The sequence below is a fragment of the Gavia stellata genome, chromosome 1 (genome assembly GCF_030936135.1).
Source record: "Gavia stellata isolate bGavSte3 chromosome 1, bGavSte3.hap2, whole genome shotgun sequence".
Taxonomy (NCBI): Eukaryota; Metazoa; Chordata; class Aves; order Gaviiformes; family Gaviidae; genus Gavia; species Gavia stellata.
This window is the reverse complement of record NC_082594.1, coordinates 75,152,390-75,296,568: the sequence shown is the minus strand read 5'-3', so window position 1 is coordinate 75,296,568 and position 144,179 is coordinate 75,152,390. Positions and strand designations below refer to the sequence as shown.

Below are 144,179 nucleotides of genomic sequence, written 5' to 3'. Positions count from 1 at the left end.
TCTGCAGCGATGGTGCAGGCAAAGAGGTATGGTTTGGGGAGTCCTAAGAGGTAGGTGTGTGGATAGGCATCAGTCAGGCATGCCGGGAGACAAGAAGTACCAGCACGAGTACCCTCTGGGGAATTGGTGGTGGGCACAGAGAGGGAAAGGTGCAGGTGGCTCTCAGCCATATGAAGATGTAAAAAGTTTGATCGCTCCTGGACTAGTCCATTTCTTCTTGATTTGCTCTATGATCTGACATCAACAGTAATCCAGTTCCTACATGTGTGTGAGAACTGCTGTTTTGGACAGCAGGTATCCAAAAAATGAGTCCATGGCCAGCAGACACAACAGAGAACTTACGGAAGTTGTACGTCCTTCTGGATTGGCACCTGATTGCCAGCTGGGAGGCTTCCAGTATGGCACCTATGTTTCTTTAGCAACTGGTCCCAAATTAATAAAAAAAAAAAAAAAAAAAAGGCTTTCATAGTGACAACAGCTTCTATAGGGTGTGTGATCTGCAAATAGCCAGATCTCCACATTTCCCCACCCCAGACCACTGGGGATACAAGTTCACCACTCTCCTTCCCTGAACAATACCCTGTGAGTGCCTCTTGAGAAATGACTAAAAATTAGTGAATATCAGCTGAGGTTCCTTAAACTGCACTTTATAAATAAGGGGTGGGAAAATAACAGTGTGCAGAGTGCAGTGGCTGGTTTGAGCTGCACCGGTGGCCAAGTGGCAGGCAGGTCGGGGGGCTGGAGCCCCCCACGTATGTGTGTGCCACACAGCATCGGCTGCAGGGGAGAAGCAACTCCTGGAGATACTTTGGGCGGTCATGCTGGGGTGGGGGAAGCCACAGAAGGGGGTCAGTCAGGCAGAGAGTATTATACCCTAGTGTATTGAAGTAATCTTATTTACATATCCAAGTTAAATTTAGCTAGTTTCTAAGAAGTATCACTACAGGCAGTATGCACGTATCACCTGGAGCATCATCTCCTTCCATTATAAACCTCTAATGAAGGTTTATAAACAGAAACATGGTCAAGCTAGAAATAAGCTGTCACACAAAATGCTGACATCTCTAAATACCAAGAGTAACTGAGATTTTTTTTTCTCATTAAAAATATTGCATTTGTTTTTCTCAGAGGAAGTAGAAGTCATAAGAAAAATCAACATTACATTACCTAATCTTTCCCATTTTCATTTTTAATTCTCCCAGCATGGGGCTGGGATAGCTCCACTCCTTTGCACCGAGTGCCATGACAACCAACAGACCCATCAGGTATCTGCATAGCCATTCCGCTTGTTACCTGGGGAAAAATGTACGCACCAAATGCTCAAACTCTTTTTAAACCTATTAAATATAAATAACTAATATGATTTGACCTAGATAGCTGAATGTAATGTATCATAACCTCCCAATATAAAAAAACCCCTAAATGTAAAAGCATTTATATACGTTATGGAGACTAAGTAAAGTTGCTACAATGAGTTCATCAGTTGTATTATGTTTTAAAAGAAGCTCTTATTAAACTAAAGCTTTCAAAGTGAGAAATGTGAGTATGATATTCAAGACTTTAGGTATTAATTTTATGATATAAATACAAATTTCCGTGAACAGTGTGGTTAAAGTACTTCGAACATGTGCACTTTTATAAATTATATGCATCGCAAATCTGGATAATTAGTATCCTCAAAGAAAAATGTATTTTAAGTTGCCCTTGGAGCTCTAGCTTTTGCATCTTATTGAAACCTAAAATGCACAGGTAAAATACCATAGCTTTTAGCAGTATTTGCCTATGAAACAAGCTGTAGTTACAAATAAGTTCAAACACGACTAAGCAAAATAAAGATATATGAATTTCTTGCCACTAGCCATTATGCGAACACCACTTATGAGTACAAGTGTATCCAACTCAACTGCCAGTCTTGCGTTACTCTTTCATCTTGCAGTTAATTGATATATGCTAGAAATTTTATGTGATACCAATGTCCAATTTGCATATGATGTGCAAACACTAACAATATATATCCATCTTTGCTTCTTGTCCTTATAAATTATGTTATCATTTTCACAGATAACCTATTTAAATGTCCTAACGTTTTCCCTAAGAAGCACCATTGTTTTGGCAGCTGGCCTTTGCAAGAGAATGTAAGATTCTCATCTGAAAAAATGACAAAGAGCTGTAAGAACAAGCTTCACACTTGTTCACCTGACTCAAGGCTTTCATTTAACTAGTGCATCTTATCTCAGGCAAATTTAAATGAATGCATTTCTTGGTAATACAGGAAAAAGGCCTAGCACTTGCATCCCATGACCTAGGTAAAGAATTGCTTTAAAGGTGAAGGGTTTGGGGTTCTCTGACTGATTTTATCTTTATTCAGTTTAATTCTTCTGTTCTCTCATCAGTATTATCCCATTCTACTGCAGCTTCCTCCTCAAACATCTCTCCAGTCTTTTTCGCTCGTATCACTAAATTCACATATCACATATCACAAAGCCTTTATTTTGTATTTGATTTTATTTTTTCCCCTTAAATGTCTCTCCAAACACTTAATTGCTTTTTCAGTTTCCCGGATAACATCCAGAGATGTTCAAACACTAATGGCTTTGCTTCCGGTTAGTGACCAGCCATATAAATCTGCTCACACACCACAACTCTCTTCATGAAAATTGGGTTCAACTCTGTCCCAAACTTCAATACAAAATCTGTTTGAAATCCACAGATTTAAACCAGTGTGCCACTAAAAACACAGTTGTCAATGCAAAATGACCACCTTTGTGACCCTAATGTTTTGACACATTTGAATCTGTCAGGAAGTCCAAAACAAATGAATTTTGCTTGTAGCCGGGAGACAAATAAAATTAATTCGGGTGGAGGTTTCCCCATAAACTAATTCCATTAGACTCACCGCTGCCTTTCATCTGGTACCACACTCATTCATCTTTTGCTCAGAAACAGGAAGAGCAGGCTGCTGCTTCTGCCATCCCTGATTCAGACCACATGAGCTCCAGTGAAGATGCACAAGCTCGCTTGAGGCTGGAATTTGGCCCACAGCAGCTGGTGAAATCACTTTTTCTCTGCTTGAGACCAAACTATGCTCATAGAAGTACAGCAGAAAGAATGACTGTAGGAAAACATAACTAAATTGCTTGTACATGTTGTCCTCTGTGGAATGTTTTATAATCTATTAAGTTTTTATTCCTCTGCTTCATGACAGTCTAAGTGGAAAAAAGAAGATAAACATTTAACTAACATGTAAGAACACTTCTCAAGGTTACCCCAATTATTTATTATTGGGACTTCTTTTTGGTTTGCAGCTGTTACAAGAGAATTCCTTTCACTGAAGTATCCCCTGGCTGCAGTTTCCAACAGAAAATCTATTAACTGGAATTGAATATCAAGACTACCAGGTATGTACAGCTGCACAAGTGAAATGTATGTTATCTGGTCATCTCTTGCAAGTTATTCCATTTTTTAAAAGTTTAAATGAGTGTTTGAAAGAGGAACATGGGGGTATAATATTGAGAGAAAAAATATGTAAAAATGAAAGCATCAAATAATCCCTGCTGAAGATATTTCTAAAAAAGGGAACCAGAAAAATGAAGCCCCAGATAAGACCCAAGGTTAACTGTACTCAACTATCTATGAAATATAGGCACATTTCTATGAGCGGAAACAGAAGTGTGAGAGAAGTGTGTTTTCAGGAAATGAGGAAGACTGACTGAATGACGCACAAGCACCATTAGCCACAGCCCTTGGAGACCCAAACCAAACAGATCACTTCTGTTTGAATGTATGTACGAGAAGAAGCAGGTAAATACGATAGAAAATGTAGAAGCTCGACAAACAGGACTATGGTCTGACAGTGCAGAAGATAATAAGCAAAAGCAAACAAGGACAGTAAGTGATGTCAAGGATAGAGAAATCAGCTGCATTTCATGCACAGGTATGTTCCAGTTCTGGGAATTCTGCATTTTGGGACTAACGGGGAACTATGTTTGCTGAACCCGTGCCTACCAGCTCTGGAATGGTGTTCCTTTTACAGGCTGGCAATATTGCTGAAAATCAATGTTGGGTTTCAGTTGGAGGTGTTGGCAACAACCAATGGAAAAACTGACACGTGGGTAACATAGACCCTTCTGGCTGTCAGCTACCTGCAGTCAAACTCCTGCCAGCCCATATAGCTCCAGCTCTGCATGCAGTAGCAACTGCGGTATCTCTACAACAAATTCCTTTCCAGTTCTTCAGCACCCGGCAAAACACTTGCTGCTTCTTCATACGCACAGTGCTGAAGTTACAAACAGAAGTTTCTTTAATTTATTCAGTATGCTGCCCCCTTTCCGACATTGCTGTTGCACTGGATTGCCCTAAGCCCAGGATCACTCTGCATTTCCCAGCTTGTCAGCCATTAGCGTTAGGCCAGCTTCTAAGCCCTGTTTTACACCTGCTCCTTTGGATTGAATAACCATGTGGGGATCACGTGAAAATAATTAAATGAGAAACTCCTCACCCTCCTTTGGCCACACCTCAGGGACAGCTTCAGTGTGCGAGCAGTCCTGAGCCAGGCTCTCAGGAGCACGTGATAAGACAGAAGTGCCAGCCAAGCTTCCCAAAGCTTTCAGTTCCAGGTGGACATCGTAGGAATCCAAGGCGCTGTTGTGTCATGTTTGCATTTCAAACACCGATCACATGTATCTCACTCCCTTCTTCAGTGAATGCAGCCCACAGGAAACCAAGATATCGACAGTGTTTTTCTTGCATCACTGGGGCCAGCGTTACGGCTTCTCTGTCTCTTACCTTCAGCAAAGCATTCAGTCTACCAGTGAGAACCCTCATTTGGGGTTCAAAAGAGGGAAAAAGGAGGTCTGATACAGGATTTGCTATGTACAATTTATGTGTGAGAAAGAAAAGAGAGACAATTTCTGCTGCATTTAAGGATATAGACTTTGGCACCTGAATTTTCCTCCTCCCTCTGTCAGCCCAATGATGCTTTTAAAGGTGTTATTTTCTGGCTGTCTTCATTTTCAGTGCACTGTTCCTCTGTCATTCTCACTGTCACAAGAATCAATACATAGTAATAGCATTACATGGGCGGAGGTGTTACCCTTGCAATAACTTCTGGAGACACGGACATGTGGTTTATCAATTTATCATATATATTTGACTGCCTCTTTTCCCCTTTACCGCCCTACCTACCTTTCGGGGCTTTGTGCTGAGGCTGCACAGCACTGAGAGGCTATGATGCACATCTTTGTTTTACTTTGATCAAGTGGTCAGGAAAAAGTTTTCTTTTCCTACAAATATAAAATCACGTTTGCTAAATATTACATTAACTTGTACAAGGTCTAGGAATGATGAAACTTGCTCCCTGGTTTGTGAGACAGATATATATGTAATCACATGCTTGCTCAAAAATTCAACAACTAAAACCACTGTGACAATGAAGAGTTTTGCCACAATGAAAATGGAGGATTGCTAGTTCCCCAGTGAGTGTCAGTTCCTTCTCCTAGAACTGGAAGAAGCCAACAAAAATGCTGAGAAACTATTTAGAGTCACATTTATAGTATTTTATTCTGTCTTACAGCACAATGCAGTTGGGGGGGTGGGGGGGCATGACTGTATCACCTTCCTACATGATAAAACAGATGGACTAAGAAAGCAAAAACCAAAGAAGATATGTTACCTGAGTTTTGCATAGCAATATTTCACAAGGAACAGTTTTTGAAATTCAGAAGTACGGACATACTTCTATTCCTACCACAAATGTCAGTGTAAATTAAACCAGCTTATACCAGGAACCACTGACCACAAACACCTGCTACTGCTTACAGCAACCGCCTGTTCTATACGCTGTTTATTGACCTATTCCATAAACTGCATTTATTTCTGTATATCAAGGGGCTTTATGTGAAACTAATTAAAAACATCAAGATCAAGATCATTGTTTCATAGACACAGACAACAGAAATGGCATTTTAAAGACATGTTAAATAAAACACTGGTTCACTTTTTCAGCTCTGGCTGCCTAAATCTGCGCTTACTGTACGGGTACACAATCAGGCAGACTTGTCAGTACTGCACACCAGTGAGAATCACACAGAATCACAGAATCACTAAGGTTGGAAAAGACCTGTAAGATCATCAAGTCCAACCACCAACTAACACCACCATGCCCATTAAACCATGTCCCACAATGCCTCAACTTCTGGGCTGCCACCAGCAACAACAAAGGACACAAAATGACAACAATCCTTCCACATAAATACCAATTTTATTTTTGCTGAAATCTAGACTTCTTGTTTCATGGTATTTTTATAGACCACACTTCATACGCATTGCATTACAGGAAGTAGTCATGATGCAAGAATATCGTTACACTCCCTTTTATAGTTATATTATGAAATAATGCAAAAATGAAAGGAAAAAACAGTTTCAGTAGACCACTGAGACAGCATTGCACGTCAAGAGAAAAACGTAGTGCAGACCTCTGTTTGTAGCATTCAAAAATATTTCCTCTGCACAATTGTGGGTTTTAGTTAGATATTCAGAATGAGGACTCTTCTGCTGTGAGAGACATAGCTGCCATTTGTTACTGGGAGAAAAATCTTCTCTGAATGCTAGTATAAGACAGCTTTATGTTCCTCCAACATACCAGTTACCTGATTTGCCATAAATGTATTGCTTATTCAACTACCTTGAAAACAGCAGCAAAAACCAGAGGCACGGTCAGTCAGTCACAAGAGTACACATATGTTACTGCCTCACGAGTAGCTGGAAGTTTCTGTTAGAAGAGAAAATCATTAAAGCAATAGATTGGAATTGCTAATTTTAACTCTGCCTAGCCCATTCCAAATAATACAACAATTTTTTTGTGATTTGGAAATTACTACACATTTTAAACGAACGAAAAAGGTGATGGAACATCACAAGGAGACATGTCTTTTTATATGATAGAAGAGTATTTATATCATGTCATTATCATTTGAGAGAGAGAGAGAGAGATCTGATGCATTTGTTTTGATAGGAAGGAGAGAGGTGATTCTTCCTTCAATGAATAGATAACATGGATATGCACATCTTTTGCTTGATTTACAGGTACAAATACACTTGCATGTCTTCTCCTGAGAGTTTGTGATGCAATCTATAAGCTTGACTTCAGAAACAGCAAGTCTAATATTCCCAGTAAATGTTTAGGAATTTTGTAGTGCTGACGGCACCACATATCGCTACAAACACGACCTAGAGTCACTGCAGTGGCAGTATGGGAGATACAGTATATGCACAGCCTCTGGCATGTGCAGGTGCCAAAGAGGAGGAGAAGCACAAAAATCCTTTCCCTTTTGCAGGTTCACATTGTTCCCATTTCCTACAAGACAGGATTAGACATGTGCCAGTTACACCAGCTCCTCCAATGTAGGGAAACAAAAAGGATCCATTAGTTGGGGCAGTAATGGGAGATTATTTGTATTTTTCTTTACTTAGAGAAACATTTTGAAAAGTTGTCTTGCAACTGAGGTCAAGGTTGTAAGTCAGGTTAATACAAGTTTCAACCTGTCTTAAGAAGTGAAGACTCGGGAAACAGAAAAGAGTTTTCCTATTCCCTTCCAAAATAAAATTTACCTGGGAGGCCTTCTGAGACTCTAGGCAAGGACTAGTGCTTCACTCCTTTAATATGGCTAGAAGTATCCCACCTTGTTTCTACAGCATGAAGGGGAATGGGTACCACGGTAACACACACAGATCCTTTAGTTAAGTTATTTAGAATAGATGAATTTGAAGCTTCCTTATTCATCCTCAGAGGAGTTGTCTAAGGAGTTCAATATTCACAGTTACGTATTTTTAAGCAAAACACTTAAAATGTTATCAGTAGCATACCAGCTGATGGGTGTTTTATGCCCTGTTCATATAAAAGCCCATTCAACTAACTGTGTTTCAGCCTTTGGGGATGGTAGGAAGGGAGGCTTTAGTTGATGAACTGAGCAGAGTTATCACTGAGGAATCCCTGCACACATCTCTAGCAATATAATTTTCATGTTTTCTTCAGCAGACAGCAGCATGGTCATTAGAGAATATAAGAAAGAGTTTCCCAAAGCTTAATAGGCTTCTCCTTTCTACATCTAGAAGCAACTTGTCCACAGTAAGCCTTTGTACTTGACTATGGACCCACCAGTATGAGTTTGGTCTACTTAGTTTAGACTTTCTCATTTTTCTCGCACTGGCTGTACTTTTTCTGTCCTGAGAGGATGCTTTAAAAGTCCCACACTGTACAACATCATATGGTCTTCAAAACTCAAGAGTTTTCACCTGATGCTTAATATTTCCCTTTCACTTTCTCCAACCAGAATCTCCTTTCCCATCAGGCAAGGCTGGCAAGTCCATCATCATACATATGTATTATTGTCAGCTGAATTGTGTCTTTGGCAATCAGATTATGGTAAATAAAAGGTATGGCCTAAAGAGGGTTGTGCTTCAGTTCTTACTTGCTTGTGAAGCAGAGAAGAAGGAAAAGGATGTTTCTTCTCTCTTTGTAAGACCCGGGTACCAAAAGAAATAATGAAGTGTGGAAATTCTATACCTACCAGTCTGGTATCTTTTCTAAGACACTCATGTAACCCAATTATATGATTGGGTTTTTCTTTTTATGTATATTTCTTTCTTCCTGATTGCAAGCTAATCATTGCACTCTGCATTTATGCAAAGCAACCTCTTGGACAAATCTTGCTTGAGAATTTTACCAAATGATAGCTGTATTTTAATAAGCCTATCATCCAACAGACAACAAAGTAAACAGGAAAAGCTCTGCTGGAGCCAGACTCTCTCCGAGTTTTTCAGCTGTTCCTGTATGTAAAGCGATTAGTACACGTGTACATATTCATGCATGGGAGAGAACAAGTTTAGATTTAACTGTCAATATGCATATGCGCATACCACAGTACTGCAATTTGTTGTTAATAAAAAAAGCTAATCAACAAGGCTTTGTGAGTTTACTTTTCATTAGAAAAGTTCAATAAGCACAAGTGTTGGCTTTCTCCTACTCTGCTCTCACCAAATAACCTCAATATAACTTATTCTACCCACTGAAAATTTTTACTATTTATCAGTTTAAAATTGACCACTCTTTTCTTGTTTACTGTGGCAATAACAGCTCTGCAGCTTGAAAGAAGAGAGTTTTATTCTTACAAATAAAAGGAACACAGTCATATTCATGTTAAGATATTTCCCTCATATTGTAGAGTTATAAAAATGGAGAAGGAAACTGTTGGAGGGAGGGGGTCGCCAGTCTGCAAATTTCTATTAAATGGAAGAAACAATTCCACAAAGTATAGCTACCCAGTTCTGGCAGATACTGCCTGCTTTTATTCCACTTACATTTTACTGAATAAAACTGTCTTCTACTACAGCTGCATCTCTATTTGTCCTACTAAAGCAGTATCCTGCTGGTTGCAACATTAAGTTTCACTGAGGTCATTGATAGCTCAAGGTGTTCAACGTCTCACTTAGATTCTGATCCAAAATATACTCATGTATTCCTTCTTACCAGAGTATGTTTCACGTCACAGTTCCCTGGGCAGGCCTTTTTCCACCAGGTGGTCTGTTATACTCTATACCATTTGCACACTTGGCTGTTCAGAAATGATGTTGTTGATATGTGGGTAGGAAATTCCCTTATACCTGAGGCATACACAGCTGCACACTGCTGGCTAAGGCCATGCTCCCTTAAAGTCAGAGATGAATCCTCCAGCAATATCAATGGGAGCTGGAATAGATCCTTCGGTCAGCATACCATGGCCCACAAAAACAACACTGTTTGTAAGTTGCTAAACTTGAAAACTTCAGAGATGAAATTATGTGTTATGTGTACTGGCACAGCCATAAAAAAATTGTCACCTACTCAAGTGAGCTCCCTCCAGGTGTCCATCTCCAAAAATATATCTCCCACTCTTTGTGGACTTTTCTAAGTATTTTGGCAAAACAGCAGCAAATTTAAGAACAGCATTAGAAAGGGCAGTCCCAGACTGTTAAGCATTTGATGCTTATTTTCCATGAGTCCAGCAGGGGTCATCTTAGGGACAGTGACTTTTTTTTTATAACTTTTTCCCTCCATTCCCTCACTTCTGCAGGGGCAGTTACAGCCACAGAGGGACAAGGTGGGAGTTGGAATAGCTCCAAGTAGCCTGGCTTATCCCCTGGGCTGCTGTCCATGATGCAGAGTGGTAAAGAGAGCACTGTCCCTTCACCAGCCTACAAGCCTTGCTGCAATTTGGCTCTAATGATGCCAGCCCAGGACCTTGGGGACATGCAATTCCACATGGCCATGTTGCTCTAGTGAAGTACCTTGTCTCCTGCTCCATCTGTGTAATATTTTCCCCACGGTGAAATACAACAGGGGTGAGCTAACTGCCTTACCCATTGGGAACTCCTGACTATTGAATGCTTAATGTCATAATCCTAACACTGTGCAGAAAAGGGTTTTGATATTTAAAAGGTCTTCCCAAAAGTATTCGATTAAGTAGGTCAGGCTCTTACCTAGATATCGTATTTCCTTCACTTTACTACAGATCAGTCATTAGGCTGCACTTTCAAGCACTCTTTTACCATTTAAGTGATTTGCCTGCACTCAGCTAACAAATATATGTGTGACCTTTAACTGTTTCTGTCCTTCTATGTCAATCGGTTTGGCCTTGCAAGTGCAGGGTGGTACCCAGACTCAACTCCCATGGAGTTCATCCGAGCTGAGGATCTCCAGCATCTTACAAGAGATGCACAGCACAAATCATCCTTAGGCCTTTTGTATAACCCTTTCTCTTCTTTGTTGCCTATGTCTTCTGGCCCCTCTGTTCTTAAAGTGATACCTCTGAAGGGAAGAGGTTTTCTGTTGTATCTTGACACATTCACAATGTATGTGTAGTTCTACTTGATGCTTGTCTCTGCCCAACTGTTGCTTTACTGCATAACTTCTATTTTGCTGCATTCTCCAGCAGTCCACAGTCCATCAAAGTTAGTTAAAAAAATGAAGTTCCTTTCTACAGTCCAGGTGGTTGACATTGGTTTTAATTCCCTCTCCCAGATCTTAGGATTTAATCATCAAATTTCTACAGGTCTGCCCCAGAGAACTTTATTCCCAAACACTGAGGCTTAAGTTTGCTTTGAAACATCAAGTGCATTTACTTTATTTTACATTTAATATGGTATTATTTGGGGGATAATTTGTTTTAATTCTAATAATCACTTGATTTAATTTTCTGCACTGTATATATTTTCCTTTGTTCCCATCACCCAAGTAGTTGTTCAATGGTTAGCTATAAATTTGCATCTGTTTGTTCTCAGGTATCTTTCTCCCTAAAGAATTAATGGTGCTTTTGATAATATATACTCCAAAGGTATATTGTTTTGAACAACTCTTTTGACCTACTTGTTTCCATAATGTTTGAGGTTTCTGTCAATGTGATTTCTCTTTATCATTTTTCTTCTCTTCCCTTCACCAGAGGCTGATTTTCTTCTAACAACCTATTTCATTTCAATTCAGTAAAACTCCCTTTATTTTTAAATTTTCTTAGGTTATTGAAGTCCCCAGATTCCAAAAACATTAATTTTACATTTTGTCAAATAGAAGGAAGTTCAGTAGATTCAAATAGAACCAGACTGAATAATCTTACCTATGTAACATCCTTTTTCCTTCGCTTTGAAAAATTCAGCAACTGTGGATGAAATTCTTGTTCCTGTGACAGGTTGAAAAGAAAATTAAAGTAAGTCTTATTTCATTAGATCTGAAATAGAAAACTCTTCGTCACTTTTCAAAAAAATAAAAAATATTCAAATCTTTATATAAGTAACATGCAGACACTCCTGATCCACCTAGCAGGAGTTTTATTTTACAAAGACCCCAATCTCGCAATCCAATCTGAACAGAAGAGCCCTTTCACTTCCACTGAAAGCCAGTGAATCTATTAGGCACTAGGCTTACAGACGTGTTCTGGCACTTAAAAAATGTACAAAAAGTGAATTCCCACTGAAATAATTTCATTCCAGCTCATTTCAGTGTCTATAACACAACCCATTATACCTTAAACGAAACAAGCCAACAAAATTGAAATGTAATTTTGTTTTACAAAAAAAAATCCAAGAATTGAGATTTCTATCCTGTGGAACAAGAAAAGGCCACTTTGGGGAAGGTTCGGGCCATGCGTTCTAAAGGACCTCTGAATTTGTGGGAAAATGATTCATCTCTGTGAACTCTCTCACACGTTCAGAGATGTGTTAAGTACCGCATCATTGTTTCTGCTTCCTAACAATACTGAGTGCCTATGCCCACGAAGTGGCAAAAGGCGTAATTTCACATCTGCACATACAATCCTTGCATCAACAGAGAATGAAGTTTGTGGTTGCTAATTTCAGTTTTTTTTTAAAGAGACGATTTTGTTGAAAGGCAGAATAGTTTCATAGTCAATATAAGATGCTTTTAATAATTATACAGTATTACAAATACACCAAAAAGGCAATGTTCAGATTCAGGTTATTACACTGAGTTTGAAGATTTGCTTTCCAGGTTATATCTCAGAGATGACTGCATTTGGCTTCAAGAGTAACAATATTTTCAAATTACTTTTCATAGAATATGAGAAAAGTTTCACTAAGTTCTAGCTGATATTGGATCCAACCCAAACTCAGAACTGGTACTTGCAGTATGAATGAAGTGCTCCTTAGAATTAAAATATATTTGAAAGTTCTATTCTAACTAGACAGACTATAAATGGTTATGTAATGATAAACTATTAAAAATGATCACTTAGCAAATATAGAAAGGTTTCTGTAAATACCCCAGTGATTTCATCTTGGAAAGAACAAAGGTTTAGGAAATGACTGCAAACAAAACTGACAAGTACAGACACAGAATAAGAACCCCTGAGCTATCTCAAGCTAATTTTGTAAATCACTGTGTAATTTACACAGCAAATTTAGGAAGTTGCTAAATTAGCATTCTAGGATCTCACTGGAAATCTCCTTTCCTCTAAAATTAGCCTCAGCGTTAGCTAAAATGCCTTTAACAAGGGGAAACCTATCCTGCAGACACAGGTGTACTGGCAGCAGCGACACCAGTCATACAGCTGAGAACTGAGCAAGCATAGCAGCTCTTTGCTAAATCACAGCCTATATCTGTAATTGATAACATTTCAGAGGTGGCCACACTGGACAGGGTCTGGTTTATTTTACAAGTTCTTGGTATCTACACTGAAATAAATAAAGAGAAAAGCAAGCATTTATATGGCATAACACCACCATGCTTCTACAATTATTTTGAACATTTCTCATTTAACATTATGAGTTAAGGAGGGAAAACTGCAGAAATTCTTATCGCAATCTGTCTTAGAGGGGAAACCAATCATAAATATTTCAGAATTGTTCTTTCTTAACACGACAATTTTATCTATATAAATTATTACAATTAGGTATTCATCATCTCTCCTGCACCACTGATTAACAAGCTAAAACTGCAATGCTTAAGGCTATGAAGACCATATGAACATGGAGTATCCTGGAGAAAGAAAATATTCTCTTCAGCAATGATATTTCTGTCTTGCACATATGGTGCAAGTGTCCAAGACATATGGTCTTTTACTATCTCTTTATAACTGATTGAGAATGTTTTCTGATTTATTTAAAAAAAAAAAAAGTTTAAACTGCTTGACAAATATTTCATTGTCCTCGTACAGCTCACTGCTGCCACTTGTTTGGAAAAATGAAAGGTAAGTTGAAAAATGCACCTTTTCCATTTTCATCTCTAATTGAATTCTCTCTTGACCCCCTTATTCCCCATGGCTGTATTTCAGGTTTTGATGATAAGAAAAAGAATTTTGTATTTGGATAATACAATTTTCTCACTTGCCTTCAGCGACCTTCAGCTCAATTTCCTCTCCCCAGAGACACTGTATATTATAGAATTGAATCAAATTCCTTATTCATAGAAAAAAAGTTCCAATTTAATCTGAATATTCAGCATTTTACACTGGTCAGGGTGATGGATGGCAAATTGAAATGCTTTTGGTTCAGGTAATCAAATGGCAGAATTCAGACTTGTATTGAAAAAAATAATGAAGTCTATTCAATATGCTCATAAGGTGCAAAAAATGCACATTCCATGGTAGAACTGGGCCTTTTTCTTATTGCCTAACTAATAACATCTCCATTGCAAAAAGTATAGTAAAACATTAAGAATTTATGTAGGTTAGAACATGTGAAAAGCAGCCACCATTGAGGGAAAACACGGGCATCTTCCTGAGAGCACTCAAATGAACGAGTACAAAACCGGGGGAAATACAGGTCTGTTCCCAGTATGTACCTGCAATATGTACTAGTAACTATGCCTAACATACTTAGTATGTTTTTAAATGCTTTTAGAGAAAGAAACACAGCCTTTTTAATCACTTCAAGTTGTCTGATATACTAAACTGCTAAAATGCTTCATTTCCATCCCCAAAAGTTTTGTCAAGTAACATTATCAGGTATGTCATTATTTCCAAAGGACTACTGTTTTCATTTTGGGAAACTGCCTTGCTGCTTTTGAAGTACAATCCCAAACAACAACTGATTTGAACAACGTCAGCTTGGCATCACCCTGCTGATGTAGCATGCTTGGACACTTGGACAAGATGTTTCCAGGAAAACAAGAGGATAATGATGCTGTATAAATATGGTTTGGTTTAAAAACTCCATCAATGGTTCCTTTCTTCACTTCTAGAGATGCATGGAATTACCCTGTTTGGTTTTTAAATACTGTATTAAAGTTCCTTCTTTTCTATTTATTTGGAGTATTTAAGCTACAAGGAATGCTTAACTGTAGGCACCACTAGCATTTAATTAAAATTGCAATGCAGCAACCTAAATGTTACGACACTGTGTTAAAAATGTAGTCCTAGGCTGCCTTTACTGACTGTACTGTAACTTGTGCAAAAGGAGAAGCCTCCTGCATGTTCACGCTCTCACCTCACACATATGCATCTGGTGCACATCCATTATCCAGGCAAGTTATCCCCTTCAGAGTAACTTCCCCTGTGGGCCTTCACAATGGGGGGAGAATTTTTTCCTCCCTCCACATCACAAGCAGCTCACAGGGACAGTGCTCAGACTCAAGATGCCTACATGGAAACACAGAGCTCTGCATGATGCCGGGCATGCTCACTGGGCATTTTTTTTCTGTAAGTAACACGTCCATGGAGTTCACCTTAACAGCTTGTGTGGTTTCACAGCCACAGGGTAAAGACGGGGTGTGAGGCATCTGAAAAAAGCAGGCACAGAAGCACTCTCAGGAACAGGATAAGTGCTCAGACTACCAGGGATAACAGCTACATTAGAAACATTTACAAGTAGAAGCTCTTAATATTGAACTAACTTCCAAATTAAGAAACATTGGCAGGAAATGGTGAATGCTAGCAAGAATAGTAACTTGTGATCCACCAGCACAGTCATGGGAGGAGAGCAGAACCTAGAGAGACACACAGATATATTCATTTCAGTCAAGCCTCAGGTAAAAAAAGATTGCATTTTTCCAACCTAGCCCTGCAAGAGTGATATAGGAACCAAATGTTACATGGCATCACTGCATTGGTGTAAGGGCAGTTCTACAATGAAAGCAACTAACAGGTTCACTGATGAATGAGAAAATAGAGCCCAATTACAGTTCCCAGATCCCTTACCTATTCAGGACTAGCAGGAATAGACTTCATTAAAATGCATTATTTTATAGGTTGAAGGGAACAGATACGAAATAGATATACAAAGGAAGAAAGTGCGGAGTGTTTTACATAATCAGAAACACAAAAAGGAACTTAAGATGTCATAGAACAGGATTTAAACATGTGATTTTCATAGAATCATAGAATCATTTAGGTTGGAAAAGACCTTTAAGATCATCAAGCCCAACCATTAACCTAACACGGCCGAGTCCACCACTATGCCATGTCCCTAAGCACCACATCTACACATCTTTTAAATACCTCCAGGGATGGGGACTCAACCACCTCCCTGGGCAGCCTGTTCCAATGTCTGACAACCCTTTCAGTGAAGAAGTTTTTCCTAATATCCAATCTAAACCTCCCCTGGTGCAACTTGAGGCCATTTCCTCTTGTCCTATCACTTGCTACTTGGGAGAAGAGACTGACACCCACCTCACTAGAACCTCCCTTCAGGTAGCTATAGGAAGCGATAAGGTCTCCCCTCAGCCTCCTTTTCTACAGACTAAACAACCCTAGTAATTTTGAAGTAATTCAAGTAGAAGCTTGCATTCTGTCCTGAATAGGATGGGAAACAAGTGTATACTTCTGACTAACCTATTAGCTTCATTTTAAGGTCCAGAACACTGATGACATTTGCTGCATGTGCTTACTTCTGCCAACATTTATTTGGAACTTCTTTTGTGAACACCTCTGTGGGAATACACGATGTCTAAGACACACATGTAAAAGAAATGTGTACAACATAGTACAAAAGGCAATTCGAAAATGTTTTAATCTTGTTGAAAAGTTCCATTCGGATATTGATCCTTCCAGAAAAGTTCTTAGTACCCTTCCTTTTAGGAGGGTTAGGTACAGAGTCAGGACAGTAAGTCTACATGAGGAGGTACTTAAAAGTCAGGAAACACCAGCACTAAAATACTAATACAATCTGGTTTCATGTTACCATGGGGACTATTCCCAAAGGCCGTATTAGCCTGAGGACACTAAGCCCCACAGGGGAACCTTCACAACCAAGGGATACGAACAGACTCTTCTGGAGGGCGGTTCAGATCAGGAACCCAGCTCAAGCCCAGCAAAGTCTGCATCAGCCAGATAAATTTAGTCCCTGTGAATGCTCCCCATACATCCAAATTATATTCTTTAGCCTCAATTATTTTTCCCAGGACCACGTGGGACATTATGCAAGCTTTGTCTTCTTTCAGCTTGCACTTTTCTCATTTCCATAATAGTCCAGTGTTCTTCTAATGGCCCAGATTTTTTATAAGTTCAGATATTGGATCTATATCTTGGCAGTTGCTGACTGCTGTCACATTCGCTTCTCTTTTCAGCTGATAATATTGAAAGCTAAACATTAATTACAGGGACTATTTCTCTAACCTTGTCTCTGGGACAGAATATTTAGTTGGGAACAGTATAGTCCATCACAGCTGGGGTCTATTTAATAAGTGCTTCTTAACAGCCAGACTACTTGTCTGCTGGATACGCTGCCTCACTGACGACTGGGGGAGGTGGAGGCTCTTAAAAGGAGTAACTTGGCTCAAGGTAGCCATTTGGTAGTGCGCCTCAAGTGCCTTCTTGAGAGAAGGACAAACAACATTGTGACAGTGCGCAAAATACTCTGGCCCAGCATTCAAAGGGCTTTTGTTCTTCCTCCAGACGCTAACCCCAGTGAACGCGGAGGGGAGCAGAGGCTCCCATGTTAGCTGGCACACCACGCGCTAGTTGCTGATATGCTGTGTCTTGTTCACTGTGAATGTAAGCCAGCTTGGGTAGCAATTTAATAAAGCAGCTGAAGCTAATGCCATTTTTTGGCACCACATAAGAGAGTTTGTTGTAGGGTCACATATATGCATATAAGGGGTCATGTACCAGCAAATTTTCAGGAAACAGTAGACATGCATGTTATTAGACCGAATTGCTGTCTGGCTCCAATATCTGAAATATGTAACCAACTCTTAACCCTAAGTCTGAGTGCTCTGATGCATTTAAATCACAAAAAAGTGTAGGTTTTTTTGTGTCTTAAACTAAGTTTCTGGAGTAGGAAAATATTATCAAGAATGTAGCACCAGATATATACAGAAATAGTTGAAGAGCAATACTACTGGAATTAGTGCCGCTACTGACACAATATTTAGCTTAATAAACACTTCTCAAAATCTGAGCTTGCTTCTAAAATATTGATTTTAAAGAAATTAATCTGGGGGTCTTATACTTTTTTTGATTAGAATTTTTGAGCCATTGATTTTATATTTCCAAGACTTTCTTTGCAACTACAAGGGCTCTTTTTAACATACACATTTAATGGAAGATAATATTATTTCATAATCACGGGACTCTGGAGCTGGAGCTTTATAAGAAAAACACTAAATCTTATTAAACTTGTGATAAAATTATTGGTGTTGGCAACCTTGCAGACATATGCCTAGAGCCGCACCGTGTTTTCCTCCTCTAACTACTGTAACTAAAAGGACTTTAATGAGAGCAAAAGAATGTGGCTCTGTCTGCCCAGAATCTTTTGGAATTTTCACTTTTCCCTAATGAAAATGAAAACAAATACTTTTTTTTTTTTTCTGTAAGCTTTTATGGACATCTGAACTGACTTTTGTAATGAAGAAGGATTAAGCAAACTCAGGGAAATGATAAATGTGGTTTGTATTAGTGTACTAATTAGCTCATAAATTTAGAAATAGTTAATCTTTTCGTTTTGCTGAATGAAAATAGCAGTCAAATCACAGATCGGATCTTGGAACTGGAGTAACGCAGTGGTGAATTAAAACCCCCTAAGCATAGGTGTCTGATCCCAGAGCATTATGCAAACTGGGAATTTTGCTACTGGCTTTGAAGAGCACAAGGTGAATTGAACCAAAGTTGTAAAATATTATTCAAGCAGCCAGACACTTAACAGATAATAATAAAAAAATGTGATTTATTAGGTGTGTGCTTCTCATTGTGTTGTAATCCAATGATTAACTATGTTAATTATTTTTAGTTCAGTGAGCTAATTAGAGCACTGGTAGCTAGCTTAATCCTATATTTTACTGCAGTTTCCATTTAATGTATATATGTATGTACATAGATATTCAAAGACCATGCCCTAGAAATATACATGTTATTTCAGAAACGGTTCTGGGTGCCAAGTGATAAAAATATACTTGCCCATCACATGATTTACATTTCCTTAGAACTGTCAAAGTAGAAAATGAGTAGAGGCACTATCTGTTTTACACTGCCCCCTTGACAATCCGATGAAGACTGCTCTGATGCAACACAGAGAAATATGTATTCTGTCCCAAAACAACAAGTGTAGATCTCAGTGCTTCAGACTGGGTCCTAGCCAGGTGGTGGAGATGCAAGAGCCAAGCACCTGGGCATGGTTTATGGTATGGTAGCAGACAAGTAGCTGGCAGACATTGCAGGCTGCTGAACACAATTGCTCAGAGTCTCCTCTCCCCTCTAATGGTTGCACCAGGACAAGGTTAGAAGAGAACTGGGCTCAGTAACACTCAATGTGGAGAATGAATAGACTCCCATTCTCACACCCCATAAACATCCTCACGCTCACCTTGTTAAACACCACCCTAGAGACGACATTTCAAGCAGTTTTCCATAAACTCCATGTGACCTGGATACAATGCTAGATAAAACCATTGGATAAAATACAGCACTCGAAGTATGTGAACCTGGGATTAGAAGATCAGGGTGACTTAATGAGGAACCAGCCTTCACATCTGGACTGCTGTAAACATTGCCCAATCCAAGGCCCCTGTGGAAAAAAAAAAATCACACAGATAGTAATTCATTAAAATGTACACGAAATGTTCATTGCTAGCCCTGCAGTGATATGCCGTAGGAATTAATCTAAAACCATGATGGCAAACAACTGCTGAACCAATTTTCTTCTTTGGCTTGTAGTGCACCTGCTCTTACAGTATCTACATTTCATACTCTCTTTTTTCCTTGCAGAAATGTAAATATTTCCACATTAAACCATCTCCTTGTGTAAAGAGAGAGCCAGTGACAAGGCCTTAGTCTAATTAAATTCGTGGTGTGATAAGGAGGAAATAAAATGTGTCTGCAAGTACAGAATGTTTAAATGTCTGTACTCATGACACAAACTGGGAAGTTACAAAGCAATTGTAATTATACCTCCGATTTGCTCTTAAGGAGTTGTGCATCAGCGAGCTATTATCCAGATCCTATATTACTGCAGTATTCCACCTCAAAGTGGTAGGAGACAGAGAAAATTCAAGCCTCAAGTCTCAGTATCAGGCTCTTCTGAGAGCATTGCTGGCTGCCAAACGTATGCACCAAGTCAGCATTGCTGACATTTTTTTGTCTGCATATGATGCTACTTCTGGAGGCCATATGATCTGTAGTTCACCATCCTAGCTCTATTTTTGGTAAGCTGCTGCAAGAAAGGATGAAGTGGCATGGTTAGCTGGTATGGGTGCATAGTTTAAGGGATGCCCAGTTATTACCATTTTCTCAGCCTTTCCCTTCATTTTAAGTGAGGCTGCACAAGGCACCCAGAGTCCTCCCCATTCCCCCCCAAAATAGTGCCAGGACTAGCAATTTTTGTTTGAGTGACAGAATGCTAGCCTTTATCTTTCACTACGTGGAAAGCAACATTTATACTCTCCTGAAGTCTCTCTGGCTGCATACCATAAGCAGGTTTACAAGGAAACGTCACCTTGGCAGCGCAACCTCAATGAGCCCTCTGGCCAAAATTTTCAGTTACAGAGACTTAAACAAAAGTGACCAGCTTCTCAGAGATATCCAGCACACTTGCTTCCAACTAAGTTAGCATGTTAGGAAATCAGGACACAGTTATTTCAGTGCTTATTTATAGGTTAGAACCGAACTTCAGATGCCTAAATTTGAAATTGGTGAAACGTGCCAGCAAAAGTATTATAACAAACCTGATCAAAATGCAATATTCTCCTTAAAGCAACATCCTAGGGTGCTACTGTAGTTCTCTTCCCTATATGACAAGCATATGAAAAGCTCTAGAATAAGGACTCATAAAGATCCTGCAGTGAACTGCATTTTGATCTCAAGCATGTGTTCCACCTCAACTTTACACTCTGTGGAACGATGACAACTCTACTTTTGAGACCGGATGAGACTACAGCTAACACAGCTCTGTGCAAGCAGGTAAACGTAACATTGCAGACACATTTATCCTACCTAACTTTAGACTTCTAAAATGTGATTGTGTATACCTCAGATACTAATTGAGATTCTTATTAATTAGTGGAGAGGAACAGGCAGTTTTAAGTCACGCTACATCTGACCTAGGTTAGATGTCTACCTCCAGATAACATTAATCAGGCCTTAGAAATGCTGCTTTGCTCCCACCAAGTATAGAGGGAGTGGAGACACCTCTTTCATACCCCTACGTCTAAGTTGTACATACCCCAGGGAAGAGGCCCAGCCCTCGCTGCGAAATGCTGATTTGGAACAGGAATATTCCCAATGAACACCGCTGCCCTGTGTCTCTGAAACAGCGACAAATAAAGGCAAAGAAGGACTTTGATATTTAGCCATTAGTGTATATTTGTAGTACTGCTAATATCACCCTGTGTGTCAAGACCAGTAAAACAAGGTCAGAAACAAGCTGTATGCAACAAAGCCAACAAGAACTGGAAGCTAGTGTGGCTCTTCAGTTCCTGCACTGGGGTTAGTACCTCCACGCACTACATGAGGGAGGTACTGTGCTACGTGGACATACGAGCATGGGTGTACTAACTCCACTGCACTGTGCAGTTAAGCCCAAGCACTCCTATTATTAATTGGTATGAGTTAAACCAAAACGCTACTCTCTTGTGCTTGTTGAACAGACCCCTGCCTTATCTAAAGTGTAGTCTGCATCTTTTACAACAATGCTGTGTGTGATGCCATCACTTTAACTTCCAGGTATCTGTTGGATATTGCACACTCAGTACTTCTATATTTAATAATTATTCAATGAACTTTTAAAGGACCCCATCCTTAAACCAGATAGATACATTTCACATAAATTGTAACACACTAGAGCAGATTTCTGTTTGCCATACATTGAAAGCAACATAGAAAAGGTACAGCTTCTGTACTTATCATGCCAGCAAGAACATGGAAATAGTGGTCAAAAAGGAGATTCAGTTTAGGTATTTTTCCACTTTTGGCCAAGTTTGGGCTCCTATATCTCTACAAACACACATCCCTAGAAGTAGGTACACCGCTGAGTAGACCCGATCCATCCAGAGACACATTCAAAATATCCCTGTCAATTGCAAGTATTGGTATGGCCTGGTGATAATGCCCAAAGCACTTTCTATTTAACAGAAGACACATAGAATTGATTCCTCTCTCATACCAATGTTAATCATGGCAAACTCTAATGAAGTCAGAATTAGAATGGCTTTGAATATACACTAGCATAAACGAGACAATACTGCGACTGTGTGTATTTCTCAGAGGGGTTTTTTTTCGTTTCTTTTTTCTTATTTCTCCTGCTCCTCTGGGAGATCTCATTGCCAGTTTCAACAAAGGGCATCATCTCTATGCAGATGATATCCAACTCTACAACTCTGTCAGCTCACTCTCTGATCCCCTTCTTGCCACCTGTCTTCAACATGTCAATCAACAGATGGCTACACCATCACTAAGGAATGCTTCAAAGGCATTCAAAATGTTTTAAAAGTCCTCTTTGTTCCACGTCTGTGGCTCTGCTCTCAGTCTTCTTAATTCAGCCCTTCAGTTCTCGGCCAAAAATCTTGCTGCTAGCCATAACACAGGGTTTTCGTTTTCTTTCCCTCTGCTTTAAAGCCACTAACATAATATTTACAGATTTATCCATACTGTGACATCTGCTTCTTCTGTGTTATGTTGAATGCTTTACTCCAGTTTAAAAGAATGCCATTTTGTCCACTTTGATTTTCTAAAAACAAACTTCACCAACCAATGGGCAGGAAACAGAGTACTACTCTGCTTCGGAAAGCGGAGATTCCCTCAAGAACTTCCAACACTCTACAGGTTTTCTTGAACGCAGAATCTCATTTTAAGTCTTGTGAAAATATATTTCAGTGTCCACAGCAGTTAAGTCAAAGCCCTCTGATATACTTAGAAGAGTAACACTGTTTTTTGCCAGAAGATGATAGTATGTTGAGTATTATCAAAATATAATTGTGTTGAACTGTATCAGATCTCTCTCACAGCATCTAGTTTTTTGCTTCTCCTCAGCCCTTTCTTTTCTCCGTGTCCTCTCTCCAAGCCCCCAGAAATGACAAAGCAAGCCCATCCCTTCACTTACCCTATTTTAATCTTGTCTGCACTTTTAGGCCTTCCTTTCAAACCACTGTAACATGCAAATGGTATCATCTCTGGTACAGCCTCAGTTCCACAGTAGTAACATTCCGAGGACTTGTGACAATAACCTGTCATAAATGGGGTGCCTCTCAGAGTAAAGGAAGAATGTGAAATCAATAAACAAAAGTGAAGTGTAGCACATGAGGAAAATACAGCGTAGTGGAATTAGGGATCTGATGAGTCACTAACGTACAAAACACCAAGGAAAAGAAGGGGCAGGGTTCTGCGATGTACCACCCCATTGACAAGTGCACCTAGAAAGCCTTGCAGGAATGCCTGTGATGGCTGGCAACCGCCAGTTTCCAGTTACCCAGTGCAAAAAAGTCTCCAAACAGATTGGCACACACTGTTCTCTTAATAAGGGGATTATCTTTTTATTTGCTACTGCCTCCACCTCCCCTTTCATCCTCATTTGTAATCCTCTGACAGCAATGGCAACTACAGCAATTGTTTGTATAGCAGTACAACAGAAAAAGTATTTTGCGCTCTCCTTTAATGGGATTTAGCAGCTGGAACAAGCAAAGGAAAGCTCACGTCATTTGCCAGCTCCTCTCAGAAAACCAGTCAGCAAGGAGAAGCCAGTGAGCCACGGGTCAGGAACTTGTCCTGTCACAGGCCTTGCCACAGCTACCCTCTAAATTCAGCACAGGTGACAGCACCGGGGAGGCCCTGGGACCAGGGCGACACGGGCAGGCAGCACCGCGGAAACTCCGCCACCGCACACATCCCGCCCCGGAGAGCAGGGCACCGGCCTGATCAGAACAGAACCAAACCCGCAGCTTGTGGGGCGGGAGGCCCAACCGACCAGGCCCAGCACTTCACTCCCCCCGCCCTGCCCCTAGCGGTACGGCGCTGCGGCCTCGGCCCGACAGGGGCTCCTACGCGGAGGCCGACCTGGCCCAGGCGGCTCCCCCGCCCCGGGGGGAGAAGGGGGCTGCGCCCATCGCCCCACCGTACGGGGTGCGGACACCCGGGCCCGGGCCCGCACCCCCCGCTGAAGGAGACGCCGCCACAGCAGCTCGGCCCTGGGCGGTGGGACCACGCCCCCCCCGCAAAGGCTGCTGGGAAGCCAGGGGACGATGGAATACAACCACCCAAACCCCCTGCTGTGACGTCACGACGCACGCAGAACACGCCGCGTGCCCCTCCTCGTTACCATAGTGACCGTCCGCCGCGTCTCCGGCGGGGAGGAAGAGAGGAGCTCTCGCGAGATGTCGGCGGGCGGGGCGGGGCGTACCCCGCCGGCGCGGGGCGGGGCGGGCCGGAAGGAGGCGCGGATTTGAAGGCAGCGGCGGGAGGGGTGGTCTGGCGCGGCGCGGGGCAGGTGGGTGGTTGCGGCCGTTCTCCGTCCGGGCTCGTTGCCGTGCGCGCCCCACCCGTGTCCCTCGCTTTCCCCTTGGGGTCGCTGACGCGGCGCGAAGCCACGTCGCCTCTGAGCTGTTGTCGGGGGGGGCGGGCGCGTGCCCTCTGCCCGCGCGCCCGCCAGCCGTCTCCAGAGGGAGCAGGTGCCAGCAGGTGTGCGGCGGCGGTTCCGTCCGCTCCGCTCCCCTCTCCTCCCCTCCCCTCCCCGCTCCCGAGGCGGTGCCGCCCTCCTCCTCCCGCACCGGCCCTCGCCCTGCGGCTGTCCCGGGGCGGCCTTTCCCCAGAGCTGCCCGCTCCGCGGGGACGGAGGCGGCCGCGGCCCCCCCGCGCCTGCGCTGCGGCCGCGCCCGGCTCTGCGCCCGCCGCTTTCAAACGGCCGCGGGAGGCCCTTCCGCTCGGGTCTGCCGCGGCGGGCGGGGTGGCCGCCCGCCTTTCCCGGCCCGTCTGCCAGCGGGGCCAGCTGGGCGGCCGGGGAGGTGGCCGCAGGTGCTGGACGGCACCGCTGTGCCTCCGGCCCGGGCGAGTGCGGCTTTGTTCACGAAGTAATTCGATGGCGGAGGTGATGAGAGTAACTTGGGTTCTGTTCTCAGTATTTAGCTCCCGTCCTCTGGCTCTCTGAAAAAATGTATGTTCTCTTTGTTTCAGGTGAGCAGCTGAACTTGAAATCATACCGTCCCAGTTCTTTAATCACACTGTGTTTCACATTGGCTTTAAAAAACTGTAAAAGTGAATGTCAAATAGATGAGTTCTTAAAGTATCAAATGACTGTGTGGTACCAAGTGGGCAGTCGAATCAAATCGTGAGAAAGGATCTTTGCGAATTCAGCTGAGCATCACTCATATGGGAATGCATCTTGCGCTGCAATATACAATGCAAGATTTTAAATCGAAGCACAGACTTCAGAACGAACATTGAGCCTTTGGTCTTAGCTCGAAATCTCTTGTCTTAAATCTTAATTGCACAATCACCGAGGCTTTGCATAAACTGCTTAGATGTTTAGTTCTTAGCAGGTTTAATTATAACTATTTTCAAGGCTATTTGATGTAATAAATGTGTATTTTAATACATGTTCTTGGAGAACACTTGTTAGATAGCTCTTTGAGAAAGTCTGAGTGCAGTTTCTTTCTCTCCAGTCTCCATCATTTATGTATGATTTTAAATTATCCTCTGGATTTGACTGTGATTAATGGCTTACACTTACAAAACATTGTTGTAGTCACATGTTAGCATGTATCTCCCAACACTTGTTGGAGGGAATAAATATCAAAACCTCGTTAAAACTATAAGATTAAATAATAGTATTTTCTTAACAGGAGCCCTGGAGTCTGTGAAATACTGAAAGGCAAGTGGAATAAGTAGATGATTGTCAAACCTTCATTTTGAATTTGATCCAACAAAAAGAGAAACTGGCAGAAAATGTCACCTGGGAAAGTTCTGCAACCTGTACTGAAAATGAAGGTGGATGAACTCTTTTTGTGCTGGTTGAGTCAGCCTGCAACTCAGCTGACACTAAAGGACTGCTTGAGAAGAATCAAGAATGAGGAGAAAACAGAGATTGGTAATGGAGAGTCAGGAAATGGTAAAAATGAGAGGTTCACTAATAAAAATTCCAATTCCAAGCAATGCATATTAGGAGATACCAGATTGCCTTTGATGTCTTTCAATCCTCCTCAACTTTCTACTACTCTTCCATTGGCAACTCCAGCCAGCCCAAGGAACATTTCTAATGTTAGAGCAACACGTCGATCCTCAGGAACCAGAGTAGTAAGTTTTGTTTCTTACTTATTAGACCTATTTGTTTAAATGGAAGTGAATTTTGTGTTTGTGGTATTGGCAAATTATGCAAGTAATTAGTTTCCCCACAGGAGGTGTCAGAAGTGGAGTGAAGCAGCAGCACTGGCCATAAAATGTCAATGTTTGTATGTCATAAGCGCTAACGGCTAGGTGGCCTAAACTTCCAAAAGACTGTCATGGCTCCTTGCAGCTCAGTTGCTTTTTATAAGCTGTATGTGCCTGACGCAAAATGAAAAATGAATTGTTTTCTATTTCTAATAATTTTTCTGCCAAGAGCAATATTGCCCTTATTCCCTAAAGCTGCAGATGGGAAGGCATCTTAAAAATTCCATATCCAGTATGGCTGATTAGATTTGGTCTATCTGCCCTGGTTTTGAGCTATAATTTCAAACATCATGCAATACTGATCTGTGTTGCAACTAATTTATATGTTATGTTTGCTTCAGTGGGTGTAGCATAGATAAGGAAAAGTCAAAACAAGCGATTCTTGCTTTCTGAAGTATTGCCTCTCCTGTGCAATAAGGTTAGGGCTGGTATCTGTATTCTTGCATTTCTTAACAAACTAGAAGTGGTGGAAAAGCTAGAAATAGCCTTATAATAAAGTAGTTTTCAGTAATGTCCTTGTGTTCACTGAGCGTTGTTCAGTGTGGGGGAGGACCCATATTTAGAGTTGGAGAATGAAAGAGAAATAATTGTAAAAGCCAAAACTTGGATAGATAGGTCAGATAGCCATGACTAACCAGGTGTCATTTGTGAAATATATCTCAGTTTATATTAAAAGAAAAATCTAGCATTCTATCAGATGTGACAGTTTACAAAGGCTATTTAGTTTACTAAATAGATCACAGTTGCTGGATACCTCTTGTTTGACTTTTGCCAGAGGTAGCCTAAACCAGGTGTTGATGCTTCAGATGCCACAGTTTCAGTAACAGGCCCTTCCACTGTTAAATGCAATCTAATTGTGGAAAAATGTAAGTCCCTGTGTTTGTTTGCAGTGTTATTTTTATAACATACTTCCTTGACTGCAAATATTCCTTTGTCTAATGATACCAGGCACTATTGTTAGTACAAGACTCAAATTTGGCTCCACTGAATCTGCATATTAACAAAGTAGTTGTTTTGGTACTGCATGGTACACTCAATGCTTCCTTTCTAAGAAGGTCTTGATTTATAACAGACAATGCCCTCTGTGCAAGAATGACACCCCTGCCCCCAACCTGAGATTGTTTTTTTTTAAACTTGCAGTTCAGTTCAATCTAATTTCTAGCCCTTTTCATAAATTGTAAAACAAAACTTGATAGAAAATGGTGTGGTGACTGACGAAACTAAGTATTGCATGTATGATCTGCCTTGTATCAAAGGAGTTGTTAAGAGGCATGCTGTTTCTGCTATAGGACTTAAATTCGTATCATTTAATAATACTGGTAAATCGTAAGTGGTCATCACTCCAATCACTCTACATACTTTGGCGTCTAACTCAATACACTGGTCAAACCTCCCAGTATCTCAGGGAAGTCTTCTCAGATTGGTAAGGGTAGAGAGGTTAGAGCTGAGGATGTTTAAGAGTATCGGTTACTTCTGGTCTCTTACTGGTGTCTATTGAATGTATATACTTACCTTTCAACCCACAGGAGTAATGACATAACTACTGTTTTGCACTAAAACATTTAATCTGAAGTGTTGCCTTGATTTCATAAATATTAATTTTCAAATATAGCTTGACAACTTGGAGTCGCATTTCTTAGTTTCTTTCAGAGTGAGGTCAGTGTCTGACTCCATCCATTGTACAAACGCTGTAGTTGCACAGTTCTGGTCATCTTCGTTATGTGGTGTGAAGTGCTTGCTAGTGCTCAGTATTCTGCAAGTAGGCTTGTGATTTGTATATACTAAATGTATTAAAGTAACAGAAAATCAGAGGCATAGAAAAATCTCAACACTTAGTCTTGAATATTTTATGAGCATGTTCTTATAAAGAAAGGAAATTCTAGAGCTGTAGCTTTTGAACTTGAGGAGTAGCTGTCGTAGCTTTCTTCTAACCCTTATCACTACTGTACATGGATTTAACAGTGTTTCTGGCACTCTAGATTATCTTAAACATATGGGGTATCCACAATAGTACACTGTTCATCACACTGTCAAAAATGCCAGGCCTCAAGGCCTAAAAGATGCCACAGGCAAGATGTTTAATCCTAACCAGCTGGTGTGCAAGGCATCTGGGGAAACAATTCACAGAATTCCCCATGGGCATTTTGGGGGGTGGCGGTGCAGAGAGAATGTGATATGATCTGAAGTACTTCAAAGTTATTTTCTGTTTCTCTGCAGGGTCAACCTTTGATATAAAGGTACTTCTTGTATTGGTTTCTGTGTATCTTTTACTTGATGAGCATATTGTTCCTGCTTATTATCTCGTGACAATTATTAAAGCTCATTGTCCTGTATTTCTGTAATTTGTAAGGTTTTTTTTTACTACTTTACTATGTTGCTGCATAGCTTTTATCACTACTGTTATTGCCAAATTTTTGTTACCGGTTAGTCAGTTCAAATGGAGTGGTACTACTAGAATCCATTTTGGTTTAAAGGGAGACTAGAATGAAACCTTTTAACATTGACAGAAGTTTGAGCATAATAACACTTAACAGTTGCTTATTAGAACAAATGAGTTCTTCTGACTTGAATTAATGGGTAGCTAGGCTTAGACCTGCATCCTTTAGACTGGTGGTGGACTATCTCCATGGTCTGCAGGTGTGCTGTAAGTTTTTGGGGCAGTAGCTTCTACTAGCAAGGAGAGAAATTATGTTCATAAAACATCAGAAAAGTAAGAGGAATGACAGTGTTTGAATCCTGCCAGCTTTTCACTTAAGTAGTTATTAAGCTTTGATGTCAGCCTTGATGTTCCAGGTGTCTAGTCTTATGTTGTCTGCATCTGAGTTGCTACCTAGTATACCTTTATACCAGAAGCAACGTTAACTACTAAGTCTGGGTTATGTAAATTTTGTTAGCATTGCACTGCACACCAGATTAGGCTGTGCAGGACTGAGTGTGGTCTAGCACATAAGCTCCCTAACTCTGTATTAAGCAAAGCTAGTGTTAATAGTGCTATGTCCCATCACTAAGTGGGGAGGAGGGTGGACTTGGCTTCCAACTTAAGCCCGTGACTTAAAGGCAGACTGTAAATAACCTGGTATCAAACTGATGTACTTTTATGATGATAATAGGGTACTATGACAGATGTCAGCACTAACGTGTTCACAATAAAGGTCCTTCTATGGTGCCAACAAAGGAAGGACAGCCAGAAGTTCATATTAAGGTCTGGAAGAGTGGCTATAGGTGTTCCTAGAAAATAATAATTAGTTTCAAGTGTGGTGAAATAATAGTAGTCAGCTTAAGCAGCACTGGTAGTATGTTGTGTTAGTCGTCTTAAGCTTTGCTGTACTGAATAGCTTGGAATAGAAGAATCGTTATCCTGATTAGGGAACCAGCTATTCATTTTATGTATAAATGAGAAACTGAGTTATTCACTGTTGTAGCTTTTTGGTAGTGCTCCTTATTCTAACTGCATCTTGTGCCCTGGGACATAAATGTTACACTTTTCTTAGCAGTAGTATTAACTCTGTTTACACATCATGCTTTGTTAGAAGAAACAGTGATCTTCTGTCCTCTTTCAGAGTGGCAGTTGCACTTGAAAGAGAAGGTATTTCTGTCCTACTGGAAACTCATAAATATGCCTTATATGCTGCATCCAGTCTTAAGAGGTTTTGGCATTTCTAGTGCTGAAAAATTGAATTCAGAATTATGTGTGGCTTTCTTCAAATTTAAAATTCATCTGAATCCTGACACAGGACAAATTCAAATATTTGGATGAAGTTTATTAATCACAGGCACTCTCTCCTGTGTGAGTAACTGTCACTTAAAAGCAAACAAACAAAAATTCATAGCTGTATCAGATCATTACTTCCAGTTGCTTCTTTCTGCCCAGTCTTTCAAAACATTTAAGCTTAATTATAGCTTTACATCAGTCGTTTAAACAGTTCATTCTTTTAACAGGTGGTTAGTCTGGGAGGATATTAGATATTGATATAGAAGAGATAGCTTTCTTTTTTCCTTCAGTAATGTTTGAGAACCTGTCTTATTTTTCAGAATCTCTCCATATGCCCTACACTTACTGTGTACTCTTATACTTACAAGAAATAAGCTTGAGGCCAAAAGTATGTATGGGCTTACTTCAGTATAAAACAATTAATGCAGTTCATCCAGTGAACTAGTTTGTCCACTCATAGGTCTAGTTAATGACTGCACAGAATTTTTCAGCAAGCAATGTTATGAGAAAAACCTACAAAACACCAATGATAATATCCCATGGCTGAGTCTTGCAAATTTAGATGCTTTGCACACACAACTGTCTTGAAAAATTCAATGAAAGGTTAGGCAACTTCAGTAGTTGCATTGATTTGAGAAGATACCAGTTAAGTGCTCTTGTCATTCTCTGCAGTCCACAACAAATAGTTACTAAATTTAATGTTCTAACTGGCATAATATGTTAAACTCCTTTGTGTTGGGTTGGATTAGTGTGATGTTCTTGTCTTCAAGTTAACCAGAGGGTACTAATGTCTTGGTAGATAAGATTAGTTTGTATTCTGTGAACAACAGATATAACTTAAAATGGGTCCAAAGAAAGCTAACCAGTGATCAAGAGATGTTTTTGTGTGCTCTGGTACTTCATGTTAGATGTTCCACTTTTGCATAGCAATCACTATTCTATCTTAAAAAATAGCTAGAAACCATTCAGCCACCCATGTACCATTTCTTGACCACAGGTACTTCCAGGGATAATGGGCTCTTAGGGTTGTTGGGATATGTGCTTAAATAGCCTTGTGCATACCGCTTAGTTTCATTTCATATGGAACTAGCCTTACATATTTGTTCTGTGCAGATCTTAATAGAAACTTTGGCTGATTTCAGGCAACGAATGAGATGAGTTGGAAGACTACAAGGAGACTTTCACAACATTTGTAGAAATCTATATGCAAGGAGAATGCAGGGAAAGACCTTATGAGTGGGTGATGAGGGAAACATCGCAAAATATCTATAAAATGGAGTTGTAAATGTGCCTACTATCAACAAGGTTCAACTGGACCTTCTTGACATTATCTTGACAAAGGCTTGTAGAGCTTATGACAGGGCTTGACTTGATCTGGTTTTAGAATTCAGCATAACCAGAACAGTTTCTAAACAGTTTTGTTCCTTTAGAAGCTAGATTTGTATTGATAAACAGTTAATATTCTAGATTTTGTAAACATTTCTACTAGATATGATCATCACTGATGTATTGTAAATAATCTTCATCCTTGTGGCACATTTCATGGACTAAGAAATAAAGCAAACTATTTGGAATTAAGTAATGTTGAAAGCACTTAATGGGCTAGATTTGTCTTCCGTCTATGACTAGTCTTCATGAATAGTCATCATTTACAGCAAATACTTTGAGTCTTCTGTTGTAACTTAAGATTTTAAACAAAAGATCACCAATTTTCTTGTCTTACTTGCTATTAATACACTAAAGAATACCTCCTAAAATTTTGACTACTTATTTATCAAGTAACAAATTTAAGCTTAGTATCTTAGAAAGATCTTCTAGAATGTTTGAAAGATATTTAGACTTCACATCAAGACTTCCAGTGATGGAGAATGGCAGAAATTGCTAGTCAAGAGTACTGTTGCTGTTCTGGCAGTGTGTTCTTCATGTGTAATGGTTGCCCATTTAGTTATCGTACTGGAAGCTAAAGTTCAGTTGGTTACCGGTGACCAGCTGCTTTGCTCTGCCTTCTTTCTTTGCTTTGTCCTTTACCACTGTACTCTGCTTGCAAGTTTGGAAGTGCATGACTTTTCACTTAGCTCCATAGAAACTATACTTGTTTCTGTTGCCTCTCCATTTCCTGTATCAGCAATGATTTCATACTGATTCATGATCAATACAGTAGTGTTAGTTCAAGAGTAAGTCTCTATAGGAGTTCTAACAGAAATCCCGTTGTTAGTTGGTAAATTACAATCTTACTGACTGACTTGTAGAACAAGGTCTGTATCTTAAGCTTCCCAATTTGTTGGTTTTGCTTTAAGATCTTCGGGGAGGGAAATCTCAAGCAAAAGTATAAGCAAGAAGCTGTCCTGCAGCTGTCACTGACTCAAAATTATTGTCTTGTGATTTCGGGGACTAAATTACATGTCGTGTTAGCCTGTGATGCTGGAATTAAAGTAGTGGTTGTACTTTCATACACCAATTGTTCTAGTTTTGGAAATTATGAAATTCCAAGATACAAATGTGTTTTTTGAAAGGATTAATTGAAAATTCAGTTCATGTCAAAATGATGAAGTACTGAACAGCTGGTGCAATGTTTAAATAAGTTGCTGTTACAAACTGCTGTTGCAGTTACAAAACATTGTCATTCATGCTCTTTATACCAGATTACTCTGTCAACTTCTAAATTAAGGTGATACAAGGTAAATAATACCAGTCTAGAAATTACTAAATATCCACAATGGCCTGTGTGACTTTGAAAACTTGCATAATGCATAACATTAGACTCCGTTATAAAAGCTGCTGTTTCCTGTAGGAAAATCTCAGTGACATTGCGATGCAGCCTGAACTGATTCTTTATTTCAACCTATTCTGCTATTCAGAGGCTTACCTTGGTAAAGTTACAAACATGTATGTTGTGGACTGTAGCTTCCACTGTGGATAGTCTCTGTAGCATCATGGTTCATCTAAAATGTAAACCCCATACCTTATTAGAGCAAGTGTGACTTTAACTTGTATAATCCATACTACATATTTTGCTTATGTCTTTCTCTGTTTAATAACCACCTCAGCAACAGACTTTAACTTGTATAATCCATACTACATATTTTGCTTATGTCTTTCTCTGTTTAATAACCACCTCAGCAACATCCATTTGGGTGTACCTGGGTTTCATGATCTGAGGAATAGAGTCATCTGAAGATCACGAATAGTAAATAAGTTCTATCTGTAGAGCACCATTCCAACAACCTGTTTCTTTTAAAACTCTGTTTATGCTATACACAGATAAATAAAATGTAAACTGATAATGTTTTCCTAAGATGGCAGGGAACATGTGAATTGTTCTGAAAGGAATATAAACCATCCATTAACTGTCAGGCTTCAGTTTTATAGTATCTAGTGTTGACGCTTGCTGAAGTTAGTCTGCCAGATGCAGTTAGCAATCTAAAAGGCCCTCTGTCTTTGGAGTCCAGGCAGTGTAATCATAGCAAGGTGACATGTATCTTTTCTTGCTTATAATCTGCTAACAGCCCATGGCGTGGTGTGCATACATGGCATTCTTTTGGTAAGGCGCAGAGAATCTGATCAGCCCATCCTTCCTAGGCTACCAACGTGACCATATATCTCACATCTAACTGGTGTCTTTTTATTCACTGTCTTGCCTTCTAAAAGTTCTGGATTCTCCCAGCAACTGTGGAAAGAACCTCCAGGTATTGCTCTGTCTAATCCAAGAGTACTGGAAAATCTAAATAATCATTAGAGAAGGCATGCACATGCAAGACTTCCATGGTTTTTTTTAATTGTCTGCATGTTCTATTGGGGAGGCATTGCATCCTCCAAGAAAACAAACATGCATCTAGACCCAGATTCACATGAACTTCCTTCCAAGGCCAAAGGATCAGTTTCTCCCTGTGCAGGTAAATTTCTTAACTATGCAGTGACAACATTTAGCAGTTCATTAGTGTAGCACACCATACTCAAAACACCATCAATAACTACAAAGCAATCAGTCTGGGTAGCTGATAGCTGGGTATGAGCATAATAACTTGATTCCTCATGTGATCTAGACATTGTAGACTTCATCTCCCTTGAGTTTTGGCAGTGTACTGCTGAAAAGGGGTGACTCTCATCCAAAGGAGAGTTAGAAATGGATAGTAATACTTTGTTCTGTTCAGCTCTCAAGTGCATTGTCCTCTTGTTCTCTTCTCATACAGAGCAGTTAGAAATTGAAGTTACTAGCAAGAAGCAAGTTAGGTAAGTGTCTGAAAAACTGGGAAAACTGATTATTTGGGATCCCATTAAATCCCTTTCCTTATCCATCAGTATAAGGATGGATAGGTTTCAACCTTGTGCATCCTTATTTCAGGATAGTCAGGGGTTTTAGGAAATGAAAATGAAAATCAATATTTGTTAATTCAGTATTGAAAAACCAGTATCAGTGGGTTCCGCCCCCCCCACCCCCACCCCGCCCCGGATGGGTCATCTTGTCAATAGATGTTAATATTCTTGATTGCTTAGGCAGTTATATGGATAAAAAGCAGAATTTTCTTTGCTGCTTCCTATTTATTCTTATATTTTCCCATTCTCTAGACATTTCATGTTTTGCAGTACCTGCTCTACTAAAATTCAAGGTCAGTAAATCTTGCTATACACTGTAGTCTCCTGAGAAGGGAATGTTTCGTTTATTGCTCATAATAATGTAAAATAACACACTTGGACAACTGAGACTTTAGTCCATTGCTATAAAGAGGTTTTCCCCTGCAAGAGCCTTTTTGAAGACTTGAGCAGGAGTTTCAGAATTCTTTCCCAAGAGAAGTATTGTCATTCTTCATTCATTTATTTAGACTATGTCAACACTAGATGTTGCTGTATATAGTGTTAAGCAGAAAGGTACTGCAGATGCTACCAAGCCTGCCTGAGTTGTGTTTTCTTGCTTTGTAGGTCATAAAATGAAATCTGACTGAGATGGACATTGCCTTCTAATCTTTCCCCTTGGTTTTTACTCAATACCTTGAGAACTGCTGTTACAATGACCTGCAGGCTACCACTGGTCTGCAGGATTAAAGGTCTGCAGACTAGTGTAAATAATACATCTACTCAACAAGCATTATATTTACTGAAGTGTGATGTCGTTTGCACCTACTATTACACAATACGTCTTGCAGAAATTGGGTTAGATTTTTAGAAGTTCAGTCTGACTGTAGAGCTTTGTTCTGAGTTGGAAACCAAATAATTATCAATCAAATGTCTAATTATTATGCAAATAAAGGGCCATATCTAGTTCCAGTATCTTTCAACAGATCAAAGGCTGAGTATGGACTATCTGGTCTAGAAATAACTCTTGATAATATTAAATAATGGTGATAATCTAGTCACAGTCTTTTGTGAAGACTGAGGTGGGGGGGAAATGAACCCAGCATTTCAGGGCTTTTTGTATTGTTTGCTTGTTTTCCTAGTCTAGCAAAGAATTGCTGCTTTCATTTGTCTGTCTTCTGATATATTTATGTAATTTCTTTTTTGTCTTTACTGTCTCAGAGTAGCTGTGTTTGACTTAGCATTGTTAGCGGCTTGACTTTTTATATATATATATCTTCCTGAACTATTTGCTTGTACCAATAGTGCCTTTTTTCCCCTTTAAACATCTGAAATCTATCTTAGTACTAAGTAAGTCATGTTGTTTCATCTTTTTTCTATATTGATAAAGATGTTACCTTTCCTTAATTACCTTCTTAACTGCTCTTTTCTGCCCCTCACTAATCAGTTTCTTTTGGAAAGGGTTACTTAGTTGCATAACCCTTTAGTTGACTGTTGTGGAGATATGACAGTTCTCTTTCCACAGTTAACCTAGGAGCCACTCTGATTTCTGCAGCATCGCATGCTGAGGGATTCTATTAGGTTGCACAGTGTTGCCATTGGGCTTGCTCATTCAGCCTTATTTAAACTGGCTCCAAAAGCCAAACAAGCTTTCTGTCATCTTGGTTCACATGCTACTGGGTTGAAGACTGGACCCCAGCAACTAAAGGCTTTGTATGGCTGAATACATCTTATTACATATTTAACTTAATGCTTGGATGCTTTTTTCAAAGACTGGATGTCAGTTCCCCGTAATCTCTTAAGACTTTAAATCTACTGTCAGTGTATGCTTCTGACAAGAAATTGCGTTTTTGTAGGCAAATGCTTAAGATTTTTTTGAGGTATGCTTCAGGTTTCTATTTCCTTCACATTACCCAAACTATTAGTGATCCTCATCTTTGTCTCACTTGAATACTTCTGTGTTAAAGCCACAGGAATATTACACTGTGTAAGTTCAGATCTCTGTTAAAGTGGTGAACTCTTTAGCCACAGTCCCTTGAGTCAGATCCATTCATAGTGTGTATCTTTAGCTTTGGAAGGAAGCTCTGAGCATGCATCTTCCCCTCTGTTTATGTAGCTAATAATAAGCTGCCAGGATACTTGAACAGCTTCATGGCTGGCATCCAGCCCTTCACCCAGGAAAGGATTTTGCCATAGCTTTAACTGGAGAGAATTCAGATTTAGAATAAACGTAACATGATACTTGACCAGTCCTAGTTAAATCTGGATGGAAGCTGACTTTCCCTTTTCCCTGTGGCTAATTCATGACTGAAAAGGTTAAACCAGATCTTGGGGAGTTCTTGACCACATTGCTTTACAAATGCTTGTATCTCCTTAAACGTGGCAATACAAATCCTTTTCCGTTCAGATGGTGAAAAGGAGGTGATTAATAGCTGCCAGTGTACTTACCTCTCACAGTGTATTGCAACTAAATGCTTAGTTGCATGTAGATTCTTCATATATTGCAACCTGTGAACTTTTGACAACTATACTGCATAGAGGTGTGTAAATGACCACTAGGTTTGAAAACAGAATAGTGACAATAGTGCTAAAACAATATTAGGCTAACAATGGGATTGACTTAACATCTACCTCAGGCAGTGAAGTAATATTATGACAATGAAATAACAGAATATTCAAAATACTAAACATAATATGCTGGTTAAGTGGTGATGGACTCTGAGCTCCATTTGAAAAGAGGGAAATCTGCAACTCTTTCCAAAATAGAGTTCAGAACACTGTTTTCTTACTGAGGCTCCTTCAGCAGGTTCAGGTGAACTGGAACTCCAGTCTTTTAGTTTAGCTCTCCATGTGGCAGTCAGTCATCTTAATGACGTACTATAGCCACCTCAAACAAGACTGAACATAGTAGTGAATGGGAGTGCATCATCTGGTGAAAAGGGGTGAAATTAAAAAGCAATTTAGGTGAGAAGATACCTTTCCTTACTTTAAGGCCTATTTTGCCTAACCTGAAACGCAGTCTGCCTTGCAATACAACCTTCCTGACCTTCCCCAAACATCTTGGTCTGGAACGGGTATCTGTTGCCAGAGTAGGATTCTTCTCCTACTTTAACACCTCAGTCCTTCGTCTCAGGTTCCAGGCATGCTGCTGTTGTGTGCTGCACCCCCATCTCTCCGCTGGCTTCCTTGTGGCCTGAGGGTTATCATAGGTTAGTTGATTTGATCTTCCTAAAAGACAGTGAGTGACAGCCAGTTTTGCTCAATGCAGTTTGATAGTCTGGTCATGCCAACTACAACATGTCTGACTCTTGCCTCGTCAATTCCTTTTTTGTTCTTCCACTTCCGCAAGAAATAAATATCTTCATAATGAGTTGCAATAAAGAAGCAGGTGGGGAAAACTGGATACTAAATTAAGAACCAGAAAACAGGCTTTTTGTAATCATTGACTTTCTAACACTGTGTGTGAGATAAACTAAAAAAGGATCCAGTTAAGACAAATCATGTTTCACTAGTACTTTTTCATAGTTTCCTTTTCTTAATCTTACAAGGATATTTACTGTGAGGTTTTAATATATTGTTACATGACAGCATGGCTGTGAATGGATGAATAGGTCTAAAGATTATAGATAACACAGTACGGGGGGTAAAATAATGGAGTCCAGTAAGAAAAATCTCAAACTTAGTGGTGAAAGAGTTGTTTTAGTGTTTCTTGGGCTGTGTATATCTTTGTGTAATCAAGAAAGTGGACTTATTTAAAGCACGAGGGATGAAGTGGTGTTCCCCAGCAGTCAGTACTGGGTCCAGTCCTATTCAATATATTCATCAATGACCTGGATGAAGGGATAGAGTGTACCCTCCAAGTTTGATGACAGAAAACTGGGAGGAGGGGCAGACTCATTGGAAGGCTGTGCTGCCATTCAGCGTGACCTGGACAGGCTGGAGAGTTGGGCAAAGAGGAACCTTATGACATTCAGCAAAGGGAATTGTAGGGTACTGCACCTGGGGATGAATAACCTCATGCATCTGTACAGGTTAGGGGCTGACCTGCTGGAAAGCAGCTCTGTGGAAAGGGACCTGGGAGTCCTGGTGGACAACAGGATGACCATGAGCCAGCAATGGGCCCTTGTGGCCAAGAAGGCCAATGGCACCCTGGGGTTCATCAAGAGTGTGGCAAGCAGGTCGAGGGAGGTTATCCTCCCCCTCTACTCTGCCCTGCTGAGGCCACATCTGGAGTACTGTGACCAGTTCTGGGCTCCTCAGTTCAAGAAGGACAGGGAACTGCTGGAGATGGTATAGCAAAGGGCTACAAAGATAATTAGGGGACTGGAACATCTTTCTTATGAGGAAAGGCTGAGGGACTTGGGTCTTTTTAGTCTGGAGAAGAGAAGACTGAAGGGGGATCTTATCAATGCTTCTAAATACTGAAGGGGTGGGTGCCAGGAGGATGGGGCCAGTCTTTTTTCAGTGGTGCCCAGTGACAGGACGAGAGGTAACGGGCACAAACTTGGTCATAGGAAGTTCCATCTAACCATGAGGAGGAACTTCTTTACTTTGAGGTTGGCAGAGCACTGGAACAGGCTGCCCAGAGAGGTTGTGGAGTCTCCTTCTCCAGACATATTCAAAACTCGCCTGGACGCATTCCTGTGCAGTCTGTTGTAGGTAAACCTGCCCTGGAGCGGGGGGTGGACTAGATGATCTGCAGAGGTCCCTTCCAATCCCTGTCATTCTGTGATTCTGTGAAAATAGAGTAAGACTGGCCAGATCTTCCCTTTTATGCTGTTAGTAACTAAACTTGTGCATGGCCAGGTACAGATAATAAATAGGCAACATACCAATATCTTAGAGAATTTGGGAGTGCTAAGTGTTCACAGCTTGAACTGGAATAGCGAGAGTTGCCATACCCATAGCTGTAGTAGTGATATTTGAAAAAAAATTTCATCAAAATAGTAGCATTTCCTAAAGATTGCTATGGTAAAGGTATACCCATTTAAAATGTGAAAACTTCACCAGTTATCAATTAATGTACCTAAAACCATAAAGGAGGAAGGGCAGAAGGTCACTTCAATTTCCACAAAAGCTTATCAGACTTCTGTTTCTGGGAAGAAGATTGCTGTGGACTAAAACATGGCCTCACCCTCCCCCATAAAATGTATTTGAGATTCAATAAACTGAAAATAAGTGGTAGCTAACTGTAACTTTAGTGCTGCTGAAATGTGACAGGTATGCAATCTAGTACGTGGATGTTAATGTTTCTAAAACTCCTATTTAAGCAAAAAAGTATCCTGTCAACTTTTTTCAGTTTTTTGTTACATTACTGATATCTGTAATGCAGCTTTTCTGTAAAACATGATTTAAAGCAGCATTTCATTGTGTTAACATTTGCCTCATTTCTGCTACTGCTTTCTGCCTTAGCATTTGAATGATTAGATTCTTGCGATACAGTAACTTGGATCTAGGTGAATGTAAAAAAAAAAAAAAATCATGAAACTATGTGAGCCACTCTGAAAGCCTGTCTGCAGCTTTTTCTGTCTTTGCCTTCATTTTCCCAGTGTAATAGGGTTCCTGCTAAAGGACTGAAGAGTTAAAAGAAATTTAATTGCTGTGTAATAGGCCTTACCCTTTGCTGAGGTACTTCACTGAAGCTAGACAGTGAGTGTTTTGTGACAGAAGGAAAAGCTGAGGGGGATGGGGGGAGAAGGAAGCTACAAAATGACCATGGCTGGCCTCTCTGCATTCCTCTAAGGCTTGCTTTTTTAAAATTGGAAGCTGCTTTTATAGATGCTTCTCCAAACAGGTTTGGTTTTTTCCATACTGTCCCATTTAGACTTTGGAATGCATGTACGAAAGGGCAGGCCCCCAAAGTGACTTTCCAATCTGTTTTTTGTGATTCCAGACAAGTTCCCTTTAATGTATGGAGCAGGCGAAGTTGAGCTGACTCTCTTACAATATCACAGAACTCGGGCGCAGCTGCTGCTTTAAGTGGCACTGTGTGATAATACAACAGCTCTGCTATTTACTGGGACTCAAGTGCCTGGACTGGCACACAGAGACATTATATGAAATCCGAAAGCATGAGGATAAAGGAGATTTCTTTGCGGCAAGATCCTGATCTAAGAAAGGAGTTGGCATTGCTAGCTCGAGGATGTGATTTTGTTTTACCTTCTAGATTCAAGAAGAGACTGAAAGCTTTTCAGCAGGTCCAGGTTTGTCTTTCAGTTCTTATACAATTAAGTTATTGTTGTCAGTTGTACCTTCACAACCATGCAAATTGCAGGAAATACATGCAATTTGTTCTTCAGCTAGCAGGATTTCAATAGTCTGTTCCATATATGATGATTTTTCTGTGTTTTAGAAGACTGCAGGTAGTTTTCTGCAAACAAAAAATGAGGAGAGTTTACTGAAGCATGTAGCATAGATGAAGTACGATGTTTGCACAGAGGCATCTGCAGTGGAAAGTTGTGCACTTAGTGATATTAGGCTTTTAAAGACTGTATTCCTTAATCTGCGTGATCATAATCTGCTTGCATTTCCCCAGGGGTTTTAATTTACCTTTTACTGAAACTGGGCATATAAACCACATTGAAATAGGCTGTAACTTTACTAACTCAAACATAATATGTTAAAAGGTGCTTTCACACTTACACAATGATCCTGAATTCCTTTAGATTATGTTTATTTTGGACTTTGTATTTGGATGAGATCAGTTGTTGCTACATGATTCACACATGTGCCTCTGCTGTTTTGCAGCAGTGAGTTAAATCCACCATTTTAAAGTGAGCTCATAATTGAGAATAGAAGCATTTGAAACATATAATTAGAAGGAAAACTACTTACAGAGTAAATGTTCAAAGAGATTATCTTTTGGGAGGGGGAAAATCGTACAACTGTTTTCTTGGAGAAACTGAAAGTTGGTATTTCATCGAACACACTTAAGGCTCTTGGTGGCATGTGAAAGCATTTACTTTGTCCTTACCTCACCTTCACTTCTCATTCATGTACTAAAGGTATATCAGTGATGGTATGTGTGACTTTTTTACCCCTTTTTTTAATTAAGGGAAGTTTAGCAGTTGAATAAAATTTACATTATCTTAGGATTTCTGGCTTTTAAAATCATTCTAAATATAGCCTGCTACTTAATTTTGATTTCAGTGCACTAGTGTTCCTTTCAGATGACCTTCAAGAGAGGCTGTAGAGCCCTATGACCCAAAAAATGTGTTAGCCTTCTGTCTTCTACATTATTATTTCAAATTTGTTTCAGCTGAGCCATATAAGCAATGTTTATTCCTTTGTGCAAAGCAGAATGCAAGTGCTGACCCTGCTGGTTTATGCCATTCAGCATAAACTTGTGAATGAAAGGATTTTGACTTGAATCTTTTGTGCTGATGGGAGACAGAGAAGGAAACTTGTTGACTAGACACAGCAGGAAAAGAGAAAGTACTATCTTAATTACCTAAAAGTAGCAGTATCAGTTAATATTTAGGCACCTCAGAGCATGAGGCAAGTTTAGTCTAGTCATGGCATCTTGTTGTAAACAAACACAGTATTACCTTGTGTGGTGCCCCTTAACTTGATCTGTCTTTCATCGAATTATAGTTGGATCACCTGCACTTTTACAGGGCTTTTTTATGTTGATCTAGAAAACATCTCAATGTACTATGGTAATGCATATCTGCAAGCAACTAAGTACCTTAGAAAACAGCTTGTCTAATCTGTAGGTTTTTTCTGGTTTAGCAAGCTGTAAATTTACAATGCAGACAAGGAACAAGTATTTTTCATTTTTATCCAGACTTGCACTTCTTGGGTAAATGGCAATTGTAGAATCATGTATGTTAAACCACATATTATATTACAGACAAAATTCTGTGGGCAGAACAGACTTAGTAGGAGTATAAAACTAAAATCTGATGTCTGTCTTTGCTCAATTTGATATAAGGTATTTTAACCGAGGTTCCCTTTTTTTAAATGGTACTTCACTTCAATTTCATGATTTTAAGGAGACCTTTTTGAAAATACCTTAAAAAAACAAAATGAGTGCTGATAACTGTTGGTATAGAAGATGGACATTCTTTACCTGACACTTCATGTTAATTTCAGGTTATCCTCATGGGTTAGGTGCATTTCAAAGAATAGCTGTTCATCACCTACATAATCATTGAAGAAATTTCATGTTGAAATTAGACTGCTTAGAGCTTTTGTACAATAACTTGAAAAATATTTCTCATTTGAGTTGCTAAGCTTCATTGCCGTTGGAGTTTACAACCTCCTATACCACTGTAATATTGGCTTTCAGACAGAACATTTCATGAATATGATATAAAATTAGAATGCTAAAATCAAGCAGAAATGGAAGTCAATCTGTTTTTCTATATTTTTACTACACTCTCATAATTTTTCACATCCATGCAGTTTCTGTAACTTGTTTAACAAATGGCAGATTCTCCTTAAGATATTTAGTGCTATTAAAGCTAGCTGCTTAAAATAAATGAGTAATGGTGGTGGATGGTGAGATAACACGTGGGTCAACATCTGCTTGGAGGTGGGTTGGAGTGACTTGAGTCTTCCACAGTTTCTAGGAATTCTGAGGCAGTGGCTTTGTGCATAGAGCCATGTAAGTAATCTGTGTAGGTAATCTCCTGTGTTTTGGAAGGGGTAGTCATTGGAGCATAGCAAATCAACTTTCATGAAAATCTTTAAATAGACAACCAGTAGTGAGGTGGGTGGCTCTCGGAGTGGAACAGTCTGTTTCTCAGTGGTTGCATGTATTCGTGAAAATGGATAAAACTGAGCAAAGTAGGGCTTTCTGGAAAGACTGTTTTTTCAAAAGGAAGTTAAAACAATACACAGCTGTTGAAATGTTCTCTATTACTTTGGAGAACTGAATTTTTGAATAGATAACTGCAGAAAACTCAGTAGAACTTCAGTCTATCTTCTCCTGATATTGGTTGTAAGACCAAGACCTTTCTTGGTTAACTTAACACCTACAGAATATAGTGAACTGGAAATGCAGCACTTGAAGAGGCACTGTGTCCATCTTGCTCATCAATGTCTCTGAAACTTTGGAGGGAGAAGAAACTATCACCATGTCAAGTATACTGGCAACTTAAAGATGTGAACTGAAAGGCTTATTACCTGCTGATAGCTGAGCAGACTGTTTTACCCAACAGCTGGTGACATCCCTACCTGTCAGAGCTGAAATATAAGCAGCATCATTGCCCAGGCTATGCAAGGAAAATACGTCTGTTGGAAACAAAATGATAACAGAATATAATATGCCTGTGTACAGTGACACACTTATAGCCATGTAACTCAGTGTTAGCTAAACTAAGAAAATAGGTATTTTTTGCTACTTAGAGGCTACATGACCCTGTAAAACAGTTGAGTTCTAACTTTAAAGATCGGCTCTTTTAAAGTCAAATAAATCTGTGCTGAATGTGATGATTTAAAAAAAAAAAAAAGCTGGCCTAAATCTTGAATTAATCCTGTGAATGTCAGTGCCAGGACTGAGTGCTGGTGTATTTTCTGATACTTTTGATGCATCATACCTTTATCTGCTGTTACTACTTGGTAATTCGTGTAGTTGCATGCGTTTCACCTCACTGTGGAAATGGAGAACTGCTAGTTCCATGACCACCTGTTAATGATACTAAATGCTGCTTACACAGGCTATTTATGTCAACTGTATGTGAACTATTTCTTCAACTTCTGCAGTGCCTCACAAGATTGGCTTTCCTTCTGAGTGAAATAAGTTTAGACATTAGTGCCTCCTGATCACTTTTGCACTCCTCTGTTACCGAAATGCTATGTAAATGCTTGTGGCATGTTCAAGACAGCAACGAATACAGAGCCTGTATGTAGGTGCTAATGTGTGCTGGGCTGATGTGTGGTTGTGCTGCAGTGCACTGATTCTTCCAGTCATGAAGATGACATTCCCGTTTATGAGGTAAAATGAATTTTTGAAAGTTTAAGTGAGGCAGTTGGTTTTACAACTATTGCCACAGAAGTAGGTTGTATAACAATTAGAGGTCTCCGGCAGGCCAGGTTTCCTATCAGCATCAATTTTCTAATTTAGCATCATTTGGAGACCTTTTAACACCCCAGAGGGGAGGACCTGATATCCATTTTTACATAATAGATTTACATCAGGGACACAAAAGCTTTTTTTAAAGAACAAAACCCAAGTGTTTGCTGGGGCGGCGTGGGCGGGGTGGGGGGGAGATGGATAGAAATCTCTTTCTGACTGTAGCTAATAGTTACACTTGATGCTAGTTTGCTGATATAACGCCGATTTTCTGAAGCAGATGCCAACATTTAAGATAGAATGAAAATATCTAAGCTGCCTGCTGAGACTGGCTAGTTAAGATGAGAGGTTTTCCATAAATGGTCCCTTGCTAATGGATTGCCAGGTCTTAAGCTCTAGCCTCTTAAAGGAAGCTGTAAGCAAACTGGTAGCTTTTTACCACTTCTGCAGTGGAGACTCCTGGTTCGAGCTTAAAATGTATTGGCTACCCTGTGGTAGCAGCTGCTTTAACTGCTCGTGGCTGGTAATAAATTTATGCAAATGTGTATGATTTCTGTAGAAAAGCAAATATGGTGCAAGTTTATGTTACAGCTTACTTTACTTGCATGCATGATTTAAGAGTCTAGATGTCAGTTCCCTCTGCAGCTGTTTTTTGACCCAACAATTTAGACATTGAAGAGTTCTGATTTATTTATTTTTCCTTGGAATAAAAGTTTCACTAGCCTTTTCTCCATTTTGACATACTTCCCATACCTTTGTAATCACTAATGCTACTAATAGTAGATGTTCTATGACTCTTGACTGTAGTACTTTGTATGCTAGAAAGCCTAAAACAGTTTGGCACATACTCATATAAAATATCCTTCAACCTTTACAGGGTAAGGAGGGATATGAGATTGTTTTCACAATTGCCCAAATCAAAATTTGTTGGGGCATCGCCAGACAAGAAGTTGACAGAATACTTGCTCCAACTGTTGACTCTGCAGCTCAGTAACAAGGCTGAGTTTGTTGATATTTTTCTTGTTTGAGTGGGTTTTTCCTAAGCTCAATTGCACTGAGTAATTGAAACTTGTTTTGTTGTAAACATGGAAGGATGAGAAGCTATTGCAGAGTTTAAGAATTAAGTGGATGTCTGCTTTAGCCTTATTTATTACTTTTGATGTTGAACTTATGGCCTGTCCTGACAAAGGCTGTTTTCCATAGACAAATGTTAGAATTGCCTCAGGTTTTCCTCATTAAAGTGATGCTTAGGCAGTCATGACTCCTTTGCAGGTGGTGAGTCTCAGTGTGGTCTTGTGGCTGTGTACAATCAAAATGATCATGTACTAGGAAGATCTTACCAGCTTGACTCCTGAAAACAGTTGGGGTAACAGAATATACTGGTAAAGAATAGGAGCACTGATTTAACCTATGGTCAAGTATTTTCTGAGAAAGCTGCAACTTATAGTGTGGCCAGCAGGAGTAGGGAAGTGATCGTGCCTCTGTACTCGGCGCTGGTGAGGCCGCACCTCGAATACTGTGTTCAGTTTTGGGCCCCTCACTACAAGAAGGACATTGAGGTGCTGGAGCGTGTCCAGAGAAGGGCGACAAAGCTGGTGAGGGGTCTGGAGCACAAGTCTTATGAGGAGCGGCTGAGGGAACTGGGGTTGTTCAGTCTGCAGAAGAGGAGGCTGAGGGGAGACCTCATCGCTCTCTACAATTACCTGAAAGGGGGTTTTACAGAGGTGGGTGTTGGTCTCTTCTCCCAAGTGACTAGCGACAGGACAAGAGGAAATGGTCTCAAGTTGCACCAGAGGAGGTTCAGGCTGGATATTAGGAAAAATTTCTTTACTGAGAGAGTGGTGAGACACTAGAACAGGCTGCTCAGGGAAGTGGTGGAGTCACCATCACTGGAGGTGTTCAAGGAATGTGTGGGCGAGGCATTGTGGGACATGGTTTAGTGGGCATGGAGGTGTTATAGTTGATGGTTGGACTTGATGATCTTGCAGGTTTTTTCCAATTGTAGTGATTCTGTGAACTGTATGACAAACTGGATATATTGGTGACTAGGATACGTGATTTGACATAATTCATAAAATGGAGGCTGTTTGACAACAACTCACAGCCAGTGACTAGTATTTTTGCACCACTTCTGTCTTACCACAAAATGTAGAAGTTGCCTTTCATAGGGTAGATTTTTCTGAAGAATCTTGCTTTTTTTCCATTTTATAATCTGTACCTTTTTCCTTTTGTAAATTAGCAGGGCATGTGGAGGAGACAAAAAGTATTTTCACTGGTCAGCCATAGCAAACTGTTAGAGGATCCTACCTCTAAGGCCTTTGGTAAAAGTTTTGTCGACAAATACAGCAAGTTACTGATGGATGTGCATGTAATATGCAAAGGTCTCTTGTGCTCATGGCTTTGGTGGGGAGGTAACTACTGCTTCCTTTTTCCATTCCATCCCCACCCCAGGGCATTTCTGAATAAATCATTAAACTCTATCTAACCATGTAACTGGAACCTTTTTGATGCTGAAGCTCTATGTAACTGTACAAAAACCCAAACATATGCAGCCAGGTTTGGAGGTGTTTCTACAGCAATAATGTATTTGCAATAGCATCCTCCAGTTCCCAGTAGGACTACCTGATTTGTCTAGGTCAGCTATACCAAACTGCAAATCAGGAGAATCCTGGTATTTCCAAAATCAGAGTTGTAGAACTTGGGTAAGAGATCTGTTAGTGCAGCATGTATATCACTGGAAGTGAGAAGATTGGTAAGTGCGTGCTATGATGTTTAGGTATCGTGCAGAAAAGTGATGCTAAAGTATCTCAGATGGAGAGTTCAGTTTTCACTGAACTAGGGAAAATCAGGTTTTGACCATTTGAAAGTTTTCCTGTGTTTGCTCGTTTACTGCATGCTGCTTTTGTATGTGTGCATGGAATGACTTGTCTGTGGTGACTGTTTACACATGCTTTTAGTTGAATGTGGTTTTAATTTTAATGTGCAAGATGGTGTGTATGGAATGTATTTCATAGTTCTGGGTGGAAGCTTTTCCTGGATGCCACTACCTACTGTCATCTTCTACATGAGAATTAAGACACCATCCCAAATAGGTTTGTGTAGATGGTGCAAAGTTTGCACACCCTACTGATGTACTGAAGCTTGAACATAGAATTCCATGCAGTGGCTTTCTCTTTAGGCTCATTTTGGCTGTTTAAATATGGTTTGGTTAAATTAACGGGGAAAAGAGCTACTGATAGTTGTGCCACTACCAAAAGTTTTTGAAAGAATTCTGAGCTTTAGTAAGACTGTTAAGACTATGCAGTGACGGCCCTCACCACAGCAATTTCACTCAGACTGGGTGGGGTGCTTCTTTCCCTAGCTATGATGCAATTAAGAATAACTAGCTGAACTACTTCTTACTCTGCTGTCTTGAGACCTAAAATAAGGGGAGAAATTAGCTTCAGGTAGCAAACAACCAACAAAATCTTTTTTACCTCAAAATCAGAGGTTACCATACAACCAGTGTTTCATTGACAAAATAGTCCTCAATTCTAGTTTGCTAATAAGCTGAACTTACCAACATTAAATTGTAAAATGAATGTAGATTCTTACCCCTGCCACTTGGTATCCAGGGATACTCTAGAAGGTTTGATATTTTGCTGTTGAAGTTGATGTTTGCTCTCAACATGGACCATATTAGTGGTGAGTTACTGCACTAAAGGTACAGTAGAATTTGATACTGAGTGATTATAAAAATAAATAAAATTTTAAAAAACACAAAAAACCCCACGGAAATCAACTAACTCTTCAAGCTTTCTATTTGTTGGTTGGCTGCCAGTTGCCAAACCAGGAAGGGCTTTGCCTGGCTCAGGTTGTCAGTGGACAGGAGAGAGAACAGATCCGTTAGATTCACCATTTGTTTTATCTCAACTTACAGTAACAGCATCTGCACTGTGAACTTCTGAACACAATGAGCTTGACATATAGTTAAACCAAATATACAAAAGGTTTTCATCCTTAGAGCTCTTTTTATATGCCTATAGCAAATAAGAAATTGAACAGATTTTTAGGCCGTGGAACTCTAGTTCTAACTCTGTCATATTCCTTCTTCCTTCTGCAAGTTGTAGTGGAAGTTTAGGGTCTTCCTTAGACTTAATTTTTGCTGCTGTAACATGAAGAAGGATCCTGGACTCCTGACTGCTCTAAACCTCACTGAATCTCTTTTGTTTTACTTATGGAATTGCTACTTGCTGGAACATGTCAATCCCAGAAACTCAGGGCACTTTAGTTCTGCCAAAATGGGACAGAGCAGCATACGGCTCAGTCTCTAGAGTAAAGTTGGTTTAGCATTGAGGATTATCACTTGCATTGAATCATAAGACCGAATGACCATAGGCTTTTGTACAGAAATAGGCTTGAGAGTAAAGTGCCAAACACATGAATAAATGAGATGAAAGTGATAGCAGTCAATCTGTGCAAAACTGAGATAAGCGCACAACCTGGCGCTCGTGCAGGAGACACCCAACATATTTGTCTGGTTGGAATTTGAAGGTGAACATGGAATTGCTAACTGGAACACAGACTTCACTGGGAGGGTTGCTGAACCCTGCTGCCTTTTGTTAATTCAGGTGACCGGTATGTATAAAATCAGAAACAGTGTAGTTTGACATACTTTTTTCTTCCACTGGTATATTGCTAGAATTTTATGGAAAAGTTTATTAATTTTTTCCTTTTCCTTCCCCTCATTGTAGCACAAATTTTAAGTGACTACAGACCAAACTGAATCAAAGAACTGATCTGAGTTAAGGCTAACAGCAAAAGTAAGATAGTATAAAACTGCCTCAGGGTTAACATTAATAGATGTTTATCTTGTACTGTGGAAAGAAAAGAGGAGCATGTATGATAAAATTAGTCTCTATAGCACATCCAAAACCAGCTGCCAGACAGTGACTGAAGGATAGCAAACTGAAGTCTGGGATAGGAAGAAGCAACTGGGACTAAAACGTTTGACAGACGAAAGACTTGCATATATACCCAACGCCTGTTTTTAGCATAGGTTTATTCTCAGCAGGGGTGTCTCTGAGCTTGATCATTCACATATGTCTTAACTTTCTGACTAAGTTAGGCAAGATGAATCACGATCTTAGCATGGTGTTCAGCCTAATGTAAACTTAATTCAAACAGAACTGCCACAGTATTCCTCTAATCTTCCTTATGTTAGCATCAGAACCATGTTGCTTCTAAGTGGAATCAACTGTATGTGATTGGATGAGGGCAAATAGGGTTTTTTTACTTTGCGTTTTAGCTGTCTTGGTGACTTGAGGCAATTCACCATACTGCTGCACTATCACTAGTACTGACACAAAGGTCAGTAAACTGTGTATGCGGCAGTGAGGGAAGATGCAGGGGTACAGTATTGTAGCTTGCCTTATGCTGTGAAATTTTATTATTAAGCTTTCAGATTAACTTAACTGTTTTCAAGCTATTTTTCAGGGCAATAGCTAGATTTTAGAGAAATCTAGCTTGGAAGAAAACAAACTTTCAAAGCATTAAGTTGTCAAAAAATCCTCTTTCACAGAGGAAAAAAACCTGTTAAGCATATAAAGATGAATGGGAAGTGGTACAGTCAGTGTACTCTTGCAGTAATATATCTGTCTTTTTAGTTTGGCTAGGAAGAGGCTAATGAAGAGCATACAGAGAACAAGGAGAAAGCATCACTTTAACTTAGATAATTGGAAATCTGAATGTCTACCACAAGGTCAAGAGAGCTGGTGTTACAGAAGAGATGTTTCTCTGGGCTTGTCCTAAGGGAAGTTCTGGTAGGAAGCTTACTTTACCTATCCTGAAGCAGATTTTTCGGCACTTTAACAAGCAGAAATATTTGAAGTGTTGGAATAGATTTTCCTAAATTGATGGTTTTCCCTTCCAAATGAGACTGAACCCTTTTCTAGACAATAGTAGCATAAATCTTTTACCTGGTGTTTTCAAGTTTTAAATTCCATAAAACTACTGATCATGTCACTTGCTTATCTAGAGGGAAATGTTGAGTTTCACAGCACAATCAAATAGATAGCAAGTTAAAGCAGAAATATTCCCGAGACTTTATTGGTCAGACTTGGACTGATGGGCTATAAAAAGAATAGAGAGACAGGAAGGCTGGTCAAGTACTCCTTTTGAGCCTGCTTACTGATAACATTTTCTTACATTCACAATTACCATTTAACTTTGATAGACTGTAGGACACGTTGCATTCTGTAAAAAGAAAGACTTTTCATTTTTAAAAAAAAATAGTGTAGCATAAGTTTAGAATTTTCAAGTTCATGTGCTAAACAGCATTTGGGTCTCATCATTACCTTCCTATTGCCCTTTAGGTCTCTGTGTTGACTGCCATTTTCTATTGTATATCCGGGAGCTTCATGCAGTATCTGCTTTTGTTATTGGGTGGTTTATAAGCATTGTGCATGGGTGGTTGCAGGGATATTAGGATTTAAAAGGCTGAACAGCATACCTCTGCAGCAAATCCTCTTAGCTTATTATGCACTTTGTTTTACTCGGGTAACATTAGCATAAAATGTGATATGCAAGTATAGAAGACACAGTCTATTGAAGAACTAGATTAACTTATGCATTGCACATTTAAAGTATTACGAGATTCCTTTTTTAATTCCTGAGTTAAAAATACTAAGTATTTGAACCAAACTTTTACCTATTCGATAGGTAAAAATCTCTTTATAGTATTTTCAGTATTTAATGCCATTTTTTGTTTGGGAATGTGGTGTACCGCTTCTTAGTAAAAACTTAATATGAAGTTGGCCATAAATGTGAGGTAAAATTTTTTTGGGTCCTATTGTCTTAAGCCTGTTGTATGTATTTCATTGATTTTTTTCTAATATGGACATCCTTATGGGAATTCGTGTTAAATAATACAGCAAGAGCTGAACGCTAACTCCGTAAATAGCTTTGAAATGTTTTTTCAGAGAAACAGGCATAACAAATGTTTGTCTCTCAGATGATAGAAAGCATCAGCATTTCTGAATGAAGTTAAGTTTTTCTGTAGTCATGTCAAAACAATGCAAATATCAAACCAGTTCAATGAGTTTGTCTTAATCAGTAAGCTGTCTAAAAAAAAAAAAAAAAAATACTACATTCGTAAGTACTTATCTTCTGTCCTTTTCCAGTCAGGTTTCACTTACTTGCATTTGAATCCACATATTCAACCCCTTTGTGGGATTCATACTTCTGGGTGGTGGTCTATATGTGCAGATGTAGATACAGACTTCACTGAGTATACAGTGTGTGTGTGTGTATATATATATATCTGGGAACAAGCACCCCCTTTTTATTTCAGAAATACGTCCTGATATTGAATGACTCCAATATAGCATCAGCTCTTTCTTTCAGTTGAGAGAGAGGGAAAAGGGCACCTCATCTTAAAATGCCCACTGGCTTCATTTTTGCTTAGAACCAAGTTAATTGTCAAGTGCAATTCATCTGTTGGTAGATATAAGACTATCTAGCAAGAAGACTGAAGTTCTCTCTTTGGAGTGAGGTATATCCATGTTCTTGGGTGTATAATAACATATTACTATATTGTAATTATAATAATGGTTTTATTTTCTGTCCACTGGCAACAGCTGGAAAAGTATCTGGAGAGTTGCAAAATAAAATAGGAAGTTTTCCCTTTGAACAGTGACCCCATTGGGATATAAATTTCCACTTCCTCCTCTGTAAAAGTCAAGGCAAATAAGTATTGGATAACTGTGGACAGTCCTTATGGTTGTATATGTTGGGAATGAAAACTGTTCATGTATTAAAGGTTTTCTTAAATTCTCTTATAGACAAATATTATGTAAGTTTGTTTACATTATTATAAACAAGGAATTTTCAAGGAACCCTTGCTTCCCATCTTTTATGTAAAACTTAAACAGCAGTGGCAACTTTACAATAACATTACAGATTCTGGACTTTACACATACTGCAAAGGTTAATGCAGCATTCAGTTCTGACACTTCAGCACATATCTGCTTGTATGAATTATTTACGAGCTTATATAGCTGTTATATAACTTAACTCCAAGCATATTATTTTTCGTGTTACTTCTTGGCAGGTTGCAGTGAGAATCTTCACTTACCAAACCAGTCTCTTTTGTCAGTTTAGCTTACTGGTACCAGTATTAAAGGTTTAACTTAAAGCCCTAAAAAACTATAGATAACTTTGTAACTGTTAAATTAACTGCTGAAATGGAATAGTTGTGTAAAAAGAATAACAGGCTATTGCTTCAGATTTTCCATTCAAAGATTTGGTATTAGCAGACTTCTAGCAGTTCTTGTTAATGAAGAAATTCCCTACTTCAAGTTATAATTAATTTTAGAACAGCTTTATCTCACACAATTAATGCATTTTGATTGCCTGAAATAACAGAACTAACTCTTCATCAGCTATACAATAGGCACATCTACAGAAGTAACGAGTTGAAATTATAAAAGCAGTGGAGCTTTCTGAGTCCTTTTAGTATCACATGTTTCTTCGCTAGAAAGCATACAGCAGAGCAGCCTTAGCTGTACAAGGAGCCTCTTGGTTGTTGGATGGGATTCAGACTGAGAGAAAAGAAGAATCCCTGGCCCTTCTTGGGAAGGTGAGGAGAGAAAGGAGATGCAATACTAACTTTGTAGTGCATTAGTTGGAGCTGATAGCTATGGATGACCTGTTTCTTTCTTTGGTACAGGCTCTTATCCCTGTGTTGACTGACATTGACAGTACAATTCAGTTGTCCAATTGCAAGTTGCCGGTGGCATTTAAGAAGCATTAGTGTGCTCAGAACATCCGTGCAGCAGATGCAGAGCAAGAGCTGAGCTCTGAGCTGGCTGCTGGATACCACGTGGAATATTCAAGGACATTTTGGGTTGTGCCCTAGATAGTATTCTTACTAGATGCCTTTATGTAGGCACCAAATAAATCTGTCAGAAATCATAGAATCATAGAATCGTTTAGGTTGGAAAAGACCTGTAAGATCATAAAGTCCAGCTGTTAATGTAACACTGCTAAGTCCACCACTAAACCATGACCCTAAGCGCCTCATCCACATGTCTTTTAAATTCCTCCAGGGATGGGGACTCAGCCACCTCCCTGGGCAGCCTGTTCCAGTGTTTCGCCACTCTCTCAGTAAAGAAATTTTTCCTAATATCCAGCCTGAACCTCCCCTGGCGCAACTTGAGGCCATTTCCTCTTGTCCTGTCACTAGTCACTTGGGAGAAGAGACCAACACCCACCTCTCTGCAACCTCCTTTCAGGTAATGGTAGAGAGCGATGAGGTCTCCTCTCAGCCTCCTCTTCTCCAGACTGAACAACCCCAGTTCCCTCAGCCGCTCCTCATAAGACTTGTGCTCCAGACCCCTCACCAGCTTCGTCGCCCTTCTCTGGACATGCTCCAGCACCTCAATGTCCTTCTTGTAGTGAGGGGCCCAAAACTGAACACAGGATTCGAGGTGCGGCCTCACCAGCGCCGAGTACAGGGGCACGATCACCTCCCTGCTCCTGCTGGCCACACTGTTTCTGATACAGGCCAGGATGCTGTTGGCCTTCTTGGCCACCTGGGCACACTGCTGGCTCATCTTCAGCTGTGATTGTGACCATACACTTTCTAATGCAAATGAAGCATTTTTTATAGTTCCTTCTTTCACTGACTTCAAGAAACCAGCATGTAGAAATAGGCAACATCTTCCAATATAGACAGAGTTATTTTGTCTTGCAGTGAGAGGTTTGTATCCTATACTTGGTTTTAAAGTTGAATAAATACACTGTCTTACAGTTTAAATATTATATTTTTACACTAAGCATGCTGAATTCAAAGTCATGCTTAAACGTAACACTTTCATCTTAGAAAAATCAATTTTCTTTACCTATATGTCTATCTTCAGTTCTTAATCTGTTACTTAACTTCTTCCTCATAATCATGGTCTGGAACATGTTTACAACAGACAAAAAGGTAAATAAAAAGCCTTTATTGTATAACTCTTAAATAACACCCAAGGAGGTTACACATACTAGGATAGGTCTTACTACAAATCCTGAACTGAGATCCCCACATGAGTTAAGAACAGCTTTTAACCTGGACTAATGGAAATCATTTATTGTGTACTCTGATGTATCTGAAGTAAATTAGTAGTTTCTGAAAAAATATAAGGTTTCCAATGAACAGATAGTTCTGTTGATAGCCTTTCTTCTTCTCTTGGTACTTTTTCCGATGTAGTCTTCCCTCTGCCCCTACCTTTCCTTATAAAAGAAACTTTTTTTAAATGTGAGGCTCTAAATTTTCCTAGCTGTGCATTTTAAAAATGCCTTGTCTGTCTGTACGAGGTTTTCTTGCAATACTGATTCACCTCATGTTACCTGAAATGTTCAGGGGATGTTAGTTGTCCATAATTGACACTTACCCTTTTCTCAGATGAGGCACACCTCACTGGGCATCTCTGAAGAACTGGAAGACCTGCTGCTTTGGTGGCAATTTGAGCAACTCACATGGGAGTGGCTATCCAGGCAGATCTTGTAAACAGGGAAAAGGGGAAATGAAATAAACTAACCTTGCTGTTTGGAAGGAACATAGTAGTTTGAGTCTGTTAAGTAAAAGATGGTTTGATTGCTGGTGCTCAAAAGCATGCTAGCGATCTGGCTGTGTGGTACCAGTCCAAGGAATGGGTCTTTAGTCCGGTTTTGCACAGGGTAACTGCTAGGGCTCTGCTAAAGTGCTGATGTGTAGAGCTGGGTTTCTAGAATGAAACAAGGTGTTAATCCAATTACATACATTATTTGTAGTGCTGGTGGTAATGTTACTTAGAATAAAATGTTGCTATCTTTATACTTCCCAAAAGTTTGGAAGTCTACAGTTGGAAGGGATTTTTGATGCCCTGTAGCACTCTTGTTCTAAGCAGATGCTTTATTAGCTGGACCACTGAACTAATGACAAAGTATCAAAAGTTGTAATTTACAGGATTCTTAGAAAATTATAGACATTGACTCTAGGTGTCACAGATTCAAGGTAACTTTTTTCTCTATAAAATAATACTTGTAGCTCAGTTGAGGTAATTCTGCAGCTGTGAACAGGAATGCTGGCTGAAATGCAGAGGAAGAGAAAGAAAGGCTAATTCAAGCTTTTTTTAGCATGTGTAGCATTCCAGTGAAGGCTCCTGGGTTGGAACCCTGCAAATTAAGATCTGTCCATAAGCACCTAGTTCTTTCATTGACTTCAGAAAGGACTTTGTGGTAGGAAAGCTGGGTATCTTTACAGGAACTTTGACAAACGTGATAAGGAGTGAAATGATGGTTAGACCTTTTGAGGGGTTTTCTTGGGTTTTGGGTTTTTTTCCCCCAATTCTGGTTGGACATGAGATAGAATTCAGGTTCTTTAACATATTTAACGCTAGGATGAGCCACCTTATAGCATTAACCATTGTTTTTACATTTGAATAGTGGCCTTGGGATGAAAGATGTCATGTTTAATTGCTACTTTTGATTTGCCACGTAACTCTTGTTACTTTGAGTGTTATCTTTGTTTTTCTGCCTTATTGGACTTTCTTTTGGAAACTCAGTACAAGGTAAATTCTTCTTTAGTGAAACTAAATGCATTTAAAGTAATAATTTCTCTTGTTACTGGTCACCTATTTTTTTTAGTAGTACAGTATATAACAAATTCTTGAGAAACAGATTTCTAAGGTCTCATGCCATAATTGTATATAGTTTACAAAAAAAAAACCCTGTGCAGGAATCATTTACTACCTTTATAAAATCAAGCATTTTTTAGGATCAAAAAAACCCCAAACCGTCTTCACTGTAACTAAATTAAACAGGTTGGTGGTTTGTAACAAACTTGTTACGCTTATTTCAAAAGTCTGAAGCTGTAAAACTAAAAATATTTCAAAAGCAAATTCTTTCATGACCTCTCTGTTAAGCTAGAAGTTGAAGTTTTTTCTTCTGAAACTGATAATGTAACACGAGTTATTTCAGATGTCTCCAAGAAGCTGTCTAGTGTATTAATCTTGAAACTTGATATGTTGAAGACTGAAGTTGTTTTTATTAAATTTTTAACAACTTAGAAATCTTTCTAAATGACAGTTTTTAGAAATACTCATGAATTTTTCCAATGTGCTCTTATTCTTAAATAGCTTATTCAACCTATCATCAGAAATCTTTTTGAAGGTGTGTTGTAACATATGATACCAAGAGATTTAAGTCATCTGAGGATGACTATTATATGTGATTTCATTGTATCTGACTGTCAAATGTGTATTTATCTATTTAGGTTCAGACAAAGAAGGAAGAAACTTTGCCACCATCACTTAGTCAAAACATTCCAACTTTCTATTTTCCTCGAGGATGCCCTAAGGAAAAAGTGAATATAGATGCTGTGATTGCCAAAATAGAGAGAACTTTCTCTGAGTTTCCAAATGAGAGGGCAACATTAGAAGACATGGGGAAGGTTGCAAAGGTGAGAACTTGCTGCTGTCTAGTTTTAGTACTGTACACCTATGAAAAGGAAACATGAGTTGTGTGTGCTTTGTTTTCTTGCGTTATGTGTTTTCATCTCCTACAAAGTAGTACCAGTAAGACATTATATTCAACATTGTTGATAGCAGTTATGTGTGGAAATCTTTGCATTAACTATGTCTCAAATAGCCCTACATTTTGCTTACAAAAAGAAACAAACATTAAAACAAAACTTGAACTATTTTTTTAGTTGCATAAATAACCAAATACTGAAGGGTACATTGTTGGTCAATACAGAACGCAGAACATACAGACTTCAGGCAAAAGCACTGTTAATATGCATTTTATTTTCAGGTGTCCACGCTGTTTTTTCTCATTCGGCAGTGTCATGAACCTCCATTGTAAAGACATTGAAGGACAGAATGGTTTGGTAACTTGAGATTATAGCTCTCTAGTTATTACAGAAGAGCTAATTTAGAGTTACAGTAGAGTGACAAAATACTGAGCTTAGAAAGCAGCAAATATTTTTTTAACTTCTGTGTAACAGACAATAAGCTAGTTAAATTGAACTTGAATTTCCATTTTGTTATATTGAATCAATCCTTGAAATATCACTGCAAGCCATGGTCTTGGTAATGAATCTCAGGTTCTCATCCCTATTTCTGTCACTTTGCATTTAACATCTAGGGTCTAGAAAATAGAAACAAAGACTTTTCACAAGAGCAGGACTGGGGGGTTCAGAAACTCCTTGTTTGCCTCAACAGAAGTGTTTAACTGCTAAGCTGAATGACAGGATTCCTGCCTTCCACAGCTCCTTTTCACACAGAAGTGGGGAAAGGTGGAAGGGTCCAGTGATGAAACTCAGTGATGAAAGGCACCTTCCTGAAGCATAGGGAAAAAAAAGCCTCGCAGTCTGAGGACAGTATTCGTCAAACTCACTTTTTCTTATTTATTAAAGTACTGGTTAAACTATTGCATGAGAAGTAACTGTCCTTTTGCTCCAGTGACTTTATACATCTTGCAGTATTAACAATCTTATTTGAGATCCACGTGGGATTCTCAGAGGTGCCAGCATGATGGACTACTCCAAGTCATAGTCAGTTTTAGGCAAGAGAGAGCTGTTTATGACTGAGGAAGCTTGGAGCAGACATAGAAGCAGTACTGTAGGTATATGGGAGCATTGAAGTTGTGAACGTGTAACTGTTGGGTATCCTGAAGCAAGGTACTGCTGCTCAGGGTAGGCTGGCCTACTACTTAAAATTGGATAGAAGATGTGCATGCGTATGCAAGGATGCAGATGAGTTGAGCCATCCTCTGAGCCAGACAAATGTAAATTTGCTCCAGTTCAGAAGTTGTGTGAGTGTTTGTGCTGTCTTGAGCTCAGCTTAAAGATAGCAGCCCTTCAGTGGAGCTTATTAGCACAGACTCTGTTCAGCTGCTTGGAGCGTGGACAGAGCAGACATGTGACTGCATTCATCTAGTAGGAATGCTGCAAGCTGCCCTATGTTTTGCTTTCCACTTTTGGATTTCAGCCTAAAGCAGTTGCTTAAAATTAATTCTTTTGGAAAGTGCAGTTGGTTTCAGAAACGGTTTAAAAAAATATCTGTGCCTTGATGTCTTCTTCTTAACACTTGCAAAATTTAGTTTTTGAAAGATTTATGAATAAGGGAGTAACCCTCAGATAAGCAATCAATAAACTGACTTGATGTATACTTTAATTCCAGGCTTGTGAATGCCCACTTTACTGGAAAGGTCCTTTGTTTTATTGTGCTGGAGGTGAACGAACAGGATACGTGTCAGTTCATAAATTTGTTGCAATGTGGCGGAAGTAAGTAGATTACTTTTTGTAGAAGTACTGCATTTTTTTAATTGAAATGTGGTATTTCAAGCTCTGAATGTGATTCACTCTCTAAAGGGGAGTAAAACACTTCCACATAATCAACCATTGATAGCAAACTTGTACCTGGGAACATGTAACTAAATCATCACTTTACCATAAACAAACAAACAAATCTTTATTTACAGGGTTTATAGATTTTAAAATGTTTGGTAAATTAGTGGTTGTTTATAGAGAAAAGTGAAAACCATGGCCCTAACTTGTAGATGCCAGTTCTCAACAAAATGCTTTTTATTCTTTCTAGTTCTCCTTCCAGTTCTAACTTAAATGTCTTTTCATGTAATCAATTACATGGTGTATCCACCTCTTTTAATGTAAATGCATGAGACAGTACTGCTTTGATAAGTTCACTTGGAGTGTACTTTGACGTTTGTAATTAGCTTTTGAATTAAATGTTGTGGTTGCAGTTTCATAGGCATTGCTGTAGGATGCCTGTACAAGGTAGCAAGAGCAATTTTCTGTGTAGAGTATTAAATGGAAATATTTACATTTCAGAATACTTCATACCTGCTATGATGATGCTGCAAAGTTTGTTCATCTTCTAATGAGCCCTGGATGCAACTACCTGGTGCAAGAAGACTTCATTCCTTTTTTACAAGTAAATTGCAACTGTAACTAGTTCTGGAAACACAGAAAATGATGAGCCAGCAAAGCCCTGTGCTTTTTTTGAGCTAAACATACTTTTTCATGGTCTTCATTAAAGTTTATTGATAATATTTAGTGTAATGCACTTTGTATGGTCCACTAAGATACTAGTGAGTGACTTATTTTACAGTTAATCATTTTATATAAGGTGAGGTCTTTTTTAAGAGCTACAGTGAGATGCATGGATTTAAAATTGCTTGCAGGAATAGCACATGTATCAGAGAATTCCTATGGTTTAGAAAAGCAGTTGAAGTTATTTAAGTCAAGAAGGCCCTTTGGCAGGCAAAGGAAAAGTGGCATATGAATTCAAAGCCTAATACAGTTTGTCTCAAAGAGCAGCAGACAAAACCTTTACTAATGAATGAATAAAACCTAAATTGGCTTTTACTGAATCATAGTCAGCCACAGAATTACAAGTTACCATGGTCAGCAGTGTTCAAAATCTTCATCCCATCTAAAATACAGGAAAGCTTTTGTTTATCTTCTTTAAAAGACAATTTTATTTTTAAAAAGTCAGCGTTATTTACATGAAGCATGTTCTGAATGAAGCTACCATTAATGATTGTGGTAGTAATTTGAACTGTTTTGATTAAAGAAGCAGATGTGCTATTTTGTGCTAATTGTTTTATATAGTCACTGGTGAATACTGTTTGGGATATTGTTATTCCTTTTTTTGTAGGATGTGGTGAATAGTCATCCTGGCCTATCATTTTTAAAAGAAGCATCTGAATTTCATTCTCGATATATTACCACAGTAAGTGATTTTTATTTGGAAAAGCTATTTTTGTTAACTAATTAGGAAAATCAAAATTCTTAAGATTAGTCAGTATGTATAAACATCTTTGTCCCTTGAGAAAAGTTGAGTATGCTGTCAGTCTTCATTTCTACATAACTAGAAATCTTGTGAAGAAAGACTCAATTTCTTAAGCATCATAGTTTTTCTTAATATTTATAAGAAATTGCTGAACTTAATACTAGTAAGAGAAACACTGAATTGTAAGAGTGTAGGATGTTAATGAACATTAAACGAAGAGCAGACTGTTATCTTAAACACTTGATTGTGGCGATAGACTGTACTCGTTAGAATCTTGACCTTACTCTGGATTTAATTAAATGGAATTTTGAACGAAAGGTCTATATTAACATGATTATGTTTAGTATTGAGTAAAATAATAGTAATACTGAAGCTGCTTGCCACTTTTCTCTCTGGGGATTTTTCTTTCTAAGCAAGTTTTAGACATGAAAATTTCCATTTCTGTCTTCATAGGGTTATGTGACTGAAGTATTCTTTCTTTACCCAAGGGAAAAATCAGTGACATTAAGTTTTCTCAACTGTAGACTAGACAGCCGATTCCACTGAAGTATCAAAAAATTAAATTCTTCAAAATTATATTCAGTTCACTTTCTTTGTGCATGTGAAAAATAGCTTAACGAATATTCTCCAACAAAAACCATGCAGAGTTGATCATTTTTTATCCGGCTTATAGTTTGACCCAGACCAAAACTGTGGAAGGTTTTTGAATGCGTTTGGGTTTGGTTCTAAATGTCCTTCTTATAGACACTGCCAGCCTATCAAATATGTCCTGCTGCATTAGGTTTTTCTTCTTGTTATAATGATTACGTGAGCTTCTGGAACTTTCTTGTCAGATGTGACTGAAGGAAATGTTCTGCTTGTGAGTAGTTTTCTTAATGGATTCTGGGTTGTATCACAGTCTGCTCTGCTTAAAATTGTGAAAGTTTGCTGCCTGTCCTGAAGGACTGTAGGAAGGAAAAGGTTCTGCCATTTCCAGTTACTTTTCTTTGGAGGAACAGCTTATTTGAGTAGGCTTGAGTCTAGCAATATTGAATAAATTAGTGCTGGCAGCAGGACATATTTGATAGGCTGGCAGTCTCAACAGAGATAGGCTGGCAGTCTCAACAGAGATAGTCTTCAACAGAAATCAGTGTTTAATCAAAAATCGCAAAAGGAAACTGGTATTGTTATGAATATAGCAACAATATTTGGAATACTATTCTGCAGATCAAGAAATGGCTGGAGGACTCTCTGCCCTTTCTTGTCATATTTAGGATGGAGTAACTGTTGCCCAATACAGTCTTCTAAAATTCTGTCCTGCAAGTTATTACTAATAATTATAGATTATTTTCTCTAAGATGAAATGAGGCATTTTGTACCTATATTCAATTAGCTTTACCTTGCTACTTGAAGCTTTAGATAAAGGATTTTGTAAGCACTGCAGTTAAGATTCAACGTTTGTTCATGGTAACTTCCAGTTACATATTGAATGATCCATTCTGCTGTGTTTGTTTGTATATACATACGTATTTATATGTGTATGCATACATACATTACATACATCTCTCTAGTGAAGCAAGTGTCTTGTAAGCATTGTCAACCATGGAAGCAATCAGTTCTGTCTCCTAGGCTGTAGTATAGGTTGGTTGGTCAGTCTAGTGGTAAGGTTAGGTACATATGTCCAAGGTAAAGCTGAAACATGTTAAAAACATTTGCCCTGACAAATTAGATACTACATTTAATCTGCAAGTATGTCATGTAGACATCTGAACTATGAATTCTTGAAATTGTAATCTCTGTATTGCACTATTTCCTCTCCCTTCTGACAAACCACTTTGCAGCATAGTAAAGAAAGCAATTCTCTGACAATTTGCTTATATGGTCCTTCGATTCACTTTAGAAAACCATTTTTTAAGTCTGTTCCCGGTTGTCTTTAGCAAACACTCAATTTTGGGTTTATTTTTAGACCAGTTAAATGTATAACAGATGAGATAATGACATGCAGATGGATTAAGTTGCAAAGCTAAGGCAAAACCTTTTTAGAAAAAATTGCTTTGTTGTGTAAGCCAAAAATGGGCCTTCCCTAAACTCACAATTAGAATTGAGCTAATTAAGTTTCAGAAGTAGGCTATTCTATTCTCCTTTCTGGATTTATTGAACCAGCTGTTCTTCTTCAAAGTAAGAGCTGTAGAGCTTGCTGCATGCTATAGTTTAAGCTTTGTTTTAAAACTTGGTGAATAAATTACTCTTCTATTTGTAATTTAGAAATTATTTGTTTGTTTAAACTATTGATTTGCTGGAATTAGTCTGAAGTGATAAAAAACTTAAATAATAAAGTCTTTCGTTTGGAAGAGGTTTTATTTGGGGGAAAAGGATTCCTAAAGAGATGGTTCTTTTAGCTAGCAACTACTGTGTTGCAAATGAAATGCTACCTATGCAATATTTGGCCTTGCTAATTAGCAGGTGTAATCAATCTCCAATTAAGCAGTTATATTTTGTAATATGTTTAGATCTTTTTGTCTGCTTTCGTTAGTGACTTCAAATGTGTATCTACTTGACTTAAGTCAAACTAATTGAGGTGAATACTGAATTCAGTTAAGAAACAGAAAAAATGTATTTTTAAGTCTTATGTTTGTAAACTAAGACTAAGCAAATTATGCTGAATGGATGAGTTTACCAAAATAATATATGTGCAAAACTGATTTAAACAAAAGTGTTGGATATTCAGCTGAATGGATTTGTTTCTGGTTCCAATATCAGTCATGGGACAAGAACTAGTCATCTTTCTTGCATAGATTTTTTTTTTTTTCGTTCTTCAGTTAGAAAACATTTATGTACTTCTTTTAATACTATTAACAGGTTTTTTTCAAGTAAATCTAAATAGAATAAAATTAAATGGGGAGAAACGTATTCTCTCTGCACCTGCAGGAAGTATTTCTGTCAAATGTTGATTTGTTGTATTTGCAGACTTCAGAAGTAGCAACAACCCCTTGTACTCTGATCCTTAAACAGTCCCAATTCTATTTCTGTAAGTTAATTTATGAAGTAAAATATTCTTATAGTAAATATAGGTCTTTAAATCTGAAGTAATGGTATGTATTAATAGGTTTATTAGATGATATCCTATAGATGTGGAAGACTGGAAGGTAGTGAAATTGCCAATAGACATGTTCTGGGTAGCATACAAGTATTCTGCATCATTACTGTGTGAGGTATGGGTACTGCAGCATTGAAAGTAGACTTATCAAGATGAGTTTAGATACAGATTCAGAAATGGTTTGGTAATATGACATGTAAGAGAAGCATCAACCTGCTAAGTAATGAGAAGAATAGGAAAAGGGGAAAGATGGAGTTCTGTAATGCACCTGAGCGAAGACTTATCTTTGACAAATGTTTGGGAGGGTATTTAGTTAGCATACCTAAGATCACCTTTCCATTTTCTTTCTTGCAGGTTATTCAGAGAATATTTTATACAGTAAATAGATCCTGGTCTGGGAAAATAACTTGTAACGAGCTCAGGAAAAGCAACTTTTTGCAGGTACATAATATCTAAAATTTTGCAAGACAGATGTTTCTACAAGTTTAAAAACTGCATTAACTAAATTCTTAGGGAGTAACATAAGTAGCATTTCTTCCTTTTCCAAAAACTAGTGAATGCTCAATTGCATTAATTCTCATACACTAGAATATGTTTAAATGTCATCTCCTATCTAGAGCTGTAGAGGTCTGGATGATCTCATTCTTCTATGGACTTGTTAGTTTTCTACCTTATGTGTTCAGTCTTTGCTGCTGTGCTGCATGGTGTGCACTGTCTCTGAAGATAAAAATTGTTCCACTGAAATAGTGTTAGATATCAACTTGGTTATGAGAACTCAGACCATTCAACAAATGTCTTACAAATTCTTTAATGTGTTCTATTTATCCTTCTGATAATAGAATGTGGCATTATTGGAAGAGGAAGCTGATATTAACCAGCTGACAGAGTACTTCTCATATGAACATTTTTATGTTATCTATTGCAAATTTTGGGAGCTGGATACAGACCATGACCTCTATATTGATCGGAAGGATTTAGCTCGACATAATGATCATGGTATGACAAATGACACACCTTTGTTTACAGGTCATTTAATACACGTAAACTTTCACCTGAGGAAGCGGTTAACTGCCAAGGCCAGTGTTCATAAGTCTGTTGGTACAGCTGATCCTGCTGACTCAGTGAAATAAAGCAGGACAAGTCATCTGTGATGCTGCTTTGGGTCTAGCAATACCAAATTGGAGGGAAATTCTGGATTTGAATTCTGATCTTGGCAAAGAAGTAGGGGAGGAAATAAATTTGTAAGTGTATAGGCTTGATCTAAAAAAATAATTTAAGTCTTGGTATATTATCAATGGCTGCATCTGGCAGTTTTGGGTTGTTATCTTGGAAACAATCCATTTTACTGATATTATTCAAGTAGCATGGCTCTTATGGCAAGGTATAGAAAGAATAGAAAAAGGCAAACATACCTTCAGGTACTTTGCTTATTTTAAAGTTTTGTTAACTCAGCTGCAATACATTTTGTTTTAATACTATTTAGCAGCTTTACATTTTTCTGCATTCACAATATACAATGATTGCGATTCTGTAGTCTTGCACATTTGTACCTATTTTAAATACTCTTGTAGCTTGTATGGAACTGTTGGGATGTTTTGGATGCCTTGTGTCCATTGTTGTCTTAAAATTATGGCCTTCAGGACTAGAAAGCTTACTGAAGCACAAAGTGATTATGGAATATTATCCCATGTTAAAAAAATAAACACAATTCTGACTGATTGCTTCTGAAAACTTGCCTCATGAAGCCTGACTATACTTTAGGACACTGAGGAAGGAAAGCTGCTTTCATTTGAGAGGTTGCTCTACTGAGTTAGTACACTATAGCAAGGAAGCAGAACTGATACCATGCCACTTGCAATATATTTTTGCATCCTTTAAACTGCGGAATATTGGTTAAAGCTTAAGAGCTATTGCTTAATGAGCAATAGACTAAATAAGAGCATAAAATGTATATGATAACCCAACTTTAGTCTTGAACTTCTATTTTTTGCATGTCAAAGTTAGATAATCTGGTTTCATAAATCCCTTCCTTTCATACTGTTGCTGGTCTAAAATTAGGCTAGATCAAACACTTACACGTAGTAAGAAAAATATTAAAGTATGTAGCTGTTGTTGAGAAGGTTGAACAACTTCAGTGTTTCAAAAGTAGATAAGAAGCAGCAGCCTGTATGTCTGAAACAAATTGGCTATCCTGCAGTTCTGGGGATAAATATTAAGTAGGGACTAGTGCCCTTACTAGAATGATACAGTGCCAGCATCATCATAAGTACATAAAACAGATGAACTGTTTGAATGGTTAACCACCTGCTTTAATTATAAGTATTTCTACAATGCTGAAAAAATATTTCAGATCTAGAATAATGAGAAGTGATTCTCCTTCTGTGAGAACAGTATCATGTGCTGCTTTGAGTACCATCCACAAATTCTTCAGGATAAATTGAATATCCTTTACAGAGGTAGTGCTCTGTTAAGACATGTCTCTAAAATCCCTGAAATGGTTTCAAAATAGAAGCATGGATCAGAACCATGTCAGAAATAGACCCATGTCAGAATCAGTTAGGTATGCTCATTATGTATGAATGTGCCAATTCTATTTTGGCTCTTTGCCAAAACCAAGGTCATATAAAATGTAATGGCACTTGAAAACATGATTTATTTGTCAAAGGACTAGTAAATGCTGTCTTATTAATCAGACAATTTTATTACACTACTATTTCTGTATCAAGTCTGAATTCAAAGCTGGTTGGTTCTAGCTTTGCTTTGGAGACTTTGTGTTAAGTGATCTCCTCTAAGAGGACTCAAAGGGATTAAGGAGTACTACACTTGATCTTTCTCACAGATGTGTATATATATGAGGACTCCAGTAAACTCTTCAACTAGACACTACGAAGCAAAGATAACTTGTACATAATTGACAGTATTTTAAACATTTTTTCACAGCAATTTCAAATAGGATGATCGAGCGGATCTTCTCAGGAGCAGTAACAAGGTACTTATTTTGTATGCTGACCTAAATCCAATTTAATATTTGCTTGTTAAATTGTGTGACATTCCCAGGAAAAAATGTCTTCCCCTTGAAATGGAGCAGTGAATTTCAAGATTTAGTATTGTAGTTTAAACTCCAGTACCACTAGAGTGCTCTTGGAACCTTTGGCTCAGTCCAAGTTCTTTATTCTCCTTTCTTTACCCATATGAACACTTGCCATTGGATGTTGTATGGTTTAGCAGGGATAGGAATAAGGAAGGGAAGAAATGTTGGCATTGTTGTTTTTCCACCCCTCAAACCTGTAAAATTTTCAAAGGAATTGAGGTTTTCAGTACTACTTGTAAAAATCAATGCTTATTGCATCAACAAATTTACAAAAATGCCTCCAGCTGAGTTAATTCACATTTTTGGCAGTCATTCTTCATTTTTCCCACTTGGATTGGCTTCTTGTATATTTATAGCATTTTACTAATTTTTTGAAACATTTTGCTAGCACAATATCTGCAGCTAGAAAGTGACTGATAAATAGAAAAAAGCTTAAGTGAATGAAATGAAACTTGGCAGGCATATGTCTAGAGCTTACTCCTTTATGTGAGGGGGTTTTTTTGGGCAAGACAAAACATATATACCATATTTTTTTCTAGATATCTTGAGGATAAACCAGCAAAAAATGGATTTTAGGAATGAAATGTAGTATGTCTAGGAACTGCCTACTTGACTTTTTACTGGGCAGGGTGACCATGTGTCTTCAGAACGTATTTGGATGCTGTGTTCTGTGGTATGAGGGTAGAAACAGACAATTATGTTCTTGGCACAAATACTTCCTGAATGTTTTTATTTCATTTTTATATTCATAGTTCCATTCCAACACTATTAGCTAGTGGAGTTCTGTACAGTCTTTAAGTTCTCCTCACTTCTACCTGAATAGACATTCTAAAAAGCATGTGTATTTGTATATAATATACTTTTTAAAATTAATATATCTCTTCTGTTAATAATTAAGCAGTAGTATTGCTGCCCAGGAAGGAAAGCTGTAAGTCCTTCTGGACAGAGTGCTACCTTCCTCTTCCAGCTGCTCCCTTCCTCTTTACCCATTGCAGTAGAAACAGAACAGAGCACTCATGCTCCTTATCCTGAATGATTAAACTAGTCTGTGACAAGTCACCTTACAAACACTGCATCATTTAGGTGTAAATAAACAGTTAATAGCACCAAGGAAAATAATCCTTAATTTTGGTTAGTGAAAGCCAGGTGTTTTAAAATAAATTTTCTATCTTTTTCATCATTGGCCTTCAAGAGGTAGAAAAGCACAAAAAGATGGGAAAATTAGCTACGCTGATTTTGTCTGGTTTTTGATATCTGAAGAGGACAAGAAGACACCAACTAGGTAAGAACGGATTTATGATTTAACAGAAATCAGGACTCACTTCATTGGTTTTCCAGTCCTTAAATGGGGCCCACTGATGCTCAGCTGGAACTCTGATGGAAGAAGCTAGACTATAAAAACATGAGTGGAAAACTGGCCCAGTTCGTTGCATCAGTCTTATTTCCGTGTCTCCTATTGTTGCTGCTGCAAAAGTCTATTTTAATGATTTTTCAGAGGCTAATTAAATGTTATTGTTCCATATGCTCTGTGTGGCCTACTTAGACAGGGCCATAGATAATGGAAATCGCAGTTGTTTCAAGTTGCCCGTGACTTTGGGAAACTATACAGCTACAGTTAGCTGTAGGTTATTGATAAGAAGCCTGTTCCATGATGTGTCACTGGCTTGCTCAGTATGAAAAAAGAACTTGGGTTTTGATGCACAATTCCATTTTTTCATTGGCTCCCTTGAGTTTTTTATGTAAAGTCACATGTTTTAGTCCTCTCCTCCCTCACCCACCCACAACTAAAAAGTGTGTTTTCAAATGCAGTAATGTATGGCATAGCAAATGCCAGAAAATCTTACCACAGTAGATGTTGTTTAATGACTTCCTATGGCATTATGGAATGTAGCCTTAAGTCTAGTTTTGCATCTGTAAGTGGCATAGCCTTTAAAACAGGCAATATAAATTCTTAAGTTATGTAATGTTTGTATAAACAGTTCTTTGCTATTAACTACTGAATTTCAGCATTGAATACTGGTTTCGCTGCATGGATCTTGATGGGGATGGTGCTTTGTCTATGTATGAATTGGAGTATTTTTATGAAGAACAGTGCCAAAAATTAGATAATATGGCCATAGAACCTCTGCCATTTGAAGACTGTTTGTGCCAGATGCTGGATCTCGTGAAGCCACAATATGAAGGTAATAAAATCCTTTTCCCTCTCTAACTTCTGTTTCTCTGGATTAGGAGTTAGTGTACCCTAAGAGCACTCAGTTGGTCATACAAAGAATATGCCTTTAGGTTGCCTTTTCTCTAAAGTCTGTTAGAGCTTATTAATTGAATGGACTTCCAACAGCAGGCAGGCATTCGTTTTCATACTAAAATTTAATATGCTGCTTTAAATTTCTTTGTAGGCTTTTATTTTGGGCTTGTAGCCGTGTTTAGTCTTAAATGAAATATTGTCACTATCTGGCTGAGGTGATGCTCTCAAGAAAAGCTCTTGACTGTTCTGTTCACTTGCCTCTTAACTGTTCCAGTACTCTTTTAATTGAGATTTCTTCAGAGGGAACAGTTTCTAAACAGTGTTTGTCTCTGTAGATCAGTAATGACTGATTTTAGGTTAGAAGCTTAAACTGCCTTTAGGAAATTCATGTCAATGTCAAAGGGCTTAATAACTGAATACTAAACTGTTATTAGTTTTTGGCTATTTTCTGCATTCATTTGAACTTTTCATAGACCTGCATTCTACCCTCCTGCATTTGACATATATGATCTTTAGCTGATGAAACTTGAGTTTACATTTTACAGCTGAAAAAAAAACTTGATGTGAGCATGATGCTCACTTCATTTGCCCTTCTGTGCTGCTCAATACTAAAAATATTTTTGCATGCCTTGGTAAACATATTACTGTGGTGTTGAAGAGTGATATCTTGTATGTTCATGGCCTCTACCTCTGTGCTGTTTCTGATATTTGTCTCGCAAGTGATAAAGCTGCTGTAGCCATGATGGAATAATCTTCAGGGATTTGTTGAACTCAACACAACTGAGGTCAAGGTGTATCTAAACTTAATGTCTCAACACTTGACCACAGTTAGCACTAATAACCCTTATTATGGCTATACTTTTTAATGTGAATTTCAGTGTGTAAAAGGACTTGGCCTACAGTCTGGTTTCTGTTATTGTACAGACTTGGCATTGCAATAAATAATAAACTTGCCTATTTGCTCTTGAAGTGTTAGATAGGAGTAGCAACCTCTATTGCATATACTACTGTTTTCTATTTTTTATGGTAAAAGAAAATTGTTGACCATCTTATTTAATGCTTTTGTTTAGCAAATGTAATGTTGTGCTAGTGTTTCGCATTTAGACACTTCTAGATGAAGCGCTTGAGTTTTTACTACTTGAATTTCAAGAATCACTTTAGTTGAGTGTGTCAGAGGGTGGTTCTGTTTACTGTCTATAAAATTATGGTGAGACAATCAATTAATAATAGTCTTGCTTATTGCCTACCTTCTTTCTAGTATGAAGAATATTTAAATTACAAGAAACTTAATTTTATTTTAAAAAGGCGGTTGTCTTTATTGAGACAACTTTTGCATGTAAGGCTCTGGTGAGGCCGCACCTCGAATACTGTGTTCAGTTTTGGGCCCCTCACTACAAGAAGGACATTGAGGTGCTGGAGCGTGTCCAGAGAAGGGTGACGAAGCTGGTGAGGGGTCTGGAGCACAAGTCTTATGAGGAGCGGCTGAGGGAGCTGGAGTTGTTTAGCCTGGAGAAGAGGAGGCTGAGGGGAGACCTCATCGCTCTCTACAATTACCTGAAAGGGGGTTGTGGTGAGGTGATTATTGGTCTCTTCTCCCAAGTGACAGGACTAGAGGAAATGGCCTCAAGTTGCGCCAGGGGAGGTTCAGGCTGGATATTAGGAAGAATGTCTTTACTGAGAGAGTGGTGAAACATTGGAACAGGCTGCCCAGGGAGGTGGTAGAGTCACCCTCCCTGGAGGTATTCAAGGAGCGTGTGGATGTGGCATTGTGGGATGTAGCTTGATGGGCATGGTGCTGTGTGGTGTTCGGTGTGTTGTGGTTTGTTGTTGTTGTGTGGTGTGGTTTGTTTTTTTTTTTTTTGGTTGGACTTGATGATCTTACAGGTCTTTTCCAACCTTAGTGATTCTGTGATTCTGTGAATTGAAATAGCTCAAAACTAGAACTTAAAGCTTCATATTCTTATTTAAACCAAGTTAATATGGATTTGCTAGGTGAAAACACATTTCTAAATGCAGGTGATGATAAAAAATTGTAAATGAAAAAGGACTGTTAAGTATGTTTCGGCTGGAAGCTCAATCCTAGATACCAGTGGAATGAAGTGTTAGACCAATGTTGTATAATGCATGAGGGGTAGGCAGCATTTAAGATAAGGTGAAGTAAGCTCTGAGGAAAGCATTTGTTATATGGCTGGCTACAATAGCCTCCCAAACTTAGGGGTTCCCTTCCAGTCTGGTACACGATGCTTCTGAAAGGCAGACATTTGCAATAATGTTTCTGTTCTGCATTTCAAATGAAACAAGATTGATGTATCTAATCTATATCATGAAGATGATAAAAGGAGACTGTGGAACACAATCAAGATGAGACCTTTTTAGGGCAATGAAAATGAAAGCCACCTGTGAAGGGTTGATGTTTTTTTATAAAAACTGGGTGATGTTTAAAAGCTGGATTAAGAAAAAATTCTTCTGTTGCTTTACTATACAAAAACCAGCAGCCTAAAATGACATTTCACTTGGCAGATTTGAAACAAAGAAGGCACTTTCATACATTTATTATTAAACTGCGATACAGTTTGCTACAGGATGCTCTGTGTATCAAAAAGCAAATTCTTTAATTTGTGGAGACCTGAATTTAGTTTTCTCAATTTCATTCTTTTTTTGTTGGTCTTTGAGAGACAACGTAGGCATCTACATGAGTGTTAGGTATCTAAGCTCCCATTGCACTAAATGGAAACTGGAGAGCAAATCAATGAACCAAATATAGGTGTCTAACTTAAACTGGGAGCTTATATAACTAGGACTCAAATCAGTTGCTTGGTTGTGGAGAGCTGCTGCCACTTGAGATGGCCCAATACATCAGACATCTGTGTGGGTCTGACAGATACGACACAGGTGCCATGAGGGATTTGTGTCGTTCTAGAGCATCAGCTATAAGCCAGGCAGAATACATTAAGGCACTTCAGATGGCAACAGACACAAGTGTGGCAACCATTTCCAAATGGGATTCAGATTTTGCTTCCCTCTGATGTCCTTGAGTTATACTTTGTTAGAGGCCAGGACAGTATGCTGAGGAAATACTGTTCAAAGTCTGGCTTTTACTGAACTCTTCCATAACATCTGCAGTTAGCCCCTCTTTGATTGACAACAGAAGGCTGGCCCCATATTTAAGGTGAATCAATAAAGGGGAGTTTAAAGGATAGCCATCTGTCTTCCCTTGTATGTTTGGTATTTTTCAGTCTTTCTGCAGAAGCTTAATACTCAACTTTGAAATAAGGTAACATTTCTAACAACCTGACAAGTACTTGTTACACTTAACGGATCCAATGATTTCAGTCTTTAAAGTATCACTTTACAAAAAACAAACAAACAAACCACCTCTGAGCATTTAGCTTTGTGCTCAAGCAGTAAATATTGATCAGGCTGGACAAGTGTGGCAAACTAGTCTCTATGAAAAACTCATTTGTATGAAGCACAGTCACACACTGTCACCTGTCATACGTTTGTCTTTTCAAGTCAGGGAAGAGAAAGGGCCATTGCCAGAGGAGAATCCTACCTGTTACCCAAGCACTTCTTGGGAAGGAATGGCTAACTCACTGGAGACTTCTCTCTCTTGAGGAAGCTCAGACAATTAGCTTAAATGATTTTTAATAGCTAAGCGAGGTAGACTGCATCTCATTCAACATAATGAAGGATAGTAGGATGACAGTTAAAGCAAGTAGCAAATCTGAAACATTTAAAAGTTTTGTCCACTTTGAAGGACGCTTCTCTAAGTGTGTATTTCAGCTATTCACTTCTCTCCCATTGTGCTGAGCATCAGTGACAAATGTTCTTGAACATAATGATGACTTAACTTTAGAGTAACATTCCTCCTTTTTGGAGAAAAGATTTCTAGAGCTGAAATTATCTTATATCATAATCTTCTTTACAGGAAAAATTACTCTGCATGACTTGAAGCGATGTAAGTTGACAAATGTGTTTTTTGATACTTTTTTCAACATTGAAAAATACCTTGATCATGAACAGAAGGATCAGTTTTCTATGTTGCGGGTGAGTATGAAACTTTAAAATTCTTTTTAGCTATATGCTCAACAACTAATACATTTTTGTATAACTTGCAATGTGATTGTTTAGGATGGTGAAGGTGAAAGCCAAGAGGTCTCTGACTGGGAGAAGTATGCTGCTGAAGAGTATGATATCTTGGTGGCAGAAGAGGCAGCAAGTGACCAGTGGAACGACAGGTAAGAAATGGAGCAGGAGAGTTGGTACGAATCCTCTTTACTATCATCCTTAATGCTATTTTTGTAGAATGTTGCTGTTTGTCATGTTTAGCTGTGTGGTCAGTGAGGGAGGAAGAAACTTGCTTGTATCTTGAATGAAATATTCCTTGATGGTTTGTAGTCACATTGGCTTTGTCAAAGAAAAGGCCCTACTCCAAATTTCGGGAAGAAAGAAGATTTGCAAAAGCTTCAACTCTGAACAAAATACAACATGAATTTTTGTAGCTTGTTAAATGAATGAAGAGTTTCATTAAGAGCTTTTTGGGGAAAAAATTCTCACTTCTGAACTCAAAATTATCTCAGCTTACAAGTATTTTCTCACAGTTCTGTAAGAGTAAATAAGATAAGAAATCTTGTTGTTTCAAAATCACTCCTTTACTTCTGTTATGTAGCTTCCAGAACCACTTGGAATCCAAAGTCCCAAATTTGCCATTCATTGTTTTCCTTATTTAAAAAGATAAGGAAAACAAGTACAATTTTAACTTGGTTTAGGCCTTAAGTTGGACTTGTTTAGAGAGAACACATTTTCCTGCATTTCCTACATCAAAGCTGCTCTCTACAGCTTGCTGAGGAGAGGAAGTGGAGAGGGAGGTGCTGATCTCTTCTCCCTGGTATCCAGTGATAGGACACACGGGAATGGTTCAAAGCTGTGCCAGGGGAGGTTTAGACTGGACATTAGGAAGCATTTCTTTACCAGGAGGGTGGTCAAACACTGGAACAGGCTTCCTAGAGAGGTGGTCGATGCCCCAAGCCTGTCAGTGTTTAAGAGGCATTTGGACAATGCCTTTGCTAACATGCTTTAACTTTTGGTCAGGCAATTGGACTAGATGATCATTGTCGGTCGCTTCCAACTGAAATAGTCTAGTCTGTTCTATTCTAATATTCTCTGAGCTAGGACCATCTCTGATTATTGTTTAGACTAAATTATTTTATTTTTATGCATTTCCCAGTCCCCACCCCCCACCCCAGATGTCTGCTCTTGGTGAAGATAAAAGCTGCAAAATTCACAGCCAGTATTCTTGGTCACATCACTTCTGTTCTTTTCCACAAAAAATGTATTCATGGTGTACCTGTAACCATGGTTCTAGGGCTTTACACAGAAAGTGGACAAAATAGAAACTGAAATACAAAATGTTTCTCAAGTTTAACTTTCAGGTTATATTTAAAAATTTATCTGAAGAATGAAAATTTAAGTAAACTTCTAACAGGTCTTGGTCACTTATTTTCCAAGTACTTCCATGAAGTTTGTTCTCTCCATGGTTTAGGCACAGTCTTTATATGTCCATGCAATTACAGCTTAAGCAATACAGAGAATATTGTTTAACTTACAGTATGTAAAGCAGAATCCTAATAACTCTAAAACTTGGAGAAAAATTCAACTTCACTGTGTAAGTACACTCCTTAAGGAAAACCAGTGTGTTACTGTAAGAATAATATAGCGGAGTATGCTGGGATATGGAGGAGAGATGATGCATGATGCTGAAACATCCAGTTTCTCATTTCTTTTGAACCTGGTGTTTGTAAACTCAAGAGACTCTTTGGTTGTAGGTTGCCTCTGCCTGTGGCATTACCAAATTTGTCTCAGGTCTTGTAGAAAAAACCTGACAATTCAAGAAAAATATTGCATCCTATGGAAGCACAGCCCAAAAAATCATTCATTTTATTTAATTACTTTCTGTATCCCTAGTTGGGTTTGATGCATAGGCCATAGCTTAACTGTTGGCCCTCCACACAGGGGGATAAAAGCTTTTATCCAAGTGCTCCTGAAGTTCTAGTGCTTAGTGTTTCCTTGGAGTATAGATTGTGCTGCTCATTGTCTCCATTAACTACCACTTTGTAATTTGTCGAAGTGTTTCAAGTATCATATATGCAACCATATGTAAGATGTATTTCGATTGACTAAATAGAAACAAACAAGTATTACGCTTCATCTTACTGATTTCTGCCCGCCCTTATATCAGAAGCTTGTGAAGACTGTTGCATTTAAACTGCTGAATTGAGATTCTTTTTTTTAATAAAAAGCAATGTTAGGATACCTTCCAAATTGTTTATGAAATAAGCAACTGAATATAAAAGCAAAGAGATGAAAATCTAAAGAGAAGAAAAGTATTCTGATCTGGCTCAGGGAGGCGTTGTCAAATCTGACTTGAAGTTTGAATGCTTTCTAAAAGTGAAGGTCAGCAAAAGTCTTTTAATACTGAAGTAGCACTGTCCAAATCTTTTTTTTTCCTACAATTGTCCTGAAAAATGAAGCTTATTTTCTGTTGTGGAAGCTGAGAGAAGACACAAGGCTACTAAAAGTTTCCTTGCTGCTGTTAGGAGAGTTTAATGAACAAAAACATTAAAAATTTACTATGAGCATTTTAAGTTACTGTGTTGTACAAAAGCCTTCCTTAAAATCACTTACTAGACTTAAAGGGTTGTAATGCCTGCCCAAACTGAAGTGACTGACAATCCAGTATGAATTTTTTTGTTTGGTTACCTCTACAGTAAATATTTTCCTGACATTTGTATTAAAATGGTTGATCTGAAACTTGGGAGTGCTATATAGAAATCTAGAAATAGGCTGATTTCTTTACATTTACATGAGCTTTAGAAATGTGAGGAGGTGGGGAAAAAAAGGACTTTTTAGAGGTGTTGTAGCTCTATGGATATATTTTCCATAAAAACCTTTGTGCTGGGAAGTAGCAATAGACTTTCTAATACTGTGAGAAGTAACTCAAATAATCTTAGTGCCCAAATGTGTGAAACTGAGAGAATGTTTCTAAATTTCCTTTACTTAAATATCTTGGAAAAGAGTAAAAGTGATATTCCATGAGGCCACCAGAACTTTGGAAGAGAGTGGGATTTCCATTTGGTCCAGTAATGTGTGAATAACAGCCTTCTGAGTACAGGATGGATAGAACCTACAAATAGTATCTGAGATATCCTCGTGCTGACACTTTTAATGACTGGAAAAGCTGCTGTCACTTCTCTGTATCACTATGCAATAAACAAATCTAAAAGGTGCGTTCAAGATGTTTGTTTAGAAAGAAAAAAAATCCTTCTCAAAAAGATGGAATTAATGGGGTAGAAGAGTAGAAATTACAGGTTTGTGAGCCAAAATTGTTGTTATGGTAGAATATGCATCTTTCTTCCAAATCCTTGTTGTCAAATGTGTATCTCAGTAAAGTAACTCTTAGGGTGACTTTTGTTTCCTGTTCAAATCAGTGGTGAACTTGGGGGAGAAAACAAAGGTATTCCGTTCACTGCCTGAGCACTGATTGATGCTCACATAACTGAGGTTTTAATACCCCTGGGAAGGATGAAATAACAAAAAAAAAGAAAAAAAATCAGGAACTATTTTTACTCGCTGCTTAATCTTTACCTGATGTTATCAAAGCATCTTATTTTGCTAGATTTATTTTACTCAAAATGGTGGTGAAGCTGGCTTAATGTTTAATAGTTTATCTACGAAATGTTTCCACAGAATTGCATTCACAATTGAAAATGTTGTTCTTCCTCCCACCTCTGCTATTAATGCTACTCTATTTTAGTGTTCATAGTGGATTCTTAGTATTTAATTCTTCTTTGCCCTATGTCTTTCTCTGAAAGAATACTTCTCCTAATCACCACATAATGCCATTATAAAGTCACATTTGAAGAACAGATACTGCAGTGTCTAAAGCTTGTTCTTTGCCTAGTCTTCTTAAGCAGATGGAAATAATCATATGCTAAGATGACACTCAGTAGCACTTGAAGATGTGCATGAACCTGAGTCAACCTAGCCCAGGAAATGGTCAGCTCTTTAGAGATTTATGATGTCAAGATTAGAGATTTATGTTTAACTTTTCCAAACAGCTATCAATTATAGATTGAGCCCATCTAAACAGTGCTGAAGCAGTTCTTTTTTTACGTATCAGCCTCCACTGACTTGAGTTACTTAAGCATTACATTTCATTATCCATCTGTTTGTTTTCATCTGCAGCAGGAGGTTATCAGTAATTTTCTCATTAAACAATTGGCTTTTGCTTTCTAGCATCTGCTTTAAATACAGTTGGTTGCTATCACTTCCTTGTGCTCATGTGCATTTTAATAATGCTTTCAGTATTATCTCTCTTTTGTTCTGTCTGGTACAGGTGTAGTTTGTTTTACCTAATTCAGCCTAATTTCAGCTTTCTTGAAAAGAACTGGAAGGGTTTCTGTCAAGCACTTAAGTCTTGCATTTGACCATTTATAACTTATGAGTAGGCCACTAGAGCACATGCTTTGAATCCTTCCAGTAAAACTGTGTATCTCACTAGTTAAGTTCTGCATGTGATGGGAGAGTAAGCTAGCTTAAATTTAAGTAATTATGACAGAAACCTAGTGCTGCTTCTGGTTATGTGTCTCTTTACAGTAAATATAAAATACTGGAAATTACGTTCTTCCTGCAGGAGCCTTGTTAGTGTTCTAACACAGGGGCACTTCCCAACAAACGAGACTCTTTTTTTGCCTGCTCCTAGGTATGAAGCAGAACTGAATCCTGTAGACCATCAGAAGGCCAATGTCCTAAAGTATCAAATGGAAAAAAGACCATTTTTTGAAATGCCTTCCCATCTGGCTGATGTAGATTTGGATGAGTATGATTACGAAGAGGACTTTGAGTAGTGGTTACTTCTGGTCAACACTTGCAGAAGAGAAGGGACAGTCTGCAGCAGGTCTGCTACACACTTATACATTTCAGTAGGTTTTGTTTCCAGGAAGTCAGCTTAGTTTTGTGCTAAAAATATTTAATCACTACACTACCTTTTAAATAAAAGAAGCGCATTTGTATGGAATGATGAAACTTTTTGTATTTATTCAATAGTCTATGGTTTGTAAAATAGATTAAAATATTTATTTACAGATGTTGCATAATTCCTTTTTGGAAGAATAACAATATTTGACTTTAGAGAAAAGTAATTACCATTTTTAAGAGAACTGTATAACTCTCTCCAAGTTGATGTGTGGCGCACTGACTGTCTCCATCCCATGAGTGAACAGGTGTTCCTGTCCTGCTGTGGGAGATAAGGAGATAATTTATACCTGGCCTGTGATGCTTATATGCTCATAGGCAGCCCTAGGGTTTTTATGCCTTGGTGAGGAAGAGACATGACTGAGTGCATGATTCAGCCCTCATTTACATAGTTTCATTTGACAAGCTGAGCATATTAGTGCACAAGGAAAGTGAACGCCTGGGACAAGTTGCTTCTCTTCTCTGTGTAGTCCTTGTTTGCCCCAACTTTAATTTTGCTTGCCCCTTTAAACTTCAGTCTTTTCACCAATGTTCATTATAAAAAGATTATTTAATAATGAAGTCTGTTTTAGTGTTCATACTTGATCCAAAATGAGTGTGTTGATTCATGTAGAAGGAACCAATTTTTTTAAAAATCCTTTGTGTAAATGTTACTTGATCAGTGATGTGCACTAATTTGTTGTGGGCATTCAGTGCTTTTGTCTGTCCCCCCTTCAGTTGTTTGCTATTGACACATTCCATGGATATTCATCAGTGTCACAGCAGCTTGAAATTGTTGCCTCACTCTTACTGTTAAAAAGATTTTGTTGAGAAAAAAATGTACAAAAAGATGTAAGTTATTTTTTGGTTGCAGTGTAGATCTGTTAAAACATTTAAAAATCATGTTTGTATTTTCAAATAAAGATTTTCATACATGTAATTTAACAGTTCTAGTTATTATGTACTGTGCACAATTAACTTCCTGTTATTAAAGAACTGTTTAAGATACAATAGGTTACATGTGTACACAGTCTGGTTGGGTAATTATACCAAGCTGCATATTCAAAGCTATTGAGCTGTAGCAGGTTTTTCTTCATCCAAAAGACACTGTTGCTGAACAGCTGGAAGTGGCACAGAGAAATCCATTCCACTCACAAACCTGTGTATCTTAAGCAATGAAACTCATCACTAACATCTATTTGGTGAACCTTACCAAGGAAAACTCAAGTCATTTTAATACCATTCAAAGGATTCTTAAAAATAAAATCAGGGTTGATGATTATTCCCCTTTTAATGGAAACTTGTCCATGTCAAATTTCTCTAGTGTTCATTACTTGCCCACAGTTTGGGGTTTTTCAACAGTAAAGATGGTGCATTTATGTTAAGTGCTGTTCCCTGAGGTGCTGTGGGAAAGGATGACCAACTGGCTTTCTAGAAGATGATCCTGAACTTCTGTGGCTATTCAAGAGGCAGTGGCCTACTGCTTTTCCCTACCTGAAACTCTTCAGCTGGAAGCCCCCTCCTTAAAAAGGGGGCTTGTAAATGGGCACATACAGCCCAGGGCTTTCTCATCACACAGTGACTTTTCTCTGTTGTGGACTACTACCTCCCCCCTTGAATTAGCCTACTGCATACTTAACTAAACTATGCAAAATGAAACACAATGGTTTTACTGTTGTCTGGCAGACATTCATGGCTTTCACTTCCATGTTCACAGGAGCTCATTTCTCACTCTGTTTAATAAGAGGGCAAACCAGAAGGCCAGTAGCACTGCTGCTCTTCTTTCTCCAGACTTAGTGTGGGAATATCACTTGCACTTTCAGTAATACAGATAGCAATGGTTATATAGTTTATGTAGTTTATTTTACACAGTTACAATCCAAAATATATATATAAAAAAATAAAGCTGATGATTGATTGATAGGATTAATGCAGTGTACAATTCCATGGAGCAGTGACAAAGGGTCAGCAAAAGCAGCCAGCACACCCCAGCCTACTGCCTCAAAGATGCTTGAGTGAAGAACATTTCCAAATTCTTAATGGAAAAACTTGTTTTGAAGGGCTGTATTTACAGTCTATTTACATCATTGTCTTTTCAGGCTTTGTATTTTCCAAGTAAATACCACATGATCACTGTGTATGAAGGATTTCTTCCAGAGGAAAATACTCAAGTCAACTGGTCCACTGGTTCTTTGTTACTTAGAAGCCTTGATGCAAGTCTCCTGGGAACAGGTCCTGATCCCTACAGCCCACCTCTCTGTAAGCACTGGAATTCAGAAATACTTTCAGACAATTTGATCCAGGTTTTCCATCTTACAGGCAGGCAATGGCACTGCCAAGTCACTTGCCATCACCCAGCAGGTCATAGCATTCACAGCTGGGCCAGGCTCCTTTCTCCCTGGGGTCAGGTACAAGGGAACAAGTAGATATGCAGCTTGCTTATCTCAAATGGTAAAGAATACATTCAGCAGAACGCTGCCCCCACACTGATTTGAGCAAGCTTGTCTCATCTAGTTTACAGTCTTTGACAAATATTGAGTCAATAACCTGATTCCAATCCTTAGGTTGGAAGCTGTTCCAAGGCAGCATGAAGGACCAGGATGCAGTTGAGTAATGATGTTCATAACACCCACAACCTTAGAAGCGCAACAGCCAAATGGGTAACGCCATGCACAGCAATGTGGAGGAATCCCCCACAGTGCTAGTAACTGGTTCTGGGCGGATGCCTATAGGCAGAGATTTGACTTGATCCGTATCTCCTGCTGTCTTGGTTGATGCCATCACAATCCCTTTTTCAGTTAAACAATTTGCAGAAAAAAATGGTAGCGTGTTCTTCACTTCCATTTATCCTCTTGGCTTCTTAACTGTCCTATACCAGAAGAAAAAAAAAAGGATTAAAGTCAGTCTCATACTATCAAGAAAACATCATAGAAGAGCACAAAAGGAATTAGAATAAAAGCGTAGCCTCTAACCATTTAGCAGCTTGGCCATAGCTGGCTCTTGGAAACCACTATAGTTAGCTTCCACAAAAGGAAAGAAGCATTTCTATACCACAAGGAGCCCCGAAAAGGCACTACAGGCAAAGGCCACATACTAGGTAAGTAGTGCATTTTCTGTATGGCTTTAATCTTGGTCCACAGATTTAGATTCTTTTATTATCTAGCTTGAATAGGAGTTGCTCCAAGCATATGGTCCAACCAGCCTACATTTTAAAAGGCATACGACTGGAAGAAAAGGTAGAAGTCCCTTTTTTCTTCTAGTCCTCTTTAAAAAGAACAAAAAAACCCACCACTCAAATATGAAAAGAAACCATTATTGAACTTTACAGAAAAAACTCATTTAAAAAATCAAAAATCAGACAAGGTATTCAAATGTGCCTCTCAGATCCCAGATAACCAGAGCCACTGGAAATCAAGGGGTTGCCTAAATCACTGCAAACAAACTGTCTGCCAAATGCTGGGTTTACATTCTGTAAGTTCAGAGAGCAGGGGAAATACAGGAGAAAAACCTGAAGGCACCACTCAGCCCCTTGCAATGGCTGACACAGCAAACCCTTAGAGGACAGGAGGGTTGTGAAAGGCTGCAGCACAGGAAACCTCATGGCCTCTTTATTTTTTCACCCTTTCAGTACAGTCACTGCTGCAAGACCCCAGGTGTACAACAGCCTATTTGAGTCCTTGCACTCCACCATCCCAAAGGGCTAAAGTCCTTCCCTGCTTCAAGGATCCATTCCAGGGCTGAGTTGAGACCTAGGCAGACAGCTGCAGCTTTGCCGAACTATTGTCTGACCCCAAAGGCAATCGGTGCCCACAAGACAACCCACAGGCTACGCTGGCTGCCACTCCAAGCCCACAACATTTGCATGCTTCCCTTCAAATCACCAGCTGGTTTGGGGACAATTTAATCTCCCCAACAGCCTTGACTGGAAAAGAGCAAGAAACAAAGGACCCTCCAGTGAGAGCCCTGGGCTGACCAGTAATCAGACGCAGTCCAGGTCTTTCGATCTAAAGAGCACAATGCACCACTTTGGAAGCAGACATTCCCCATGGGCCATGCAGCAGTGCCATCTCTGCAATGTGTCAGTAACATGAAGCAACTGCAGCAAATGGCTTTTAATCAAGGAGCTTCACAGTATGGGAAGAAAGGAAACTGGATCCATAATGCATCCTAGCCGGTGTTCAATATACCTAAGGATGTCTAGATGCTACGGTAAGAATTGCCTTAAAAATACAGATCACGCAGAAGAGGGAGACTGCAGCTACAGCTGGAAAGGGAAGAAGGGAGAACCCCTCTTCTCAGCCTGAAAGGGGCCACGAAAGAGCAGCCCCTTTGCTGCTAGATGGGTACTCGCAAGATTCAGAACTCACATTCACCCACCTCAACTACAGCTGTCCTCAGAGCTGGAAAACCCAAGCTGGAATTACCTGGTCTGCACCCACCACATCAACATCGACATCTTCAATTCTTTCTTCTGCTTGACCCTCCTCTGAGACATCTTCTGTCTTAATCTCACCTTTGCTGGGAAAAAAAAAGCTAAGTCTTGAGAAACTTTGTCACAGAGGTTGCACATTGCACAAGTGTGCTTAAGGCAGAGTAGTTCACATACTCAATGCTGCTAAGGTATCCACGCAAGGTAGCCCTAAGTTTCTGGCCCAGTATTTCCCAGGTATGAAAAAGGTTATGCTCTGAGGCATTTCCAATAAAGCAGCTCAGAAACAAAACATTCATTTAAACAGGGGCTACCTTCATGTTTAATAAATTCTTGTTTTATTTTACTTGTATTCACCAGGTCCATTCAACAAGTGTCCCAAAACCTGGAAAAGCATGCGTCTTTCTGGGATTTGTGTTTCACCTTTTAACCTACCAATATGGGAAATGGCACCTAACACCTCAATTAATGAACTGTATTAAAGGAAAATATCCCAACTGAGCACTTTGAGTGGTTTACAGAGCTCAAAAGTAGACTCCAGACTCCGTATTTCTGCAATACCTCTCTTACATCCAAGTTCTGTGGGGTTTCACTCAGGCACATGTGCATGCAGCACACAGACATGCACCTCTCTAAAAGAAAGTCACCAGTTACACAGTAGTTAACAGCAGATCTGCAGGGACAAGAATCCTCTTTCATTTCCAGAGACGCAAAAAACACTCATCGTCCGGTGGCAGAAAACAGCCAGGGAGTAACTGACACCACAGCCCTCTAATCAGGAGCAGAGACAAGAGAAGTGGGACAGGGAACCCTCCTCCTTCCTTGTCTTTTTCTCTGCACACTCGATATTAGTCCAAGAAGGCACAGAAGCCCTGTGACAGTAGGGCAGAATCAGGCTACAGCAGCAAATGTAGATATTGGACTGAGGAAACCAAAACCACAACCTGTCCTTGGGACACAGCCCATAAGAAAGACAGGAGGCGCACATACCCCATGCTCTTTGCCCGTGGAAGTATTACAAAAAACAGAAGCAGAGGTGGATAGAGAGACCCCAACTGTCAATACCAGGACAAGTCAAGGAGCTTGTAAGACATAAAACTCTCACCAGTATCTTCTCCGCAGCGCTCCCGGACAAAGGAATGGCAAATGTTCCTGCAAGTGCATCTCTCGAGACTTCAGCCTCTTTCTGCTTTTTCCTGCTGCAGAGGCAAGCTGGGAAGCACACTGCAGGTCTGGAGCTTTGCTTGCTGCTTCAGTCTGGCTGGTTTCAGGCAAAGACCCTGTAACAGACAGTGAACAGATGCGTTCTTCAGCCTCGCTCTCAGAGGTCTTGAGACGGACATGTCCAACATGTTCCCCACAGCAGTGAAGCAACAGGGCCAAGCTCAAAGAGATTTGGAGCAAAGCATTCATTTATTGAAGGAGCCAGCTAAAAGCCACATAAAAGAAAATCCATTTAATTTGCCCACTGGTCATTTTTGCAATCTAGATTTATGATCTTGGCCCCAGTCCGTAAGTGCTATCAGTACCGCTGAGTCTATACAGCCCTCAAGAAAGGAGGGCCTTTGGGACACAAAGAAACAAGCTTTCTGAAGGCAGGTCACTGAAAAGAAAATTTCTGAGAAAGGATGAAAAAGAAACTAAAGGATGCTCTGGAAAAATTCCCTTTCCTCCACATACCACTACACATGTCCATAGCACTTAGTATTTTTATTGGCGATTGTTTTCATAATGGCTTTACTAGATTTAACTAAGTCCCACCATACCCATGCAGTGAATACCTCATTACGGATTGGAAGTCCATGAGAGCTGCTAAAGCCTGGATCCAGCCCACCTAACTATAACTCTTTAAGTGAGGAGTATAATCCTACAGACTTCCTAGAAATTAAACAGACAGAAAGACCCCAAAGATGATTCAGACCGGATCACCTGGGCTGAAGATCTGAATCAACTTCGGGAAATACCTCTCCTGTCTCAATTATCGACGACAGGGCCTAAAGCAACAACGCCCTTAACTTAACAATTGAAACCAATGAACCAAGTCTCAATGGCACAAACCAATGCCAGAGCTTAGTACAGAGCAGAATTCAAGATTATCTCAATTTGGCTCCCACAAAGTCTCCAGACCAACCTTCCAGCTATTGAGTGATGAAGAGGCCTTTAACAACAACAAAGCTCAAGGCAAAAGCCACAGTTCAAACTGGAAAGTCTACAACATCCAACACACGGTGGTACTGCTAATGCAAAGCATGAAGTGCATTTTAGCTGGGACAAAGCAAATACAGCTGATCCATAACAGGGAAGTTTTCATACCATTAGACAATTTCCTTTTAAAAGAAGACATCTTAGATGTGCCCACGCGGGACCACTCTCCTGAACTGCCAAGGACAGAGCTCTCCTCATCTTCATTTGCCAATAAAGAGTTTCTGTACCAAATCAACGGCTGCCATTCATCTCCTCTGCAAGGCAGTGGTTCTGCTATATACCTCTGTAAGTAAGCATACCTGGAGAAAACCAAAAGCAAGCATAAGAAAACTCAGTATCTTTCCCCTCAATATCTAGGGAAGGTATTGCTAGAAAGGCATTTTGCCTTTACTCTCTAAAGGTACAGACAGAACTGTTGAAGAAAAAGAAAGGGCATTTCTTTTCTCAGAAATATCTGACATCTCTGAAATATCCGAATATTTAAAATGCAAATGCATTCAAAGCTAAAAGAGGGCTTGAATTTTAGCATTAGAAACAACACTTGATTCACAGGTATTACAGAATTACGTCAGTCTCTAGAAAGAATTTCCTGTGCAGGAAAAGTCACTGCCAATTGCTGCTGCCAGGAGCAGTCTGGACGGAGCAGAACTCTGTGAGGATGCACCCCTTCTCCCGATGGCCCTTGTCTGCCTCATGGACTGCAAGGCAAAGGAGATCTCAGTAGAGATATGCTCTTTGTGATTCAATAGTACAGCAGGTCAGAAAATGGGGTATTTATACCATGAGTGCCTGTTTTGTCAAAATTAAAAAAAAGAACAACCAAGAAAACCACTTCTCTGTAATATCATCTCAAACTCAATCCAATTCTCTCAGGTTCCCAATAAAATTTCAAGTGTCTGCAAGAAGCAGTTAACAGCTCTGCAGTTATGACAACACACAGGATGCAGGAAACATTGGTTCAAATCCCTACTCTGCCTGATTGAATCCAGAGACTTGACACTGGGCCTCCCTGAATCCCAGGTGAAGCTATCACCTTTTCTGGAGCAGAGGTCCCCTTCAAACATACTTTTCAAAAAAAGGACATTTCCAACAAAGTCTTTCTGACCCATTCCTACTTCATAACAATAAGAGAAGAAAACCAAAGTCTGACTCAGGACAGAAATTGGACATTCACTACATTTCAGCTACAGATCATCCCTTTAAAAATCAATCCCAGTGTTGTTAAAACAGACCCCACCTTAGCAAATACCAGAAATTACAGTTTTAACGCCAGCCTGTACAGTGTATTATTCTTTCTTTGATTAGAAGTGTGGCCTGGAAAATATCACACATTTCATTCGCTTTGCAAAACAAGAAAACCGGTGCTGGGAGGAGATTAGGGTAAGCACCAAGTCTGAAACAATTAGAGTCCTGGACTCTGGGGGCCCCAGGGATCAAGAAACCCCGGTAATGGAATTTATTGGTTTCCAACAAGCACGTATTGTAACTACTGTCGTAGGGTCTAATCCAACTGCTATCAACGTCAATGGAAAGACTCCTACTGATTCAGGAATCAGGCCCTTCATGCTGCTTGTTATTCAATAATTCATTTCTTGTGTGCACTTTGTGGCACAGAGCAATTGACAAGTCAGATATTTTACTGCTACAGCCTGGGCAATTACAGGCGAGGAGGTTAAAATCCATATACTTTGATGGTGTTGAAATACACTCCTTTCTAACAAATGCCCATATTCTGTATCTCATCTGTTACAGGTACATTCACATATGTTAACATACAGACCTGGACATCAATCCTATGATTAATAATAAAAATGAAAATAACCAGATGTTTATTTCTAAAAGTTCATGTTGACCTAAAACATTCCATCCAGTAATTTATGATGGAGCTAAACCTAAATATTTCTAAGAGGAAATATAATCTCCAGCCCCTGCAAGGCATTTTAGGCCTCCCAGAATAGAAACTGTTACTCTAGAAACATAGTCTGAATGTAGTTGTGGATAAAATTGCAATTTCCCCCCTTGTGAATTTTATTGTTTCCCATTTGTTCCCAGCAGCAGTGGGAGGGTCCAAAGCAGTAAGAACTGAAGTCAAAAAGCACTCCCTGCAAGGTTCTGTATTTCCCACAAAAATTTTCAATGAATGAACCTACCTGAATGTATCTAATACATTCAGGAATATACTTCTGGAATATATCCACTGGTTGAGAAGTTAAATATAGCCCTAGGAAAAAAATCATCAGGATTTAGCTTTAAATCTGCCCACAGTAATGATGAAATATTTTCCTCTTGTTTAATTAAAAAATACTCCTTGGAGGTAAATGAAATGACAAAGTTTTTCAAGGATGGATTAACAGAAATATACTTATTGCACAAGTGTCCCTACACCACACAGATGATAATAGCTCTTTAAAATCCAGGCAACGAGGACAGAGATGTACAGAAACTGTACAAAACCAATTCTAGTCACAGATCTCAAATATTCTCTCTGAGAAAAATGCAAGAACAGAAAGGGAAGTTATTACTAGACATAGATCATCCACTTTAGATTTACCAGGGGTTGTAATCAGTATACGTCAAATATTTTTCTTCTGTATTTTGCATTTTGGGTTTGAATCCATTTTTTAAAATATATTGTCTAGGTAGCTGGCAATCGTTAATAAATAGTATTTGTCATGTACAGTAACAGGAAAGTAGACATTTTACCACTCTTGATCCTTGCTATATAAAAACTGGTTGATGATCCCCATGGAAGTTAACCTCTAAAACAAAGTGACACAGGAGCAAACAAGTTACACAGAGCTCAGCAAGATGTAGTTGTTGGGGTTTTTTTCCATTTCTGTTGAGTTCTTCTCCAAAGCGTATCTTTTCCTGTCAGGTACTGGAGTGATTTGCTCAGAAATTCAAAAAGACAGATGTGTCTTAATGTTTCATCTTACATTCCCATGTCTTCATGTATACTCTCAGGAAAATGAAAATAGCTGTTATATATTTTGCAATAGTTTTTGCACTATCTGTAAATAGAAGACTGAAGTGCAGAGATCCAGATCCAAAATAAGCAGCAAATAGAAGAAATGTCAAATAGAAGGAAGAACATTACTACCTTCCCAAAAATGACTGGCGTTGAGGCAGGTGAAGAAGGCAGTAAGAGACATGATCATACATCTCTCTGTTCAGACGCATAATGCCCCATGATGCCAAAATAAGGCGATCATTCTTCTATTATTAAATGTAAATATTTAAACCACTGTAAAACACAGGGGCCAAACTGGATCGGGGCACATTCACCTGTAAATAGTAAATTCTTGAATTTAAATATCCCCGTTATTAATAGTGTCATGTATATTTCTATTCCAAGTATATTCCGCAGAACTCACGTAATTCACTCCTGAAGCTACGGAATTAGATCATTACAAAATAACGATCTGGGCATTACCTCTTTCTCAATCTTTTCTGCTTTACTTTTCTGTTCAGAAAAGCATTCCTGGCCCTCCACTAGCCAATCAAATTGCAAATCTCTTCTACCAAGTTAACATTGTCTTTCCCTTAGAACAACTGCCGTATGTGGCCACAACTATGTCTAAAAATTATCTAGAATGCATACTGCACATACAATCTGAAATAACTACTACTACAAAATTCAGCAAGTGTCTCTCAAACTAACAGCCTCAGGGGCAGATTGATTATAAAGTTCTCAGAAAAGTCCTTGAGCAACGTCTGCAACACTGAAGGTCAAGTGTCCCATGTACAAGGATACACAAAACACAAACTGTGTATGACTGTACAAGAACTTAACTTACACTAGTCTTTTGTCAGGCTTTAGCAGCTTGTTGGAAAATTCACTGATGATTAACAGAAAGCTCAAGTTAGGAGGCAAGCATTTTCCATCTACTCCAGTAGCTCCCTGAAAAGCAAATTCAATCCCTTCCCTATTGGAAGAAAAAATAGAGAGAGAACAGAGTAATAAAACAGACAACTAACAAAAGCAATGACCATGGACAAAGTGATGTTACGTGGCACATACTTGTGTATCATAGCTACAGATTCTCTAGATTTCACCTGGTCCCAGCCAAATGTTAGCGAAAAACGACGAGCAAGTTCTTTCATATTTGTGAAGGAAGCAGAGGAGAAGTCCACACCACTACTGCTCTCTTGGCTTTTTGCATGTGTCTGAAACAGCTGCAAAAGAAGTCTCTGATAAGCAACCATATGTAATCCTACAGGCAAACAAAGCACCAGGAGGACACAGAGACATGCACAGCAAGCAACAGTTAGCTTACATAGACAGAAGACCTTACAAAAGAGCAGGTAACTCCTGTGCTTCAGAAGCACACGACTGGAACAACGACAAGGAACTGACACAAAGGACACTGTTGTGCTTAACAGATAGGCACAAATTAAAAATAAATAAATACAAAATTATGTGCATACACAGAGAACTGATTCCTGAAGATGATGCCTCCACTGACCCCATCTCCTGTTGGGACTTCTGAATCAAGCTCAAGAGGCCTAATTTGCCTGAGAGGATTTCAGAATATCAGAACTCGGATATAAAGCAGCAAGTTTGGCAGCAGCATAGTCCAATTTCTGAGAGTGAGACTGGGTCAAAAGCAAGTCTCGAGTAAAATTAACTATATTTTGGGGTTTTTTCCTAACAGAACATGGAGGCAGCTTGTTCCCTTCAACCTGTTAACTTTCAAGGTCAAACAAAGGCCAAAAAGGGCCTGTTGTCTATGTGATACCTAAACACAAAGTCCTGACTATGTCAGCAGAATATACGTAGCCAAATGCTGCTTAGCTTCACCTAAGCTCAGATTTCAGGGACTAGTTCACAGATCTAAGCCCCTGGCAATGCGTGTGAAATAAGCAAAGCTCATGTATCAGCACCCCCTGGGAGGAGCCTCCTCTGTGGCTTACAGCAGGACTCCAAGCTAGAAGCAGCTCTGGTCATGGGCAGAGCTGGCAAAAGCAGCTGCTAAAATAGCTAACTGGCCTCATCAGTCAGCAGCTGCAAGCCCCAGCAACTGAGACCCTTCAGAAGAGCTATGCCCCACTTTCTTCCAGAACAAAAATACTGAAAATACTGGGGATTAGAGCTGGCCAGCCACAGACACGTTGCGATTCCTCAAATTCAATAGGAACTGAGGTAGTCCGTAAAACACAGAATAATATCCTTAACCTTTGTTAAGGTTAAGAAACACCTAGCATGTCCCAAGAAACACTCCGTAACCTCACATCAATCCTAACACACTGTGCCTTTAAAGGTTAAAAATAAAGACAAAAAAATTGTGCAAAAACCTGCATTTTAAAACAGATGTAACGATTTGAAAGAAGTTTTAATTATGGCTTGCAAAACCAACATACACATAGAAAGTACAGTCAAGTAAATGACTTCTTCCACTAGGTGTTTTAGTGAATTTGAATAATTATGGCAAGGTAAGTAAAAGATTCCAATATGAATACAGCTGTCATAAGAGCCCCTAGCCTCTTGCTTTAATCTTAACCATACCTGCTGCAGACAGAGAACCAGTGTCTTGGCACTCTGAATTTTGTTGTTGTGCCTGGTCCTGCTTAATGTTTCTTTAATTATGTCTCCAAAATCATTGTAGGTCTATTAACAGCAACAAAACAGATGAGAATTACCATTCCCCTTCTTTAGCACTGGGAGTACACAAAACACATCTTCATGTCACACAAGAAGTTCATAAAACACTCTCAATATCAGAAGACTAAAACTAAAAGATGAAAACTGGACTTTTTATATTATTTCATATGTAAAGCAATGGCATGCTCCTTTAAGAGTAATGTGAGGATTAAAGTCCCACTGAAATTGTTAAGTATTTATTACAGAAAAAAAACAAAGCCTACTCAGGAGAGAAATAGAGTTTTCTGTATTTAACCAATGCTTGCCTTGGGCCCAATGAAGTAAAGAACAAGATCCATATTGAGGTATTTCCAAAGTCCTGTTAGTTGACTCAAGGCAACTGCCCACTCCGTGCTGTTCTTGGCCCTCCTGAAACCCAATTCAGAGTGGCTGAAGCTCTACCAGTTGTCTAAATACCAGAACCCATGTGAAATCTAGGCCATCTGCATATGGACTGTGTGAGCCACATGAAGTAAGTTAACCACTTCAATGTGAGAATCTCTATAGTTAAAACACTCTCCCAGCCATAAACTGCTTCTCTGCAATGGCCTCTCTGGAGAAGCCAAGGAGCAGATGTTCAGACAGGCATACCCTCTACTCAATTTTCAGTTACTTTGTCTGCAGCGAGATACCTTTGCAGAGCCAAGAGGAGAGATTTGTCAACTCTTGCTTGATCTTAGAGCCCTTTTGTGATTATACAAGGATTCTGAGCCATAAGACTATTAACCCCACATCTTTCACAAACACTGGAGTCACTTTCAAAAACTAAAATACACTGATAGTCAAAGTAATCTTATCTAAAACATTACCTTCACATAATGCTTATAGATCTCAGCAGCCGCAGTCATCTCTACCACATTATACACTATTAACTTGCAATACGCTGCAAGAAGATTCCGCTTTTTGTGCAAGTCATCAAGTTTGCGACTTTCATTCTTTCTCTCCTCCTCTTCTGTCAGGTCTAGGGAAACAAAAGCATTGAAGCTTTGTTCTATTACTTTATTCAAGAGATCTCAATTTTAATGATCAACTTTCATCAAATAGCACAGACTCAGCTGTCCAGTCAATACACTAAGCAACAGATGCTACTGCTCATTCCTGTGTATATCAGAAAACACAGGTTTATTTCCATTTCAAAGCTTGCAGCTGATGACAGTGAAAATGAGTTATTTGCAATCTTCTACTGTGACCTTCATGGGGCTTTCGCATTTCTACTAGTCAGAATTTCCGTGTACAACACTGCTCACAGGTACAGAACAGAACCAGAGTGTAGAATAAAAGGCACAAACACACCAAATGGAACAGACCAGACAAATTGCAACCACCTTTTTTTTCTTAGAATAACACAGATGCTAGAAAACCAGCACATAACTCATCAGAAACCCTACAGAAGTTGCCATACACAGTCAACAAGAGAAGAATTCAGGTGAAACTCTCCAAGTAGTTATCAACAAGAGTGAAAGAAAAAAGTCATTTCATATCATTAAGAACATATTAAGCCTCTGGAACATGGGTTAATGACCAGCTGGATAATCTGTGGAAAACAAATACTCTTAAGAGTCTTCCAATGCAGCTACAAAGGTGCTTGGGGAGAGCTTCTTGCAGCAGGAGAGCTGAGATACACTCTTTCCTGCTGTGAATGTCATCTCTCAACTGCCAAATGGCTTCAGTCTTTGACCTATAATTTTGATGTGGACTGTTTCTGCTTCTAGCATGACTGTGGGCCCAGAAACAAACATAAAGCAAGTGACTGATCACAAGTATCTGCAAATTAGAGTTAAAACTAAAATGCAGCAGCTGCCAGCAGTGCACACAGACAACCACACCCACAGCATGATAGAATCACTCGTTCAAGAAGGAATCTGCAACGGGATGACAGGGATCCTTTGTGGGGAGGACTGAGAAATTGAAAGCATCATACAAAATGGGTTTGAAACAGATCTCAGGCCATCTAACTCAAAACAGCATCAACTTTATCAGTTTCAGCTACATAACACATGCAACCTGAAACATAACCTGCTGCAAAACTCCGACAGCTAGGATACTACAACCTACTTCAGCAATCTTGTCTATTGTATCTCTAACTTTACCAGTAAGGATTCTCTTCTACTATCTCCCTGTCGCAATTTAGACCCATCACTTCTTGCATATACACTGTAACCTGGAGAAGTGTGGTGCCCAAAACTGAACACAGAACTCAATCTGAACAGCTGAAGTACAAGAGTTCGACACAATAATCTAGAATAATGCTTTCAAAGCATGATACTTGAACTCAGCCTCAAAACCACAATGAACTAACAATTTATTTTCAAAACACTCCCAAAAGAAAGCAGCCTTCACAATAACAGCTTCAATTTGGCACCTGAATGTGTTTGTAAAAGGCAAGAGAGCAACAAGTACATAGATACTTCCCACTAAATCTGCCCCACACCCACCAAATCAAAATCCACTAGTCCTTTACTCTGACGGCTTAGAAGTGCCCACGCATTGGCAGAGTCACACTGTAACACTGCAAGGCCTTCCACAGAGGTGGCTAACACCATCGTCTGTACCAAAGTCAGTCTACCAATTACTTTTACATTCTCACCCATCCCTGCATCACATCAGCCCTTTCTACCTACAAGTGAATTGGCAGCTATTTTCTGTCGTTGATCCACAGTGGATACAGACCAGTGAATAACAGGTGACCCTCTTTGTTTGTAAAGGGGCCCAACCAAAAAAAAAAACAAAAAACAACCAAAAAAAAAAGACCAGCCCCTTCTCCTGATACGTTCAATGCAGATGACAAATGACAGCAAAACTGGTAAATTGCTTCTCCAGTGATGAAGATGTCTAACCTTTGCTTTCGCCTTCTTCCTCCATGAAAACATGTTCCTGGATAAAAAAAAGCAGTTTTTCTTGAAGTGATGTGCTAGGAAGATAATCTAGAAGTCCAGCTGCTTCTTTGTTATTATTTGAATCCTGATGACTCAAAATCAGCAACCAGTCACAGAGTATCACGAAGGCCTGTATCAAGCAAACAAAGCCAAAGAAGGATTTAGAGACCGCGCTACTTTTCATGCCAATTCCACTTTGCATGTCCATCAAACACCACATGTCACGATCTAGCTTCTATCCCACTTCTTCCTTGCAAGCTATAGATTTCTGTTTGCTCCCACCTGTGGTAAAATGCCACAGCTAAGCGCTTCCAGAACTCATACCTTGGGATACAGTATATACAAGTATCATGCATAAACACCACCTCAAGATTTTCAAACTTCCATGGGAAGGAAGAAGAGCTCTATTATGCTAGAATATCTCTCTATTAACACACATGAATCACTGGACAATTTCTCCAAATTTTTCATTTTTGAAATAATATTCACAGCAAGGCATTAATAAAACAATGATAGCAACCAGTACACTGATCAGTCTAATCAGAAAACACGATTATTATCAAATGGCAATGGAGTCATTCAGATTCAGGCCTTGATTCTGCAGATGGACCCATGCAGACACAGATCTATGCTTGATTAAAGCACTAACTTTTCTAGCATTTTAACTAACATAACTTTAATTTTCTTCAAAATAAATAGTTGAAAATTGTTTTTTTTAAAGAGTTATTTCTCTGCTAAGAGACAAAAACTAGCAAAAATCAGTAGAAGGAAATACTAGTATGAAAAGAAACGCAGGCATTTAAAAGGAGGTCTGAGCACGTACACCAATTAAGTGATACAGAAACACAAACCTTTTCTCTTACATCTTTTTCCTTATGGTGGAGGAAGCACATGCAAATCTGACTGAAACGCCTCAGCTCTCTTCTCAATGCAAAAAGAGTCTCCTAAAAACGTATTTCAGGAAAGTTACAGGACAAAGGTGTTAGGGACTATGATTCAATAGAGAACTACACAACAAACAACAGTTGCATCTTTGTTCCACTGATATTATTCATTTAAGATAGCACATCTGATGACATTATGAAAGAAGCCAACATCTCACAGTAGCAACAGATAGGAACAACTTCAAAACCATGTCTTGTTTTCAGGCACAATATCTGGTATAGAAAGCTCAATCCATAAAAATATATACTTTTCCCCGTGCTCTGGTGCAGAATTGTGACAAACACTAGCAGGACATGTGCATCTGTCACACTTGCTGAGGCTAGTGGTATTCATCAAGTCACAAACCCTTAGTTTCTCCATCTGTAGGATGGGCAGCTCTAATAGCATCTATTCCGTTCTAAGTCCCTCCAAGGAACTACAAGATTTGCAGAATTCACTTCAGCTTATTCTTATAAAGCAATGATAATGATTTCCACTTTAGAGATGGAAGTAGAGTCAGAAAAACTCTGGTCCATCCCACCTAATTTTCAATGTGAATTGCCTTCTGGAGTTGCTCTTCTCTTTCCCTCTACTGACCACAGAGGGAACCCCGTTTAACTACGCTGCTAACTTTGGCACTCAAAACTTAGACATCTTGATTTGTTAAGATGAATCCAGCAAAAGAGACTATTTGATTTTCCCACAGCCACGTAGAAGACTTTCTGATCCTTCACCAGGTCCCAGCTGTTGCACTACACTGGGCAGTCAACAGAAAAGGAATGCCCTTACAGGAGGGCTGGATTTCATGCTGTGCAACTGTATCTTTGTAAGAAAGGGGATCCATCCCAAGGCATGCTGAGAAGAAGCAGAGGGAGAGGCAAAACATTGCGTTAACACTATTCGGGGAGGAGCAGCGGGAAGAAATGGTCCTAGAGCTGCTGTCCAGGAAATTATGTTCTTTGCTCTTGGAACTTCTCTCTCTGCCAACATCCAGATTTGACCCTGCAGAGTGACCTGTAACATTGTGCTTCAAATCAAAATCTGCTCCCACATGAAAGGCCAAATTAAAAGATGTGCTGCCCCGTTATCAGTCAAGCTAACTGTGTCTGGACTGAAAGGCAGGACATACTAGAGCAGTGAGAGATGCAGACATCTACACAGGAATGGAATAGGACGGGAATAGATAGTGAATCAGTCACCAAATGGGTGACTCCCAGCTAGCATTTCTCATACAAAACAAATGTCTGTGTCAGCGTCCTGTTCCGTACACACAGGAGCACCTGGGGAAGAGGACAGAATGACAGAAGCAGCAGCAGTCAGTGTAGTCAAAAATCACCATAAAGAGGAGCCCTCGCACAGGTACACATTCACATGTGAACCAAAGCATAAAAGAGTTTTCCCCTCTGGTGTCGTAATCTAGACTGCTTTCTGAAATACCTGCCAGAGCTTGGCACTTTATAAAACCAATTAAGAAAGTAAATAGTCAGCTGATGAGAAAATTACCACTTTCCTCAAACTTTCTGCCAGAAAAATATAAGTAAAACAAGAAAATAAAAACAAAAGAAAGCAACAGGACTTTCTGGAGTTTTCACTGAATATTCTTGGTTGCTTAAAACAAGAAAACAGCAAACTGTTTGGCAGTGGAACAAGTTCCTTATCTCCATCAAGCCCCAGGAATTCGATGCACATGTTTTGCAGTAAAAATAGAGGCGAACCATTGTTCACCTACTCTCTTGCAGACTGAAAAAGCATAAACACTTTTAAAAAAACAGAGGGCAAGACAGAAAGAAAATGCCTCAACTCAATTTGGTTTCCTCAAGAAAACAGACAAATTATCTTCTTAGAAAGTTGTTGGGTTTTTTTCTGGCAATCCAAGAACAGAAAAGCAACTTAAACTTCCAGAAACACGACTCTGGGTTTCAAAATTACGTGGAGTGGCCAACCTTGGGAGAATTTTCCGAAACTGCAGCTAGTTGCCACAGGAGAGCAAAATACGTGCACTGGAGAGCTGGCAGGCTCATCTGCAAATAAAAACACACGTCCTTTATTTACATGAAAGGCTCAACAGCAAAAAACTTATGACTAAACAAAGCATCCAAGCCTGCCATTCCGCATGCTGCTTGCATGACCGTATCTGCACTGTAAAGTATTTAGACCCTCAAAATAAACTTAATAGGTTTACATACAAGCAGATACTGCCTCTGAGAAACTTCATTACTAAGGTGCTGCTTCTGCAGAACTCTGACGTCTTGACAAGTTCAATGGAAAGTAACCATGTACTAAAAAGGGTGTTCACAGAGGCTAACTTTAGCTTAGCTTCTCAGGATTTCTCTGCAGTCTTTGATGAAAGGCAGACTTCTCCAGAGGGCAATTCAGAGCAAAAGCCAAACCTTGGTGCTCCAATGCTCCATCTAAAGGAGTCCACCTCTAGCCACTGGCTGCAGGCTCTCTCTACTCAACTAAATTTCACCCCTTCCCAAATAACCTCAAGTTCTCTCCTGAAGTTGGGGGCTGATTAACATTCATGACTGCTAGAGTACTGCACCTTGTAATCCCAGGATACACACCTCCATTTTGGCACAGCTACTGTTTGAGTTGAGGCAACCAGACAACCAAAAGGCTGCAGTTGAGACAACTGGTAATTACAAACCATCTTCACCAAGAGTCAATCTGCAAGCAACAGGTCCAAAGTATTCCAGTTTCTGGTTACATGCAATCTAAAGGGGCTCCTCACAGTCCCAACACTTTCATATGTACTGAGAGCAATACTGTACAAACAATGGGAAGTACTGAGCATGACGAAGGATCAATCCGGATGTTAGATGATTACTCTATCATAGCTTTGGACAATCTCCAAAATAAAGGAATCTATCGCATGAATTTACCGATTCCAATAACATTATACCAAAGACAGCCTCAGTTTCCCAGATTGAGAAATGGAAACAGTATCTTCCTGCCTCACAGGGCATTGATATATAAGATTATTTAATATTTCTTAATTTCCTGCTTTCAACAAGAAAAACCTCTTTCAATGTTAAATATTAACAACTCACCAGAACAGGCAAACTCTCATGTTCCATTTCAAACACCAGCAACCTTGAAGTCTTGTCATACAGATTCCACTTCGTGAGATCATGGGCACTGCAAGTGAAAGAGAAACAATAATGACACACTAGGCAAGAAATTAAATCTCACCTGACCCAACAGGTTAAATGTACCCTATTTTTGCCTTCATCTGATGTACAGCAATAACTTTAAACAACTAATTATGAGTTATAAGGGGGGGGAAAAATGAAATTCAAGTTTTTCATGATGTAACACTGCAACCTTTAGCCCATAGCTTTACAGTCTGCATTCCTATCGCAAAACTGCAGTGTCATGAAGAGAGGAAAAAGAAGCTTGAGCTCTGTACCTTTTCCTATACTCTATCCACACTCTCTAAGTGCCCAAAAAGGTCTAAAGAACAATTTCCCCAGCCTGCTTTAAAAGACTGTTTCTAATACTCTTGAGTGTTCGCAACTCAACGTTAGACTTCTCTTTGCAAAAACAGCAGCCCTAGCATTCAGGATAGGTAAAAGACACATTGAGAAGGCAGCCCAGTTCCCCCACCCTCTGCTATCTTGCATGACAGTTTACTTGGTGAACAATCCCTGGAGAACCAAGCTTTTGAGAAACCCATCTTTTGTTAAAAGAGCAAATAAACTAAAACAAACAAAGCAGATCACATCTGCTGGGAAAAAAGACTGCATTCACTATAACCTCTTCAGACTGATGACCAGTGTTGACAGCAAGGCAGTGAAAAAGCATCCAGCTAGGAGGGAGGCACCACAGAGAGGATCTCTTTGTCCACTCTGACATCCCCATCTGAGGCACACACTTATTAGCCACATTACGGCTGATGCTCCAACCTCAGTAACAAGTCCAAGACGAATTCTGTATCCAAGAGTACACTTCTGTTAAGAAGAAACTAAACCTTGCAGTACCTCTCATTGGGATACTTTTCATTCTCCTATGAAAAACCTTATTAAACCCAAAAACAAGAACAATTCTCACTTTGCACCTGTTAGGTCAACACTAAAGTATATGGGGAAGTAAATTGTGTAAACAAACATCTCACTTATGAAAAGCTGCTACTCTTCTCAAAGCAGAGTGCATCCGGGAAATTTCTCCTGCATCCGTACAAAATCCTTCTTCCTAAATTATGAAAGTTTGGGAAAGAGAAAGGATTTAGCCAGTGTGGGGCAAGGTAACCAATATGTTCTTTTCCCAACCAACTCACAGGCTTGAATTACTCTCCTCCAGCCCTCCCTAGTCCCTTCACGTTTAACCATGCTACTCATGTCTTCCTCTACAGTAGAAAGAAAACAATACATTGACTGCACAGAAATTTTGTATAAGGAAATGTCCCTGTCAATAAACCCACAGCAGCCTCCCTAGACTACAATATTACTAACACCAAGTAAAAAGCAATTAGGCTAACACAGAAGTGCTAACCCTCAGACTCACAGGCCATTCATGGTCCCTCACACAGTTGTTAGGGATGTCTGGAAAGCTAACTGTTCACATGGTGCTGACTCTCCTTGCTTCCAGCTGCCAGATCACATTCAGAGATAGCTAAAAATATATTAAATACTTTCCCATAGATGCAATTGCTGTAGCTTCCACAAGTATACTACGCGATTATGGGAGACGGTATATACAACCAGGAATTAGAAGGGAGGGGTTTCAGGAGAAAATCTCTTTATTTAGATATGGATCACGCTACGAAGGAGTTGAAGAATCCCTGGTCTAGCACTTATCTTGTTTCTCATAAGTACACATTCTCCCACATTGACATAGATATCTATTTAAGACCAGCAAAATAAATCCAATCTGAGGTTAGGGGATTTTTTGGCTTGACACATTTTACAATATCCCAGTGTCCAATAAAAACCTGCTAGTGTTAACTCTCATACCATGGCATGACACCTGTTCATGACAGCACAGTTGATCAGATCAGCTGCAAGCTTCTGTTGTTCAGTTCAGCCAGCAAGCTATTCATATCACCACCAGCTGTTTCTGCTTTTTAGAACTAATGAAAAACTTTGAGGGAGACTCTGCAGTGCTCCTTCAAGGGGAAAGTCATCATTTCAAAGACTCCAAAGCTATACAATCTGCATTACAGACTGCTAGTTGGTTTGTTTTTTTTTTCCTAGTACTATCTCTACAGCCAAAGTGGCAGCACAAAGGACATCTTGTGTACAGTCAAATATGTAGAAGTACAGAACTATACCTTTTGGGGAACAGTCTCATCACCTATAGATCCACAGCACATGTGCTGATCTTGCACATAGTGTCTTCGGCACAGTAATGGAGCAACTATGGAGCTTAGGTCCAGAATATTCAGAAGATGTAAAAATGCCCTGTTGCTGGTGTGGACTACCTTGGTTATTATTTTCCCCACTCTATTCCTGACAAAATACATCTGCTTCATTAACATGTAAACAGTCAATCTTTTCAGAGGTGCAAACCCATCTTTTAAACCTCTGCTACCCTCAAGCAGAAACAGCAGACAAAGAAAAGTTCCATATCCCCCTTAATTCTTTTGTCTTCTTTTTTCATAGGGAAACAGTCTGTTCATCTCCACAATGAGTCACGCTCACCTTTTGCCAGAAGCCATCTAGTAGCTGGTTAAGCTGTCCCACCAATTCATCTACCAGTTGAGTTCGGGCATGATCCACCTGGCTATAGATGGCAATTTCTTCACTGCAGAGGATATAATAAGTCCTGGAGGAAGCCTCAAGGACAGACAGGTCAGAGTGTTTGGCCACAATGTCTTTTACCTCTCTCAGCAAAGCATCCAAATGCTGCAGGTGATAAAAGGGGTATGACAGGTAAATTGTGCAAAAATCCACTTATGCTTTCGTTACATTTCACTAGGCCCATTTATGTCTATAGGTCATACAACCAACACGAAATAAATGCCAGTCTAAGGAACAGAGGGGCAGGATTACAGGATAGAACTTTTTTTCTGGGTTTATAGCTTGTTTTCATTATTATTGTCTCTGTATCTTCCTAAAGAATGAAGCAACTGCTCTACTACAGTTGCTCTACTGCAACTGGTCTACTTTAGCGATACACATTTGGCACTACATAAAAATAAAGACAAAGGCAGGGAGTAAAAAAATGCCTTTCCAGATGTGTCTCCAAACAACGGAAGTTGTCTCCCTCAGCAGCAGAGGATGGAGAATGTTTCAGATCACGTCAGCAACTGGGGTCTTCACTCTTAGTGAGAGGTGGTAATTTATGCCATTCTGCTGACTCTCTCTCTTCCAGTTAACGATTTGTGCTGAAATTAACCTAGGAGTGTTCGCCTAACATTACCTCCCTGCAAACATCCCTGCTTAAGAATACATTAAACTATTTCAAGGATTTCATCTATCCGTTTCTGACCAACCCTCTCCCATCAGCAGATATACTATCTCCATTCTTATCTTTCAGTTACCATCATTCCCCAGCAGCTGAGAGTCAGTCTTCAAGGAGAATGAAACCTATTCTGCAGTAAACTGCTGTGACACACCAGCTTAGACACATGGCATAACCCACCCTCTCTCCACCCAACAATGAAAAACGCAGGGCTGGCCTACCACATGAAACCACAAATCATTACCCATGAGGGCCAGTCACAGCGTATCAGAACTGACAAGCACTAAGGCTTTTCTTTGGCAGCCCCAAATCAAGAAGTAAAGCCCGAATAAGACCACTTTCCTCAAGGTATGAGACCATTTGTTTATATTTCAACAGTCTCCTGCTTGTTCCAAGTCCCAATAAACTCTGTACATTGTCACATAAATTTAGTACATTCCACATGAATCAACTACCCCAATTCCTATTCACCTTCGCTAGATGTCCCGTACTGTAAACATCTAAATCATAATACTGAGGAATCTGCAGAAGATTTGCCACTTTTTGTGCATCTGTTGAATACTGCAGAGAAAAAACAGGATATGATCACACTACAAGAATTTTAATGAAATATTTAACATGCATTCACAGAGCAGCTGTTAGTTACCTTTGCCAAGAGCTGAGGAAGCACCATAGTAAAGTGTTCAGTAATTTTGGTACAATCTTCCAGTTGTATTTTCTTCTCTTTTACCGACAGAATCTGCAGATAAAGCATTTTGTTTCAATTATAAAATCTCTTAGATTTGAGTGGAATTTTACATGTAATCCAAGGTTAATTCACATACCTTTGTCTAAAGCATATCAAGCTAAGATAAAGATACTTTTCCATGGAGACAACCAGACGCTTTTTTATTTTTTTGGTTAACCTTAAATTAGATGCAAATCGCTGAACAGCTATATCTCGTAGATAAAATGCTCACCATTTGTCAATAACATGCTTCAACTGGCTTTCTTCTAATGCTCATCTCCTTCAACATCCACTACTAATAAGATCTAGAGGTCAAAAGACACTGTGTCGCTTCATAAAAATAAGCCATTTTATTTCCGAAGATATACCCACCATTAGGAACATGCTGCCTGGCAAAGCACATATGGCAAAGAGAAAGTGATTACAGGACAATAAATAAGACTAAGATGCACTGACTTTTTTGGCTGCACCTCTGCCCACGGGAGGATGACCTTCAGCTGCTTCTCTAACCGTTGCGAGGATAATTTCAATGAGAGCACTTTCATGGGCATCACTCAGTGCTGTAAGTAAATCAGTTTCCTTTCAGCATCACACAAAAGAAAAATGAAGATGCAGCAACAGCTAATGTAAAGCCTACTCATTTATCTGAGCAACTGTGGAAGGACACTACAGAAAGAAAGATATAGTGTTGCTAAATAACCATCTAGAGGTGTTTGACTTAATTTGAAGAAAATTATTTTCTACATTTACTGAAAACAAAAGCAATTATTCCCCTCATGGCTAAACATTTTAGGGCAGCTGGGCTGCCAAAAACACAGGCAGTTTTAACAAGGGCTACTCCTACTGACTACTGTCTCATTCAGGACAAACCTGCTGCTTTGAGTACCAAAATGCTTTAACTCACTGGGTCTACAAACTTCGACTTCAATCACACAACCACCTCCAGTTCTACTACAACAACTATTATTTAAGTTCACTTTAAAATACTTCTACAAAAAACTAATCCTCTAGAGTGTTAGAGGTCTATGAACTCAGCACATTACTCATTTTCTTTTCAGGTGTGAACAACAGCCCAACAGTACTGCACTTCAAACAATTAAAAATTTTGGATTCTTAAGTTTTGGACAAACAAACAAAACAAGTGAATGCTACATAAGCATTATGGCTTAATTATGCAAGTATTCTTGCAAAGTTTCTAAACTAACATTACATAAATACAGAATACTGAATAAAACATATGTTGATACAAGTATCGCATTGGCAGTGCCTTGAGTTGCATCTACTTTGTGGCCCCTGGGGACCACAATTTGGGATCAAAGGGTATTACAATATGGAATGATCCTAAACTAGCTGAAGGCAAAGTTCAAAAAAACAGTATCAAGAGATTCATTCAGACAAAACTAAGCTCTTTGCTTACCCACCTTCTCCATCTTCTTCAGCATTTTTTAATAGAAGAGAGGTCATGCACTCCCAGTCCTTCAGGAATTTGCCTGCCCAGTCCCACAAGCTGTCTATAAGGTATGCAACATGTTTGTGTAGCTAGGGATTAAAAACACAAGCGTATAGAAGCAAACACACCATTAAATGAAATACAGCTTGATATGTTCCTCTCCCTTTTTCCAATTACAAAGCTTTGTCATTCAAACATATATTCACACACAGTATTCCAACATATTTAGTTTGAGGCTAATGAACATTTAAACACCATGTCTTCAATCTGATACAAAGCAGGAAAGTGGGGAAAAAAGCAGGAAAAAAGCTTTTCTTTTCTCTTTTTAGGATACCTTTCCTTTAAGTAATGGTTCTAAAACTAGCTTCTGTATTCCTTTTATATTGCTGATCATAACAACTAAAAATCCAACCTTGGGACTAGAAACGAGTCAACATTTTAGGCAATGTTTGGGAAATTCTTTGCAGAAAGACTCAAAACTGCTGTGCCCGAGACCCTTTGGCCAGACATCGGTCTGCATCACTGCAAAAGCCAAATAGTGAAGTACAGCACTTAAGCTGATAAAACTCTCAGCAAAACTACGCAGTTCTCAGTCTGCATAGAGCCATGGTACAGCAACCCATATCTGCCTGCAGAAAGACATGGACACATACCAAAGAACCCTCACTCAGTGGCTTTAGTCTTTCAGGTTGTTTTCAGAAGCTGCTTCAGCACTGATTCTCTCCATTAGCATAGTTGTAAACTAGTTTTAATTCAATAGAACAGAAATGTCTTCATTAAAAACTCATCCTAGAAACTGACAACATCCCAAACACCAAACATTTCAGAGCTCACCACCAGAAATATCTTTCAAAGGAAGCCAATAGTTGATTTAACATGCAACACTGGATTTAAAAGGCTTACTGCAGGGACTATTCTCCTCACCTCACTCTCCAGGAAAAAACATATTAATCTTTTCAACTGGTCAGTACTCGCCCCAAACTTCCCTCCTCTTTTGGGCTGAACTTCTTCATGTCCCTCTTGACTAAGCAGCCTGCCAACAGAAAAGGAAGTCAGTCCAGTTCTGCCACATTCTCCTTATACACATTTGCCAATGTAACACTAATTCTGTCAAGACCCCAAGGATTTGTATTTCTTCTAAATGTCTACTTATTTACTTCAAATCACATTAGACTTTTTTTATCAGATGAAAGGAAAAGAGATTAGATTGTTTTCCATTATGAGAGAACTGCTATCCCTGTGAATGCAGAGACTATTTCTGACAGTTTTACAGGTACCCTGCCAGCTTTCTGGACAACAGATGCAGATTCCACAGCGTTGAACATATAACGAGGTAGGCATTTGCTCATGCTTGAAAAGGAGCTTGCTCTAGGCTGAATTTAAACCTTAACAACAGAGTAAAGAGATTAGTATCCAACGATTATTCACATCACGGTACATTTTGGAACTGAAGCTTCTTAAAGAAAGCATAGTATCTTGAATGTATAAGAGGCAATTTACTCAACTTCACAAATACAGTGGAAAAACTGTTCTTCCTCTTCTGCCTGAAGTATGAAGCACAATATGACACTTCAATTTCTATTTCCCTGTTTATCCAAAATGAGTGTGACTGTACTGCTCACAAAAAGTGCTAATCTGAAGATAAATACAGGAAGGTCATCCCTGCAGATTAATGGAAGACCCAAATGGCTTGGATTTAAGATCAAGACCACGCTACTCAATGTCAGTAAAAGCTTATACTTTCAGAAGGTGCTTCTGCTGGTACAATTTATGCCAGCTAAGTAACCTAAGTTAGAAATGCAGACATTGAGATTTCATGCAAACCAAGAAGGGGACAAAAAAAACCATAAGCATTTATACTAAAACTTCAGGGAAAGGAGGGTGTCACTGACATCTCTATCACACTAGACCAAACGTTTCTATACTGGCAATAGTGCCGGAGAGAAGAACTGGGCAAACAAGAACAAGGATAGGATTTACAGGGTCAAAGCGTCCACACTGTATGGGAACCTGGGTAGAAAAAGTAAAGTTATCAGGGCAACCACTTCAATGGCAAAAAGCAGCAGTGTTCTGAGGGGAAAACCACCTGATTTATGATAGAGTATTAGGACCAATACAGAAGATTAAGTAAGACTAGCAGATGTGATAGAAGACTCATCAAAACAGAAATTTATCTTCATTTGTCTTTCTGTTGGGCTTGGCTCCACAAACCCTGGAATGTCAGCAGTTCAGCTAGATAGAAAGAGACAGCTAGGAGAAGATTCTGCACGTGTGAGAAACACAAATCATTATTATTTCTGAATTTTTCCCCATGAAAGTCTTGCCAAAATATTTTTATTTGCATTCCTCTTTGTAAGGCAAAATTATTTCCCTCAGCTGTAGAGACAGAATATTTATTTCTTCTCTTTTTAGCACGCCAACTCCCTTCACTTTATGCAACCATTGTTATAAGAAGCCCATTTATAAGAGTTACTCCTGGGGAAGATAAACCCTGTACTTCATTAACCTGACAGAAAATTGGGAGGGCTTTTTAATCTGCTGTATCACACATTATTCAAAGCCTTTACAATGTATAAGGCAACTTCCAAAGGGAGTAGAGGAGGCCATTTTTGTGATTAATCACCAAAGCTATGGAAATCCAGCAGATGCCAGGTGATGAATTAGCTTGTAAGAAGCAAAGCAACAGGAAAAGAAAGTAGAAAGAAAGGAGGTATGCTCTCAACATAACATGGCATCTGTGGATTAGTCAGTTGTTTCATATTCTCTATGTTAGTCTTGCAACTTTTCTCATGCCTATTGTGCCAGGGTTCTGCAGGGAAACAAATGATTACCCCCAGACAGCATTTCTCTTCTGATTCAACAGAAGAAAGCACATCTACTGTCCTCGTGGTACACACTTCCAGCAGAAAAATGAATGCTTAATGTCCCTCTTAAATAAATCCACCTTCATTCTGGAACAAATAAGAATATGCAAGAAGTAGGCATGCAGGCAGGCAGAGATACCTTTTATAAAGGAATTCCCCAGCTGCTACTGCAAGCGGACGGTGTGTGGTATAAACAAACCGGTATAACGTTTCACAGTCTTCAGCTGATAACACATCCTCACAGTTCCTAGGCAAAAATAACAACGGAAATTATAGTTCAGGTTTATCTGCAAAAAAAATTATGAAGGCTATGTCCAGCTTTTACTAGACCTGATTCTCCATAGCCGTGCAACTTGTTTACACAGTCAGATTTTTGTAGGACATATCTAAAAATGCTATCAGAACAAAATTGGCATTCTTTTACTCACTTCGTAGAGCAACAGAGGACTGTGCAAGCCATGACAAATCAGGCCCACTGCATGGACATGAACATTAATTTAAAGTATAATTAAGGTTGATTAGTGGTCATGGTAAAAAGAGTAATAGTAATAAAATAGGAAAATCATGCTTCTACTTTACGCTTAGACGTTCACCATAGAAGATAATAAACAAGAAACAGCCTTCATTTTGCAGTACAAATTCTTTTTTAAATGATTTATTACAGTATTTTAAAATCTATATTCTATTACACTAGACTTATACAGAGTCACATGTAAAAAGAAATCAAAACACATTCTTGATAGCATGCTTATGACTGTGACCTTTCTGCCCAAACACACTCAAAGCCAGAATTTTTTTCATTCAGCTGCACATCTTGAGAATACAACATGCCAACTAGTAAACAAAGAACACTCTGAGAAGTAGAAATGGTATTAATATCAACCTTTTACAAAACGGAAACCGAAGCATCAGGGTTGAATAACCCACTGAAGAGATATCAGAGGAGTAAAGCCCAAAGCAAGGATTACAGTTTCAAAATGCTTGCTTCTTATTGCTATAGCAATGTCATTGGACTAAGCCACTTCAGAGAATGAAAGAGCAACATATGAGATCCCTACACTTAGTACAGCCAAGTGAGGGGAAAGGGCTTTCATTTATTAGTGCACTCAATCCTCAGGTAGTAACAGTTTAAAACCATCTACAGCTGTGGTCCAATACCTTCTCTAAAACAAAGGATTCATGCTCTTCATTTGCTGGGAGTGATGTCTTACAAAAATTAGCACCCCTTCCTGCACTTGCCCATTTGTCTCCAATCCTATCACATCCTTTATCATCCTCACAAGTCACAAAGCCCCAAAACATCCTCCAACCTGACGTAAAAAAAGTGAGTTCATGTTAGGTAAGAGTATCACTGGAGTGTCCATTTCAAGTATTTTTTAGCGCTGGCTAGGATTTAAATTCGGGGCAGGGTGGAGGGGGAAAAGAGTGGTCATTTCTCAAAGCCAATAGCCTCTCATTTATAGAAGTTGGTACCCCATGAATTTTATCTTTACAATGCATTTACTCATGTATCACTTGAATTTTTCAGTTTTTCTGTGGTTGCTTACAATAGTCACTGGAACAATAGAAAGATCTTTAAACAGAAGTACTGATGGTGTGTCTCCAAAAGTGATGGGTCAATCTTGCAAGACAATCCTTGCCCTCAACCAAAAAGAAAAGCTAACCAAAAAGAAAAGCTGCCTTACATACTTCAGGCAAGTTTTGGTGGCCTCTTTTAACATGGAGTTCCCTTGAGTATATATTTGCAGTAACAGGACAAATAGAAAGTGCTCTGAGTATATGTATCATGTAACCGGCATAACAGAAAATATTTATGTGACTCTTATTCAGCCATGTACAGAAGTGAGGGAATAGAATAAAAACGTGTCTATTGACGTTAAACAATAAGAAGCTGAAAGAGGTAACATGGTGCATTAGAGTATATGAATAAGCATTGCTGTGTCACATGAAGCCACAAATGAAGTATCAAATTTATTAAACTTCTACAAATTTAACAAGTGAGAGTAAAACAAAGACTGACAACAAATTGCACTTACAGGAGTAGAAATGGATGATACAGCAAGACTTTATATTAAAAGGCTATGGAGAATTTACTGAAATAAACTAGCAGTCTGACAGGGTTGCTTTCACTCTTTTTAATATTAATCTACTATTTAGTTCTTTTAAAGCACTAGTTTCTACAAAACTGCCCTTGTAATTTTCTTTATACATGCATATTTTTAAAAAAACCAACATGGACAGCTTCAAAAAGAAGACATTTCTATACAAACATACCATGATCTAGAGTAAGTCAACACAGGGTCCCAGAACAGCTGAGGATGGACAGCACCTCTAGAGATCATCTAGTCTAACTGCCTGCTCAGAAGAGGATCAGCTAGAGCAGGTTGCTGAGAGCTATGTCCAGTCAGATTTTGAATATCTACAAAGTTGCCTCTCTAGCAACATGTTCCAGTATTTGACCACCCCCTTAGTAAAAAACTTTTTTCTTATGCTTAAATGGAATTTCCTGTATGAGCATTCCAATCAAGTGTACACATTTTTTTATATTTGAATTTTTTATTCTTTATATTTCAGGTTTTCTTTTCCTAGCATATTTATGGAAATAGAGACACACAGGTGTTGTATTCACTATTTTAAAAAAAATTCCTTGCTTAAATTGTTCAGATAGCTTGAAGTGCACAGCAGCATGCCTGATATCTCTTTGGGTAGAAATTAAGGACTCTGCCTTTCCAGCACAAATGAATTTGCCTTTCCTTAGAAATTACCTTTCCTTAGAAAAGGACCTGCGGGTCCTGGTGGACACCAAGTTGAACATGAACCACCAAAGTGCCCTTGCAGCAAAGAAGGTTAATAGGTGTCCTGGGCTGCATTAGAAGTGCTGCCAGCGGGTCAAGGGAGGTAATTCTTACCCTCTACTCAGCACTGGTGAGGCCACACCTGGAGTGCTGGGTCCAGTGCTGGGCTCCCCAGTGCAAGAGAGACATGAGCATACTGGAGAGAGTCCAACGAAGGGCCACAAAGATGATAAAGGGACTAGAGCATCTCTCATGCGAGGCAAGACTGGGAGAGCTGGAACTGTTCAGCCTGCAGAAAAGAAGGCTTGGCGGGGGGGATCTTATCAATGTATGTGAATAGCTGAAGGGAGGGTGCAAAGAGGTCACAGCCAGGCTCCTTTCAGTGGTGCCCAGTGACAGAACCAGAGGCAACGGGCACAAACTGAAACACAGTGGGTTCCCTCTGACCATCAGAAAACACTTTTTTACTGTGAGGGTGACCGAGCACTGGCACAGGCTGCCCAGGGAGGTTGTGGAGTCTCCATCCTTGGAGATATTCAAAAGCCAGCTGAACATGGTCCTGGACAACTGACTGTATGTGGCCCTGCTTGAGCTGGGGGGGGTGGACTAGATGACCTCCAGAGGTCCCTTCCAACCTCAGCCATTCTGTGATTCTGAAATCCCAACCTCTTGGTTTTTAACTTTGTCTTCAAAGAGGCTAAGAATTTGCCCCAGTTATATTAACCTACAGCAGTGTTATTTCCTCCCTCCTCAAGATGAGAGTAGGTCAGATGTAATAGCTCGGGCCATGTATGAAGCATTGTCTAATAGCATAGAAACAAAAAAGGGGAAAACAACCCATTTCTTTGCAACACAAGCTGACAGACAATCATGACACCACTTGAGCACCTGATCTTTTTTTCTTTCTTGAATGAGTACCTACCTGCATATACTACTGCTTTTTTCACATATTGCTTAACCACTACTCTCGCTGATACAGTGAGGTTTGTATTCAAAACTTCCACTCAGATGAGCGCTTAGGGGTTTTACTTGCCTTTGGAAGTAGCAGCACTTGACTACACCTGTTACCACTAATACTACCACAGTAAATGGGTGCCTTTCTTTTTTACATACATAAGCCAATCATCAAACATACAAAGAATACTTCAAATACAGCAATAATACTGCTGCAAACTTACAGCCCTCAGAATGCCAAGCAACAGATAAAGGTTAAGCCAGAAATGCCTGCCAGTGTTTAGGTGCCTAAAAATAAACAGGCATGGCCTTCCACATACCAACGTCATGACATACCATTTTCTCCACACTTCAGTGTGAACTTGTCACGAAGAAGTTCGGATATCCTAGGGGGAAATCACAGACCATTTTGTTCTGCATATGGCACCTGATGCACTTTTCAAAGTTTTGCCACCTAATTCTTTTTGTTTTTACTGGCTGTGCAGGGAAAGATCTGGCACACGTTATGGGGACATTGGTAATCCAAGGTATAGCATCTCAGTCAAAACAAATCCGTTAATTTTGAATTTAAAATTAATTCAAGTTAAATACCCAAATCTGCAAATACACTGTAAAAACATCATTCGTGCACTAAGCACTATCAACCAAAAAATATGTGTTGAAAGTATTCCCATGTCCGAAATAAAATTTTTAAGTAGAAAAATCAGCTAATCTGTTCCATTTTCTCCGTCTTTCTATCCTGCTGTCATTGCAGATATTTCAAGACGACACTCCGGTGATGAGAAAGATGATAACATGGTTGCCACTACAATACAGGAAGAGTCCTTTCCCACTCACTTTAAAATAGGATTAGCATGTTGTAATACACTGTGATTCTATGATTTTGCTGTGACAGAAAGCAAGATGATGTACATTAGACAGATGCTGTATGGTATGCTGTTTTGGTTAGGAAACATAACCCTAGGAGACATGCAATTCTTATTTTTTCTTGTTAACTCTTCAGACAGGAAAGGTAAGATTTCAGAATAGAGCTCAAGGTTCTTGAATAGAGGTGCATGATGGCAGAAAAATGCTGAAGATAACTTCCAAGAAAGCATAAACCTGAGAGGATGGAAAAGAAGAGAAGACAGAGGAGAAAGCACATGCCTTTGCTCCATTTTGGTCTTTCACTTTTGTTTTGTTTGGAATAGGTTTGACAAAGCACTACTATAACTCCACCTGAATAGGGGTGTGGTGGACCTGAAGGAATCACAGAGGAGCTGTGAGAAGCTCCATGCCATTCTCTTTTGATGGTACCTAATCTTCTACAACCAAGTTACTCATGCAAGAAATCAGAGCTGTGCTGTATAATTTGTTTCGTTGTTTCGTATGGTACTTCTATCAACTTCATAAAAACATTTCTTTATTTTTCCTAAAAGCCACTAAACAAGACAAAAGTGGATAACTTCCTTATTTGTATGCAAAGCACGTCTCTCTCCCCAGCTTATTTTTTTACAATCACATGAAAACACTATTAATGATAGCATTGAAGCCTTCAATATAACATAACTGTTTTTCTGCATGATGGCTTGTCTGAATAAATTTGCTAGATACAATGCATTTGCCTATCAAATGTCACTTTCTCCTTTTCTCCTCCAAATTCCATGGCTTCGCTATAAAGTAACACTACAGAATCACAGAGTTCAACTCTCTGCTGACACTGAATTACTTATCATGGGACATCTACGTCTACTACTAGAAGTAGTCACATATATCTTCGGGGAAGATTATGGAGAGGCTCATCTTGAGGGCGCTCATGGGACACGTGCAGGGATCAGGCCCAGCCAGCACGGGTTCATGAAAGGCAGGTCCTGCTTGACCAACCTGATCTCCTTCTATGACCAGGTGACCTGCCTAGTGGATGAGGGAAAGGCTGTGGATGTTGTCTGTCTGGACTTCAGCAAAGCCTTTGACACTGTCCCCCACAGTATTCTCCTGGAGAAGCTGGTGACTCGTGGCTTAGACAGGTACACTCTTCGCTGGGTAAAAAACTGGCTGGATGGCCGAGCCCAGAGAGTTGTGGTGAATGGGGTGAAATCCAGTTAGCGGCCGGTCACAAGCAGAGTTCCCCAGGGCTCAGTTTTGGGACCGGTCTTGTTTAATATATTTATCGATGATCTGGATGAGGGGATAGAGTGCACCCTCAGCAAGTTTGCAGATGACACCAAGTTGGGAGGGAGTGTTGATCTGCTGGAGGGTAGGAAGGCTCTGCAGAGGGATCTGGACAGGCTGGATCGATGGGCCCAGGCCAATTGGATGAAGTTCAAGAAGGCCAAGTGCCGGGTCCTGCACTTTGGCCACAACAACCCCAGGCAACACTACAGGCTTGGGGACAAGTGGCTGGAAAGCTCCCCTGCAGAAAAGGACCTGGGGGTGTTGATTGACAGCCGGCTGAAGATGAGCCAGCAGTGTGCCCAGGTGGCCAAGAACTGGGGTTGTTCAGTCTGGAGAAGAGGAGGCTGAGGGGAGACCTCATCGCTCTCTACAATTACCTGAAAGGGGGTTGCAGAGAGGTGGGTGTTGGTCTCTTCTCCCAAGTGACTAGTGACAGGACAAGAGGAAATGGCCTCAAGTTGCACCAGGGGAGATTCAGATTGGATATTAGGAAAAAGTTCTTTACAGAGAGAGTGGTGAAACACTGGAACAGGCTGCCCAGGGAAGTGGTGGAGTCACCCTCCCTGGAGGTATTCAAGGAGCGTGTGGATATGGCACTGTGGGATGTGGCTTGATGGGCATGGTGCTGTGTGGTGTGGGTGGGTTGTTTTTGGTGTGGGTTGTGGTGCGTTTTGTGGGTGGTTTGTGTTTTTGGGTGTTTGGGGGTTTTTTTGTTTGTTTTTTTGTTTGTTTTGTTTTTTTAATGGTTGGACTTGATGATCTTACAGGTCTTTTCCAACCTTAGTGATTCTGTGATTCTGTGATATTATTTGCCATGGCATACTTTGCCAAAAGCAGTTTTCAAATTTCTCCTACAGTGTAGCCCTTTCCTCTCCAAACTAAGACAACCTCCCCAGTTTAGTTGAAAATTGGAAGGGAGTCTAAAACTTTTAAGCACAGCAGTGATGTATCCCTACTTGACTTAGGCCTCCTGTGATAAGCAGAACACTGGGAACTTAGAAGCCTCGGTTTCTCACCAGAGAGTGGTGAAGTATTGGAACAGGCTACCCAGGGAGGTAGTAGAGTCACCATCACTGAAACTGTTCAAGGAATGTGTGGACGTGGCATTGTGGGACACGGTTTAGTGGGCATGGTGGTGTTGGGTTGATGGTTGGACTTGATCTTACAGGTCTTTTCCAACCTTAATGATTCTGTGATTTTTGACTTTTAAGTTGGATTAACTCTACTGACCACTGTCAAAGCACTGTGGTGAGAATTAGTGTATTTATGAGCTCCATTAAAGAGCTTTCAAAATATTTATGTGAAGTCCTCAATGAGTGCAATATACTCACAGTTCTCACTAAGGCAGCTCTTCCAGATTTCAAGCTTGAGAGATTTGTGTTTTAAACTCAGTTTAATTTCTAGTTACATTTAACTAATGTAATACAAAGTAATTTTCCCCTTTGCTATTTACATATTCAAGCTATCTGTAGATTTATGCCCCTACCTGTACCACTTGCAACCTTTCCCCAGTCATCTACTACAGTTACCTAATTACTTTTGCTGTTCTTTTCCAAAATCCCTCTATTCTTTTAGGTAGTTAAGCACAAAAAATTGAACAGAATTGTCTGGCAGTAGGCACACTAAACTAATTTGCCTCCTAAAGGGCAATGTTTTCAGTAAGATTCCTTGGTCTCTCATTGTCACTCATGTTTTCTACCTCTTTATTTCCTTCCTAGTTCTATTGCCTCTCAGATACTTTGCAACATTAATGCTAACAATTATGCATAATTCAGTAGCATTAATAATTTCTATTATGCTAAACCTCATAGGCTCATTTCAGTTTGAGGATCACTTCATGCCGTGTAAAAATAGAAATCCACTAGCCCAAAGACCTTGGCATTCAATTGAGACAACATGCAGCAAACAAGAAGAAAAAAATCTCAGCTCACAGAGATAGACAAGATGAAAATACAAATATGGATATGAAAAGACAGGTATATGCATAGCAAGAGGGGTTTGAGTGAGCACTGGAATTTTTCTTTAATAATGCAACACATCTAAGTGAATTGAAAAGATCAGTGTTATCACTGCCTCTCTAGGTAGCAAGAGAGAGAGAATGTAAAGGCCAGCATAGCAGTTTTATGGGTCAGTAGTATGCAGAGTAGTCGATATATATTCCACAGGACTGGATTGCAGTGATGGTTAAGAGGTGGTCAAAGCTGTTACTAACATACATGGAGCGCAGCTCCACTGCAACCATAAAACATCACAAAAATAATTAATTGGCAACGAGGTCTTGCTACTATACTCACCCAAAAGACAATTACGGAAGCTAGTAAAAGAGAGTTACTGATACAGTAAATTTTCCCCAAGAAAGTCACAGAGCACTCAGTGGACTAACTGGAAGAAAAAAGTTACTCCTGGCCTTGCTTCTTGCCAACACGTCATGAAACAACAAAAGATTTATTCTAAGATTAGAGGCATGTTCTAGAGGTCAGTACCTGACCGGTTAAGATTGTATTATTTGTTAAAAATAATCCATGATTCCAAATCAAATATAGGGAGTTCATGAGACAGAGGTTCTTGCCCGTAGCTTTAAAAATGGAAACTTGATCGGAAGGGTCTTTCAGGCCTCGCTAGAAATGCAAGTTGGGCAACTAGAATTCAGTTGCCAAGTTTGCAGATGACAAAAATGAGCCATCCACAGAGAAGCCAATACAGCATGACAAAAGCAGCAAAAAATTTGATTACATGAATGCATACAAGTAGAAGAGCCGTTTATACAAGCTGTCATTTATTATTCTTTAAAGGCTGTGAAGTTGCTGTCCCAACCCCATTTCATGCTTTACTGCATTTATCAAGCAGTGTTACTGCTCAATATCCAGATACTGGGTTTGAGCTATGAGATGCACTTATTTGAGACACACTACCCCTGAAATTTCTTTGCTTCTACAATGCTAGTAGTGAGCCCTTTCTGACACTATTGTAGGTACTGAGGCATAAGCTTTCCCCCTGCTAAAAAGGCATCTTGATGCAGGCTCTTATTAAGAAATCTGTACACGTGACTGTCTGTATTGTCTGCATTCTCGTCACACAGGTTTTATAGACTGGTCAGTACTAGTCTTATCAAAGAGAAGAGGTGTCATTGAATTCGCTGATTGAGTCCCCAGTTCCCACTTTCATCACTCCAATAATTTTGTCAAAGCAGCAGGGCTCAGAGCAACTGGTGGGGGGAGGGGAGCAGAAAGGAGGATGGCTACACAACAGATGAGCAAGAAGAAAAAGTAGCATGTATTTGCTAGGCCTCCACACAACCTAATTAAAAACAATTTCAAAATGTATTCATTTTGCTTATGAAAACTACATTTTATGATGGAAAAATGTCATTCAGAAAACTTTAGAAGGCATTTACTCATATTGGAAAACATATTTAAGAAAAATAAGGAAAAAACTGCTTCAGGGAAAAAGAAACTGATCAAAATTTTATAGCTGCATCTTGCATTAATGAGAACATGATCCCTCATAATAAAGCCAGAGATGATAAACAGCTGCAGTGCCAGTATAGCACTTGTTAGTTCAGATACAGAACAAGGGCAGCCGTTAACTGGTGTATGGCATCTTTGTACTTCATCAATGGTGTGCTGCTCCTCCTAGCACAGGGGCACGTTATACACAGACACAGCATTGTGCTTTGTTCCAGTAGCTACACACCATGGAGAACCAAGGGATGTAGAAATGGATATTGTAAACACAGAAACAATATAACCCTAGCTACTACTAGTGAGGCCCAAACAATGGTACTCCCTTCAGAAAAGCATACTATGTTCAGAGCATCAGATGCTGTTCTGACATGTATGTTGAAGTAGGCCTACAGAAATGCCACTCAAATCAATGGAGCATGAAGTGAGGTAGGAGACCAGGCTATAAAGCAGCATTTCAATATACAAACGCACTTGAAATTTAATGTAAATACCTACAGCACCATATTATTTGGTCATTAAGGTCTACATCCTCACCTAGCAATGACCAATACTTCTGGCTTAAATGGAAAAGCGAATCCCACAAGGCTACTGGACAATACACCACATTGTACATGGAGGTAAGCATCCGCATCAGCAGAATTCAACTTATATCCTGAGACAGAAGAGACACTTACTGAGTCCTAACATCTCAACTGTATTAACAATGAAATGCAGTGGGGTTTTTTATCCTCATTTTGCACTGAAAAAGAGGGACAGAGAATTTACTCTTCACCTATTTTGCAAATAAAGCCATTTCTAAAATAAACATGCTTCTCAAGGATTTATCAGAATAGGATTCATATACTTCTGTACCATTAGTCTAGTTTTTCCCCACACTTCCAACTTGCCATTATCCTACCAAATCTATGGCTGGCGGGTAATTTCCCAAGAAAACAACTCTTCTGTTAGTTTTCCACTTCAGCAAAACCAAAGTATCATACACTTGCTCATTTCCCATCAGTCAGTCTGCTGTGGCCTCAACAGCTCCCAGGTTCTCTGCCATGGAGCCAAGAATCTGCAAGTCCAAATTCTAGCAACAGCCTCAAAGCTCAAGGCTTCCTGCATCAGGTGGGAAGACAGGGAAGATGGGAGTTCCCTGAGCTCCTGGTCAAGGCCTGGCAACCCTGGGGCAGAAGATGGGGTGGGGACCCCATCTTTGGTGGGGACTTCCCCTGAGACAGGCAAATGCTCTATTTGAGAAAAGCCAAAATTAAAATGTGGAATTTCCTTTCAGAGGGAAGATATAAAAATGTAGTTTTCATACTGAATCTCGGCACAAGGGTTTTCTTAACATTGGTATTTCCCACAGAAAGAAAATGCCATGTCTTGAGCAGCTTTAACTGTAACTCATATCCTGCCAGGAGCAACTGTTTCCCAGCATGTAACTAATTACAGGAAGATTAATCAGGATTGTATCTGGATCTTGTTGCCATTAAAACAATACAGTAAATTAAAAAAGAAGTTATTTACTGTGACATAAGCATCAAGAGTTTCATGGCTTGAACTGCTACTTCATGGTCCTTGTCCAGAGGCATGGACACAATTCGATCCTAATGGATGTAAAATGACAATAAAAAGATGTAACATGGTTTGTTCTCAATAAACATATATTCTTGCTACAGCTAGATCATCTACACTAGTAGAGCAGAGATTTATTTTTATTTCAGCAGCTATTTCCTAAGAGACATAAGGCAACTTGATTACTACCAAGTAGTTCCCCAGCCCCTGAAAATTTACAGCATGTTAATTTTTTAACTGAATTAATCATGCAGTAATATGATATTTTTTATAGATGTAATGTATGCGTTCACAAGAAATCAGCTACAGTCTACAAATTAAAAGTGACTGACAACTTGTTTCTAAGATGTTACTACTGGCACTTCAGTATGTTAAATGAAGGTAAGCCTCAAATTACAAGCATTATATAATCAGTTTCTCCCATCAACAATAAAGTGCATGTACCTACACATTACAGAAGCCAGTGCCTTGCTGGAAAGACAATTAAGACTTGAGTCATAAAGGTACTTCATGGAATAGCAGCAATATTCCTGACCTCCAGAATTCACACTATTGTAACTTGTTACACATGCAAACACCTCAGAAAACAGCAGAAATTTTCCTGCCCTATGTACCCAAGAACTCACACTCCTCAGTGCGGCCTAAATCTTTAAGGTATATTAAATCTTTGCACTTGCATGTTTTGGGACTAACAGCTTTCTCAGTTAACGTATAATTTCTAAATCTCTAGATTAATCTTACTTTGCACCTTCCTTTTTCTCACAACCCAGCTGCAAGGTGTGGCAGTCCATGAATCCTGAGTTTGAACACTCAAAGCTAACAGAGGGAGCATGTCAAACTCCTGCTTGTGGGAATGGATTGATGGTTATAGAATTACATTTCCCATCACTGAGAAACCATGATTTAAACTTTGGAAGATTCCAAATCAGTCTGTGTTTTGTGTGAAGCTGTTTGAGTTTCTTTTATTTACAGGGGAAGGAGGTGTTATGTTTGGGTTGGGTTTTTTTGACTGGTGGGATGGAGTTTGCAATAATCCATTTACATAGCATCCTCCACACAGAGGGAGATCGCAGTACAGACAGATGGGAGCTATTTCATCAGTCTGTGAATACCAATCCTGCAGTTGCTTACACAGCTTACAGCAACCTTCCTTTAACAAGAAAGATAAAGGACTACTACAAAACTGTTTAAAACAGGGGTTAATCTTACGTAGCCAAGTTTTAATCCAAATAATTCATTCTTAAGATACCAATATTAATCTATTTCTTGTTCTTTGAGGATGGGCTATAGGTATTTTTTGCTATTAGCAACTACTTTGGCATACAGGTAAGCCCTGCATCTGTCGCAAAAAGAATATGAATTACCACCACATGCAAGCATTGATTATGTACTGATTCAGAGGGACTGAGATATCAATCACAGCACTTTGAGATTTCTTATTCAAGTACCAAAAAGGCCCAGCCCCGTTGGGATAAGAGTAGCTGATGAAATCATTACCAAGGGCAGGATTAAAAAAGTAAAGGGCTTACTTCTTAAATGAGTCAGGATGTTGGAATATGATAAAGGCAATGTACAGGGTCAGTGCGGTCACAGAACAAGCTCTCAAAATTACAGCATGTCATCTGACTTGTTCAGAAAGGAGATAAGGGATCCTTCTTCAAGATTCATACTGACATGGTGGATCAACAGAGAGCCATTCCCACATCAGTGTAACACATGGTCAGTCAATCCAGTATCTACAAGGTTAATCCATTATCAGGAGCAGCAAAAAAAAGGACCTTTAGAGTATGAAACTCTTTGCCATGTGCCAAAGATCCTGTAAAAAAATCTGGGCTATTCTGAATGAATGGTGGAGATAACTGACCACAGTGCACGCTAACACCATTTTGTGCACGAACTGAAGTGAAATAGAAAATTCCATAGAAACAGAGGGACAAATCTCTGCAAAACTCCTTCATCCACTCAGTCAAGCAGACTGTTTCTGCAGTAGTCTAAGCTCAGGTCAGTCAAGACAGTGGGGAGATCAGGTCTGATCAAAACATCGGACCCTGTGTATACACCCAACCCAGACTTAAAAAATAGCAAACAGTAATCTATTTACCTTGAATCTGCTAGTAAAGAGATCCATCCTGGAAACAAGTTCTTTTCTGCTATAAATTCCTTGCAGTCCCAGAAGACACTTCAACCGCACTTCAGCTTGCTACAAGACAAAGAGAAATCAGCTAACAGTTAAAAACATGTATCTTTGATGTTATTCACTATTGGTATTTATATTATGGACATAAGAGTTCTTTGTGGGTGCCTACAGCAGACTACCCAAATACTGACCCATCTTCTTTACTAGTGATATCAGTACTATTTTGTTTGTGTGCACACACGCACATCTCACACACACAAAGACACAGAGAGGAAGCCTGCAGTGAGTCAAACTTAAAGGTGACATCAAAGTTTGTGTTAGGCTCCCTAAGAGACAAAAGAAACTCTCACAGACCTTACAGTTAATAAAAGCATCACAATGCAAAAGATGCAGGAATTGTGCTATTCACCTGATATACAAAGACAAGAGTATGGATGACCTACTTAATACAATCAGCAGTCTTCCATACATCAGACTGCTTGCTTCCTTTCAACATTTGACTCAGGCAATTGTTAAACACTGACAAGGGCTCCAAGAAATTCTGGTCCAGCAAAAATTCCCAGAGGAAGAGGTACACCTCAGAAATGTACTAGCTTATCATTGTGGGTTCTCACAGAGTCAAATGTTACTCCTTCTCCCTACTTCTGTTTTACACTAGAACACTATATTTTAAGCATTCTAAGAAGAGAAGGATTGCTTTGAATTTGGCCTAATTAGTTAACTTAGGCAAAATACATTTAACCCTGCAAAGGTGTTATTTCATACTATTAGTACTGCTGCTTCCTTATCCAGCTTTTAAATTATCTTATGCGTATTGCTAAACCTTTCAAATGAAAAAGCTTTAAATGTCATTAAGGAAGTCATTTTGAGGATCTAGCATAGAAAAATCACTTTGCTCTGTAAACTTATAATGCTAAGAATATCAGCAGAGACACTTAAATGAACTGCAGGCTTTGAATCAGTCTCTTCATATTTCTTCCTTAATTCTTGCTAACAATAGCAGTAAGATAATCAAGGAAACCCAAGAAAGGAGACCACCTACAACAAGTTCCTGTTCACCTGCTTAGATGGAAAGCAAAGGATGATTCCCATTAGCAGGCTTTGACCAACAGTTTTGCATAAGGCAGCTTTTTGCTAGAAATATAAAACGAAAGATCAACAGGTGACAATGAGTACTGCTTTCTAATCTGCCTGTGACACACCAGCAGTACATATTCTATACTGTACTTTAAAATTAAAGGCCTTGTCTGAGAGACTGTCGCCCACACCTGCTGCTTCCTACAGCCACAAGGGCTCCACAGCACAGAACTCAACTCACGAACAGTCCCAACTTGGTACCCATCACTGCATGCTGGCACAAACTCCGCTCAGCCAACATACTGCAATCCTGGCTTCAGCTGCCCTCGGTATTTTATCATGAGGCTTTGCTTGTGAATAAGGACTACATTTGTGCTTGGGGAAAAGGAAAAAAAAATTTAAAAAAAAGGAAAAAAGTTTGTGATTGTTTGTTGGATGGTCCTTGGCACACAGCTAGTAATGTCATTTGCATTTGTCAGTCAGGTAGCATTCAAGCATAGGTCTGCAGATAAAAAGTTTAACACATTAAACAAAACCACCTGCCTCCCAAGGTATCCCATTCCTACCTGAAAGCTCTCAGTCATAACCATATAGGTATATGTTTCTTTTAAGCATTGGGGAAATTAAAAACTATGAACAAATAACTACTTCTGCTAGGAATAGTTCTGCTGTCTTCCTATGTTTTCAGCTGCATTTTCTCCTTCTCAACCACCTCTCCTTTTCTAGATCGCTCCTCATAGCTTCTTGATCATTCAAAATTACTTCACCTACTTCTAAAACTATCTCACTGCTTATCTTCAGCTCCGTTCGACAGTAACATAGGCAAGTACAAACACCCAGCCATGTACTCCCCCCACCAGAACTACCATTCTAATCTTGATGAAATACCTGCCTGTTCGGTCTTTCAAAGCTGTGCAGAGTGAAGGGGAATTATGTAAGCACATTTTCAAGATACTCTGAACACAAGCTGTCCCTCAGCTGTATCATCATACATTTCAACCCTGACCTGCAGACTAGCAGAAAACATCGCTAAGATTGTGGGCAGCTCTAGTGACCCAAAGAGCTTCGCATGGGCTCCAGCACTGCTTAGACACATTCAGTTATGACATTTCAGCCTCACCACTATCACAGACATGGGGCCATTCAATAAGCCTTACAAATACAGGCTGGGACCTGGATGATTTGATGGCGTAGGTTTGGGTCGTTTTTTTCTCCCCAACACTCTACAAATAATAAATTGGGAAAACCAGGTCTACTTCTGAATCACTCCTGAACAGTGAAGACAATCCAGCTTACCTGTCCTACTGAGGTAAAACAATAAAAAAGCCCACCCCCACAAAAAGCATCAGCACGTACACACAGAGATGACCTTTGGAGCAGAAAACCACTATTTTAAGATGAACATTTGAAGAAAGAGGTATTTCAGAAATCGCCATAACAACAGGATCGATTTATAAAGCCATGTTGAATAGAAGGCAAAACTAAGAACCTTTTCTATTTCCCAAAATTTGTCAGGCAGATCACATGGTTAGGACACAGATGTTCATTTCAACAGCAAGTTCCTGTTTCCACAGGATTTCTTTGGGTGTTTTTCATAGTCTAATGAGAAAACCTCAACAACTTGCCCTGTAGTTCCAAACAAAGCTTGTCTAACATGGTCGGAGGTGCCAAGTGTGCATCTACATTTTCACTGTCTTTGCCTTCTCCTGTCTGCTCGTTCTGCCTTCTGCTTTCCCCATCCTTATTCTTCATCATCTTGATTTTTCTGGACTTTAACTCTGAACTTTTTACACAGCACTTCCCTTCAACACCTGCTGTTCAGATGAGCACTGGTTTGATTGGATCTGGATGCTGATTTATAGCTATATATTCTCTTGGAAGAACACTAGTGCCTTTGAGCACAAGCTAGGTGCCTGGGTTTCACAAATGCACTGATAGGTGACTGGGCTTATATATAACATTGTTCAACTGCACACAGATGTCAGATTTAGTATCAACTGTTGCTTGGTCTTCAAAAAAAAAAAGTTAAATTATTTCTAGCAGATGAACATAAACGAATCAAAAATGTATCTTTATAGCACTGTTCCACAACTCCTACTGGGCCAAAGATAGATCCTCATACAGAATTTTGAGCATATTACCACTGACTTTGGAGCACCTTCTTCCACCTAGGAAATAACCTTTCACATAAAAATATTATGTTTCTTACCAGGGTATAATGGCAAAATGGTATCTCACAGGAAAGAAAAAATGATTATATTCAAATAAAAGACTTTGAAGACAAAAATGTTAATTTTATACTTACTTCCCCCTCCCCTTCCACTTTAAAGCCTCCCAAATGACTCAACTTAATCTCTGTTTACAGCACTGTAGATGATCCTGGCCAGGTTTTTCCCCACCGTTAGAATACTTTTGTGGTTGTTCCACGCTGGGGCCTAAATTATTTGGCAGACATCTCTACGTTATATTCTAAAAGAAAATTGGCTCTGGGAGATACCAGTTTCTTGCCGCCCACCCCCAACAAGACGGGATGGAAATGCTTATTAAAGAGGAGTAGTGGGAAATAACATTCAGATGTACATAAAAGCACTGCTGCCCCTGCTGCTGCTAAAAATGCCCCCCTCTCATTTTGGAATCGGGCAATTTAACAGTGGCTGCAAATCACAAAGCACTGCAACCACCAGTAGTGGCACACTACCAGGCCTCGGCCAAATGTGGAATACAGAAGACTTCTCACTTTATCTCATTCTGCTTGCATCTGCACTGCTTTCAGATAATAACCTTTAGAAAAACAACTATTTCCAGTTCCCAATAAATGACACCGGATGAGCTATGTGCATTAATCAGAGACACCAGCTGTTAATTTTCACTGTACAGCAATGGGAATGAAGACACATCCTCTTCAAAAATTACTTTCTTTTGAGAATTCTCCCAACTGAACATATACTAAAAAGGTATTCTGATCAGATAAAATTTATGCAGGAAAAGACGACAGTTCTTTGTAAGATTTATTGTTCTAAAAAGCCAAATACTACCTTTACAGTAATGGCAAAACACCGGGAAATCAGAGGCTTTGTGCTCCCCCTCCTGGCTTTGTGGTAAACTACAATTTCATTCACAGAACACAAACATTACCTAAAGCTGACACAAAACTGAGGATGTTTCAGAGTTTATACAGAAGCTATATACACTTTAAAAGGTGGCCTGCAGAAGTACAGCGTGCCAATTTCGGTAATTAGTCATTGACGATAAATATTCCTATCACCCTAAAATCTCTCCTGGATTTTAGAAGCATGAGAAAAAGCATATTTTTGAGTTACTGTTTTCTTTTGGTTGTTTTTTTTTTCTTTTGTTTTTTTTTGTTTGTTGGTTTTTGGGGTTTTTTTGTTTTTTTGTTTTTTTGGTTTTTTTTAAATGTGCCTCTACTCAAAAATTTAAAACAAACTTACTGTAAGGAAAAGGAGAAAACCCTTTGGGAAATGACTGGACTTTCTGTAAATATTTTCTATATCCATTTAATTCCAAATGAGGAATGCAATATTGAAGACTATTTTTACTATAGGTAATATTTATTTGTTCATTTTTATAAAATAAAACAAAATTTTAAATGTAGCTGTCAAAACCAAAAGCAGAATTTTAGTCAATGTTTAACACTGCATGTGCTCAAAGGATACAAGCCATTTTACAATTTAGTAATAGCTCCCAATTCAGTAGCATATAAAAATAACTGCACACACAGGGACACACATTGCTACAGAACTGGAAAAAATGTTCTCTGTTATTTCATGCTACAACAGCTTTAAAAATAAAACCTGAAATGGGGAAGAAAGTAAATTCTCATTTGTACCACCAGAGTCTTAAACATCTACTCTCAAGAATTTAGGCGTTAGGATTCTTTAGAAAAAAAATTTAAAAATCCCATGTACTGTCCCCAGTAAGAAAAATTAAAACTTTACCTTATCATACAGCATCCACCCAATGTATTTTAAGTAGCTATCATTTAAAAAAGCATCTGGGTATGTTTTAATCCAGCTGCCAATTTCTTCAATGCAAGTTGCTCGGATCTCAGGGATCACATCACTGTGAAATTATAAAATTATAATATTGTTACATTAAAAATGCCTAATATATATTAATTATATTTTTTGCAATATTCTTATTTTATGGAATTGCAGAAAAATGTATAATACAGAATATTAAAAAATATCTTCATATTAATGCTCTAAGCTAGTCTTCAATCAAGAATTAGGCCACTTTTAGCTACAGATGTTTCATACAATAATTGTTTTGTAATTCTGGATATCTTCTCAATCACAAATGCATTGCTCTATAGCCAGCAGGAAGAACGTAAGAAACATACTTAAGAGAGGTCCTTTTGTAAGCCCAAATTCTTTAAAATAATTTAATTGCTACATTTTCCTTGACACCATCAGTGCCTCTAGATGTTTAACTTGACTCTGGTACCCAGACAATCTGAGCAAAAGTTTCTTGGGAACGCAGATAAACATCACAGCTTTATTTTTATTCTTACCGGTAACGGTTTAGAAAAGTCCCTTTGAAAATAGCATTCATCATGTTCTGTATCTCTAGAAGTTTCTGCTCATACTGAAATACAAAGAGAACCGAACGTTAATACTGGTTCCACAATTCACTACACATGAAAAATTTGCATCAGTGCACTTACAGTACTACTGTGCTGCAAATTGCTAGCATTTACACATGGTATCAACATAAAATGAGTGGTCTGTATCTACACTAGCAATTGGCCTTTTTGTAGCTATGTCCTGATGAAAGATTTATCAGATACCAACTGCCAGCCTGGATAACAAGGTACTTATTCGATATAGTGAGTCTTGATCTATCAATACACAGAAAGATACAGCACAACTATTAAGCAATCTTCACATATAGGTCCAAATTCTCTTCTTATGAACTTAAACAGAGATGGAAGAAAGGCAGACAAGTGAATTTTCAAAACGCACCTATTCCACAACGAGCATGTATTTTAACCAAGCCCTGAAAAATCTGGAAACCTAAGTCACTTAAAAACATTCTCTCATCAACAGCACCAGGAAGAGTGACAAGTTTGTTTCCTCACCCCCAACACACACATTTCCTCTGTTTTTCCCCAGAAGATCAGACTTACGATACGAAAAATCCCTGCCTCACCCAAACACTTCTTCCCACAAAAAAAGATATTGTTTCTATAACAGAGAAGTCCATGAGCATTCAAAGCTCAGAACAGAGGTAACTGATTCTAAGGTCACGCAAGAAGGAACTACGCTTGATGTTCATACATCAAGTCACCTCCACCCTCAGGCCAGAATTATTTCTTAGCTTACAGGCCTGTCTCTGGGAGTTGATAAGGAGCTGTCTGGCTGAGCAGGGAAGAAATGACAGAAACCAAACAGCAAGAAAGATACAGCTCATACCTGAAGTTACAATTTTTACAATGCATTACTTGTACAGAGATGGCAGCTACCCTGTGTCTTCTTCCATTCATTGAAATTCAGTTCAAGAACTAATATTTTGGCTTATAATTTTATAAACATATGAAAAACTGCACTCCCACAACACCAGAGCTACTAATGCAATTACATGTGTGTGTAAATCCATATTTGTGCAGAGATCAAGGGCTAATGATGCCAATTTAGAGAAGCAATTAGTAGGGCAGACATCACAATTTAACAGTTCATAGGGCAGTTATTACCTTAATCATTTTTGTACCACTTAATCTAGCCAGTCACAACTGCTCTGCACATGCATTAGATAAACATAAACCTCAAAGAACTGCAGTTATCAGTCAGCAATCCCTCTTTTTACATCTTCACGCATCTCCCATACAAGACACCTGCCTCACCTCTTTTCTTTTTGTCTCTAGCTGGTCAAGTCTGTAATTGGTCCTCTTGCCACTTATCCTCTTCTTCTCCACCTCATATAATGTTTGAGCATTGTGCTTGTTGACATCAAGGTTCAGATGTACGCTCACAACTGCTGTCAGAAGTTTCATTGCTAAAAGGAAACAAACCAAGCTTAGCTCAGAGATATGTAGCATAAATATATTCACCACTTTACCACAAAAAGCATACAATTAGCCAAATCCAGTTTATTATCCAAAATATGAACACTACTAGATTACAGTAATTTGCTTTAAAATGCAGTGTTTATTTTAAAGGCAGGCAATTATCAAAAACGGAAAATGTAGTGATATTACTGGTGATTCACAACTTTTGGGCAGAGTTCTAGTCAGAGAAGTAATTTACTGGACAATCTCTTCTTAGTTTATGTAAATTGATTTTTCTGCAAAAGGATCTAGAGTTGTGGAACAGGCGATTGTCAGTAACAAAAAGGAAAAAAGCCAACGGTGAAGCTAGCCCATAAAAGGCTGGGAATCTTAATATTTTACTTGAATTGACAAAAAATTCATGTTCCTCTAAGGATCACTAGATGGTTTGCATAGATTTCAAGTGGGGTTTTTGAGCCTTCAAAGCAAACAGTGTACTTTAGAACAAATGAGACTTTAAGTGTGCTTTGCACGGTAGAGAGGGTATTTACCGGCTTTAGAAAAAAAAAAAAGTAGTAGCTTTAATATCATCACGCTGCATGAAACAAAAATGTGTAACAAGCAATGTTCTTTTTAGCACAGGTACCACAAGAATAGCAGCTCTCCAGAGGAAGCTTTTATAGGTGAAGCATTTAATGCAACCTCATCACATTAGTTAGTGGAGGGAGGAAAACAACAAAATAGAAAACTGACTGTGAAAAATCAGTTACTGAAAAAAAAAAAATAAAAGAATCAGAACACAGCATAATTCTAAAGCTAGTAATGTCAGACATTAAAGAAAATTTCTTTAGAAAGAAAAAATTGGTCTAGATCTATCATATCTAAAGCATCCAAATTCCATTCAGATACACATGGGAACAAATAATTTATATTACAGTAACATACATCAGAAGGAAGGCACTGTCAGTGCATAAGAGAACAGTTGCTCCAGTAAAGAGAGCTTTTCAATTTTGAGCAGTTTTGTTTGTACAAGCCAACAGAACTCATGACCTACAGCAACTCTGTGAGTTATTTTACCTGCCAAAGTGCTTGTGTGTCTAAATGCTCTGACCATGGAGTCTGCCAAGCCTGTAAGCAGCGAGATGATAGTGTCCATCAAGTAGCTATCATATAGGATGCTGCACTGGCACTGTTGGACAAGCACCGCAATAAATTCACAGAAATTGGTCTTGAACTTCTTCCAGTAGGGTCCTGTTCTGATCAGCGGGTAGTCTTCATTGTCCTGCACAAGAAAGAAAAGTCAAGAGAAAGCACACTAATTAGTTTTGTTTGTGCACACCATTTACATCTCTCCCACTAAATATCAGAGAGTGTTTTGCTGACAGTCAGCTTCACCTCAGTCCCCCACGAACTCTTTTGATGGCTGTTAGTCGAAAGCAGGGATATGCAACTAGGTTACAAGCAAGTAGAGAGACAAACTAGCTTCATTAGAGCTACACTGTGATGATAGCTCACATCTGAAAACAATGTATGTGAGGTAGCTGTGAACAGACAGGTGGGAGAAGGCATGTGAAGCCACAGAATCATAAATAATTTTAATTGGCGTAAATCACGAGCGCTCCTGGCCTCTTCTACTTCTTTACAGGTAGTAGTGCTTCTCCACTTCCCCATCCTTCCTGTTCCTGCAAGTGCATGGTAAAATCCAGGAGGAAACTGAAGTGACTGAAAAATGAAAACAAACAACTGTGGTCTGAGCAGGATGGGACTGCTTTCCTCAGCAGCACTGCCAGCTTAAGGAGTTTATCAGGCTACAGCTTAATGACAAATACTGAGTCATTCACCTGTACCACCAGCACCTAGGTCTCTGAAAACCTCCACAGAAACAGTAAGTAGGCAATACTTTTGACATTATGCACAAAGCAAGCTACAATAAAACCACGAGAGTGTTCACAGTACAGCTGATACTGCCAGGAAGAAAACAGACAGATGGCAGTTCAAATGACTTCTCACACAAAATGGTGTGCCTCATGTGAAGAGCACACAAGGAATACTTTGTAGACAGCAACCTCAGGCACTGTGATCATTTATTTCACTTGCACCTCACAGATCCCAGGAATGGCTCTGAATATGAATTCACATCTTGATAGCTTCCAGGTGTGAATGGAGGCAGGGAACTCCAAAACTTCACTCACTACGGAAAACTTAATCCTGAAGGCAGGCCACTACTCCACTGGTCCTTCACTAGATGGTCAAACACCTTCTCAGCTGTATTCTGACATGCAGCTTCACACTCAGAATAACCTCGAGTACTTATAAAGTGCACTTCAGGCTCTTCTCTTGTGACTTTGTTTTCAAAGCACAGGACCCACTGCTTTCTTGAAAAATAAACACAAACACAGACTGATCTCAGGGTTGCCCACAACCCAAAGCACATTGGGAATTTGGAATTTGGGATGCATTCCTGATCACGTTGTAAGAGTCAGTTCAGAGCCTAACAGTAGTTGCAAGTGCCAAGACAGAAAGGGAAGTCCCCAGTAGGCCCCATTTAATGCTCCTTGATCATGACACAGACAGTAGAAAGACAACCTACAACTTCAGGAAATACCTACCTTATCACCGTAGCTTACTCCTCAATCTGAAAAGCAGCACAAATACAGGAAGACATCTCACTTTTTAATAGTATTTCTACTGTCCATGTTTATCATATTGGAATACTGTTTAATGGTAACATGCATACTGTAAATATATAGACAGCACAATGGGCACACCACCTAAATTTAGGTACCTAACCTGGGATTCCCTTAGATTCCCTCCATAACCAGTAGACAGAAGCAACTCTACTTCCAGAAACCAAGTGAGATTAGGCGCTTAACATAGGTTCTTCCAGAGAACTATTCAAATCACTCAACTGAGGCTCCTGCTCTGACTCATCTTGGAAATGTTTCTTTCATTCAGACTCTACAGAAAGAGAGGAAAGTCAAAGTAAAGTGCCAACAAGGAGTTAAGATGAATTCCCCACAATGCTGCAAGCGTTGTACGGGAAGAGGCATTACAGAAAAGCTGTTTCTGTTCTCAAAATATTCTTCCAATCAAACATTTATGTTTGCAAGAGAATGTTCTGATGAAACAAGCCTTTGAACAAATCTGTCTGCCAAAACGTCCATATGCGTACATGTGTGTGCACATATGCATGCACGTGCGCATGCGTGCGTGTGTGTGTAGACCTTGCTGGAAGGGGTGGGAAATGCTCTTGAACACCACTGCAACTTGACATCCACCAGTCTGTTAAAAATGCTGATGTCCCTTTGACATCAGTAGTGAGAAACGAGCACTTCAAAAGCGTACGTCCATCCAAACCAGAGGTCTAAAACAGACCAGATGAAGCAGACCTCAGAAGTGCATGATTATCTCCATTGACTAACGCACAGTTTAAGGTGGCTAGTTCTGATGTATTCGCCTACACTGGAAACAGGAAATACAGCCACAGAAAATGCTATACTACAGTTGCAGAGAACTACAAGAGTCCTACCATGTCCACCGGCCAAGTAACGGTCAGGATCCAAGGATAGGCCACAAATTTCTTGTACTGCAACCCAGTTTCCTGTAATGTACAAGACAAAATTTTAAAAACTTTTTGATGAAACGGCACAGTTAATTCATAAAGATAAAAACATCACAAACCATGCATCATATTTAAAAGTCTATTAAAACTTAAGACAATTTGTATTACAGGTGGCTCATATAATCCCATGCATTAAACAAAATCTAATTCATCTCAGTATTTTTTATTTATAACCAATGATAGAAGAAAAACACACTTTTATATAAAACCTGAGTTTTCTTGCTACAAGTAAGAGAGAACTTGTTTTTAAAATTTATAAGCAAACATATATAAGGTATAATCCTTATTATTAATTCTAAGATATGGCTCCTCAGCAAGTCTAAGAATACATCCCTTTCCAACATTTAGTAACTAGGTACTGTAAAACATCTAAACTCTAGAAAACCATCCTACAAAAGGACAAAGAACTGCAAGAAATAAAACGCCACATACAGGAAGAAAAACAGAAGAGAGAAACAGAATCACTTAAGAAAGAGGGAAAACAAAAAGCAGTGGTCCTAAAGACAAGCCTATCTCTCCACTGAGGAATACCACAGCCCACAAAGAGGAAATAAGTGCCTCAGTGACCACATTAAAGCCATTTTCTGCTTCCAGCGCCAGTACAAGTTTTCACAGAATCACAGAAAGACTGAAATTGAGAGGAACTCTTTGAGATCATCTAATCCAACCCCACCTGCTCAAGCAGGGTCAGCCAGAGCAGGCTGCCCAGTGTCGTGTGTGAACGGTACCCTCTGTTCCCAACCCCTGGTAATATTAGCATAACTAATGTCATTTTATGAGGCAAGCAACCATTTTCTGTGACCAAGCGGGTCATGTATTCACTCCCTGTCCCTCATTATCAGGCCCTGAAGGTCCTGTGAACCAAGCAGACAAACCAAACAGATTTCTTCTTCCCCTCCCTACTGGCCTCAAGGTTCCTGGGCACTAGGCCAACTACTCCCTTCCTCACTGGCCTCGAAGGTCCCAGGCACCCAGCCAGCCAGGTGGTGGTGATGACCCCATCACAGAACAGGGAAGTGTCACAGCACCCAGAGCACTGTCCATAAAATCAAGTGGTTGCAAGTCCTAAGTGGGGAACTTGGACCAGAGCTGCTGCTGGACAGTGAGACGCATGATGCCCAGTGGCAGGGACACCTCCACTGTCATCTCCTTCCTCCGAGGACTGAGTGAGCGACTCGTGTTCTTTTATATGATTTTCAAGTCTAGATTATGATTGTTATATTGGTACAGCAAACCACGTATTAAGATTTGACCCGATCTGCAGAGGGTCCAAGTGATGAGAAATTACAAGTTAAATTGTATTACAAATTCTGTATTATTTAGGTGATTAGAAATCATAAGTTAAGTTGTATTATAAATTCTGTATTATGCTACTACATTGATTCTGCTTGTAGAAATCCTGTGCCATTCTGATCGTAAATTCCATGCTATACTAATCATAATACCCTGTTAAGAAAATAAAGCTTTAATTGTAACTACAATTAGTGCCGTCATCATTCTGCCAAGTATCCTTAAAAGAACCTGTCTGTCCCCTCAGTGTCAGGTGACACCGTGTGCCGTCAGCTTTGTAGTATCTTCACAGATGGAGACTCCACAACCTCTCTGGGCACCCTGTTCCACTGTTTGACCAACCCCACAGTAAAAGTGTTTTCTTGTGTTCAGGTCAAATGTCATACATTTCAGTTTGTGCTCATTGCCCATCTTGGCTTGCCTTTGTGCTCACTGTCTCACTGGGCACCACTGAGTAGAGTTTGGCTTCCTCTTCCTCATTCTGTCCCATTGGGTATTTTTACACATGGATGAGATCCCTCTGAGCCACCTTCTTTCCAGACCGAACAGACTCAACTCTCTCAGCCTCTCCTCATATGAAAGATCATCATTCATCTTTGCAGCCCTTTGCTGGACTCACTCCAGTAAATCCATCTCTCTCTTGCACTGGAAAGCCAGTTCTCAACACTCCAGATGTGGTCTCACTAGCATGAGTAGAGAGGAAGGATCACCTCCCATGACCTGCTGGCAGTGCTCTGCCTAATGCAGCCCAGGAGGTTCTTGATCATCTTTGCTGCGAGAGTGCATTGCCGGCTCATGTTCATCTTGTCATCCACAAGGACACCGAGATCCTACTCTGCAGAGCTGCTTTCCAGCCAGTCAGCCCCAAGTGTGTAGTGGTGCATGGGATTATTCCTCCCCAGGTTCCTGGTGTTTCCTGTTGTAGAACTTCATGAGGTTCCCCTCTGCTCAGCTCTCCAGTCTGTTGAGGTCCCTCTGAACAGCAGGGCAACCACCTGGTCTAGCAACTACTCCTCCCAGTTTTGTATCATCTGCAAACTTGCTAAGAGTACGCTTTGCCCTATTGTCAAGGTCGTTATTAAAGATGTTAAACAGTATTGACCCAAATATCAAATGCTGGGCTACACCACTAGTGCCTAGCCTCTAACTGGACTTTGTGCCACTGATCACTACTCCGTGGGCCTGGTTGTTCAGCCAGTTTTCAGTCTACCTCACTGTCCACTTAAAAAACTCATACTTTATCAGCTTGTTTATGAGGATGTTACCGGAGATAGTGTTAAGTCTTACTGAAGTCAAGATAAACAACATTTGCTGCTCCCTCCTCATCCACCAAGCTAGTCACTTTGTTATAGTAGGCTATCAGGTTGGTTAAGCACAATTTCCCCTTTGTAAATCCATGCTAACTACTCCTGATCACCTTCTTGCCCTTCACGTGTTTGGACGTTACTTCCAGAATTAGTTGCTTCATCACCTTTCCAGGGATCGAGGTGAGGCTGACCAGCCTGAGTTCCTCAGATCCTCCTTCCCGCCCTTCTTAAAAACAAGAGTGACAATTGCTTTCTTTGCGTCTTCAGGAATCTCTCCCAATCGCCACGACCTTTCAAAGACAATCAAAAGGGGCCTCGCAATGACATCAGCCAGCTCCCTCATCATTCATGGATACATTCTGTCAGACCACATGGTCTTATATATGTTGAGCACATTTAAGTGTTCCCTAACCTGATCCTTCCCCATGGAGGGTAAGTAGTCTTTGCTCCAGAGCTTTCCTCTGGTCTCAGGGACCTGGTATTTCTGAAAGCCAGTAAAGACAGAGGCAAAGAAGGCATTGAGTACCTTGGGCTCTTCTGTGTCCTTTGTCACCAGGGCCCCTGCCTCATTCAGCAGCAGGCCCATGTTTTCCTTGGTCTTCCTTTTGCTGTTGATATATTTGTAGAATCTTTTCTTGTTGCCCTTCACGTTTCTTGTCAGACTCAACTCCACTAACATTTCCCACTAACACTAGTGAGAATTTTGGGAGGAAGCATTAGTACATGTGTTGCAATTAATTAACTGAACAGTAACGCAATGGTTAAATCACTGAAATGATCAAGAATGAAGAACTACATAAAAACCTTTAATTTTCCAATCCTCTGAATGCTAGAAATAAAATAAATAAAAAGGCAAGATGAGGTACTCAGGCAGATATCTGGCAATATTCTCCACTCTCATTACTACTTTCACTACTATTATCATTTGTTTTCAAAAAATATTTTCAAAATCACAGTAGTCCTATACGGCACTGCTTCTCAACTAACTTAATCACTAAGTTACATTTCCATCTTATTTATGAAAAAGATGAGAGAGAACTACATGCAAAAAGAAACACAAAGAGGAAACAACTGATTTTAAAACAACAAATTACTTTGCTCTTGTTCTTATCATAGTTCTGCTTTAAAAGAAATTGGTTTAATCCTCAAGCATTTTTTCAATCACCTAATAACCACGGCTAACGTAAAAGCGGTTGCTTCAGACATTTTTTTCTATATTAATGCTGGCTTAATACTAGTCATAACAAATCAAGATTAAATTAAACAAGCTGACAGATACGGTCTTTAAAAATATTTAATTCTGTATAAATAATTTTAGGAGGTTTTTTTAGAGTCAGTTTACCTAAAAACAGACAAGGAGAATTTCAGAATTCACCCGATTTAAATTAAAAGAAAAAAAAAAAAAGAGACATGGACTATCAAACACAGGGATTATCACTCGGTATTTTCATAGAATAGTTTGGGTTGGAAAGGACCTTTAAAGGTCCACCCCCCACAAAAAGCAGGGACATCTTCAACTAGATCAGGTTGCTCAGAGCCCTGTCCAGCCTGACCTTGAATGTTTCCAGGGATGGGGCATCTACCACCTCTCTGGGAAACCTGTTCCAGTGTTTCACCACACTCATTGTAAAAAATTTCTTCCTTATATCTAGTCTAAATCTACCCTCTTTTAGTTTAAAACCATTACCCCTTGTCCTGTCACAACAGGCCCTGCTAAAAAGTTTGTCCACATCTTTCTTATAAGCCCCCTTTAAGTACTGAAAGGCCACAGGTCTCCCCAGAGCCTTCTCTTCTCCAGGCTCAACAACCCCAACTCTCTCAGCCTGTCTTCACAGGAGAGGTGTTCCAGCCCTCTGATCATTTTTGTGGCCCTCTGGACACGCTCCAACAATCTTTCTTGTGCTGAGGAGCCCAGAGCTGGATGCAGTACTCCAGGTGGGGTCTCACCAGAGCAGAGTAAAGGGGCAGAATCACCTCCCTCAACCTGCTGGCCATGCTTCTTCTGATGCAGCCCAGGATACAACTGGCTTTCTGGGCTGCGAGCGCACATTGCCGGGTCATGCCCAGCTTTTCATCCACCAGTACCCCCAAGTTCTTCTCGGCAGGGTTGCTCTCAATCCCTTCATCCCCCAGCCTATATTGATACTGGGGGTTGCCCCGACCCAGGTGCAGGACCTCATGATGTTCACATGGGCCCACTTCTTGAGCTTGTCCAGGTCCCGCTGAATGGCATCCCATCCCTCCGGCGTGTCAACCACACCACTCAGATTAGTGTCATCTGCAAACTTGCTGAGGGTGCACTCAATCCCACTGTCCATGTCATTGATGAAGGTATTAAACAGTACTGGTCCCAGCACAGACCCCTGAGGGACACCACTTGTCACCGACATTGAGCCATCGACCACTACCCTCTGGATGTGACCATCCAACCAATTCCTCATCCACCAAACAGTCTACCCATCAAATCCATATCTCTCCAATTTAGAGGGAAGGATGTTGTGGGGGACCGTGTCAAAGGCCTTTCGAAAGTCCAGATAGATGACATCCATAGCTCTTCCCTTGTTCACTGATGTAGTCACTCCATCACAGAAGGCCACTAGGTTGGTCAGGCAAGACTTGCCCTTGGTGAAACCATGCTGGCTGTCTCGAATTGCCTCCCTGTCCTCCATGTGCCTTAGCATAGCTTCTAGGAGGATCTGTTCCATGATCTTCCCAGGCACAGAGGTGAGGCTGACAGGTCAGTAGTTCCCAGGGTCCTCCTTTCTACCCTTTTTAAAAATGGGTGCAATGTTTCCCTTTTTTCCAGTCACCAGGGACTTCACCTAGCTGCCATGAATTTTCAAATATCATGGAGAGTGGCTTGGCAATTACATCAGCCAATTCCCTCAGGACTCTGGGATGCATCTCATCAGGTCCCATAGACTTATGTATGTTCAGGTTCCTCAGGTTGTCAGGAACCTGATCTTCTCTTACAGATAGGAAGGACTTTACTCCTCCAGTCCCTGTCTTGCAGTCCATCCACTCGAGAGGTGTAGGGAGAGGTCGCCAGTGAAGACTGAGGCAAAAAAAGTTGTTGAGTACCTCAGCCTTCACCCCGTCCGTTGTTACCAGTTTGCCAGTCGCGTTCATCAGGGGGGTACGCTTTCTTTGACCCTCCTTTTCTGGCTGACATACCTGTAAAAGCGCTTCTTGTTATTCTTTGTGTCCCCTTTTTTTCCATCAGTAAAACGTTTCACCGGAGCAGCATGTCAAAATACTGCCCCAAAAACAAAGCTACTTTGTTTTTATAGCATGCAGAATACAACTTCTAAGGCAACTGTAGAATCTTCCTTTTTGCCCACCAGGACAAGTGAAAAGGTTACAGAGCTGTAACACATCCAGGCTGATGATAACAATAATCACATCTTGGTACCTTCCACAGTGCCTACCCTATCATGAGTGCTATTCAGGGCTAATTTAGTTGGGGAAGAAGTACCAGATTACTAATTCATATGGCCAGACACATATCGGATCATTTCTGTCAAAAATTAGCCCAAGTGCTACTACACTTCTAAAATAAAGTAAACCATGTTGGCAAACTCATCCTCTGTGGGAATTTCTACGATGTTGGCATAATTACGCAAGGAGCAGTCAAACAGAGAAACAGTATTGTAAAGCTATGCATTTTTCTTAACAATCCTCAAGAAATGAGATATTCACTATTGTTTTGACAATTATCTAAAAATCAGAAATTATTTTTCTCTTCTTTCATAGGATGTAATACAGTTATAAAAATTCATATTGTCAGTAAAACAGAAGGCAAAGATTCAAATAAAAATATCAGCTAAAAAAATATCCTTGAATTAGCTCATAAGTAATCCACAATAGTATTTCTGAAAGAACCTATCAACCAAATACCAAAGGAACCGTTTACTGCTGCAATGTCGGGTTATATTTACCTCTATAAAGTCACTGTCAAAAGAACTCCTAAAAGAAAGCCAGATTCAGGAAGACTGCAGTTAGATAGCCCTAATAAAACTCTGAAAATAAAAGTGACTTACAAAAAAAATATCCTGCTGCTGCTAAAATGGGTCATTACAACACTAAATTTCTTTTGTTAAAAACAGGATTATTTTCCTAAATTAAGGAAATGGGACACAGCTCCTGATAAGCAGCAGGAACTCTGTCCAGGTTGGCTATGGAGGCAGAGCTTATTGTTTATATTAAAAAGGCATGGAAAGTCAAAGCTATGCTTACCTCATCAAAGGTCTCTGTCATTTTTCGCATGACATCCTTCTTGTGCAAACTTTGAAACATCTCTGCTGTTACCATGCCTAGAAAAAGTAATGTTTTAAAAAGAACTACCAACAACCATATTACATTAATCAAGCCCAAACCACAGTAAGGACTTCATTTTAAATTTAGAAACACCAAGAAAGGGGGACTCTTTTTTTATACTGGTACAGGCAACATACATATAGGGAGACACATAAATGCATTTATAGTGGAAAATACTGATGAACCAAGGCTGAAATTCACATTAGAGATATCTGCCCTGTGCTGTCTGGCATGGCTATTTTCTCTGCCCATTCACTTACTTCATGGATTTACCAAAATTTTGCATACTGCTAGTCAAAGATGCCAAAACATTTCCCATAAGAGAAGGCATATTAGTAAAAGACCTGGGAAAAAAAACGAAGTGCAAAAGGTACATTCTAGCTGCTTAAATACACTCAGAACTTTCAAACTAACAGAATAGTGTTCTTAAAACTCTTATTTGACATCCTGAAGCATTTCGCTCACAGTTGGTCCCCAGAAGTCACTGTGTCTCAATGTTTGTTATGAAATAGACAGCTTCACAACCCTCTGATAAAAGTAACAGCAATGAGGCAAGAGATTGCTTTTCTAGCCACCAAAGCAGGAAACTTAATTTGCTAGTTGTTTATTTTCAAACAAAGATACTACCAAAACAAAAGATACTAGGAAATTACAAAACAAATGGCAACTGAAACACTGGATTTTAATTTGAACGGTCATCAAAACCATCTTCTCTATGTGAGGATTCTGCAAAGTGATGTGACATGCCACTTCAGAACTCTGACCTTGCAAACCATGTTCAAATACAACTCTGAGAGTTGCTATACTGTAAACACAGAGTCAAAGAATTTAACCAGAAACATTCTTTGTTGTTAGTCCTGCCCATCTGGAGTTTGTCTTAATGAACAGTAGAGATTATAAGTACATGACTTACTGCAGAGAAAAATTCCATTTTAGAAAGCACAATTCAGACTACTCTCACCCACAGACAATGGAAAGGGCTACTAAGAGGGTAAATTACCTTGACAGCCTGAGCACTGAATGAAGAAGTTGATCAGATCTAGAAGTGCCACATTCCTGTCTTTTTTATAAGCTTCAACCCAGTCATCTACTACAGACTAGAACAGATTAAAGAAACTCATTAGTCAGAAGCTGAACACAGCATCTGCACTCCACTGAGGACATCCACAATAAGGACAGAAACTAACGTTGTTCCATCTCCATTAAATTATAAAAATTAGAATAAACTCCACACCATTTTATTCCATTTCTAATAGTACATGCAAAAGACTCTTTCTAGGGCAAAATGAAGTCTTGAACTGCTCATTCACAAGTTCTGCTCTAGGCAATGTTGCCATTCACAGATGCTTTGCTCCCTGTTAACAGGAAAATATCCACAGATATAATAAATCAAATATACAAAAAACAAAATGTCATCCTCCTGACTTGTTGCCAGCGCTGAAGTAACAGTTTCATTTAAAAAAAAACAGCCAAACAAAAAAACCCAAAACAAATTTAACCTCTGCACCATCTAATAATTAATATTAAATTAATATTAGCGATTTTCCTTGGGAGTTCTCTTCTTCTCCAGCACCCGGTTTGTGCAGTAGGCTGAAACAGTTCACGTACTACACTTAAGCTAAAGAACAACTACAAATTTCATTTCTAGGGTAGTACAGCCTACAGCCTGTACGTGACACAGGCTGCTGGGACAAGCCATCCAGGCTTCAACCCACCTGTAGTGCTACGCAGGTCTAACAAATTCTAGCAGCAGCAGCCTGGACTCAAGCTGCTGCCTTTCCAAGCCCTTCACATGATGCTTTGCACAGCAGAAGCTGAGCTCTTCAGAGAGCCCTACTGAAATTAACACAGCTGTAGCATGGCAAAAGTCCATCCAAACATCTTGGAAAAACTAAGGTTTCACATCCAAAATATAAAAGTACTTTTCATGTGTGCACACGCACATTTTGCTTACAGACACTACATACTGGAGACATGTATATAACCCTGTATAAAAATATTTGGGGCTCCAGATATTAATCCTTCATACTCATATACAAACATAATATACACATATGCTCAGACAGTATGGGGAAGCAGGCTTCCTCCCACTGAAAAAAGTTGCTAACTACATAGATGCACAGGGAACCTGACAATTATGCAAAGTGCTGTTAAACTGTATTGGAATGGAGGTAAAAGAAAAATACCAAAAGGCAAGCTCCCAGGAAAAAAAAAAAAAAAAAGGCCTGATTTTTCAGAACCCTGAACAACCAAAATTTTCTACTGATGAACCCTTTCTATACTTTTTTAAAGTAATTCTCTTTTCGTATGTTCAGACATTGCTTTAGGAAGACTGGTTTAGGTACATATTTCCTTCCTCTTTTTAAATATCTGACAGCTACTTTTTCACTAATTCCTTGAAAAATGCATTCTTTTCAAGAGCCATGCTCATAACAGTTTTCCAATTAAACATGTTTCTTCCCCACCTACGCCAAAACAGAACAAAATTTCGATGCTCCAGAGTATAAATAACTGAAATGACCACTGTTTATCCACCTTCCTTCCACCAACTCCTCTCAGAATTCAGAGCTAGAAATACCTGCATGGCCTGCTTCCCCATGCTAACCACTTCAAACAACGTAACTGCTTCAACCACTTCGCCATTCTGCAGCTGGCTCACTCTTCTGCTACTGGAAGAATTTCTCCTTATGTTTTCACACTGTTCTCGAACCTTCCGTTTCTCTCTCTGAAACAAGTCAAGCAAAGAAAGCATGTGAGAAAACACAACATGTAACAGCCATTCACAGATACATGAATTGTCCCCTAATAACATGTTTATTTTACTCTCATTGTAATTAATGATTTCCCCAGGGTGCTAACCTTTAAGCTTCAAAGACACTGATAAAGCCTTACCACACATGACCATACGAGAAGGGGATGAAAGAAGGGGTTTAACAGTTTGATTTTTTTTCTTAGCGATGAAGCATAAGAAGTATATGAATAGCATATGAACAATGAAGCATAGGAATAAGCATAGGAAGGTATAACAGGAAAGAAGCTTCTGAACAGTTGTGTGCTACCTGGAAGGCATTTTTCAGTGGCAGCTGTAATTTCTGAAGAATAGACAGCAAGCACAGAAGCTCTTCTACATCTTTTCATTCACAGGGTAAACCCACAACCTGCAAATTAACATCAGCTGCACACAATACACAGCTAAGGAAGAACACACACTGAAATGAACTGACTGTTTAAAGGCAGCATTGAGGCTCTGATGCCAATGGAATTTGGGGGTCAAGCTGTATCCAGTGTCTAGATTTTAGATGCGCTGTATCATGACTGTTTTATGTACTACTCAATTTTGTAACAATTGAATGAGACCGAAAATAAATTCCATAATAAAAAAACCTAAAAAAAAATTAAAAATCAACCTACTGGTGTTTTCAGGTTGCCATTTCTCACACAACTGCCATCCTGCACAGCAGACTCGGGCACAGTCTCATCATGGACAGCATTCTCTCTGAAGCATAATGAACATGTTGAAGGGGTTAGCAGTGAGAACACAGAATGACACACTTCAGTACAAACAACAGAGGAAAATAAAAGCACATGTATGTATTTTAATATTTTTAATGGATCATTTGGATGTCGTTTTGTTACTAAAAACCAAACTGCTAACTTGAAAAAGGCCCCAAATTTCTGTTGAACTTTTCAAACTATTGGCTTTCCTGTAAGATATACAGATAATTAGAAAACTAGCAAAACTATCAAAGAGATCAAGGAAGTAGAAAGTAAGTAAATGAAACAGAAAGCTGATGTTGACTTAAGGCAGCCTTTGTTGACTTAAGAGCTTTGCACCATGAATCAATAACACAAGTATGCATTCGCTTCATGGGTGCTCTACACAAAGCAAGGTAATAACATTTGATGGGTCTACAATTTAAAATGAGAGGAAGAAACTGTTTTACCTTGTCTATAAAACATGCTGAAGAAAAAAGAGACGTGTAAGAAATTTCATTTGCAGGTCATTGCTAATATGATGGAGGAATAATTTTATAAAGAAAGATGCACCTTCTGGGAGATCTGAAGCCATACATTTATCTGCAATGAAATCATGCCACTTTTCATCATTCCCAATGCTAACAATCTGCTTTGCCAAAGGTCATGTTTGAGCAGATGAGCTGGATCCTACTTGTGCAGCAGGTCCAGTACTGGTAGCTGGCTGCTATGAACTCCTTTTGAACTACAGTGGCCAGGACATGAAGCCAGTTGAGTTGTACTATAAGAAGGCACAAAAAGAAAGTAAATATGAGAGTGTACAGTTACTTTCATTTTTGTGATACTGCTGCAACAAGAGAATGTACTAACACAAGTGACCACTTTACAAAGAAAAAAACAGTGTATTACACTGTCAGGTACAGTCAACTCTCCAATATCCAGTGTTGGCTAACTCAGATGGAGAATTAAACGTGCTACAGATGCAGAGCCAGCTCAACTCCAGCTAGGTTCATCAATACCAGGTAAGTACTGTTGTTGTTCTTCCCAAGACTGTTTCAGTCAGACATTGCCTCTGCAAAGCAAATCCTGAGGCTGAACAGCATCAACTGCAGGACCAAAGTCCTGATGTTATTTCATTAGTGAGAGCAGACAGAAGTTTTTATTTAAACACATCTCTGCTTACTTTTTTAATCTATTGGGACACTTCACCATAACTGATGTAGAATTAGGCTTCCAAAGACTCCTATAAAAATTCTATATAAAATTCTATAAAAATATATCAAATTTCTAAATACAATTATGCAAATTCTTAACTTCCCTATAGAGAAAAGCCCCAAGAAAGTTAAATTCAATTAACATCTTGCCATAGAAAAGTTCAAAATGTGCCACAGTGTTTGACAGATGGAAGCCAAGGAAACAATTCAGGATGAACCAGTCCTTCCATCAGTTGTCTGGACTTCTGCATGTTATGGAAAAGAGAGGGATGAACTATAGTTCACAACTGAGTCAGCACACTATAAGCAATAGTTCGCAAAAGTTGTCGAATGTTTTCTTTGACTTGTAATCGCGAGCCACAGAGATTAAGTATCTCAAGCACCACCAGAGACTTCCTAGTTGAAAAGAACAAGCAGCAAGAGATAGCAACATGTATTGCTTTTCTGAAGCCAGTTAGCTCTTCCCAGATTCTTCTACAGATCACAAATAAACAATAAGAATCCAAACATGTTTGTCAAGAAGTTGCTTCTCCTATGTGATTAAATCCTTTCACTCTTGATTTCAAAGCAGAATGCAACATTATGGGGCTGGACTAACATGTTCTTACTTGCAGTGTTTCACTAGAACTACAACTCAGATGCCAGCCAACCTGTTTTTGCATTATACCTCAACATAATGCTCAACGCACTCTCAAACAATTTTCCTGAATTGTTTGCATGCACTATTTAGCAACTTATTCCATCCCATAATGAAAATAAATGTATTTCATTTGATTACAGCAACTATAATTGAGTCCAAGTTGAATTAAAACATCTACGTAACAAAAAAAATCAGAACTGCTGCAGGACAGTTCCGTCAAGTACTTGTCTGATCATATACTGCTTTTAATATCTCTGTCTAGAATATACTTCTTTGAAGCTTTAACTCATGCGTCTCTTTACCAAGAACATCCTGAAGGACGGCACTACAGATAGTATCTACTGGCCCTGTGCTACTTACTTTGTCAGCTTATGCCCGGCAAAATGTACCTGTAGCAAAAGGGGCTCAACAAAGTAAGTGAATGCCTGGTATGTGGAATAGCATGCTTACCAAAGCTCAGCAAAACCTGCAAGAATGAGAAGACAGTTGATCTACAGCTTCCTCATGTTGGGCTAACAACACCAAGTATAACAACATCTTTTTAATTAAACCAGTTAGAGTCACTTTCACAAATACACTAAGCATCTGTCTTAAACACTCAACAAATGCTAATACTAAAAAGCCATTTAGTTTCTGAATTGTTTTGGTTTTCTGTGCCCCACAGCACATGGCAATGCCACAGGGAGCACCATGCTACAACTGACAACCTACACAAAAGCAGAGGGTTTTTTTAAATCCAGATATTATCAATACTCATGTTTCTCCTTTCTCTTTTTTTTTTTTCCTCCTCTTAATAGTGATATTTCCAGTAAGACTATTCATAAGGCACATTACTTAAACATTTGCAGGAACTAGACCAGAGCCTAGAAACTGAACCCCATAAAACCACATAGAAATTAAATTGAGATAGTTTAATGGAGTTTTTATTTGCACAACTAAGTTTCTGTTGAAGAAACTGTAAAAAGAATTAAGACATACTCTTATCTTCTTGAGCAAAATAGGAACCACTGTATCCAGCTGAGGATGACATGTGATCACATCTGCAGCAAGCCTTCTACATACCTCCATTTAACATCTTTTCAACTGTATGAGTGCGACAGCAGGTTTGACAAATTTTGAACTAGTCTTTTTTTTTTTTTGCTCCCCTCTGTCTACACCATGCTAAGCATTTTTGCACACCTAAATTCACTGCCACGTGCTCTGCTAAGAAACAGTTCTAGACATTTATTTTGTTTCCATCAGCAATCAGTAAGAAAGTATAGGCAGAATTCCATTCCTATATCATCCTAATTTTCACCTTTATACCCTGTTACATATGGCTCACAGACTCATTTTTACCTTGCATTCCTGCCACAATATGGTCCTTTCCCTAGCATCTGAAGTGTTATTGAAGAGTACTCAAACGCAATATTATTGTGAGAATTTCTGAGTTCAGTTTTCTCATCTTAAGAAACATTTGGAGCAGATTTAGTGACTCACACTTAAAAAGAAAGCTACCTCTTTAAGAGAGATAACATATTCCTTTAGCTGTGTAAAAGGAATAATTAATCTATGTTACTGGAAGAATCCTACCTGTAGATTTTTAAAATTATAAATGTCAATAAAAATGCTTCATCTTTTAGAAGCAATATAAGAAGCTCAGCTGAACAACTGCCAGATGCCTTCCTGGCACTTCTGAAACTAAGAGGTTGGCTTCAGATGAAACATACTGGAAAGGACATACAAGGAGCTATATTAATTGTCATCATGGACTATGCGAAATACATCTCTCAGCTTTCGTTAGAGCTTAATCATAGAATCATTTAGGCTGGAAAAGACCCTTAAGATCATTGAGTCCAACTGTATGAAGCAAAAGAATGAAGCAAAAGACTTGGAGCAGACTTGCTCAGAAGGTGACAGGATCAGCAAAGATTGGGCTACCATGAGTCCAAAGCATGCAACACTGGACCAGATATGCCCAAATGTTTTAACTTTAACATTTATTTATTTATATCTGCTCTTTCTACTTCCACATACCATTCTGTAAACAATGATATGAATACATTTGGCTTATAGATCATCTCAACTGATGACTGAAAAACACATTATGAAAGGGAGAAGACTTAACATATCCCTGATAAAAACAGCTATAGAGAAACAATGTCCCCCTCAATACCAACAGTGAGACTACAGATTACTTAGCGCTCTTCCCCCTCAGCACCCCAAATTCACCACTGAAGCGAACACATGCATTGACTATGAATCTTCCCATTATTTTTTTCCAAAGCAGGTTCATTTGCACTGTAGTGAATAAGGCACAGAAAAGCCTGTAAGGTCAAAGTCCCTGTCAATCAGCATAAACACTACACTAAGAAGATGCTAAACAATACATAAAAGGGAATAAAATGGAGACATTAGTAACAACACACGGTGCATAGCAAATCCCTTTTTTCTTCCCTCCCAACCGAAACGACACATTGTAGACTGCCCCACTATCCACGAGGCACAAATTCAAGGGACAGTGCTCTAATCTACCAACAAATGTGATAGACAACCTGCATGAGGTCTTACTTTTGGCTGGGAAGGTTACTGGCTGTGTTGGGCTCGGCTATCATTTCCACTACATTATTTCAGCAGCACAGACAGCAAGCGAACGTGATCAGCACTGCTTTTGAGGAAACTTCACCAAGATCGGTACTGTTAAAAACTTAACAAAGCTTTGGCTCTTGCGCAACAAACAGCGGACAAAAACTGTCAAGAAAAGAAAACAGAAAGAGTTAATTCTAGGTGGTTCCCCTAAAATTAAGTCAGAAAGTCCCCCGCAAAACCAAGTCGCAGAAGGAGCTGCAACTCCGAGAAAGAAATTAATTCAAAGAGGAGGATTCGGAGGTGGGGCCGCTGCACCTGGCAGGAGCCCTGACGAGGCAGCGCGTACAAAGCTGCCGGCGGTCAGAGAGGCGCCCGGGGCCGTACGGCCCGCTTACCCTCCTCCCCCTCGGGCAGGCCCCCGCAACGCCGGCGGCACCGCGCCCCCCTGTCCCCCGCGGCCCGCGCTCCGCACAGGCGGGCCGCCGCAGGGGCATC

The 144,179-nt window shown here is 39.4% G+C and overlaps 2 protein-coding genes across 4 annotated transcripts; one reads left to right on the top strand and one right to left on the bottom strand.

The window, feature by feature from the left end:
- Nucleotides 1–25,844: 25,844 nt before the first annotated feature.
- PPP2R3B (protein phosphatase 2 regulatory subunit B''beta) lies at nt 25,845–78,523 on the top strand. 3 transcript variants are annotated; one of them, XM_059817273.1, is made up of 14 exons: nt 25,845–26,007; nt 26,062–26,192; nt 56,625–56,810; nt 58,534–58,637; nt 59,202–59,304; nt 60,031–60,105; nt 63,596–63,682; nt 64,081–64,237; nt 66,182–66,230; nt 67,525–67,614; nt 68,340–68,515; nt 72,506–72,624; nt 72,709–72,815; nt 77,339–78,523. In XM_059817273.1, exons 1-14 carry the CDS (start codon nt 25,845–25,847, stop codon nt 77,481–77,483), a joined length of 1,692 nt encoding a protein of 563 aa, XP_059673256.1. In that variant the 3' UTR covers nt 77,484–78,523. The 3 variants fall into 3 exon arrangements, with proteins under 3 accessions (XP_059673256.1, XP_059673249.1, XP_059673264.1); XM_059817266.1 differs by having other exon boundaries at nt 25,845–26,192; XM_059817281.1 differs by lacking the exons at nt 25,845–26,007; nt 26,062–26,192 and adding an exon at nt 40,400–40,532.
- A 996-nt stretch (nt 78,524–79,519) lies between these two features.
- Nucleotides 79,520–143,710, bottom strand: LOC104264807 (cohesin subunit SA-2). Its single transcript, XM_059826290.1, has 32 exons — nt 143,667–143,710; nt 139,200–139,284; nt 138,367–138,513; nt 136,789–136,885; nt 135,708–135,784; nt 128,782–128,853; nt 126,330–126,534; nt 125,109–125,260; nt 123,780–123,853; nt 123,205–123,328; nt 118,136–118,234; nt 115,987–116,066; nt 105,250–105,357; nt 103,171–103,279; nt 102,218–102,335; nt 101,253–101,356; nt 100,716–100,808; nt 100,541–100,630; nt 99,307–99,510; nt 97,782–97,858; nt 96,718–96,805; nt 95,608–95,685; nt 93,592–93,684; nt 92,702–92,870; nt 90,674–90,825; nt 89,730–89,831; nt 88,245–88,399; nt 88,021–88,149; nt 84,332–84,522; nt 83,124–83,298; nt 82,014–82,107; nt 79,520–80,458 (listed from the first exon to the last, which is right to left on the bottom strand). Exons 1-32 carry the CDS (start codon nt 143,708–143,710, stop codon nt 80,450–80,452), a joined length of 3,594 nt encoding a protein of 1,197 aa, XP_059682273.1. The 3' UTR covers nt 79,520–80,449.
- Nucleotides 143,711–144,179: the final 469 nt, after the last annotated feature.

What these genes read in the sequence shown, in the direction of transcription:
- PPP2R3B (XM_059817266.1), top strand. Translation starts at nt 25,845, where the DNA reads ATGTCACCTGGGAAAGTTCTGCAACCTGTACTGAAAATGAAGGTGGAT. An exon ending in ATCAGTTTTCTATGTTGCGG is followed by an intron (nt 72,625 to 72,708) that starts GTGAGTATGAAA and finishes GTGATTGTTTAG; the next exon opens with GATGGTGAAGGTGAAAGCCA. An exon ending in AGTGACCAGTGGAACGACAG is followed by an intron (nt 72,816 to 77,338) that starts GTAAGAAATGGA and finishes GCCTGCTCCTAG; the next exon opens with GTATGAAGCAGAACTGAATC.
- LOC104264807 (XM_059826290.1), bottom strand. Translation starts at nt 143,710, where the DNA reads ATGATAGCCGAGCCCAACACAGCCAGTAACCTTCCCAGCCAAAA. An exon ending in TGACAGAGACCTTTGATGAG is followed by an intron (nt 128,854 to 135,707) that starts GTAAGCATAGCT and finishes TGTACATTACAG; the next exon opens with GAAACTGGGTTGCAGTACAA. An exon ending in TCTTTACTAGCAGATTCAAG is followed by an intron (nt 116,067 to 118,135) that starts GTAAATAGATTA and finishes TACATCCATTAG; the next exon opens with GATCGAATTGTGTCCATGCC.